The sequence below is a fragment of the Schistocerca cancellata genome, chromosome 11, assembly GCF_023864275.1.
Source record: "Schistocerca cancellata isolate TAMUIC-IGC-003103 chromosome 11, iqSchCanc2.1, whole genome shotgun sequence".
Lineage (NCBI taxonomy): Eukaryota > Metazoa > Arthropoda > Insecta > Orthoptera > Acrididae > Schistocerca > Schistocerca cancellata.
Window position 1 is genome coordinate 35709658 of NC_064636.1, and position 144179 is coordinate 35853836.

The 144179-nt window shown below is 42.6% G+C and overlaps 1 protein-coding gene across 1 annotated transcript; it reads left to right on the forward strand.

The window, feature by feature from the left end:
• Positions 1 to 13935: 13935 nt before the first annotated feature.
• Positions 13936 to 110450, forward strand: LOC126108156 (zinc finger protein 239-like). Its single transcript, XM_049913400.1, has 10 exons — positions 13936 to 14147; positions 14475 to 14544; positions 29072 to 29149; positions 39767 to 39835; positions 40770 to 40826; positions 41962 to 42030; positions 43479 to 43535; positions 63979 to 64038; positions 82121 to 82158; positions 109763 to 110450. The coding sequence occupies exons 1-10, from the start codon at positions 14125 to 14127 to the stop codon at positions 110448 to 110450; spliced, it is 1209 nt and encodes a 402-aa protein (XP_049769357.1). The 5' UTR covers positions 13936 to 14124.
• Positions 110451 to 144179: the final 33729 nt, after the last annotated feature.

A 144179-nucleotide genomic window follows, 5' to 3' on the forward strand; every position in this document is an offset into this window, starting at 1 on the left:
AAATGGTTAAGCAGGGATGGATAGAGGACAAATGTAAGGATGTAGAGGCTTATCTCACCAGGGGTAAGATAGATACTGCCTACAGGAAAATTAAAGAGACCTTTGGAGAAAAGAGAACCACTTGTATGAATATCAGGAGCTCAGATGGAAACCCAGTTCTAAGCAAAGAAGGGAAAGCAGAAAGGTGGAAGGAGTATATAGAGGGTCTATACAAGGGTGATGTACTTGAGGGCAATGTCATAGAAATGGAAAAGGATGTAGATGAAGATGAAATGGGAGACATGATACTGCATGTAGAGTTTGACAGAGCACTGAGAGACTTAAGTCGAAATAAGGCCCCGGGAGTAGACAAAATTCCATTAGAACTACTGACAGCCTTAGGAGAGTCAGTCATGACAAAACTCTACCATCCGGTGTGCAAAATGTATGAGACAGGCGAAATACCCTCAGACTTCAAGAAGAATATAATAATTCCAATCCCAAAGAAAGCAGGCAGTGACAGATGTGAAAATTACTGAACTATCAGTTTAATAAGTCACGGCTGCAAAATACTAACTCGAATTGTTTACAAACAAATGGAAAAACTGGTAGAAGCCGACCTCGGGGAAGATCAGTTTGGATTCCGTAGAAATATTGGAACACGTAAGGCAATACTGATCTTACGACTTATCTTAGAAGAAAGATTAAGGAAAGGCAAACCTACGTTTCTAGCATTTGTAGACTTAGAGAAAGCTTTTGACAATGTTGACTGGAATACTCTCTTTCAAATTCTGAAAGTGGCAGGTGTAAAATACAGGGAGTGAAAGGCTATTTACAATTTGTACAGAAACCAGATGGCAGTTATAAGAGTCGAGGGGTGCGAAAGGGAAGCAGTGGTTGGGAAGGGAGTGAGACAGGGTTGTAGCCTCTCCCCGATGTTGTTCAATCTGTATATTGAGCAAGCAGTAAAAGAAACAAAAGAGAAATTTGGAGTAGGTATTAAAATCCATGGAGAACAAATAAAAACTTTGAGGTTTGCCGATAACATTGTAATTCTGTCAGAGACAGCAAAGGACTTGGAAGATCAGTTGAATGGAACGGACAGTGCCTTGAAAGGAGGATATAAGATGAACATCAACAAAAGCAAAACGAGGATAATGGAATGTAGTCGAATCAAGTCGGGTGATGCCGAGGGAATTAGATTTGGAAATGAGACACTTAAAGTAGTAAAGGAGTTTTGCTATTTGGGGAGCAAAATAACTGATGATGGTCAAAGTAGAGATGATATAAAATGTAGACTGGCAATGGCAAGGAAAGCGTTTCTGAAGAAGACAAATTTGTTAACATCGAGTGTAGTTTTAAGTGTCAGGAAGTCGTTTCTGAAAGTATTTGTATGGAGTGTAGCCATATATGGAAGTGAAACGTGGACGATAAATAGTTAGACAAGAAGAGAATAGAAGCTTTCGAAATGTGGTGCTACAGAAGAATGCTGAAGATTAGATGGGTAGACCACATAACTAATGAGGAGGTATTGAATAGAATTGTGGCGCAACTTGACTAGAAGAAGGGATCGGTTGGTAGGACATGTTCTGAGACATCGAGGGATCACCAATTTAGTATTGGAGGGCGGTTTGGAGGGTAAAAATCATAGAGGGAAACCGAGAGATGAATACACTAAGCAGATCAGAAGGATGTAGGCTGCAGTAGGTACTGGGAGATGAAGAAGCTTGCACAGGATAGAGTAGCATGGAGAGCTGCATCAAACCAGTCTCAGGACTGAAGACCACAACAACAACAATATTTTTGATTGTTGCTACAGTTTATAGCGCCACAGTAAACGCCAAAATACGACCTCATTTGCGTTCTGAATGTGCTTCTCTACTCCACACAATAGGTACAGTGGTACACAATCGTTCCGCTGTGTTTCATTACATGCCAGCCACTTGGCGGCGACAGTATTGAAGTGACTCTGGCAATGGTTGCTGCTCTCATCTAATACTTTCCCCTCTTTCGGGAAGCGTGTGGGGGAGTTTGTAGCCTTGCGGCTTTTACTCCTCTGTGTACTTGTATGTGGATTTATCTGGTTTTTTGTGTGTGTGTGTGTGTGTGTGTGTGTGTGTGTGTGTGTGTGTGTGTGTGTGTGTGTGTGAAAAGTGATGAATGTTCTATATGTGTCTGGTACTTGCCTGAGGTTGGTGAGATGATTGTTATTTTTGGGTCGGGAAGAGGATAAGGATTTGGATATAGGGATGTTCTCTACGACTTAGTCGTCAAGGATCGTCATAGGGCGTTTGTGCTTGTCGTGGGACATGTCATACCGCCCTAAGGAGTGGATGAGGTTATTTCCAAATCTGGAATATCTTGGAATCTTTCTTTGAGGAGTGGGATTTGGCAGCGGCGTGCAGATTGTCGGTGGGGAGTCCGAGGAGTAGGTGCAGTGCCCTCCTAATGGCGAAGTTTTGCAGCCTCTGGAGTTTGTCCAGGCGCTGCTTCGCCGCGTATCCCCAGACGGGGCACGCATGTTCCATTACTGGCCGGATCAGGACCTGAACACATTTGTTCCTACTGGGTTGGGAAGGGAGCTGGTTGAGTTCAGGATTGGGTATAGGAAGGACATTCTGATGCAGACCTCCCTGTGGACCTCGTCTATGTGGGGTTTCCACGTAAGACGAGAGTCCAAGGTTATGCCAAGGTACTTGGCGGTTCTGCACCAGGGGAGTTGGGTTCCATTTAAGTGAAGGTGGAGGGGGGGTGGGGGGCGTTGAGGAGGTTCGCGCCTTCCGAGCCTGCGGGTAATCAGCTCAGCCTGCGTCTTTCCAGAGTTGATGGTGATGTGCCAGCGACGGGCCCAAGTTTCTGTGTCATCTAAATCCCTTTGTAGCCTACGGATGACCAGGTCCTTGTTCGCATGTGTCGTGTAGAAGGCTGTGTCGTCTGTGTACTGTGCGGTGTGCACCAGGGGACCGTTGGAGTGTCTGCAGTGTACAGACTGTACAAAACGGGCCCCAGGACCGATCCCTGTGGCACCCCAGCACGAATACGCCTTTTGGTGGACGGAGAACGTTCTATTCGTGAGATAGCTTTTGATCAGCTTAACTATGCTCCCGGGAAACCCTTGTGTGTACAACTGGTGGAGTAGCCCTCTATGCCATACTGAGTAGTACTACCCCACAGTAGCCTCTGTGGTTGAAGCTCTCTGTGGCTGCTTCAACCACTCTCATGACCTGTCGTTGGGCAGAGTGGTTCTGCCGGAATCCAAATTGGAAATCTGGCAGAAGTTGCTCTCTGGTAATATGTTCCTGTACGGGTCTTAGCAGAAGGCGCTCACAGATAATGCTGAGAGTTGGCAAGAGGCTAATCGGCCTGTAGTGCTGTGGGAATAGAGGGTCTTTCCCTGGTTTGTGTATCGCAACCACTTCCGCATGTTTCCAGCAAGCTGGGAACTCGCGGGATCGAGTAATCTCGTTGAGGACGTTTGTGAGGTGTGTGATCACCGTGGGTGGGACTAACTGATTGGTGACACTGTCATGTCCTGGCGTCTTTTTTGTGGGGAGGGACCTAATTACTATTGCCACGTCTTTGGGGGCGAAAAGTGGGGGTTCATCCTCTGGGTCCTCCTCAGCATTGAGGAAGACAGCCAGTTGACGACTGACTACCTCTTCATGCTCTTCATCCTGGGGTTCTGCCGCTTGGAACTGCTCCTCGAACGAGTCGGCGAGGGCGTTGGCCTTCCCAGCTTGGCTGTAGACCAGTCTGTGCTCGCCGTGCAGTGGCGGCATCCTAGCGCGTCTTTTTGTGAACTGTTTGGTTGCTTGCCATAGTGTGCGATCGTCTACTTTGAGAGCTGTGAGGCGGTTTTGCCATTGCTGGTTTCTGTGCTCATTGAGCGCTACCTTCAGCTCTCTCTGTAGACGATTGAGCAGCCTCCTGGTGGCCTGATTTCTGGTGATCTTCCACTCTTTTGCCACTCTGTTCTTATGTCGAATTTGAGCTAGCAAGTGTTCCAGGAGCTGTGTTTGCGGCGGAGGGCCATCCCTTTGTGGAGGGATGGCCTCTTCCGCTGCCTGCAAGATGGTGCCTGTTAAGTCTTGTAGCGATTGTTCTACTGTTTTGGCAGTGGGTGGCGGAGTGCGAGCGATATCAGAGGCGACAGTTTCTCCTCCCAGTCTGTATGTTTGTAAGAAGTCTGGTACCGTGGGAGTGCAACCCATTCTCCCACATCGACCTCTAGAATCACTGTGTTGGGGTTGGAGGAGATTCTGTTAATTGTCCTTGTGGCCACAAACTCCACGATCCTCCTAGTGAGAGCCATGTCTAACACGTCGGGCCTGTCTCCATTTTTTGGAAAATGTGTGGGCTCGACCATACCCCATGTTTCAAATGGTTCAAATGGCTCTGAGCACTATGGGACTCAACATCTTAGGTCATAAGTCCCCTAGAACTTAGAACTACTTAAACCTAACTAACCTAAGGACATCACACACACCCAAGCCCGAGGCAGGATTCGAACCTGCGACCGTAGCAGTCCCGCAGTTCCGGACTGCAGCGCCAGAACCGCTAGACCACCGCGGCCGGCTACCATGTTTCAAAGTGGTGGGTGTGCACTAGTTGTTGCAGTTTGGCGCCTGCTCTGGAGGTTACTCTAGAATTCCAATCAGGGTGTTTGGCATTGAAGTCGCCCCCTATTATGAGTTTGCCTTCAATTTGCCCTAGAGCAGCTATGTCTCCCTCATCTATCTGGTCCTGTGGGGGTCGGTAAATTGCAACAATTGTTAGGGGTCCGTTGGCAGTGGTTACTTCCACCGCCACTGCTTCGATTTTGTTGGTAGCTGGTAAGAATACCTGGTGGTGGGGGATCCATCTTTTTATGTATATGGCCACTCCTCCGCCTTGGGTTGGCCTGTCTTTACGGTAGCTAATGTAGTTGGGAACTGTCGCTTTTATTCCCAGTTTTAGGTGGGTTTCCCCTATCGTGCATATGTCGATGGAGAACTCCTTCACGAGTTCTCTGAACTCGACCTCTTGATTAACAATGCCGTCTGCGTTAAAGATGCACATTGTCAGGCCTCGGATTTTTGGTCATCTATCCGTTTTGGGGTTTTGAAACTACTGAGGAAGTCACAGAGGGGAGCGACTGCTGGACTGCTGCCTGAAGGGCATGATGCCTAACATCTGATCTGAGGGTGTGAGCTAAGTGTGGGGTTCCCTTGAGATTTCTCTTTCATGGTGGACCTGGTCGTTGTTGCTGTGTGTTTCCCGGTGTTGTTCGTGTGACTGTGTCTGGTGGTGTGGTGGTGGAGCTACGTTTCCACAGCTTCTTGAAGGAGAAACCACTTCTGCGTATGTTGCCCTTCGTGTGTCCGGTCTCGGTTTTACCCAAGTCTTGTCCGTGTGTGTTGTCGTGTTTTGTTTCCTCGTGTGACTGGATGGGTTGGTGGCGTTTTGTTTGCGTGTGTGGGGGGTGGCCTTAGCGCCCTTTGCCTGCTGTGAGTGTCTTTTGTGGACCTCAAAACCTTGCTAACCCGCTGTGTGGTGTTTACCACACAGCGCGCACCTCATTTGTCGGTCCGTGTGTTTAGTGTGCATGTCCTTGTGTCATGGGCCTCGGTGCATTTTCTGCACCTTACTGCCGTGGTGCAGTGTGCTGCAATGTGATTCAGGCCCTGACACCCGAAGCATTGCACCGTCTAGTTTTTGCGGCGCAGTGGTTGAGTGGACACATGCACAGCCAGGATCATTTTTATTTCCCTTTTGTTTTGTGGGATATCTGGCAGTGTGACCTGATATAAGGGCCATTAGCTTCCTATGTCGCCCATCTGCTGTGCCGGCTTGACGATGTACCCCTGGACAGTCAAGTCTGTTTTGACCGCCTGGGTGGACAGTCGTCTCGGGAGGTCTCTGATCACGATGTTCTTGTTTCGTGTTTTTGTTGTGGGGAATGTGTAGTGGGGTATGTTTTTGTTGCTGAAAAGTGTTTTGACTGTGGTGTAGTCTTCAAGTGTGTGTACTGTTATTTTGATTGTATCACCACCGGCAGGTTTTGCCTGGAAAATGTCTCCTGCGATTTTTGTTGTTAGCCTCTCGAAGAGTTCCTCATCGTTCTGAGTAAACTCTGCGACAATTAGAGGGAGGTGGTGGGTGACACGGTTTTGTGTTTGTGTTGTGTTATGCGATGTCTCTGGCTCATCAGCCACCGCTGGAAACTGTTCGGGGTGGGTTCCACTCCCCGAGCCGCCGGAAGCCTCGGCTGGCGAAAGGTTTTCCTCACCAATCCGAGTCTTGCCCGGTTATGTGGTTCCCTTCCAGGGCAGTTTTTTCCTGGTCCCCTCCCAGGGCGACAACATGTGCTGTTGGGGGCTGTAGTGTTTCCTGTCCTCGGGGTTCTGCCGTGAAAATATAAAATAGAAAATCTGATTGGGTTTTGAATTTTTGGTGGTTTCAGTTACGGATATGGCGGACTTCGTATTATTGATTGAGATAGTGCTATAATTTGACCGTGCATGGCAGACCGGGTCGGCAACACTACAAAAAGCGACTATACGGAAATAGCATCAGAAACTAGTGGAAATTTACCTTATAATCTTGTTAGAAACGGAGTACTAATTACAACATAGTCTTCATGGCTGTCCTCCTAATTCCCTTGTAGGACGACCCGTCTTTTACTTTTCTCCGTCTGTTGAAAACTTCAAGTTGTCACTGTCATGATCAGTTCACAAATTTGGCGATAACCACCTCGAATCACTATTGAAACAACCTCGCTTTGTAATATAATTTTAATTTCCACCCAAAAGCACATTCAACACAGCGCGGAAAAATACACGTTTCTTATCAAGACAAGAGAGAGCGAGAGTGATCAATTAGTTGTTAAAAAACAAACACCTACGCAAAAGTAAAAAAAGAACAAAATTATTTATAAAAATCGGTCGCTGGCGCAGCCCTCTTCTGTGTGTGCGATCGTGAATTATATCTTTGTATTGGCGTAGGTGCGGTAGTCAAAGTACCATTACAGGGCGCACGTACCTCAGAGGGTGAGGGAGTGGTTGGGGCGGGGGTGGTGGAGTGCTTCTCCTTCCAGTCCTTCCTTGCACACCGCTGTTTAGATGAGGTGGACGTGTGTGTGTGTGGGGGGGGGGGGGGGGATTTAAGGTATTAAGATCGGGTGAAGGGCTGAGACGAGGGGGTGGATTTGTGGAGGATTTCGATTGGAAGATCGGACGTCTGCTTGCCTTTACTTAGGGAAGCGATGTAGCCTGGTAGGTTGTTGGTGGCGCTGGCAAGCAGGAGCGGACTTAGGGCAAGTGGAGGAAGGGTGGGATCTGGCACCGACGCCTTTATTTACCACTGATAGAGGCGGAAGTACTGTTGCCCAGCGTCCTAGCTGTGGCTAAATCGCGTATTCCGTCTATAGAGACCACAGGCTAGAGAGGTGTAAGCATTTATGACAAAGTTTCTCAGAAAAATTTAGTAGATGCAAAGTGTTGATCATTCCAGTCATTTATATAGCAAACTTGAGTGAATTTTGCAAGGTAGGTATTTAAACCATTAACATATTCATTAAAGTTAAAGCAACGATAGTGCAAATGTACACTTACGGCATACAGTTCCACGTGTGTTTTCAAATGGAATGTATCGTTACGACAGTGCTGTATTGGTAGTAGTAGGCATATGCAAAGACAGTCTGATTTTCATATTTAGGTCTAATAAATGAGTGTAATGAGCACTCCGCCGGCATAGCAATAAATACCAAAAGAAAAATGGTTAGGCACAGCAAATGGGCGACATAGGAAGCTAATGGCCCCGTATATCAGGTCACACTGCCAGATATCCCGCGAAACAAATGGGAAATAAAAATGATCCTGGCTGTACCTGTGACCACTGAACCACTGAGCCGCAAAAACTATGAGAGCACCTGGGTGTAACATTTTGTAGGGATACGAAATGGAATGATCACATAGGTTCAGTCGTAGGTAAAGCAGGTGGTAGACTTCGGTTTATTGGTAGGATACTAGGGAAGTGCAGTCAGTCTATGTAGGCGATTGCTTACAAATCACTCGTGCGACCGGTTCTAGAATACTGCTCAAGTGTATGGAACCCCTATCAGAAAGGGCTTACAGGGGATATTGAACGTATACAGAGAAGGGCAGCACGAATGGTAACACGTTTGTTTAATTCATGGGATACTGTCACAGAGATACTGACGGAACTGAACTGGATGACTTGAAGGTAGGCGTAAACTTTCCCGGGAAAGTCTGTTAACGAAGTTTCAAACACCGGCTCGAAGTGATTATTCTAGAAATATGCCACAAGCCCCTACGTATCGCTCACGTAGGGATATTGAGTATAAAATTAGAATAATAACTGCAAGCACAGAAGCATTCAATAAGTCTTCCTGCGCTCTTTCGTGAATAGAACAGGAAGCAACCCTAAGTGTTACAATGGGACGTACTCTCTGCCATGCACTTCATGGTCGTTTTCAGAGTATAGATGTGGACGTAGATGTAGAGTACGTGTGGGTTGTGCTCTCTTTTCTCACATTTAAATGCCTTAGCTCCTATACTGAAGGCGTTACTCACATGTGCAACTAAATTTGGCGCCTCGTCGAATATTCCGTCTTGAGTGTAGACCGCAGGTCAGAGACTGTATTACCTACATACACAGTGTCAGAAAAAATTAGCAATGTGCCTTTATCTTATGGGAGCCTTTATATTTTATGAAGCAACAGCTTTTTCATGAGATGAGAAAACATTTTATTTTCCAAGCACAGATCAAAAACTAACAAGAATAAACAACTCGTAACGAAGCCGACTACGGCAAAGATAAATATCTATCAGCTGCAGCTTTCACCCATTGTTTTTGGCGCAGTGGATAAATGACGTCGCCACATCAGCCCCCCTCCTTTTGAAACCGGGTGCACCAGGTATGTGGGGAAACTTGCACTTGATTTTCCTACCAGCTCTCGTGAAAACATCTGGTGCAGGCAATGGCTGTTCCTGTTCTGCACTTGCTGCTTCGTTGTCCTCTTCTGAAACCGAGGGCTCGGCGAGACTCTCTGCTGTTTCATTGGCCTCCACATTTGAGGGTGATTTTGCAGACCGAGGAAGGAGTGTACCCTCTTCGGTGTGAGCAGGTTTAAGCCGCTCAATTGAGACTGTCTCTTCTTTACCATCCTTATCGATTTTGAAGCTGTGGCTTCCTCTTATGATTACCCTGTAGGGTCCAGAGTAAGGCGAAACAAGCGGCGGCCGCACCGTATCATCCCTAAGCCACACGTGGGACGTTGCTTGCAGGTCTTCATGTACAAACACTCTCCGGTCTCCATGTCTGACAGGGTTAGTGGGTTTGATGTTTCTCATTCTAATGCTGAGTTGTCTCGCGAATTGCGTGCATAGCTCAGGGGCGAACGGCTGTGTAGATGCTGGAACGATAAATTCTCCAGGAACCTTCAATTGCTCGCCATAAACCAGTTCTGCGGAAGAGGATTGTAAGTCCTCTTTCACGGCCGTTATCAATCCGTGTAGGACCAGCGGTAGTGCTTCAGACCATGAAATGGAACTACACATTAATGCAGCTTTGAGCGTGCGGTGTAGTCGTTCCACCATTCCATTACTAGATGGATGATAGCTTGTGGTGCATAGGTGGTTGCACCCACACAGTAGTAAAAGTTCATTGAAAAGTTGGCTTTCAAACTGCCTTCCGCGATCTGTTGTTATGTTTTGCGGAACGCCAAACCTGGAGAACCATGAATGCAACAGTGCTTTTGCAACCGACTCCGCAGAAATGTCTTGTATTACAACTACTTCTGGCCACCTGGTAAAACGATCAATGATTGTGAGCAAATAGCGTTGTTCTGAAGAGCATGATAGCAGGCCCACAATGTCCACATGTATATGTGAAAATCTTGCAGATGGCGTCGGGAAGTCAGCAATAAGTGCAAAGACATGTCTGCTGATTTTATTACGCTGGCATGTTAGGCATGCACGCGCCCATGCACGACAATCTTTTTGTATTCCAGGCCACACTACTTTGGAGGAAACTAACTTGGCTGTAGCTCGTACTCTTGGATGTGATAGGTTAAGTAGTGCACTATAAATCTCGCGACGATATTGTTCTGGTATGTAAGGTCGCTCCTTTCCTTTTGCTACATCACACCAAATTCCGTCTGGATCATTTGGGACAGACACACGTCTGAGCTGCAGCGCAGTTCTCTGTTCCTCTATTAGACGACGCAAGAAAGGATCTTCTCGTTGTTTAGACGCTAACTCGGTCCAACGAATTGAATTTAAACTAGCACAATTCCTAGACAGGCAACCTGCGACCAGGTTGCCTTTTCCTGAAATGTGACGCACGTCAGTTGTGAACTGTGCAATGTACTCAACTTGCCTGCACTGACGTGGTGAATTGAGCTCTGCATCTCGTTGAAATATAGCTACTATCGGCTTGTGATCGGTAAAAATTGCGAAGTGCCTCCCTTCGACAGACGTGCGAAAATGCTTTATGGCTAAGTAAATAGCAAGCAACTCACGGTCAATAGCACTCCATTTTTGCTGCTGTCGAGTCAGGTTTTTAGAGAAAAATGCGAGCGGCTGCCATCTGCCATCAACTTCTTGCTGTAGCGCTGCACTCACTGCTGTTTGGCTCGCATCAACCATGAGCGCTAAAGGAGCGCTCAATCTTGGATGTCCCAGCAGTGTTGCCCGAGAAAGACATTTCTTTAAGTCATGGAAAGCTGCTTCAGCATCTGGACTCCATGGAATTTTACGATTTCCTGTTGTATTTTTACCTGCAAGTAACGTTGTGTGTGGCTCTTGGGCGGCAGGTAATTTAGGTAAGTGACGTCTGTTATAGTTGAGCATGCCTAAAAATCTGCGAAGTCCTTTGTAAGTTGTGGGAAGGGGCATCTGTTGTACTGCTTCAACCCGCTCAGGCAAAGGTGACAGGACTACTGCTGAAACCAAATATCCCAGGAACTTAACCTCGCGTTTTCCAAACGTGCACTTTGTTTCGTTAATAATTATGCCATACTCTGTCAGACGGCGGAAAAGCTGCCGCAGATGTTCGACATGCTGATATACAGAACCAGAGAATACCGAAATGTCGTCCATATTACAAAATACGAATGGTAATTCTCGAAGCACCTCATGCATGAATCTTTGCCATGTTTGGGCAGCGTTTCTGAGGCCAAATGGCATAAAATTGTACTCAAACAAACCGAATGGTGTGATAACTGCTGTTTTTTTAATGTCAGATGGAGCCATGGGAATCTGGGAAAATGCTTTGGCGCAATCAATCACACTAAATATTTTAGCATTGCTAATCGTACTGTTAAAATCAGTCACATTGGGTACTGGGTAGCGGTCGGGAATTGTGCGGGCATTGAGCGCCCTGTAGTCTCCACATACTCTCCATGAATTGTCTTTTTTACGGACCATGTGAAATGGAGATGCCTATGAACTATCAGACCTACTTACAATACCTGTTTTTAGAAGTCTGTCGAACTGAGCTCGCGCCGCGAGCAGCTTCTCTGGAGGCAGACGCCGCGGGCGGAAGGCAACGGGTTGACCTTGTGTCGTGCTGATGTGGTGTTGAGTATTGTGTCTGCATTTCCTGGTTGCGTTGCGTTGACGGGTTCGGTAAGTGCTGGAAAGTCTTGAAGCAGTTTACGAAAAAGTGGTTCCTCCGACAGTGCTCTGATATTGCCAACAGTATACGAATCGTTACGACTGTCGGGTGTCTTCTTGCGTGACGCACACGTGTGCGCCCCGCTTAGTTGCGGGTACGAAATCGTATCACAATATCCCGACGCGGATGACGCGGTAGAGGAGCCGGAAATCTTCGTGCGGAAAGACACGGGCACATCGCACTACACTTGAACCGACGCGGAAGACGCAGTAGGCAATATCCCTTCTGTGGGAACTGTCACCAAACGACGGTTAACCGGGTCGGGCCTATTTTGGCATTGCTAATCGTACTGTTAAAATCAGTCACATTGGGTACTGGGTAGCGGTCGGGAATTGTGCGGGCATTGAGCGCCCTGTAGTCTCCACATACTCTCCATGAATTGTCTTTTTTACGGACCATGTGAATTGGAGATGCCTATGAACTATCAGACCTACTTACAATACCTGTTTTTAGAAGTCTGTCGAACTCAGCTCGCGCCGCGAGCAGCTTCTCTGGAGGCAGACGCCGCGGGCGGAAGGCAACGGGTTGACCTTGTGTCGTGCTGATGTGGTGTTGAGTATTGTGTCTGCATTTCCTGGTAGCGTTGACGGGTTCGGTAAGTGCTGGAAAGTCTTGAAGCAGTTTACGAAGTCGGTAGTTCCGTAAAAAGCCCGCTCCAATTATAGGACTCGGCACATCAGCAACCACAACAGTCCATTTTGGATGGAAGTTGGAATTCAGATGTAATGCCAACTGTTTCTCACCATAGGTAGATATTCTGGAATTGTTTGCCGCAGTCAGCACATGTTGCGTTGTTATCGTATCTCATCTCTCTTTCTTGGATAAACACTGACTTCTGAACCTGTGCCAATCAGAAACTTCTCACCTGAAGAGAGGTCCAACACGAACAATCGGTGTGATTGGTTGACTGCAGATACCGTGGCGTTTTCACCTCTTTGAATCACGCTATGACTCGGGCGCCTATGTTGTTGTTGACGAACGTTAGCGCCCTTTAACGCCCGCCTTTTAAGTTTGGGTAGCTGCTATTTGTTATACACAGATACCTTTTCTGTATCTTGAAGAGTCTGTATAACTGAAGTATTTGTATTGTAACAAAAATAGGTCACTTTGGGGCATGAAATATTGGAAACTGGTGCAAGCGTCTGTGGTACGAGCACCATTGATCTGTCAAATCCTGTTGGATAGCATTTCTTCGTCTTTTCCAACTGCGACTTCGTAGCTGCTGGTGGTGTTAAGTTACTTGCACGTTTAGTTTTGCCACTTGTGCTGCCAGTTGCTGTATGGTGGGCTCGGTCATTGAGCACTTCTGTTGTGAAGTATTATTGCATGTTCCTGGCTCACTGACGTCAGATTCCATCACACTAAACGTTCTTGGGCCTCTATCCTGGCTGTAGGTAAATTCGGAACACGCAGAAACTTCGGTTAAAGTGTTTGCGATGGTGTCTGCCTTTTTTGCTAAGTCTTTCAATGGTAAGTCTGTTTCTGCTGTAATGACGGCACGGATGTTGGCAGGAAGTTTACGAAGCCATATTAGACGTAAAGACTCTTCAGGTAGGAGTTCCGGGCCGGCTAATGTACGTAAGGCTTTGAGTACTTGTGACGGAGTCTTGTCGCCCAAATCTTCGTATGCGAAAATTTTTCGTAGTCGCAAATCTGGTGACAACGTATAATGCTGTATGAGAGCTTCCTTTAGCACAAAGTAGTTTTGTTGCGACAAGGTTTCTTCTACTTGCTCTATCACTTGTAAATTTAGATGTGAAACCACTATATTAAATTTGTCAATGTTGTTAGACACCCCACGCTGCCGAAATATGCATTCAGCCTGCGTAAACCAAAGCTAGGGGCGCGTCGGCCAGAACGGGGAAAGCTTAAAATTTCCGTGTCGCGCGTAGGTACTCCCATCTTTTGCATTAACATCTGTCGTTCCGTTTTGTGGCGAATCAAAGGGCGTGGACCGCGATCCTTGGTCGAACAGACTGTAGTCTTCAATCTTGATTCCACTGCCCCATGCTTTTGTCTCTGAATTCATTATTCTCGTCGGTATATATATTTTCTTTATGCTTCTGCTACGATTTTTCGAGGTCACCACTATGGGAGCCTTTATATTTTATGAAGTAACAGCTTTTTCATGGGATAAGAAAACATTTTATTTTCCAAGCACAGATCAAAAACTGATAAGAATAAACAACTCGTAACCAAGCCGACTACGGCAAAGATAAATATCTATCAGCTGCAGCTTTCACCTGCTGTTTTTGGCGCAGTGGATAAACAATCTCTTTGTATGATTTCAGCAGATTTGTCGTTTGGTATCTGTTTTGGATACTTGTGAACATTATACTTGTAAATGTGATTGTTTCCCTGTTCCTTTCAGTACGGTGTACGTTTGATACGCGAAGAAATTTTAGAAGTATACCGTGAAATTTAGACGCGAAAGTGTGGCTAACCTGAAAATGAACTCCTAGGATCATGCCGTACCTGAGTAGCAGAAGGTTTGAAATTTAAAAATTGGTTGAGTTCGTGTGGTTTTTTGTTGTTCTGATTTCTTCTACAAGTCTTTGTGTGTTTGTTGTTTTCGTGTTTGCGCGTAAGTATAGTTGAGCTGGAAACCTGATTTATGAGAAGCACATTTAAAGATTTCAGCATGTCTAAGTAACAGTGAGATGCTAAAGTTGTATCAGCGTTGTCTTAAGAATCGGTTTCAAAGCGTTGAGTAAATCGAGGATTGTTTTGTGAAAATTATACGTCTTTACTTGCAGACGAGGATATCATATTGTAAACCCATTTATAAACTTACACCTGTCTTTTTTCTGTTTCAGAATGTTCAACGCGGGTTTGAACGATCATTCAGCTAAAGGCATTATGGGTTATGTGAAACAGGAGGACACGGTATGTTTTCACATCCTTAGTGGCGGGATGAGCTTGTTTAATTAAACTATGTGGCTTAGATATTGAGGTTGTGGGACATTTGTAACTTTCTGAAAAATCACATTCAGCATATGAACAGGTGGATTGCTTAGATTGAGGATGGGGACCGCCTTGGCTGTAGCCATTTCACTTCGTTACCACAAAATGTTTCCTTGCAACGGACCGTACTCCCCTCTGGCGAAGCAATTTGAAAAATCAAGCAGCAAATTTGTTTGTTGTGGTTTAATGGTAGAGTAAACCATGTACGCACAGAGCACCACCACTTTCAACACTAATATTTTATTTTTTTATTCTATGGAAACATATGATGCTTGGGTATAGAACATTTCACACTTCATTTGTGCTTTAATGAGAAACTTTGGTATAGTTATCCACGTTTAGATCAATACATAGGCTGTATGGATGCCATCAATTGGGGGTACAATATTTCTTATCTGATAAACGTTTCATGGATTCTTTAATTAGTCTTACAGTATTTATAATAATGTATTCTTGCTTAATTCATGGGGTATACAGGAATATTAACTGGCCGTGTACAGTTACATTAAATATTCATGCACAATGTAACAGCTGTTTGGATGATGTATTCACATGGTACAGTCAGAATTTCTAGATTTTTGAATGAACCTGTACAGTGTCCCTGTTGCTGCTATTTGTTATACACAGATACCTTTTCTGTATCTTGAAGAGTCTGTATAACTGAAGTATTTGTATTGTAACAAAAATAGGTCACTTTGGGGCATGAAATATTGGAAACTGGTGCAAGGATTCACAGAGCATAATATTCTGTGGAGAGTCTTTTTGTACCAAAGCCTTTACATTTTCTGTTGAAATCTAGCAGTCTAAATTCAACCCAATACATCATCCTTTGTACTTGTTGTATGGTCATTGTGTGCTTTATTGAACTAGAAGCATATAGAATCAGTTTTCTTTTAGATTTAAAGGTATGTTATTTTTTAGTGAGCAGGTGAGGCCATTTTCAGGGCTGCATTAGAATTTTCTGTGAATTGTGTTGGAGCTTTAGTTGTGCTAATTATGTTGCTGTCATCAGAATACTGTATTCTTTCTCAGCATCTGAACCTTGGGAAATTGGTAACATCCTTGTCCGTGGGACTTTTATGGTATTCATGCATTCTTTGACACAAACTGGGATTTCAGCAACACCAGTTGACCTCTTATTTTTATTTTTTAGTTAGCATATTTTTTTTGTCACTCCCCCCCCCCCCCCCCTCTCTCTCTCTCTCTCTCTCTCTCTCTCTCGACAGAGTACAACTGAGTTTGGTTGCTGGTCCAGGGTGGGTAAGATGTACGTGTCAGAAAATTTGTTTTAATTTCTTAACAATGTTATTGAAATGCTTATTCACAAAGTTTGCTATTTCTTTTGGATGGTTCGACTGTCTTTGTTTTTAATTTGTTAATTTTTGTTTGCACAATCTTGCCGTTTTCTATGTTATAATATTGCAGCCTTCTTTACTTTTAGTTTCTGTTATCAATAGTATTGATGGTTTGTAATTATTTTAGTGGATAGCAGTAGCTTACTATAAAATCTCCCAAAGATTTCATGAAATTGCAAAAAGGCTGTGTCTGTGAGACTAGTTTTCATGGAAGTGAGGTAACTAAGTGTGTGAGGATTTGTTGATATGTCTACTCATTCATGTTTTTATCTCTGAAGTTGGAATGGAATGCAATGTTTTGAGAAATTTCTCTTCAAATTTTAATTTAAATATGGACACTCCGGGCGGGGACTACTTAGGAGGACGTCGTTATCAGGAGAAAGAAAACTGGCGTTCTACGGATCGGAGCGTGGAATGTCAGATCCCTTAATCGGGCAGGTAGGTTAGAAAATTTAAAAAGGGAAATGGATAGGTTAAAGTTAGATATAGTGGGAATTAGTGAAGTTCGGTGGCAGGAGGAACAGGACTTTTGGTCAGGTGAATACAGGGTTATAAATACAAAATCAAATAGGGGTAATGCAGGAGTAGGTTTAATAATGAATAAAAAAATAGGAGTGCGGGTTAGCTACTACAAACAGCATAGTGAACGCATTATTGTGGCCAAGATAGACACAAAGCCCATGCCTACTACAGTAGTACAAGTTTATATGCCAACTACCTCTGCAGATGATGAAGAAATAGATGAAATGTATGACAAGATAAAAGAAATTATTCAGGTAGTGAAGGGAGACGAAAATTTAATAGTCATGGGTGACTGGAATTCGTCAGTAGGAAAAGGGAGAGAAGGAAACATAGTAGGTGAATATGGATTGGGGGGAAGAAATGAAAGAGGAAGCCGCCTTGTAGAATTTTGCACAGAGCATAACTTAATCATAGCCAACACTTGGTTCAAGAATCATAAAAGAAGGTTGTATACCTGGAAGAATCCTGGAGATACTAAAAGGTATCAGATAGATTATATAATGGTAAGACAGAGATTTAGGAACCAGGTTTTAAATTGTAAGACATTTCCTGGGGCAGATGTGGATTCTGACCACAATCTATTGGTTATGAACTGCAGATTGAAACTGAAGAAACTGCAAAAAGGTGGGAATTTAAGGAGATGGGACCTGGATAAACTGAAAGAACAAGAGGTTGTAGAGAGTTTCAGGGAGAGCATAAGGGAACAATTGACAGGAATGGGGGAAAGAAATACAGTAGAAGAAGAATGGGTAGCTCTGAGGGATGAAGTAGTGAAGGCAGCAGAGGATCAAGTAGGTAAAAAGACGAGGGCTAATAGAAATCCTTGGGTAACAGAAGAAATATTGAATTTAATTGATGAAAGGAGAAAATATAAAAATGCAGTAAATGAAGTAGGCAAAAAGGAATACAAACGTCTCAAAAATGATATCGACAGGAAGTGCGAAATGGCTAAGCAGGGATGGCTAGAGGACAAATGTAAGAATGTAGAGGCTTGTCTCACTAGGGGTAAGATAGATACTGCCTACAGGAAAATTAAAGAGACCTTTGGAGAGAAGAGAACCACTTGTATGAATGTCAAGAGCTCAGATGGCAACCCAGTTCTAAGCAAAGAAGGGAAGGCAGAAAGGTGGAAGGAGTATATAGAGGGTTTATACAAGGGCGATGTACTTGAGGACAATATTATGGAAATGGAAGAGGATGTAGATGAAGACGAAATGGGAGATAAGATACTGCGTGAAGAGTTTGACAGAGCACTGAAAGGCCTGAGTCGAAACAAGGCCCCGGGAGTAGACAACATTCCATTTGAACTACTGATGGCCTCGGGAGAGCTAGTCATGACAAAACTCTACCATCTGGTGAGCACGATGTATGAGACAGGCGATATACCCTCAGACTTCAAGAAGAATATAATAATTCCAATCCCAAAGAAAGCAGGTGTTGACAGATGTGAAAATTACCGAACTATCAGTTTAATAAGTCACAGCTGCAAAATACTAACGCGAATTCTTTACAGACGAATGGAAAAACTGGTAGAAGCCGACCTCGGGGAAGATCAGTTTGGATTCCGTAGAAATGTTGGAACACGTGAGGCAATACTGACCTTACGACTTATCTTAGAAGAAAGATTAAGGAAAGGCAAACCTACGTTTCTAGCATTTGTAGACTTAGAGAAAGCTTTTGACAATGTTAACTGGAATACTCTCTTTCAAATTCTGAAGGTGGCAGGGGTAAAATACAGGGAGCGAAAGGCTATTTACAGTTTGTACAGAAACCAGATGGCAGTTATAAGAATCGAGGGGCATGAAAGGGAAGCAGTGGTTGGGAAGGGAGTAAGACAGGGTTGTAGCCTCTCCCCGATGTTATTCAATCTGTATATTGAGCAAGCAGTAAAGGAAACAAAAGAAAAATTCGGAGTAGGTATTAAAATTCATGGAGAAGAAGTAAAAACTTTGAGGTTTGCCGATGACATTGTAATTCTGTCAGAGACAGCAAAGGACTTGGAAGAGCAGTTGAACGGAATGGACAGTGTCTTGAAAGGAGGATATAAGATGAACATCAACAAAAGCAAAACGAGGATAATGGAATGTAGTCAAATTAAGTCGGGTGATGCTGAGGGAATTAGATTAGGAAATGAGACACTTAAAGTAGTAAAGGAGTTTTGCTATTTAGGGAGTAAAATAACCGATGATGGTCGAAGTAGAGAGGATATAAAATGTAGACTGGCAATGGCAAGGAAAGCGTTTCTCAAGAAGAGGAATTTGTTAACATCGAGTATAGATTTAAGTGTCAGGAAGTCGTTTCTGAAAGTATTTGTATGGAGTGTAGCCATGTATGGAAGTGAAACATGGACGATAACTAGTTTGGACAAGAAGAGAATAGAAGCTTTCGAAATGTGGTGCTACAGAAGAATGCTGAAGATAAGGTGGGTAGATCATGTAACTAATGAGGAGGTATTGAATAGGATTGGGGAGAAGAGAAGTTTGTGGCACAACTTGACTAGAAGAAGGGATCGGTTGGTAGGACATGTTTTGAGGCATCAAGGGATCACAAATCTAGCATTGGAGGGCAGTGTGGAGGGTAAAAATCGTAGGGGAGACCAAGAGATGAATACACTAAGCAGATTCAGAAGGATGTAGGTTGCAGTAGGTACTGGGAGATGAAGAAGCTTGCACAGGATAGAGTAGCATGGAGAGCTGCATCAAACCAGTCTCAGGACTGAAGACCACAACAACAACAACAATGGACACTAAAACATTTTTTTCTGTTATTTCAACATACACTTCCTCCCACTCTACATATTTCTACATACATTTTTACTTTTAATATCTGATGCAGATGACCTAACAGACCTAGATTTTGAACATTATATATATCATTTTTTCTTATCTGTACCTGTTGCTACATTGTCTGTAAGAGTAGACGATTGAACCCCTACTTTTCAAGGAGAATCTACTGTAGAAACATGCAAATTCATATGAGGTTAAAGCTAAATACAGAGTTTCGTTTACTGTCCATCTACGGTCAGTAAGATGTACAATTGGACTGTATGTTTGTATTTGCATTTATCAGCATCCCACGGATGTGTATTTTGCGACGTAGCTGCTGCACTTGCTTGGCATCTGGACAAAGCATTGACATTGTTAGTCAGTAGTGACATGTAGCTAGCATGGCATTAACTCCTGCATCGGGGGAAGGGGTGAGGGGTGTAGAGTCTGGTTTTAGGGAGTTTCGGGTATGCACAATGTTGTTGGCTATAATATTACTTGATACGCTCAAAATTGGTAATTAGAGCTTCCCCCTGTACTTTCATGCTTTCCCATTATGGCAATGTATTCTTTATATGCTATGGTTTACGTTTTATTCTCCATGATTGTTCTCGTTGTTAATGTAAGCATCTTATCGGCAATTTTTAGAACAGCAGTCATCTGTAATTACTGTCATGGTTTGTTTTTATGATGAGATTTAGCAATTGAACACTATCATAGCTCACAACCTGCAGGTGCCATCTGCTGAGGGCCGCATGTTCTGGTCTTAGGGGCCTTGTATGTTTCCATATCCAGTGTGATGCATGCAGCCAGAATATGCACAACATTGTAGGCATGTTTTTGATGTAAAGATTTACTGGAAGCCTGATACTGTTTGGTTTGCATTGGACTGTGCCATATGGCATAATATGGTAATCCGCTGCTTTCTTCTTATTTCTAGTGTAGATTGTCACTTTGGGGACAAAGCAGGTTACACATTTAAAAAAAAAAAAAAGCTTTAGATCGTCTAGTGTTTTATTCTATTCGGAAATACGGAAGCGTCCGATCCCGCCCGTCTGCTTTGACCCATGACGTCACAAATATGGCGGAAACAAAATCACACACACACTTTCCACAAGAAGCCTAATGACACTAACGGGACAAGTGCGGGAAATTGGGTGTTTTGGGTGGGGGGGGGGGGGGGGCAAACTAAATATAAACAAATTTAGACGCCTTGCGTAGCTACAACGTGTAAGTGAAGACAGCCATGCATGAATACCCACCCACCTCCCCAGGGGTCGTAACCCCTGCAACCCATAGAAGATAAAGATGCTTCAGTAGCTGATTAGTGTTTTTTGTCTTTAAAAAAAAAAAAAAATCTCACGGGATAGAACGAACAGATCAGAAAGATAAATATAATAAAGGAAAACAGAAATTGGAGGAAACAGATAATTAAAATAAGTAATAAGCGTTTTTAAATTAAAAAAAAAAAAAAATTCTCACGAGATAGAACGAACAGATCAGAAAAGTAAATAAAATAAGATAAAACAGAACTGGAGACAGCCACACTCAAACCAAACTCCGCGTCGTCATGACGTCACACACGACAACACCCTTACGTCACGGGTCAAAGCCGACGCGTGGGATTGGACGCTTCTGTCGACCCTTCTATTCTATAGTACTGCGCCCAGTGTTTTTAAACCTTTGACAAGGGTATTTATGTACTGGGATATTTTATGCACTGTATCCCAAGTAACCTTTTCTACCAAATGCTAGTAAGTTCTTATATGCTTTCTTGGTAATCCAATCTCACTAAATGGGCTCATACCACTATTATGAAATTTTGTATTTCTTCCGGTTAGGGCAGTCGGAAGGTGCCTAAATAAAGATGAAATGAGTCAGTGGAAAATAATAAAAAATTTGAACACTGCAACTAAGGCTGCTTGTTTCTTCATGTGAAGTACATAGTGTTCACAAATGTACTTCTCGTTGCTGAACATTATTTTTTATGATTTGATGGAAAACTGTTTAACATGTAGTTGTACTTTTTGTGGTGGTCACCTAATTATTAAGCTTGAGGTTACAAAATCCTTAAGATGGGATGGAACCACTGCTTTTGCCTGCTTGCTACACTGCACATCTCATGTGCTGCTATTTCTTCCTCTTCTGGCGATGCCTCACCGTCTGTTGCTTCCATTCACTGACTTGACAAATTGTCTGTACATAACCCTGGGAATTTGTGTAGTGCGTTCAAAATAAGTTCCAAATTTTGGCCTCGGCTCACAGGAAAAGACGAGATGCCTTAGCTGTGGTAACACTGATGGCACGTCTGCTTTCCGTACCCCGCTGCTGTCAGTGTGCTTGCTAATGCACCACTGTTGCGATGCTGTGGATAAACAGAACCAAGTGATACACCTATGTTCAACAGCTCTACTGTAGTTGTTCATTTTCACATTGAATTGTCTGGCAGTCATCAGGTGTTGCGGACAAGTGTTTTGTGTCGGTGTTGCATTAGTAATAACAGTGCGGCGTGTCTGAATGTGCAATTCTCAATAAGAGAGGTCATCTAAGAACACGTTCACTGGCTGTGAAAATATTGAACATTGGAAACAGGATACTGATTCGTGGACAAAGTCATGAATTTGTGTTCTGTGTGCAGTTATTTTGCAGTGTGTGCAGTAGTGGCAGTCTGATTCGGAATGTTACAGAATGGCTGCTGCTCCTTACAGTCAGCAGTCTAGATTGCTGAGAATTGGGAAGGAGAAGAGAAGGAAAGAAAGGAAAATATGGATGACAAAAGAACATCAGCTCATTCTTCACTAGAAACTGCGGGCCGGAGATGAGGTTAAGATATGTGGATAACAAAGATAGGCATATTAAAGCAGGATGCAATGTGCACAATGTGCAGATGTGTGTTTGCTTATCAATACCAGGAGTACCCTACAAATAAGCTTCTTTTCAGCCATGAAGCTGTGGAGCTGTTTGTTAGGAGGAGGTTGTCAGTTTGAAATTATCTTTACGAGCTTGGTTTCTGGAAGAACAAATTTTTGTCTTGAGAATCTGTCTACATCTGCAAACCACTGTGAGGTGCATGACAGAAGGTACTTGTATAAGTTACTAAGGTTTCTTTCTGTTTCACTTACATATGGAGTGCAGGAAAAATGATTATTTGAATGCCTCTGTCTCTGTGTGTGTGTGTGTGTGTGTGTGTGTGTGTGTGTGTGTGTGTGTGTGTGTGTGTGTGTGCGCGCGCAGTAATTATTCTAATCGTCTCCTTACGACCCCTATGTGAACAATATGTGTGGGTTTGCTGTTTATTCCTAGTGTTATCATTTAAAGTTGGTTCTTTAAACTTTGTTGGTAGACTTTTTTGGGCTAGTTTACGTCTATCTTCAAGCGTCTTCCAGTTCAGTTCCTTCAGCATCCCTGTGACACTGTCCCATGGATCAAACAAACCGGGGACCATTTATGCTGCCCTTCTCTGTATGTGTTTAATATACCCTGTTAGTTCTGATTGGTACAAGTTCCACACACTTGAGCACCATTCTGGAATTGGTCACACAAGTGATTTATAAGCAATCTCCTTTGTAGACTGCCTTGTACTCTACCAATAAACCGAAGTTCACAGCCTGCTTTACCCATGACTGAGCCTATGTGATCATTCCCTTTCATATCCCTACAAAGTGTTACACCCAGGTATTTGTACGAGTTGAGATGGCCAATTCCAACAGTGACTGACTGATATTATAGCCATTGGGTACTAAGTTTCTTTGTTTTGTGAAGTGCAAAATCTTGCATTTAGAGCAAGTTGCCAACCTCTGTAGTGGTGCACATCAAAGGCAAGAAACTGGCATCATTGAGTACTTCCAGATTCCTCAATTATTCTACAATTATGGGCAACAACAACAACAACCACATCGTTATCCCTTTGTGACCTTTCGTATTGGTACAAGATTATTCAGTTCTTTCCTGTTTTGTCTGAATGCCTCCAATCACGAATTCCAATTTCCGCTAATTCCTCTTTGACACATTCCTCTCACCTCAGCTTGCTCTTTAAACCCTTGTGATTCCTTCACACACTGTATTTAGTATTGCCTTAATCATTCTATCCTTAGCTCTGAGTACCACTCGTGCCCTTTCCAGTCTTTTAATCTTAGTGCAACTAATAACATCTCGTTCTCTGCACACATTATTTTCTCCGTATTTGAATCTCCACTACCACACATTTTTTCCACTGGTCCCAGAATTTGTCTCGAGAGCTTTTTTTCAAATATGCCAGCTTGCTTTTCATCAAATTATGATACTGTCCAGATTACAATACCTGGTCTCACTAAAATCTTAACTAGCTTTCCCAAGCAACAACTTGCCTTTCAGATGTTTTCTGAGGGCACGGTAGAAGTTGGATGACATTACCTGTTTTTGGATTTCAGAGCTTGGAATTCGTGATTGGAGGCATTCAGACAAAACAGGAAAGAACTGAATAATCTTCTACCAATATGAAAGGTCACAAAGGGATAATGATGTGGTTGTTGTTGTTGTTGTTGTTGTTGTTGTTGTTGCCCATAATTGTAGAATAATTGAGGAATCTGGAAGTACTCAATGGTGCCAGTTTCTTGCCTTTGATGTGCACCACTACATTTTCAATATCTTGTGCAACTGCACTGCACTTCTTTTCGTATTTATTGAGCACTTCTCGGTTAAGATTAGATTCTTCAGCAGAAGCACCTTTTTTTATTAGTTCATCATTTTTGCACCATAAGGCAAATCCCCCCCCCCCCCCCCCCCCCCCAAAAAAAAAATTATTTACTAAAAGCTACCATATTTTAATAGTGGTCACCTTCTCGAAGTTTGTGAATGGTATAAGTTTGCTAGTTGAATTCCCATATGTTGTATGCAACCTTTCTCAGATTAAAGATTTGGCTGGCTGTAGACATTTTAATGCTGCAGCTCCCCATGTCCATTTAGAAATCATTGATACAACATTTGATGCTAATTAAATGTATTTTTCAGCTAGTCATATAGCTATGTATATGTGTATAGTGTGTTTACAATGAGTCCAGTACGGTGCGAGTGGAGGGAAGTGTAGTTGCCAGTGTGTGCTGGGCATGTCAGCAGGTGACTGCAGTATTTATATCTGCATGGATACTCTGCAAATCACATTCAAGTGCCTGGCAGAGGATTCATTGAACCACCTTCACAATTCTCTATTGTTCCAATCTCGTATAGTGCGCGGAAAGAATGAACTCCTATATCTTTCTGTACGAGCTCTGATTTCCCTTATTTTATCGTGGTGATCATTTCTCCGTATGTAGATCAGTGTCGACAAAATATTTTTGCATTCGGAGGAGAAAGTTGGTGATTGGAATGTCGTGAGAAGATTCCGTCGCAGCGAAAAACGCCTTTCTTTTAATGATTTCCAGACCAAATCCTGTATCATTTCAGTGACACTCTCTCCCATATTTTGCGATAACACAAAATGTGCTGGCTTTCTTTGAACTTTTTCGATGTACTCCGTCAGTACTGTCTACCAGACAGCACACCGTGCAACAGTATTCTGAAAGAGGACAGACAAGCATAGTGTAGGCAGTCTCCTTAGTAGGGTTGGGTTGTTTGGGGAAGGAGACCAGACAGCGAGGTCATCAGTCTCAGCGGATTAGGGAAGGAAGTCGGACGTGCCCTTTGAAAGGAACCATCCTCGCATTTGCCCGGAGCGATTTAGGGAAATCACGGAAAACCTAAATCAGGATGGCTGGACGCGGGATTGAACCATCGTCCTCCCGAAGTCTCCTTAGTAGGTCTGTTACATTTTCTAAGTGTCCTGCCAATAAAATGCAGTCTTTGGTTAGCGATCCCTACAATATTTTCTGTGTTTTCCTTCCAATTTAACTTGTCCGTAATTGTAATACCTAGGTATTTAGATGAATTTGCGGCTTGTAGATTAGACTGATTTATCGTGTAACCAAAGTTTGAGTTCCTTCTCATGTGGATGACCTCACACTCTTCGATATTTACGGCCAACTGGCACTTTCGGACCATTCAGATATCTTTTCTAAATATAGTGCCAGGTCTACTCGGCACAGAACCAGGCATGTTCACTTGACTACGTGAACAGCAAGCCGTGCAAGCCGGCCGATCTCCCATCTTTCTCAAACAATTTTAAAGAAGCTGTGTTAGTCTCGCGCATCTTATGGTTTAATTCGTCAGCTTTGTGGTGAACCCTGTCTCATTTCTTTTATGGTCACAGTTATTGTGATATTTCGATAGTAGGTGAACTACTGCAAGAAATTCTTATTTTGTAATGAAAAATAAGTATTGCTATGAATTTGTGTTTGGTACTTGTTAGGTTGCATGTTCCTGCATATTAGATCTAGATAATGTATTGAATTATTCTTTAAACTTGAAAGGCTATTGCTGTCTGTTTCCAATCTCGTGAAAATGGAATGTATGTAAAGTGCTACATCACAGACTCGTGCAGTGGTGAAAAAATTAGAACAAAATATTGATAAATTCCTAATCTCTCGTAAATGGTTTTTGTAGATGACAGTGGGCAAGGCGAGTGCGTTTCGGCGTATGATTAATATGCGAAACTTCCGTGTCTCTCATGACATTCGAGTAACTACATTTTTTTTTTCAATGAAATAGCATTATTATTGAGGACCGTCAATAGCTTGTGAAATGAGAACTGCTGTGGTTTTGTACAATATAAATGACACCTATTTATTTTTATACTGAGAATGAGCTGTTTCATAAACTATTGACCTGACTTGGACTCAGTTGTTTGTTTAATAATACACTATTTCAACTTTGCCACAGTTTCAACTGCGCTAGATGTTAGAGGGATGAATATTTCTAAACTCTGGTTTGTTTTGTCAAAAGAAGCAGATTTAACATGGCAATAAGAGAAGTTATGTATCCCTCAAAACTTGTCACAGTCGTTCATGAATCAGTCTCCTCAACTATCTTCATTGTGTGGCTGACAACTCGAGACCAGTCCAGTCGTATAACATTCGCAGTGGCATCTTTCGTCAGCATTTCGACCTCGGTGAATGTAAACTTTGTGCTGTTGTTGGCCACATTTTTTGACCTAGTCCCATATATTCTGTCGGATTTAAATGAGCACGATATGGAGGAAGCCTGATTAAACTGTACAATTTGCCTACAGCTAGTTCGTCGACCTGGTAGTGTGAAGTTTTGGCTTGTACAGCACTACAGGTTCCATGAACGCCACCTTGTACATGCTAATTTCAACTTTATCTCGTGGAACATTTCTTTGTGCCCAGAGCAAAATATCCACTTTCCTCCACAGCATTGTTGGAGAGTTACACATCACAACAGAGGGGTCGACAGAAGCATCCGATCCCACGTGTCGGCTTTGACCCGTAACGTCATGATGGTGCGGAGTTTGGTTTGTGAGTGTGGCGTGTTTGTAGATGACGTCGTGTTGTGGTTTGTTGTGGTTTCTGGTGGTATGTTCAGGATTTTCGTTTGTGTGGTGTAATGGGCTCAGTTTGCTTTTGCTCATTATCCAGAATTGTTAGAGTGTCGGCTGTGTTTGTAATGGAATTCGTTTCAGTGAGTTAACGATTTTGTGTGAAGGTTAATTTAGTGTTGTTCGCTGTACATCGTGTGGTAATTTTAGTAAAATTAATCGATTGTTGTTTTTGTTCAGGAATGGATATGACTGATAAAATTAACAGTGCGCAGGTCAAGGGAAGTGTTCGATCCCAATGTGTGGCTGTGTATGTTGATATTGGTATCGAGAGATGTTTTTGAGCTATATAGGCCAAGGGAAGTGTTGGACCCTAATTTATGGGATTGGGAGCTGCTGTTGAGCTGTATAGGTCAAGGGAAGTGTCAGATTCCAGATGATACTGTGTTTAGTGGTATTTGGGGAATTTTGTGAAGTCGGTTTTTTCGTCATTTTGTGTGGTTTTGTATGGGGGTGGGTGTCTTAAATTTGTTTATATTTAGTTTGCCCCCACCCAAAAACACCCCATTTTCCGCCCTTGTCCCATTAGTGTCATTAGGCTTTTTGTGGAAAGTGTGTGTGTTTGTTTTTCGATGTATTTTCGTCCTCATAACGTGTGCGTACCGACTTTATGTGCGCCATATTGGAAACGTGGTTTATGGTCGTTTCCGCCATATTTGTGACGTCATGGGTCAAAGCAGACGGGTGGGATTGGACTCTTTTGTATTTCCCAACAGAGAATTCCGAGGAATGTTTCGCAGCAGAATGTTATCTTCACAGCTGGTGAACATTTTCCTAGAGGACACTTTTATTGCAAATATCATATTCAGATGTACTGAACTGTTGTTATTAATTCAAATCAAATCCAAAACACTTAGTCACAATACCTGATGACAACAGAGCATTCCAATGCCACAAAATGTGGCTTTGAGACCTGGGGAATGTTGACGCATCTAATGCGTGTGGTACAGTTTGTGGCGTGGTAACAGGGGCACTTTACCGGCAGAACGACTGGCAGCTTGTTAGGGAAAGCTGGCTCAACATTGCTGTCTCATAGGCAACGGTGTCGTGTCCCCCTCCAGGTAGCCAAATGTAAAGAGTCGCAACTAATTTTAAAAGTGCTATAGTTATATAGCACAAGACACAGCAAAGTTAAAAAAAAAAGCTCTAAAGTAGTTTTACAATGAGAGATATATTTTAATGCTCATCTTATTTTGTGGATGTATTTGTGGCTTCAAATGTTAAATTCTCTAGGGGATGATGTGAAGGTCCAGGTCTGTTGAATGTTAGTGAAGATATTTATTCACATTTTATTTCCCATCTAGTCGTGGCAAACAGCGATACCTATGCATCAGCTCTTTGCACATTGCTAACTAGTCTTTCTGCTAGCATCTGCAGATATCATTTTAATCACTGTCCTCAGTTAAGTTCTTAAAACCTTTCAAATGCATTTTCAATATAAATCCGTTTTCAACATAAAAAGTGACATGTAGAGCACATACCATTCAGAGCATGATGAATCTAACATAAAACTCCACATGTAGACAGAGTATGCCCCATTTCAGCCTGAAATAAAGACTGACTTGCTTTTGGTGCGTATGACAAATGATATATTTCAGTATGAAGTTATGGATTGTTCCAGAGCTGGTAATTGGTCAAATTAATTTATGTACATAGTTTTGTGCATCCATGAGTGAACAGTTACAAAGAAAACATTCCTCTTGATATAAGAAAATTTGTAAAAATAATTATGTTATTCTACGTAACTTTCAAACAAAGCTTTTGTAAAAATTACTGACAGTGTCCCATCACCAAATTAATACACACTTTGTATTTTCTTCTATATGATTGTTCTTTTTTTATGAAAAATTGAGTTTACTTTTGGAAAGATATGACGGTTCTTGATTTAAGGGGTAATAAAATGTTAGAAGAGGTACCGCAACCAAAATATTGTAAAGTGTGAAATACGTACCATTTCTGGTCAAATTGAACAAATGGAACCTGTAAAATAATTACTTTCTTTTAAAATTAAAAATAAAAATGTTCTGTGAAGTGTCACAGAAAAATCTGGAAAAGAATGAAATTATAATAAATATTTCCATACAATACACCAATCACATAGGCACCTTTTTGTACCACAGACTTGAAACTTCGGGTAAAATGTAACTGAAAAAAGTGCAGTCATTAATTTTGTAAAACAGTATCTTAATCTACGGTTCAGCAAATGTCCCTGCAATTGTTTCATTATGACATACTCTTAAATATACATTGTTGCCAAATGTTTCATCAATATATGATTGCTGTTACTGCTGTGTGTGTATACACACCACAATTACAGGAAAAAATAACTTATTTTCTAGGATACTGGCATTGTGACGGTGAAAAAAGAACTCGGTCTGGAATTTGAAGAACTGGAATTCGAAGATTACAGACCAGAGGTATGTGTTCGCTACATTAGTATTTTAATTTTTCACAAAAGGTTGCTGTTTGTTTAATAATCGTATTCAACAGATGTAGCATTATCAGTTTACATATGTAAGGTCTTTAGTGTGTAACTTTTAATGAATGTTTGCAGGGAATGTATTGAATTATTTTTTAACTAAACTATGAGCTCTGAGCTTCTTTCCTATTATACTTTGAGAAGAAGGGGAAAAAAATGCATACTATGAAGCAGTTACGCAAATTGGTCACAAACTGATAATTGTAAAGGTATTGATGGAAGATGTAAAACTGTATACTGTGGTTGCCAATGGATGAATGTGTGATACTGCAGCACAGTTTCACCGCCCAACTGGCAAGGATAGTAAACAGGGGACATATTGATACCAAGGCATAAGGACTTTGTGAATTTCATCCTGTGTACTCAGCTGGACAGTAACTATGCCTCACAGACAAGTATGTGAATAATATATGCAGGTGTCACCCTTTGAGACAGGGCATGTAATTGGCCTCAAAGAACCCGATTCGTGTAATTGTCAAAACACTCAAAATTGAAATTTGAGCAATGCCACTATTCGAATGGTGTTGGCGGGAATGGGTGAATCGTGGCCAAACACAATGTAAAGTTGGAAGCAGTCAATCTAGAGACAACAGAACACAAGAATAGAGCAATCGTCAGAGTGGAACTCGAAGTCCCTCATCAGTATCATCATCGATTTGATCTCCCCAGGGGGGTTCACTGCTCTTTGTCGCGCTTGTGCTTGGCTACCGAGGGGCCCCACAGCCTTTGCAGCATCTTTTCACTTCCGTCTATCCTCTTACTATTCCTTTCCCCTTGGGAAACATGTCTGGGATGTTTTTGGGGATTTGTTCCCCATTTTCAGTAGTGGACATAAGAACAGTTTCACCAGTTTTTCATTCCTTTTTTCCTTTCTTCATTTACCTTCTCCTATCCCTCCTCCACTTCAGGGTTTGAGGTGCCTCTTTTTTTTCTCCCTGTGCTCTCCCGAAGGCTGACCCACGCGTCTGAGCCAATCATCTTCAGTCAGTGGCTACGTAACATAAGTGGAATGAGGCTAACGATTCAAAGACCCTCCCAACTGCTCCACAGTTTCTCGTAGTTTCACATACTGAAGATCATCAGTCCTTTGCACTGGGAAATAAGTTTCTTAATCAGAAAGGTGTTGATGTAATTGCCAGCCCTGTGAAATGTGGCTCTCGTTTACTGATGGCACTTTGCTTTTGGATACTACTTGTGATTCTCAAGCACAACTACTGCTTGCCACTTCTCCACAGTTATTATGATCATGTTGAGGCCCATAGAACTCTGAATTCTTCCCTTGGTGTATTTTACACTAGACTGTTCGACGGTCTGACTGAGGCAGAAATCCAAACGTAACTCTCTGATCAGGTTTTCACTGCCGTCCATGGGGTAATGAAACAGGTAGATTCCTCCTTAGTGCCAACCCACACTACTTCTCACTTTTGATAGAGTGGTGCTTCTGTCCAACATCAAAGCAGGCTACAAAGTTACCACAGTCCGACTGTACTTTCCGAACCTGATGCACTGCTACCATTACCATCGTTTCCACCACACTCGAATGTCTCGTTGACACCTGGCAAAATGTGTAACCTGTGGTAGGCACGTGCACGAGGGTGGTTGTCCACCGCCATTTCTGCACATAACTGTAATGACGACCGTGCTGCCTCGTCTCGAGATTGTCCCGCGTATCTCGATGAGCGGGCTGTTCAGGTGATCTGGCTAAAGGAAAAAGTGCCTTACCTGTTACTCGCAAGTACTGGCTAGTTGCAAACCCTGTGTTCTACCATCTGGCACTTACAGTATTGTGCTTTATGGATTTCGGTCCACGGAGGACGTGGCCGTGCAGAGGTGCGATTTCAAATTCAGCTCTGACGATGTGAAATTGCGCAGTGTCACGCTAGTATCGCTGTCTCCTGGTTCAGTTGTGCAATAAACCACCAAAAATTTGCCTCTCGGGGTGAATTCTCCTGCTCCACAACAAACTGGCCAGAAAGGACAGAAGGAATACTCCCTCAAAGACTTCTTACATCCCTCCAGTTAATAAACATCTGAGTCTTCCTCTGCCAAGCCAAAAGGCTGCAAGGAGTCAAACAAAGGCAAACGGTCTTCTCGGAGAGCCTCTTCGACGGTGTCGTCACGTGATACCCTCACCTGGCTGACCTCCGTGTCGCCGGTGTGCACCGCCAATCGTTTTTCTACCCCGGACTTCGCAGATCGACAGAGGGAGAATGCCTATGCCTCTGTAGATCTGATGGAGCAGGATCCTCCAGTCTCTGTGTCATGTAACAGTGTCTTTGAAGGCTGACACTTGGCAGCTGCCGAGGTGACAGTCCTTCATTTTTTCCTTCTTCCCCTTTCCTCATTATGACTCCTTCAATGGAACGTTTGTGGCCTTCAACGAGGATGTATGACTTCTCTTAGAATTGCAACATCCATTAGTTCTCTGCCTACAACAAGCAAAATTGTCCCCTCTGAGCTTTCTTTCACATTCCCCCCACCCACTCCGAGGATGGCATTCCACCTCACGGGGAAGTCATACTGCTCATATGGGATGACGTTCATCTCCTAACTGTCGGCCTTCAAGCTGTTGCAGTTCGCCTTTTCTTTCCTCACTTGTATCACTTACATCCCTCTGTCATTCGACATTCAGCATGGCAGATTTCCGCCTACTTATTGGACAGTTACGTCACCCCTTTCTGCTGCTTGGTGACTCTAATGTGCACCATCCGCTTTTGAGTTCACCCGGGACCTGTCAGAAAAGTGCCCTCTTGGCTGATCATTTCAAGCAACTTAACTACCTCTACCTTAACACAGGAGCACCCACATTCCTTTCAGACTCCACACACCTATTCCCAGCTGGATCTATCCTTCTGCACTGCCCAGCTTGCCCATCATCTCGAGTCGTCTGTTGTCTCTGACACATATTAGTAACCATTTCCCATGTGGTATCCGTTTGCTGACTCCTACCTCACCTATGTACATATCCAAATGGCAGATTACTAAAGCCGACTGGAGGCTTTGCTCCTCCCTGGCAGCCTTCGATGAACAAAATTTCCCCAGTTGCGATGACCAGGTGGAACATCTTGCAAACTTTATCCTTACTGCCGCGGAATATTCTGTTGCTCGCACTTCCTCTTTACCACACCGTGTCCCTGTCCGTCGGTGGACTGAGGCGTGCTACAATGCGATACACGTGCGGAGACGTGCTCTCCGTGTTTTTAACTGTCATTCTATGATGGCAAAATGCATTTATTAAAACAGTTGGTGCACAGTGTCGTCGCGTTCTTCGGTATAGGAAAAAAGCTAGATGAATTTCATCCACTAGTTCTTTCAACAGTTCCACTCCCTCTTCCATCCTGTGGACCAACCTCCGACAGCTCCACGGGACTCAGATTCATTCCCCAGTTTCCGACCTGGTGGTAGCAGTCGATACCATAGTGGACCCTATTGCTATCTCCAACACCTTGGGCCTCCATTTTGCAAACATTTTGATGTCCTCCCATAATCACCCTGCCTTTCTCTATCGGAAAAGAGTGGAGGCGGCTCAGGCGATTCCCTACTCTTCTCAGAGTTGTGAGTGCTACAATGTCACCTTTACTATGAGGGACATAGATCGTGCTCTCGTTTCATCCCGATCCTTCGTCCCAGGGCCAGACGTGTTCACATTCTGATGTTGTAGCACCTTTCTCTTGTGGGCAAGCACTTTCTGCTTCATACGTACAACCGCATGTGGGCAGAGGGCACATTTCCCAGATGTTGGTGTGGAGCTACTGTCATACCCATAACTAAGCCTGGTAAGTGCAAACACCATCTTTCTAACTACCGCCCAATTTCTCTCATCGGCTGTGTTCGCAAGGTCACCTGTGTTTGGAAGGTGGCTTATTTTTTATTTATTTACACATCAAGTTCCGTTGGACCAAATTGAGGAGCAAATCTCAAAGGTCATGGAACGTGTCAGTACATGAAATTACGACATAAAAGTAATAACAGGTAAAAATAAATGTTCATGAACCTGGAAAAAGTCGGTCCATAAGTTTTAAGTAAACGTTATCAGCAATACAATAAGAATCAGCTTAATTTTTCAAGGCACTCCTCGACAGAATAGGAGGAGTAACACATGAGGAGACTCTTCAGTTTCAATTTCAAAGCGCGTAGATTACTGCTAAGATTTTTGAATTCGAGTGGCAGCTTATTGAAAATGGATGCAGCAGTATACTGTACAACTTTTTGCACAAGAGTTAAGGAAGTCCGATCCAAATGCAGGTTTGATTTCTGCCGAGTGAAAGCTGCTTATTCTTGGGAATGAACTAATATTGGTAACAAGAAACGACAATAAGGAATACACATATTGAGAGGCCAATGTCAAAATACCCAGACTTGTGAACAGAGGTCGACAAGAGGTTCGTGAACTCACACCACTTATTGCCCGAACCGCCCGTTTCTGAGCCAAAAATATTCTTATAGAATGGGAAGAGTTATCCCAAAATATAATACCATACGACATAAGTGAATGAAAATAAGCAAAGTGGGCTAATTTTTGTGTCAAAGTATCACTCACTTTTGATACAATTCGAATAGTAATAATGGCAGTATTAAGTCTTTGAACAAGATCCTGAACGTGGGCTTTCCATGACAGCTTACTATCTATCCGAACACCCTAGAAATTTGAACTGTTCAGTTTCACTAATCTATGCCCTTTCTGTGAAATTAAAATGCCAGGTTTTGTTGAATTGTGTGTTACAAACTGTAAAAACTGAGTGTTCCTCTGATTTAACGTTAGTTTATTTTCTACAAGCCATGAACTGAGGTCATGTACTGCATTATTTGAAACCGAGTCAATGTTGCACACAACACCCTTTACTACCAAGCTAGTGTCATCAGCAAACAGGAATATTTTAGAGCTACCCATAATACTAGAGGGCATATCATTTATACAAATGAGGAACAGGAGTGGCCCCAACACTGATCCCTGGGGCACCCCCCACTTGACAGTACCCCACTCAGACCCCACATCACAGCCGTTATTGACATTGTGAATAATGACCTTTTGCTATCTGTTGCTAAGGTAAGAGGTGAACCAATTGTGAGCTACTCCCCGTATTCCATAATGGTCCAACTTATGGAGCAATATTTTGTGATCAACACAATCAAACGCCTTAGTTAGATAAAAAAATGTGCCAAGTGTTCGAAACCTTTTGTTTAACCCATCCAGTACCTCAGAGAAAAGAGAATATAGCATTTTCAGTTGTTAAACGACTTCTAAAGCCGAACTGTACATTTGATAGCAAATCGTGTGGTATAAAATGATCAATTATCCTTACATACTCAGCCTTTTCAATATCTTTTGCAAACACTGATGGCATATAAATAGGTCTAAAATTATCTACAGAGTATTACTTTAATACTCTACTAGACACTCCATTATAGCCATGAGAGTCCTTAGTCTTCAGTGTTTTAATTATTGACTCAATCTCTCTCAATTGTCTGTATCACACAGGAGTATTTCAGACATCAATCTCGCAATGGCATTTGCTAAGAAAGCTATGATTTCCTGTAGAAACTAAATTTTTATTTAATTCACAAGCAATGCTCAGAAAATGATTGTTAAATACTGTACATATATACGATTTATCAGTAACAGAAATATTTTTACTGCGAACTGACTTTATATCGTCGATCTTGTACTGCTGACCAGACACCTCCTGCACAACTGACCATGTGGTTTTAATTTTATCCTGTGAATTAGCTATTCTATTTGCATACCACATACGCTTTGCCTTCCTAATAACATTTTTAAGCACCTTACAATACTGTTTGTATGGGCTACTGTAGCTTGATTGTGACTACTACTAATATTTTGATATAATTCCCACTTTGTTCTACATGATATCTAGTCAGCCACCCGAGCAAACCCATTACTGCTAGTACCCCGTTTAGAATGTGCTAATGCAAAGCAACTCTCAAAGAGCATGAGAAATGTGTTCAGGAAAGTATTAATATTTGTCATCTATATTATCGGCACTATAAACATCCTGCCACTCTTGTTCCTTGACAAGTTTTAAAAAAACTCTCTATTGCTGTTGTATTAACTTTCCTACATAGTTCGTAATTAAATATAACATTGGTTTGAGTTCAAAAGCCTTTTAGTGCTACAATTAGTGCATCATGGTCTGAAAGACCATTCACACTTTTACTAACAGAATGCCCATCTAGTAATGAAGAATGAATAAAAATATTGTCTATGACTGTGTTTCTGTTCCCCTGCATCCTAGTTGGAAAACAACACAATTTGCATCAGATCATATGAATTTAGGAGATCTACCTACATCCTTTTTCTTGCACAATCATATGTTGTTGTTGTTGTTGTGCTCTTCAGTTCTGAAACTGGTTTGATGCAGCTCTCCATGCTACCCTATCCTGTGGAAGTTTCTTCATCTCCCAGTACCTACTGCAATCTACATACTTCTGAATCTGCTTAATGTATTCATCTCTTGGTCTCCCTCTACGATTTTTACCCTCCACGCTGCCCTCCAATACTAAATTGGTGATCCCTTGATGCCTCAGAACATGTCCTACCAACCGGCCCCTTCTTCTTGTCAAGTTGTGCTACAGACTCCTCTTGTCCCCAATTCTATTCAATACCTCCTCATTAGTTATGTGATCTACCCATCTAATCTTCAGCATTCTTCTGTAGCACTACATTTCGAAAGCTTCTATTCTCTTCCAGTCCAAACTATTTATCGTCCATGTTTCACTTCCATACATGGCTACACTCCACACAAATACTTTCAGAAACGACTTCCTGACACTTAAATCTATACTCGATGTTAACAAATTTCTCTTCTTCAGAAACGCTTTCCTTGCCATTGCCAGCATACATTTTATATCTTGTCTACTTCGACCATCATCAGTTATTTTGCTCCCCAAATAACAAAACTCCTTTACTACTTTAAGTGTCTCATTTCCTAATCTAATACACTCAGCATCACCAGACTTAATTCGACAACATTCCATTATCCTCATTTTGCTTTTGTTGATGTTCATCTTATATCCTCCTTTCAAGACAGTGTCCATTCCGTTCAACTGCTCTTCCAAGTCCTTTGCTGTCTCTGACAGTATTACAATGTCATCGGCGAACCTCAAAGTTTTTATTTCTTCTCCATGGATTTTAATACCTACTCCGAATTTTTCTTTTGTTTTCTTTACTGCTTGCTCAATATACAGATTGAATAACATTGGGGAGAGGCTACAACCCTGTCTCACTCCCTTCCCAACCACTGCTTCCCTTTCATGTCCCTCCACTCTTATAACTGCCATCTGGTTTCTGTACAGATTGTAAATAGCCTTTTGCTCCCTATATTTTACCCCTGCCACCTTTAGAATTTGAAAGAGAGTGTTCCAGTCAACATTGCCAAAAGCTTTCTCTAAGTCTACATATGCTAGAAACGTAGGTTTGCCTTTCCTTAATCTTTCTTCTAAGGTAAGTCGTAAGATCAGTATTGCCCAACGTGTTCCAATATTTCTACGGAATCCAAACTGATCTTCCCCGAGATCGGCTTCTACCAGTTTTTCCATTCGTCTGTAAAAAATCATATACAATATTAATATTGAAGTTACCACATATAACTACTTTCTGGTACTTCCTACAAAGTGAATCAAGAACCCTCTCTATCTTGAGCAGAAATGCTCTGAAGTTGGAGTTTGGGGACCTATAACCAACAACAATTAGAAGTTTAGTATCACTAAATTCAACTAACGCTGCACAACTTTCAAATATCTGTTCAGTGCAGTGTCATGATACGTCTGTGGACTCAAATGGAATACTGTGATGCAAAGTATGCTTCATGCCTGGCTGGTACGGTGGTTCGAGTTTCGCAATTTACTAACTACTGCACAGTGTGGCTTTCGAGCGTGCCGTTCTGCATTTGACAGTCTCGTCACTTTGTCCACCCGTGTCGTGAATGGTTTTCTGCAGAAATCACAGAATGTGGTCGTTTTTTTCGATTTGGACAAAGCCTACGACACCTGCTGAAGGACGGGTATCCTCCGTACTCTACACGTGTGGCTTCTGAGGCTGCGTACCTTGTTTCCTTCAGGAATTTTTAAGAGAATTTTCAAGGTATATGTGGGTTGTGCCTCAGGATTCCGTCGTCCTCATTGCTATTGCCATTAACTCCTTAATGGCCTGTCTCCTGCTGGGCATCTCTGGCTCCTTTTTCGTTGATGATTTTTGCCACCTATTGCAGTTCTCCACGGACTTCTCTCACCGAGCGGCATCTTCAGCGATGTCTCGATAGCCTTTATTCACAAAGCATCCATAATGGCTTTAGTTTTTCCACTGACAACACCGTTTGTATGAATTTCTGCCGATGCAACTGGTTTCTTCCACTGCCTGTACATCTCGGGCCTCGTGCTCTTCCGTTCATTGAAACTACGAATTTCCTGGGGCTCCTGCTCAATAGGAAACTTTCTTGGTCCTCCCACGTATCTTACCTGGCAGCCCACTGTATGCGGTCCCTCAATGTCCTAAGTGTCCTCAACAGTACTTTCTGGGGAACAGATCGAACCACCGTCCTGCGTTTGTACCGGTTCCTTATCTGTTAGAAACTAGACTGAGTGTTTCGTTTACGCATCTGCGCGGCTGTCCGTCTTAAACTGTCCCAATACTATCCACCATTGTGGCATCCCTTTGACCACCGGCACACTGGAACCTAGCACAGTTGATAGTCTGTATGCAGATTGAATAACATTGTGGATAGGCTACAACCTTGCGTCACTCCCTTCCCAACCACTGCTTCCCTTTCATGCCCCTGAACTCATATAACTGCCATCTGGTTTCTGTACAAATTGTAAATAGCTTGTCGTTCCCTGCATTTGACCCCTGCCACCTTCAGAATTTGAGACAGAGTATTCCAATCAATATTGTCAAAAGCTTTCTCTAAATCTACAAATGCTAGAAATGTAGGTTTGCCTTTCCTTAATCTACCTTCTAAGATAAGTTGTAGGGTCAGTATTGCCTCACGTGTTCAAACATTTCTACAGAATCAAAACTGATCTTCCCTGAGGTAGGCTTCTACATTTTTTTCCATTAGTCTCTAAAGAATGTGGCTGAGTTTACACCCCTAAAGAGATGTGGACATCATAGCAAACAGTATTTCTACTGCTATGGTGGAATGTGAAGACATAATGGACTTTGACACATGGTGGCTTCGTCAGTACAAAAGAAATGTACAATCTAGGGAAACGGCCCATCTCAAGACGCCAGACGCCTCGTTAAGAGATGGGGGGGGGGGGGGGAATTCTGTGGCAATGTTCAAAGAATTTCGTTATGACGCAATAAAGCCAGGAGTCGTGACATGCTGCCCTTTGTAAACAGCTGTGTCAGCTACTCCGTTAATCTGGCAAAAACTATATGTGCTTCGATTCAAATTGGCTTGCAAAGGCTATGTGATGGAAAAAGGTTAGAATCAATAAAAAAGAAAACTGAAGATATTCAGAAAATGGTTAAGTACATCCATGGAGAAGATGCTGAGATTTTTTTATGAAGAGATATTGAAATGACCGACTGCAAGTGATAACTTGCCTTGACAAATTATGAACTATCCAGAACTTTGAATTCTATGAAGCAGCTGTTTTCATGTTCAGTTGAAAATAATTTTCAAATAGTTAGTTAATGAATTTGAGATTTAGTCCAGAATGTGTTAATTTTGAACATAGTCATAAAAGTGCTAAAGTCCTTTGTTGACTGGAGAAAGGATCTGTGTTATAAATTTTCAAATTATTTTCATAAGATATTTTTAGAAGGCATGAAAATTATTTTCATTCACAGTATATATGAGTAGCGAGCAACAAATGTCAAAAATTTCAGTTCAGTCTGTCAAATAGTTTAACAATAAGTTTCTTGTCTCTCCTGAAAAGTAAGAAAAATTTACACAGTTCTTTTTCCCGCAAACCAATTCAGTTTATGAAGAGGTTCTGAATCAAACTGAGGAGAAAGCAACATTACAGCACAATGTGGCCAGAAGAAGCAGTTGGTCACTCTCACATTCTGAGACACTGAGGAATGCTTAATTTGGTAGTGGAAGGAAGTGCAGGGGTATAAATTGTAGAGGGAGACAGAGACTGGAATACATTAAGCAGCTTCTAATTGGTGTGGCATACAGGAGTTGTGCAGAGGTGGAGAGCCTTGCAAAGGACAGACTGGTGCGAAGAGCTGCATTAAATACAGACTGCGAACAAAGTATAAGGAGTAAAGCTAACTAGTTACTCCACAGTAGAGGTGGAGTTTGTTGCCAAGTATGTAAATGAGGCTGAAATCACCAATGAGCTTTTGCTCAGTGTCATTCCTCATCGTTTGTACTCCATGCAGAACAAATTGTGTGTGTGTGTGTGTGTGTGTGTGTGTGTGTGTGTGTGTGTGTGTGTGTGTGTTCCGAATGTTAAATTGTTCAAATATACAAATATAAGATTGAATGTACCATTTACCATTGCTTCCACACATAAGGTGTATACTTTCTAGATATTAGCCAATGTAAGGGGTGAGCCTTTACTAAGGAAAGACATTTTGTTTCAGGAATTTGGGGATAAGGTGATAGAGCTGTTTGGTCTCGATAATGTATCGGCTGATGCAAATAGTCTCAAGGTAAGCTATGTCCCTTCCGGATTTACACTTCTGTATGTAGTATGTAAGAAGCATATTAAGTTGCGAATAGTAGATTGGTTCATTCAGAATTACATAGGGGAACACTTCAGTTTTTATAATTTATGTACAATACATGTACAAAATACTCGTCAGAGACTTTTCCGTTATCTGAAGCAGGTTTTCAGAATTTATCTTGGACATTAAGTTTTTGCAACGTAAAGTGGTGAAATTTATAGATCAGGTTAGTGGTGTACGTGAGTATTCTGCACAACAGTGTTGTGAGCATTAGCTGACAGGTGTGATGGGAAGAAGGGGGTGTGTCAGTAGCCAGCTCTGCACAGCCAATGAGGGAACAGTGGGCAGATGTGTTTCCAAACAAGAGACAAAGGAATAGTGGCACATTCTCACATCAATATAGATGTGAGATCTGCTGTGTACGTGAAAAAAGCAGCTAAGCTCTGATTGCACTGTTGACAACCACCTTAGAAATCACGACATACTCAAAAGAAACAACCAAGTATTCGTGGCTACCAAGTATATAGATTCCAATGCTGCTCGTAGAAATAAGTTGCCTCCTTTCTTGCCTCCCTTTGGTTATGTGAAATTGTTGTCCCATTGGGTATGTGAAGCTGACGATTGCTAATTTGTCAGCAGTAAAGAAACACCACTGTGGCTGATTCTGGTGCCGATCTACACTTTAGCCTGAGAGCATTAGTGTGATATTCACATCTGCAGTTTCGCCAACTGGCTACCAAATGCTGCCTTCCAACATAACCTAGACAACTAGTGAGGCTAAAGATTGTTCTGTCACCAAAACCGGGACTTCGGGGGTGATGTCCAATACCACACTCCTGCCATTGATTCTAGTTTAGTTAAAGAAGCTCCCATTCTGTAGTGTCAGTCTAACTATACTCTCTTGTTTTGTTGTTTCCAGATTTCAACATGCCAGAATGATCAAGATTCAGCACAGATAATAATCAAAGAGGAAACTGTAAGTACAGCTGTGTTTTCTCATTGCAATTTTTTATTTTATGTTCTATTTATTTACTTTCTGTAATTCTGGTCCCTGTTAACTACTGTAACACAACTGAATACTGTGTGACAAATTTTGTTAAAATGAATTCTATGAACACCTAATATAAAAATGTGAATCTCATTATCAGTATACAACACCAGTCACCAAGGGTGTGGTATTGGGAACTTAAAAGTGTATTTATGATTTTACAAATTTGTTGGCATGAAGGTATATACTTCACTATGTATATATAAGAAGGTAGCAGCACCTATTGGACAATGCATCCAATTCAGTTATATTCTTTATTCACCATTGACCTCTTATAGAAGAATAGGTTTAGACATTAAATGTACAGTTAACAGCTTTACAGTGAGGTTCTTATAATTCAATTCCACATCTTTAAGAAATATTGGTAATGTTTATTTTAAATGTTCTGATATCTTGTAAAATGGGTTTTCAGTAACAAGTTGTAATTCAGAAAGTTGAAAATATTACATAGCAAGTGCTGAGCAGATATTGGAAATTTACTAAAAAGTTTTAAGCGTGTTATTTTATGTGAGTTTGCAGTATGTCAGTCTGTCTTGGGGTATTGAAGTCCAGTTTGTCTTTAGCGCTCTGAAGTTGCATATTTTCTCTGGTGTAAAGTGGTTGTAGCCTTGCATAAGTCATGCAGAAATAAAGAGGCATTATGTGGAACTCCTTTGAGACGGAGGACAAAATGCAAGAAGTGAAGCTAACTGTATATTTCACAGTAGAGGAGGCATTTGTTGACAAATGTGTAAATATGGCTGAAATCAGTGATAAGCTTTTGATCAATATCATTATTCAGAAATAACTGTCAACTTAAGGTGGTGCTGGGACAAAGTAACTATGTGTTAGTTTGTAGTTACTTTTACTATTCCAATATTTGTCTTCTGTGCAAAACCATGTATGTTTCTAGTAATTATTGCAAGTGTGTGTTTAGTGATAAAAATATTATTCAGATGAATGAATAAATGAACTATTTATCATAACTTTCACACATAAGGTGTGCAATTTTAAGGTGTGTAATTTGTAGATACTAGCCAACGTCAGGATTGAGCTTTTACTAAGAAAAGACATTTTGTTTCAGGAATTTGGTGACAAGGTGATAGAGCTATTGGGTCTCCCAAATGTATCAGCAGATACAAATGGTGCCAAGGTAAGCTATGTTCCTTCCAGATATAGTACTTGTGCACGTAATATATAGGGTGTTCATTTTAATTGAAGACATTGAAATATCTCAAACTGAAAATTAAATCAAAAAAAGTTATAATTCCAATTTGTTTGTCTTGGAGGGTGACTTCCACTGATACCACACTCCACCACCACCACCACCACCACCACCACCACCCTGCATGTGGGTGGGGTGGGGAGGGGGGGACTGGCTTTGAAATCTTCAATGGGAACCCCTGTTTTTATTGCAGATTAAGATTTTTACAGCAAAATCTACATGTGTGTTGTCTGAAGCATTTTCTTCGTTTTTCCATAGATGGCACTGTAATTGGAGGAATAGAAATGGATAAGCAGTTGTAATTTGTGACATGTTACTCAATAGCCCTTTAATATTCAGTGGCACGTGGACCCACCTCTATGCTGTGAGGGTAGTACATGCCAATATTCAATAACTTCTAATTGGAAATCCCATCCACAATGTTGTATTCCTTCAACATATCAAACTTTTTTTGGATCTCATGTGTAGTTCTCGAGATATTTCATTGTCTTTACTTAAAATGAACACCCTGTATAAGAAATATATTAAGTTGTGAATTGTGCATTGGTTTGGTAGAAGTTATTTAGTGGGCTATTGCCCCATCCATTTTCCATTGTTTACGTATGATATAAGTAAATAATACACATAAAAGTACCCTTCGGGACTTACCCATTATCTAATATAGGTTATGTCAATTTATCTTGATACTTACTACATGCAGCAGTATTCTCAACACTCGCAGTGTCGTATTGGGGTCGTATGGGGGGGGGGGGGGGGGGGGGGGGCTGGGGGAACTAAAGGAGTTGTGTTAGCTGCTGTCTCTGTACCACCAGTGAGAGGGCAGTGGGCAGACTATATTTTTCCAAGCAAGGTATGGAGGAGTATTGCCATATTCTCAAGTCAATATTGATGTGAAATCCACTATGGAAAAATAATCTGTGCTCCCAGGTCCCATCTTAACAATGCTTCAGACATTGTGACATACTCGGAAGAAACAGCCAAGATTATACATTTCAAAGCAGCTCGTACAAATATATTGTCCTTTCTCACCTCTCGCTGGTTATGTCAAACTATCATCCCATTGGTTACATGCAGCTGACATATTGCCAACCTGTGAGCAGTAGGGAAATACCGTAGTGACCAGTGCTGTCTCTGATCTAGACTTTAGCCTGACAACCTTTATTCGGCATTCACATTCAGTAGCTTCACCAACTCATAACTAACTTATTACGTGCTAACTTAACCCAAACACTCTTCACCACAGATCAGGCTGTCATCACAACAGAGATTTCAGGGGGTGGGGACCATTATCACACTCTAGCATTTGCTTACATTTCAGTTAAAGCAGCTGTAATTCTGTAGAAGGAGGCTAATCTACTTATTTGTTTTGTTCACAGGTTTCTACGTTTCAGAATGAACGTGAATCAGCACAGATAATAATCAAAGAGGAAATTGTAAGTACTTTTGTGTTTGTTACTCTTTGAAATTTTTTGTTTCATTAAAGTCGATTTATTTATTTTCATAAATTCTACTCGCTGTAATATTCTTCTAACTGTATGTGGTACAGAAAATTTTGCTAAATATTTACAGGCATCTAATTTAAAAAGCCTGCATCTTAATACCAGTGGTCCACTTTGTGTATAGTCATCAGTGGTCTGAAGAACCTCGCAGATTTTTGGGCCTTTCTTTATTTTTATTTGTTATTTATATGAAAATTTAGTGATAAGACTACTCTTATGCACAGGATTTGTATAGTGGCATGTGATTCCATTGTAGCCAAGTACAAGAGAGGGAGAGGGAGGGTGGGGTAGGGCAATATACTAAAAGTTTAAAACTCAAAACTACCTTTTATGATGCATTTTGAATGTGAAGTCGATAAACTGACTGGTGGCGGCATCAGAGTACTACCCCAGAGAGATTTGTCAGGCATGTGACCTCTTTCAAGTAAACTTCCACAAGGTACATGTAGAGAAGCTGCTTCTCCAAATTTTTTGATGTTGAAGTGCCCCCCCTCCAGCAAGACTCTCAGAAGTGACTTCTGCAAGTTAGTGGAAGTGTTTTCTTGCTGCAAGTATCTGTCAGTTGCTGGAAGTTTTCTCACTCTTCCAGAAGATTTGAGAGTTCAATATCGGTTTCAACATCTCTGTGTCAAAAAGGAGAAAAGCATAAAGTTGGATGGGCCAAAATGAATGTAATATTGAAACCCTGAAGCATACATAATGGCCAGTTCAGCCAATGAAGTGAGAAGGGACTTTGCCATTGCCGAATACTACTTTTTTTAAAAAAATATACACGAAGCAGTAGAATAGCAGTACAGGTGTCCTAAAAGTTTAGTTGTTGTTGCATTTTTGTGTCCTGTTTTCAATTATTTAATCGTAAAATGGAGAAGAGGTATTTGAAATTTATGTAAGACATTCCCAGAAAGATACTGTAACCTTGCTCTTGTCTACCCATGATTCAACTAACACACTTCAGCAAATATTCCCAACAAGTTCCTGGAACATAACCTGTGTGAGCTTCTGCTGTAATTTGAACACTTCAGGAAATTGTTCACAAGCTGCTTGTGGAAGTTACATGGTAGTGGATACATGCCTTAAATGAAACAGGCTTAAATAGATTAGTTCACTTACACCTTTTCTTAGTAGCATTCAGTTTCATAAAGTGTGTGTTTGCATTTGGAATACCATTAAATTTCACTGTTACTGCCATGTTGGTACAATATGGCTAACACTACGGAATAAATGCAAGATTTAGAAATTTGCTTACAATAAATCCCAAATATAAGGTAAATTAATCTGAATTACTTTGAACTTGTAATTGTGAAGCAGTATGTTTTTAAAATGCAAGACTATTAATTGAACAATAAGTATAGCCTCTACCATGAACAGGCATTGGAAAAGATTAGTGATGTATTGCAGTAAGAGGTTATTTTTATGGCAAACTGTATTCAAAGAATAATTTTGACTTTAAAAGGGGTGTAGTTAAAATGAGATTCTTACTAATGCCATTTGGTAATTACTGTGAAAGCAGCAGTGGGCACACGTCATATTTCAACAACAGGTCACATCATCTTCTTTCTGCTCTCATTTCAGAGCTACAACTATGCTCAGCATGCTAGCCGCCACTGGACTTCAGTAAAGGTCGCCGTCAGGCAAAGATAACTTTGAACATTTTATTACACACACACACACACACACACACACACACACACACACACACAAAACACAGTGAAGTGAAACACTGTTAGCAAACGGAAAAGTTGAAAATTGTGTTTATGGTTTGAATACTACTACAGAATCCAGGTTTGCAATAACAAACAAGGCTTGAAGTGAGAGAGGACGTGGAGAGAGGAGATGGACAGAGGGGTTCGAGGAAATGGACATATATTAATTTGTGTGTCTAAACATTTATTACAGTAACGTGTAAGAATTTGAAGTACATTTTGAGAATTTTTGTAAGTGTTACCATTTTATACATTATATGTATTTATATAATATATGCATTAAAACCATACATAAATTAAAGTAGTAGATACCTAAAGACACCCATATTAGAATTCAACATATTGTCAAAATTTCGAAGCAATCAGTCCAGAACTTTTGGAGATGCACGGTTTTGAACAAACGAACATTAACATATTTATATATATTAAAAGTTTTGAGAACCAAATATCTTAAGTTAAAACAAAGCACTCATACATAATGTACATAGTAAGGTTCAACAGTTTACAGGCCATCGGTTATGTAATGTGCAACCAACTTAAGTAAAATCCCCTAGCCACATGGGAACTGTACCACTATAGCAGTCACGGTACCTGTACGTTACATCCTCTGAATGACAGGCAGTTAGTTTCTATTATTTTTACCAGCAGAGTAGTAGTGCATAAATATTTAGTAAAACAAAACTTCCCGCTCAGTGGAAAAAATGGAGACGGGCATGCTAGTCAAGATTGGAATGACAGTTCTATAAATAAAATATATCATGCCCAGCACAATTTGAAATCCCAGAAACTGTCAGCAAAATGTAATACTGTATTTATTCGAATCTAAGCCGCACTCGAATCTAAGCCGCACCTGAAAAATGAGACTCGAAATCAAGGAAAAATTTTTTTCCCGAATCTAAGCCGCACCTGAAATTTGAGACTCGAAATTCAAGGGGAGAGAAAAGTTTTAGGCCGCACCTCCAAACTGAAACAAAGTTGACCCATTGTAATATGAGACACAATTTAGGCCGAATGATTGACGATACAGCTATAGTATTTTGGTTCGAGTTGTGAGTTTTGCAGTTAAGCTTTACCAGGTAGCCATTGCTATGCGTCAGGCGCTCCGTCCGTATTTATACGGGTACCCCTCCTTTTTCACGTGCTTCGTCTGGTTTGAATTGACTGCTTATTTTTCTTTGATCTGCCGTTCTCTTTGTTATAGGCGTTTACTTCACTCTAAGCTGAAAATGCATTATTGCACTGTGTCATGCATTGTTTGTCGCATTCTAATAATGAGCGTTTACGACCTGTCGCCGCTCGCGGCAAGGCTTGCTTTTGTGCGCGCTAGCGCGCTTACAATTAAAAAAAAAATGGCAAGAGACTGCTATTTGTTGTTACTTATACTGCCGCTTTCTTTGATAATGATCAACAAGAACCAAATAATAGACAGTGTATGATAGAAGATGTTCTGAACGAGAGTTTGGTGAAAATTTTTCTCCGTTTGAAAATCTTTGCAGACGCCTCTTTAGTACATTACATTCTGCACAGAAATTAGTCATCTTAGATTTAAAAATCTAGTCAATTGCCGTGCTTCATTTCTGACTGTATCACTATTAGGCATAAGAATAATACGAATATAAACATGACATGATACGTATATTGTTCCGCGTTTGCTGTTGTCTCACTCTAGTTTTGTAGTTTATTAGGCAGACAGGATTTAAATGAGATAGCAGCAAACACGAAAGAATACATGGCAAAATGTTTATATTCGTATTATCCTCATGGTGAAGAGAATACTGCATGTGATTCACAATTCATAAAAGTTCCCATTAACAACCGCGTCTTCTCACAGGTAGGAAAAAATTCATAATGTAGAGCCATATTGACAAACATCCCAAACAGTCTTGCCAATCGGATTTTCGTAGTACATTGAAATGCTGCTACATTCGAAGATGAACAATATGGAATTTGTATTTACTTCGTTGGATAATATATGAAAATGCAGTGGTCGAAACTCGGGGCGGAGAAAAAAGCTCGTCTTCCACCTTTTTTTAAAATTTATTTGCTGACGCAGAGATTTTGGCGCCAGTATTTATCTCTGTGCCTGCAAAGCATGCCTGTGTGGCGCTACATACATTCGACGTCAGAAGTTAGTTGTGGCGGCACCTACCAACATTTTTCAGAACTTCTGCTTACTTTGCACTCGATTCTAAGACGCAGGCGGTTTTTTGGATTGCAAAAACTGGAAAAAAAGTGCGGCTTAGATTCGAGTAAATACGGTACACAGTCAGAGTAACAACAACGAGATTCTTCCGTAAAATAGAGCATAGAAAAAGAGTTTATTAACATTCAGTACCCCAAACTTAACTGATGTCAATACAGTTAGTAGTAGGCATAACCAATATACAGTAATATGCAAACCCACAAAAATGGTCAATCTGAAAGACACGTACACAACACACTGACAAGATGTCGTGCCATATAGCTGATGGCCCAATACATATGCTAGCTGCAGTAACATGTGACGTAAACAGCACCACCAACACTGTAATTTCCCTTCCAACACAGCACAGTTCCTACATGTGAAACATTTTGCACCAGGAAATGAGTTGGGAACCAAAACCTGGATCACCGTGACAGGTCAAGACAAATGGTAGTATCCAGAGACGTGGGTACAAAGTTCCTTAAACACAACTTGTAACTTTCAAACCAAATAACAGATACAAAACATTTCTGGCTGCAGACAGTGTAATCTCGTTCGGGCAGTGTTGTAACTTAATCCTTTGACTGCTGGAGACGCACCACTTGCTTGACATGCTGAGGCGCTGCGGCGTAATCTGGCTGCCTGCACTAAGTGCCCGTCCCCTGGACCCCGCTGTCCAACCTGCCCTGCACTGAACACTTCTGGACTGATTACAGCCAGCATGAATGTTTGACGACTTTGAGCTGTAATACCTTGGGCAATAGTTTTTGTACACAAAAAAATTTGACCATATTGCACAACTTTGTGTTCTCTGAAGAAGAAGAAGAAGAATAATGAAAAGAATTTCATGAGCCATATTGAGACAGAAAATGCTCACTCTGACAGTCACACGGTACAAATGGCTTTATTCCGAATCTGCTTCGCTTGATTTGAATAAATTGCTTAAGATAATCATCCTTTGAACACCAAGAGACTTTCATCGATACAAAGCTTGTGATGGTTACGAAATGAATTATGAAACGTCTTATGAACTTTGTCAACAATCATCGTAATTTTAAATAGACTGTCACTTCCACACTCGCAAGGCTACCACTGAAGTGTAGTGTTCTCAGGACATAGTTTCGCTGAAAAATGGTGTGTTCAGAAGCGTATCGCTGGACCAATAAACACTTAATTTTAACTTTTTAACTTGCACTATTAGAAGGCAAGTAGCAATAAAAAATAAATTTCCTCAAATCCAGTGTCTTTCCACTCTGACAGTTGAGAATTCGCAGATTCTGTATTATTTTCTCTGGTGTAAACGTAAAATAGATTTGTTGTGTTCTACCGTATCTTCCTTCGCCGTCGGCGTTGTCGTTGTTATAGTGAGACACCGTTATACCAAGAGGACAGGCGCGTCGATCTTAGAGCATGAGATATGATGACCTTAATCCAGGCTGTTCCAACCGAGCTCCAGGGAGCCGGAGCGCTCCGGAGTGCTCACTGCGGCAGCTCGGAGCCCGCGTGGAGGGGGAAAGCGAACTCACTGCCCTCTGGCCGCATGCAGCCGCAACTGACGCAATAATCCGTGTTCAATGACAGCTATGACTAGCCGCGGGAGCCCTGTACCTCTATTGGAGGATACCTTTCTATTCACTGAGAGGGATGGTCGTCCGCAGTGTCTTGTATGTCATAAGGTATTTAATTCTGCAAGGAGGTAAAATATACACCGACATTATACACGTCTTCACGCAGCGCACTACGATCAGGTAGAAGGCGTTGCACGCAGAGAATTGGTAGCCAGGCTTAAGAACGACATACCAGGAGGCGTAATACGGAGGGTGTCGAAACATGCAACATAGTTCGTGTTCTGTAATGCGTTTATAATTTTCAGGTGAATGAGAGCGGAGAAAACACTATTGAACCTGCAATTCGAGCAAGCTACAGGATCGCTCACGTCTTTGCGACCAGTGACAAGCCGTTTTCGGTGGGACCACTCGTAAAATCGTGCATGGTAGCAGTTGCAGAATGTTTGTTTCCAAGGGAGGTGCAGGCAATTGAAGGGGTTTGCCTGAGTTTGCCTGTCGAAGCAAACAATGTCTCATCAAATCCTGAATATGGCAGCGGTTTTAGAGACACAGCTCAGGGAAAAAGCGGAGAGCTTTGTTGCATTTTAGCTAGCGCTTGGCGAAAGCACCGACATATCGGACTGTGCTCAGCTGGCAGTGTTTGTGTGTGGTGTCGATATGGAGCTGCAAGTAACTAAAGAACTCTTGGATGTGGTACCACTCGATTACACCGCAACAGGACGTGACATTTTTGAAGCTGTTTGTGAATCAGTGGACAATATGGATTTCCCGTGGGATAAGCTCCATTCTGTAGCGACAGACGCTGCACCACAAATGATCGGGCGTCACCAAGGTTTTGCTTCTCGTTTGAAAAATAAACTCAGGGACGAATTCGGGAAAGACATTTTGACTCTTCATTATTTTGTTCGCCAAGAGGCACTGTGTGCTGAAACAGTAGAGCTAGGTGGCCTAATGAAAGATGTCGTGAAATGTGTGAATTTTGTGCGGTGTCACGGTATGAATCATCGCCAATTCAAAGGATTCCTGAAAGATATGGAAGCGGAATATGGGGATATACCTTACCACAGTACAGTTCGTTGGCTGAGTCGGGGAAAAGTTCTTGATGTTTTCTTTGCCATTCGTGAGGAAATATCCCTTCTTCTCGAAATGAAAGGGGAAGAAATGCGTTGTCTGAAAGATATAAAATGGATATCAGACCTGGCGTTCCTAGCTGACATAACTATGCATCTGAATAATTTAAATCTGTCATTGCAGGGCAAAGGGCAGCTAATAGTTGACATGCACGACCAGATCAAAGCGTTCATGGAAAAGTTACGTTTATTTGAGAGGCAGATGAGTAATGGACATTTAACGTTCTTCAATCGTCTTGCTTCTTTAAAACTACCTGAAGGTACTACTTTCGGCGATTACCAAGCAAAGTTAAAGCAGCTCATCACGTCGTTTGAAACACGATTCCGAGATCTCACTAGTTTGGAAATGGAACTTACGGTGTTCAGCACTCCTTTTTCAGTTTCCCCCGATACTTGTCATCGTCACTTCAGTTGGAGATTATTGATTTGCAAAATTCAACTTTGTTGAAAGAGAGGTACTACAACACGTTGGATTTGTCACGATGGTATCGTTCATTACAGCAAAAAACATTTCCCAAGCTTCACAACGATGCCGCTCAGATCATCTGCATTATGGGATCTACGTATTGTTGTGGGCAGCTTTTCTCAGCAATGAAAAGAGTAAAAAGTAAGGAACGATCGTTTCTTCAGGATGCAACAATAAAGGCCATCCTCTGCATTAACGCTGCAAACACTTTGACGCCAGATATTTCCGATCTTGTAATGAAAAGAAAATGTCAAGCTAAAGAGGCCCAATAAATTTGTAAAACAGTTGTTCCTTATTTATTTCCTGAACATCGTATTTCCTGGTGTAGCATGTCACCACGTCTTAGCAGCTAAGAGTACGAGGTTGTCGATCTTGTAAGACGCAACTGGCACATCAAAACGCTTGCCTTGCCACATGCCTCAGCCTGCCGTGCCACCTGCCGGCGTGCCGGCCCACTTTGAATGGTCACAGCGAGCGACACGGCTCCCTGGAGCAGGGAGCGCTCCGCGGCTCACGACGGAGCCGACGAGCTGGAACAGCCTGCCTTATGCCATTGACAACACACAACGGTCACGGTAGCACTTGATTCCAGAATAGCTGCAGTAGTTAAGATCTACGAACTATCCCCTGTTGACCAGGTCCCCAAAACTTAACTCGTAACGAGATCCCTTTAAAGCAAATTGTCATAACGATCATCTATAAAGGCTTCGTACAACGAGAAGAAATGTTACGGTTGATGGAATAATAACAGATATGACCAAACTGTCTTGTCTCTTCTGCTTTATTTAACATAACTTCGTTCACAGTTTCATTTCGCATTCACCACTCATTCACCGAAACCCTTTGATGAACAGTTTTGGTTGCTTAACACCAACAGTCAATGATAATGATACAGCTTTTCTCCTTTTTATAAATTGAAGCCCACTCTCCGTGATATAATAAGAAAAAAAAACCGGTCTCAATACCGCGTCCCTCGTGAGATGCGAATAGACTTATCCCGGAATTGACCGCCCTGTAGGTGTACTCAATTTAATGACCACACTTCGCTGTCCGCTATTTCCCGTAACTGAATGTCCATTTGTTAGTCTGATTATACACTGTAGCTATTTAAAATTCGCCCCTATATTTTTCACAACGCACAATTAGCACTTCGTTACTTGTTTGTTTTTTGTTTTCCAAGAGTAAACGGAAAAAAAGACGCCGTATCATGGGCTTAGTCGACATAAAGCAAAACACCTTAATATGCCCAATTTCACCTCTTCTTATAGGATCGGCTACCTTACTCATTAATTTACTACATATTGTTTCCAATAACACTAAACAGGTATCGCTGTTATATTTTAATTGTATTCAAAAGCATGTTACTACTATTATGACCAAACAAATCGTCACAAATCGCGCGGCGTGCGTTTTTAATGATAACTTTCCGCTATTCAATTTCCGTTACAGCTATCTTGACTCGTAATGTTACAGTGTCTGCTATGAATTGCAACAGTTCTTCAGATATAAATATCACAAAAGATGAAAGATACTTAGGTCAGTATCTAGTTCACATTTTGTCCTGAACTCTTCATCAAACCAATAATTAATGGCTGGAAATCGGTTTCTTTCCAGTGAAACGTGTCACTTAAGCGTGGTCTTTTCCGAACCGTTTCACTGTCACTTTCCAATTTCTCGGATACAGAGGAACTGCTGACTGTAATTCTTGCTCTCCCCTCTGATGCAAAGGACTGAGGACTACAGCTTCAAGGTTCTGTTGAAGGCTCATCACTGCTAGCAACGTCAGATAATTCACACTCACTGTCACTCATAGTGAGCGTATCCAGGATCTCTCTATCTGTGCAACCACACCGATGTGACATTTCTCCCGTAGAAAACAAGAAAACTGATGAAAATACAGGAAGTGAAGTCAAATAGGGAACACAGCAACATACATGTATCCACTATCAAACCATACAGTCAGACCACTGAACAGCTACAGGAAGAGCAGGGCAGAAAGACAGTTGTGCGCATTTACGTGTCTGTCACGCTCAGGTAGCTGTGACTCTGTGTGCCTTTGTCCCTAACGGTGAAACGGCCAGTGGCACGGTACGTCTCAACACATCCTTAGTGCTGTACAGAAACTGAGGGCCGTGCTTAAACACGTCAGGTGCGCCAGGGAACGGTGAGGCATGATGAGTTAAAACGTCCCCAGCAGTTGCAGGGTTAAACTACCGAAGTAGTTGCAACTTAACAGTTGCCAAGGACATAGGTAGTGAACAAAATGGAACATATCAGCTGTGTTCAGTAAATTGCTGAGTGAATTCTCTCGCCCCTCAAACATGTTCCCTCCTAGTAATTCAGCTACTAACAGACTATAACTGCCCTCTTAGTTATTTAACAAATTTCTAGGCTATTGGACAACTAAGAGGAAGAAGTTCGCGATTACATCCAGATATGTAGGTGGTTCTTTACTTATACTGTGGGCCTGAAGTCAACCTATGCACCACTCCATAAGATTATAGTGATGTATACTTAACAATTTTCTTGATTTGCAAGTCACTCAATGGAAACAGCTTGTTAACTCTCAAGACAAGTAAAATGTTCCCTAAGCAGTTCATAGCTGTCAGTCTGTCTACCCACAAAGTAAAATTTAATTTGAAAATTACAGTATGAAGGGTCAAATTGATTGACTGACGCACAATAAAACTTCTTTCAAGATCCAGTAAACAGTAACTTTGTTAACGTTGAAATACCCACGTGGCGTTAATGACAGCAACACACACAATATCTGGAAATTTCACGTCTCTTGATAACGTGCAAATAATTTGACGAAACTTCTTCCACATTTATAGAATTACTTGCTGCAGTACCCAGCATTGCTTGGGCTGTTTAATATCGCCACACAAGGTGATTGACCCACGTGCCTTGTTGATAGTTATAGCAAAGGCAAACTGCATGGGAAACTACAGTTGCTTTAAATAGAAGAGCATATTTGAACCACTGGGTGTCAACAGAATGCGATGACTGGGTGTATACGACCCGGGACAACCGGGAGATAGGGAAAAACCCGGGAATTTTTTCATCCGGGAGAAAAGCGGGAAAAACCCGAGAATTGTTTAGAACTCGGAGAATTATTCATTGTATTAGTTTTCAGTTAAATTTTTGTGTTTTTTGAATGGTAAGAACCAATACTCTAACAAAGGATATTACTGTATCCCACTACTGCAGAATGATAATGCAGCAACAAAACATGAACGAGAGAAAGAAAAACGAAAATAAAACTTAAGTTGCAAAGGAAATGCACCGTATACAACAACACAACACAGTGCTCGTACAAGCATCTGCCGACAGCAAAGTGTGTCTAAAGCTTTAGGAAGACTATGCAATGCTTCATAACAACAAATTGCCTCCGATGAGAGTGATGTGACAACTGTTTAAATTAGATTCGTTTGAGCAGTTGCGGGCGGGCTCTTGCGCATGCACAATTGAGTCTCGTATCAGCATTACCCTCTCCCGCTTCTGGTTACAGATGTGTGGCTGGGTGCCACTATCTAATATTGCCTCAGTTCTTAAATATAGTAAATCTGGGGCTGATGCACAGAGCAGTCTGAGTTGTGGTGGAGAGGTGGGTCGTCGCCACGTGACCTGTGTTTAAGTTCAGTGATTTTGTTGCTTCCTCTTCATTTATTGCTCTCACGTTAAATGACAACAAACTGATTTTTGCGGTGGGTAGCTATCAAATGAATTAAAATACGTTGGAATAATTACGGAAGGTAAAATATGTCACTAGTTTTAGATTTTATTTCCACCTTCCTGACAGTCAAGCATTAATTGCCTTGCAGAACAATGAAGTTATTTTTGTCTGTTTTCTAAAGAGATTTGACTTTTATTAATCTTTTCTACTGAGGTAGTCAATTTATTTGAAACAAAGTGTTTAATTTCACACTATTGGCTAGTTTCAACCGTTCGCTGCATTTCAAGTGCTCGTATGGCATTATACCATAATAAAGAACGAAACATGAGATAATACAGTACTGGTACTCCAAGGAAATTTACATACGAATCTGGACATATGAATATGCATATTAGTACGGTTCACGAATTTCCGATGGTCTTGAAGTATCCTCTGATGTCTTGTTTCTTTTATGACATAATGTGAGATCTTTTGATGTTTTACACGCACAAACATACTGGCTTCCTACGTCATCGTAACTGCGCAAGTGCGGTAACACCTAGTATCTGGTGCTCTCTGACAACTACTGAAATAAACCTATTTCTAACAGGTCATGGGGAAATATTGCGAATGGTGGTTTGAAACCAAATTTCCTTTTATGCAAGATGAACTATATGCGAGAATGTACGATGAATTTCTAAAATCACAAAGCGTTTGACTCACTTAAAAATCAGCTCTTTGAGGACAACCATTTAGAAGAATTTCGAGCCCAGAAGATCAAACACTTACGTCGTTATTACAAATTTTACTGGCACATTTGTGTGATCTATCTAAAAGTGTAACACGCGCAATAAAAGATCAACATTATATACGGAAACTTAGCTTCTCTTCCAGCTTATTAATCTTAGAGACCAATATTATATGTGAATGCTATGTATATTATTTTAAACAATTAACTTTTCTTATTTGTGTGTTCGCACTACTTAAGAGTGATATTGCTATTGGCTGACTACGTCATGTGTCCTATGCTGTCATCAGGTGGCGAGATCACATGACATGAGCTATGACTGGATTACAAAAGCGCGTCGCAATCTCGATTTCAATGCTTTGGAAAGTGGCATACGGTATTTGGTGGAATTCAAATTTATACCTTCGTAATACGGATTAATGCAGCGTACAAGTTGCTGCACATCAAAGGTTTTTCAGAACATGTCCCCCCCCCCCCCCCCCACCCCCCCCCCCCCCACCCCTCCCACCCGAGTTTAGTTTCCTAAGTGCCAGGAAATTCCACGTCGGTATATAAAACCATAAACATTCAAAGGATTGATGAGTTTCACAGTGCCAAGGAAGAGTATACTGTCACTTAACACGGTAAAAGTGTATTTTCACCCAGGAGAAAGTGTATTTTTAACCGCGAAATCCGGGGAATTTTTTTTTTGTCCACGTATTCACCCTGGATGAATGAATGTGTCTTCACCTGCGGCAGGTTTTTTTTTTTTACCCATACACTTTTTCTTTGGCAGTGTTTAAATAGGCATGAATTGATATCTACCTTAACTAACCTTGTCTTCTTCCAGTTCTTGCTTATATAAACAAATCAGCACTTAAAAGTACTAAAAATTAGCATAAAGAAAGCAAGGGGACTTCACTGATAGATGGTAAAGCTAATAGTCATGCTTCCTAATGACTAGACTAAGTGATGCTCAAATAAGAAATGGTGATGTAAACTACTTTAAAACATTCGTTTCCAGAGAAAGTACTCTGTTATCAGTATTTGATAAACTGAAATTTGATGTTTCTGTTAAACTTTGAGAGGAGCAAAATGTTTTGCTGATAGCATTTTTAATTAATTTCTTTGAACAATTTTTTGCAAACTTTATATGTAAGGGTTATATGAAAAGGTTGATCCAGACTAGTTACCAGAAATGATACCGGTATTACCTCAGCATATCGCAAAATGCCCAAAGGATTAAGTGGAAGGACTGGACCGTAGGGCAGAGGAGCATTCACCTTTTATTCTTCACAATATTTATTGAAAGTCAATCAACAGAAATAACAATTATCATAAACTTCAAGTGAGAGAACATTTGTACATGAAGCTCATCAGTTGGCCTTAAATACCAAAGAAAATATAAAAGTTCTGCAGGGTATGCAGGAGAGCTTCTGTGAAGTTTGGAATGTAGGAGACGAGGTACTGGCGGAATTAAAGCTGTGAGGACGGGTCGTGAGTCGTGCTTGGGTAGCTCAGTTGGTAGAGCACTTACCTGTGAAAGGCAAAGGTCCTGAGTTCGAGTCTTGGTCCAGAACACAGTTTTAATCTGCTAGGAAGTTTCACAGTCCGCTGCATTCTCATTCTGGAAGTTTCAAAGCATAACAACTTTTCAAATGCGAAAGGGAATACCATTTTGATAGAAAATAGAATACACTCGATGCCTAAAGGGCTGTTGTAAGTTTACTTACAGGCAGTTTCAAAACCTTGCCCAAATATATTCGTTTAAAAGAAACAGTAACCTTACATACGAACTCCAAACTACACAGGCAGTAATTTACATCACACTCTACTCTTACAAATAGTTCCCAGCTTACTGCATCGGCCAAGTGCGGGCGTTCTGCGGAGCAGCTGACACGGACCACACCTGGTTGTGCCGCTCGGGCCTGATTTATCGGTCTGACGGAGGGCGCGAAGTACAGTAGGTGCATCTGACTTCACTTCCCCCAAATGGTTAACTCGGAGGGCTGTCATTGTGTGCACTTAGACCTTAATGGAACATTCAATTGTGTCAAATGCAAGAACAAGTGCACTACATGCCGGAAGCGGCTACAAGGGTAGCGGAGTACGTGTGGAGTGCACATGTGGGTTTTTTAGGTTAGAGAATTCCCTCCCTAGGCCCGACAAGACACCTCCTGAGACGCGGCAAGGTAGGAGTAGGCAAAGTGCAACAGGGAATAACAATATTGTGCTAATAGTTAACTGCAGGAGCGTCTATATAAAGGTCCCAGAACTGCTGTCATTAATAAACGGTCACAACACCCATATAGTACTAGGGACAGAAAGTTGGCTGAAACCAGACGTAAACAGTAATGAAATCCTAAACTCAGATTGGAATGTATACCGCAGAGACAGGCTGGACAGTGAAGGGGGAGGCTTGTTTATAGCGATAAGAAGTGCAATAGTATCGAAGGAAATTGACGGAGACCCGAAATGTGAAATAATTTGGGTGAAGGTCACGGTTAAAGCAGGCTCATACACGGTAATTGGATGTCTCTATAGGCCCCCTGGCTCAGCAGCTGTTCTGGCTGAGCACCTGAAGGATAATTTGGATAATATTTCGAGTAGATTTCCCCACCATGTTATAGTTCTGGGTGGAGATTTTAATTTGCCGGATATAGACTGGGATACTCAAACTTTCATAACGGGTGGCAGGGACAAAGAATCCAGTGAAATTTTTTTAAGTGCTTTATCTGAAAACTACCTTGAGTAGTTAAACAGAGAACCGACTCGTGGCGATAACATATTAGACCTTCTGGTGACAAACAGACCCAAACTATTTGAAACAGTTAATGCAGAACAGGGAATCAGCGATCATAAAACGGTTACTGCATCGATGATTCCAGCCGTAAATAGAAATATTAAAAAAGGTAGGAAGATTTTTCTGTTTAGCAAAAGTGACAAAATGCAGATTACAGAATACCTGACGGCTCAACACAAAAGTTTTGTCTCAAGTACAGATAGTGTTGAGGATCAGTGGACAAAGTTCAAAACCATCGTACAATATGCGTTAGATGAGTATGTGCCAAGCAAGATCGTAAGAGATGGAAAAGAGCCACCATGGTACAACAACCGAGTTAGGAAACTGCTGCGGAAGCAAAGGGAACTTCACAGCAAACATAAACATAGCCAAAGCCTAGCAGACAAACAAAAATTACACGATGCGAAATGTAGTGTGAGGAGGGCTATGTGAGAGGTGTTCAACGAATTCGAAAGTAAAGTTCTATGTACTGACTTGGCAGAAAATCCTAAGAAATTTTGGTCTTATGTCAAAGCGGTAGGTGGATCAAAACAAAATGTCCAGACACTCTGTGACCAAATTGGTACTGAAACAGAGGATGACAGACTAAAGGCCGAAATACTAAATGTCTTTTTCCAAAGCTGTTTCACAGAGGAAGACTGCACTGTAGTTCCTTCTCTAGATTGTCGCACAGATGACAAAATGGTAGATATCGAAAAAGACAACAGAGGGATAGAGAAACAATTAAAATCGCTCAAAAGAGGAAAGGCCGCTAGACCTGATGGGATACCAGTTCGATTTTACCCAGAGTATGCGAAGGAACTTGCCTCCCTTCTTGCAGTGGTGTACTGTAGGTCTCTAGAAGAGCGTAGCGTTCCGAAGGATTGGAAAAGGCCACAGGTCATCCCAGTTTTCAAGAAGGGACGTCGAACAGATGTGCAGAACTATAGACCTATATCTCTAACATCGATCAGTTGTAGAATTTTGGAACACGTATTATGTTAGAGTATAATGACTTTCCTGGAGACTAGAAATCTACTCTGTAGGAATCAGCATGGGTTTTGAAAAAGACAGTCGTGTGAAACCCAGCTCGTGCTATTCGTCCACGAGACTCAGAGGGCTGTAGACACGGGTTCCCACGTAGATGCCATGTTTCTTGACTTCCACAAGGCGTTTGATACAGTTCCTCACAGTCGTTCAATGAACAAAGTAAGAGCATATGGACTATCAGACCAATTGTGTGATTGGATTGAAGAGCTCCTAGATAACAGAACGCAGGTCATTCTCAATGGAGAGAAGTCTTCCGAAGTAAGAGTGATTTCAGGTGTGCCGCAGGGGAGTGTCGTAGGACCGTTGCTATTCACAATATACATAAATGACCTTGTGGATGACATCGGTAGTTCACTGAGACTTTTTGCAGACGATGCTGTGGTGTATCGAGAGGTTGTAACAATGGAAAATTGTACTGAAATGCAGGAGGATCTGCAGCGAATTGACGCATGGTGCATGGAATGGCAATTGAATCTCAATGTAGACAAGTGTAATGTGCTGCGAGTACATAGAAAGAAAGATCCCTTATCATTTAGCTACAATATAGCAGGTCAGCAACTGGAAGCAATTAATTCCATAAATTATCTGGGAGTACGCATTAGGAGTGATTTAAAATGGAATGATCATATAAAGTTGATCGTCGGTAAAGCAGATGCCAGACTGAGATTCATTGGAAGAATCCTAAGGAAATGTAATCCGAAAACAAAGGAAGTAGGTTACAGTATGCTTGTTCGCCCACTGCTCGAATACTGCTCAACACTGTGGGATCCGTACCAGATAGGGTTGATAGAAGAGATAGAGAAGACCCAACGGAGAGCAGCGCGCTTCGTTACAGGATCATTTAGTAATCGCGAAAGCGTTACGGAGATGATGATATAAACTGCAGTGGAATACTCTGCAAGAGAGACGCTCAGTAGCTCGGTACGGGCTTTTGTCGAAGTTTCGAGAACATACCTTCACCGAAGAGTCGAGCAGTATATTGCTCCCTCCTACGTATATCTCGCGAAGAGACCATGAGGATAAAGTCAGAGAGATTAGAGCCCACACAGAGGCGTACTGACAATCCTTCTTTACACGAACAATACGAGACTGGAATAGGAGGGAGAACGGATAGAGGTACTCAGGGTACCCTCCACCACACACCGTTGGGTGGCTTGCGGAGTATAAATGTAGATGTAGATGTACATTTTGAGCTCCACAATATTGTCTGGATCAAACTGAACACTCAGTTTTAAAACATTATATGCAATAATCCCCACGGCTTGGATGGTAAGGCAGAATGCTGAAGCCACTAGACACCGAGCAACAATGGGTCGATCAGAATGATACAACAAATTGCTTAGCATCCGACCACAACATGGATTACTAACAGATTTTCATAAGTGAGCACTCACTGATAGTTTAGTGTCAGGTGAGGTACATTTCCAATACGGAAGGCAGAAGGTGCGTGGCCAGTGAAAGACATAAATAGAAAGATGTCACCTTATCAGGTCAGCGAAATGATCGTCCAGCAGCATCAGAGAAGTAGGTCACCAGTTCAATCTCTCAATAAAATGTAACCGGTTAACGGCCACCGACGGCTTGGCTGCGCAGACCATCCCGAGACACAGCTGTTAAAATTGTCACCTGTACAGTTCCTTTTCAAAACACCTCTTCGCCGACCCGGTTACCTCCCCTCATCAGACACCGTCGCTTCTCCCCATCCAAAACTGCTCTTGCGCTCACCCGTCGATCTGCTCACTGCCGCACCGCCTCGCGACAGACCCACAAGTGCCGAAAAGTTTGCACCTCTGAAGGAATATCGATAGCTGCAAAGCCGACACGGTTCAGAAAAGTTGGTAACGTCGTTGCAAAGAGAAAAATGAGTGCACATGTGAAAATACGCTATCGATGGGAGCAGTAGTTCGTAAGTTAATGTCAAAGTTGCTATAATGTAACCTGATAATTACACTACTGGCCATGAAAATAACTACACCATGGAGATGACATGCTACAGACGCAAAATTTAACAGACAGGAAGAAGATGCTGTGATATGCAAATGATTAGCTTCTCAGAGCATTCGCTTCACACAAGGTTGGCGCCGGTGGCGACACCTACAACGTGCTGACATGAGGAATGTTTCCAACCGATTTCTCATACACAAACAGCAGTTGACCGGCGTTGCCTGGTGAAGCGTTGTTGTGATGCCTCATGTAAGGAGGAGAAATGCGTACCATCACGTTTCCGACTTTGATAAAGGTCGGATTGTAGCCTATCGCGATTGCGGTTTATCGTATCGCCACATTGCTGCTCGCGTTGGTCGAGACCCGATGACTGTTAGCAGAATATGGAATCAGTGGGTTCAGGAGGGTAATACGGAACGCCGTGCTGGATCCCAATGGCCTTGTATCACTAGCAGTCAAGATAACAGGCATCTTATCCGCACGGCTGTAATGGATCGTGCAGCCACGTCTCGGTCCCTGAGTCAACAGATGGGGACGTTTGCAAGACAACAACCATCTGCACAAACAGTTCGACGACGTTTGCAGCAGCTTGAACTGTCAGCTCGCAGACCGTGGCTGCGGTTACCTTTGACGCTGCATCACAGACAGGAGCCCCTGCGATGGTGTCTTCAGCGACGAACCTGGGAGCACGAATGGCAAAACGTCATTTTTTTCGGATGAATCTAGGTTCTGTTTACAGCATCAGGATGGTTGCATCCGTGTTTGCCGACATCGCGGTGAACGCACATTGGAAGTGTGTGTTTGCCATTGCCAGACTGCGTATCACCTGACGTGATGGTATGGGGTGCCATGGTTACAGGTCTCTGTCACCTCTTGTTCGCATTGATGGCACTTTGAACAGTGGATGTTAAATTTCAGATGCATTACAACCCGTGGCTCTACCCTTCATTGGATCCCTGCGAAACCCTACATTTCAGCAGGATAATGCATGACTGCATGTTGCAGGTCCTGTATGAGCCTTTCTGGATACAGGAAATGTTCGACTTCTGCCCTGGCCAGCACATTCTCGAGATGTCTCACAATTGAAAACGTCTGGTCGATGGTGGCTGAGCAACTGACTTGTCACAATACACCAGTCACTAATCTTGATGAACTGTGGTATGGTGTTCAAACTGCATGGGCAGCTGTACCTGTACACGCCATCCAAGATCTGTTTGACTCAATGCTCAGGCGTATCAATGCCGTTATTAGGGCCAGAGGTGGTTGTTCTGGGTCCTGGTTTCTCAGGATCTATGCACCCAAATTGAGTGAAAGTGTAATCACATGTCAGTTCTAGTATAATATATTTGTCCAATGAATACCTGTTTATTATCTGCATTTCTTCTTGGTGTTACAATTTTGATGGTCAGTAGTGTATATGAATGCACAGTGTCTGTTCTTTTGGGCATGTCTGAAATAACAGACATCACATGGAATCCACACCTGCAATAGACATTATATAAATTAAGGTGGAGGGGGGAGAAAGGAAAGGGCGGGAATTATTGTCGGTTACATCAATACTTTACGTGAAATTGGCGGCGACGAGTGAACGTGTGTACCAGACTGTGTCTTGGCCCCTATATCTCCTGCTTGCTAGGCCGTCGCATTAAGCACTGCGCCATCCAGACACAGTGTCTGTCACAATTGTGCGCACTGTCTCGGCACATCTCGGTGCCGACCCACGTTCCCACAGGATGCCACTTATCTGCAGTCCTCATCAGTGTCCTCTACACTTGTTAGTTTGAGATTCCTGCAGAGGTCGAACGTAATTGTGCTTCTGCACTGAAGGTGGTGGATTCGTGGCCCGTAGAGGCAAATTTACATCTACATCTACACCCATACTCCGCAAGTCACCTGACGGTGTGTGGCGGAGGGTACTTTGAGTACCTCTATCGGTTCTCCCTTCTATTCCAGTCTCTTATTGTTCATGGAAAGAAAGATTGTCGGTGTGCGTCTGTGTGAGCTCTAATTTCTCCGATTTTATCCCCACGGTCTCTTCACGGGATATATTTAGGAGGGAGCAATATACTGTTAGACTGCTCAGTGAAGGTATGTTCTCGAAACTTCAACAACAGCCCATACTGAGCTACTGAGCGTCTCTCTTGTGGAATTTTCCACTGGAGTTTATCAATCATCTCCGTAACGCTTTCGCAATTACTAAATGATCCTGTAACGAAGCGCGCTGCTCTCCGTTGGATCTTCTCTCTCTCTTCTGTCAACCCTATCTGGTACAGATCCCACACCGGTGAGCAGTATTCCAGCAGTGGGTGAACAAGTGTACTGTAACCTACTTCCTTTGTTCAGTTATATGAACGCCCGAGCAGAATAAGCAGGCATGATTTGTATTACCTAAATGGAGGTAGAGAGGAGTTCAGAGTACTTGGATGTCCCACTCAGCACTCCGTATGGTGTCAGTAGCTTTGTGTGGCACCTGTTGTGATGTGGACTTTTGCCGACTGAATCTGTGTGACACTCGCCTGAGAAGTTCCTCCGATGGAATAGTGAAACAAAATGAGAATTTTATCTGCATATTCGTGGACTCTTGCATATTTTCATCTCTTTCAGCACCTTCGCTACTTGCGTCTTTTGGGTGGTGGGATGTTACTTGTTCTAGTTGTGTGTGAATATTGTGATAATTTAGGCTGACACCTTTTAACTCTTGATGTGTGCATACTTTGAACTAAGTAACACACAACTTTTATTTAAAATTTCATTGAAAGTGCAAACTATACTTACTACGCTCGTGTCAACCAATTTTTATAGATATATTTTTATACCATTTCCTTTCTTGTCTGAGGGAAGTAATATAACTCTCCTACCGGTGTGCTAAATTGACAAACGGTTTGCATTTATAGAGCTGAGGGGAAACGCTCCCAGAAAGCAAAATCGTGGTGACACACTGGCGCCGTGTTACGCGTACAGCTGGAAAAGTGGGGTCAGACTAATGTTTCACCAGAATTTTGACACATAATTTAATTAGAATTCTTTGCCAGAAGAAAATTTAACATGAATTTGCATCCAAGGTGCAGAAGTCAGCTTCCATTGAAAGCTGAGAAACCTAGTTTGTGTTTCTCTTCAGGCACCTGAAATTTTGGATGTTGTTAGATGTATTGAGACATTGTTTGTTGCAGGATTGTGACATTGACAACGGCTCTGTCAAAGACTTGGATTCTCCGCATTTTGCAGATGAGGTGAGTTCTTATTTGAAAGTTACTTGATGACCTGTAACGTATGGCTTTTCTTTTCTGTCTGTTGCATGTACTGTAACTGTTTTGGCTTTCTGTGGCTACTGCCACATAATGTTTTGGTCCCATTTTATGTATGGAACTGTAAATAAAAATTATCTAGCCAGCAAAGAACATCAGTAAGAATTAAGTCATACAAATAGCTGATTGTAATAATTGGTGGGGATATAATGTGGAAAAACACATGGGATCCGTCCTAATTAAAGCAGGATCCAGATTTCAGGTCTTCGGTAGGATCTTTATAAAGTGCAACCTTTCTACAAAGCCAAAGAGTTCCAAAATAGTACAGCAATCCGTCATAGAATACAAATATTAAATGTGAATTTCAGACAACAGATGTCGCACCAATGCAGTTAAAGATTTGACACTCCGCCATTTTGTAGTCACCAAGTGTCAGATGCACACGAGTGATAAATTGGAAAAGTGTGTGCATAACCTTGTGTTGTTCTCAATATGTTCAAATTTATTCTAAACAAAGAGCATTCACATACAGCAATAACTTTTTGTTTTCATATGAAAAAAACTGCTGTTCAATCAAACTGATTGCTTCAGAGACTTATAGTAAACATACTCCATCACAAGATAAGTGTCAGTGATAGTTTCGACATTTCAAAAATGGTGACTTCAGTCTTGCAGACAAAGAATGGGGAAAACCACAAAAAAAAATAGATGTGGAATTGTGAGCATCGTCGAACGAAGATGATTCACAAACATAGTAACAACTTGCTGCACAATTGGATGTTAGTCGACAAGCTGTTCCCAGTCGGGTACGAGAAATGGGTTGAACGACAGGTAAAAGGAAAAGTGCAAAAACTTAAGTGATTTTGATTGCTCGGTACAAAGGGAAGTCATTTTGGCATTGTTTACTTCAGGGGATGTAAAGTGGATTTACAACGAGAATCCCAAGCACAAAAAATAGTGAAGGGAGCACACCATCCATATCGAACACGGGACTGAATCACTGTGGCAGAAAGACAATGCTTTATGTGTGGAAGCACCAGAGCTGTTAAAACTTGGTGAAACAGTTCATATTAAACATTACCAACAATAGTTGACTGAAACTTCCTGGCGGATTAAAACTGTGTGCCGGACCGAGACTCGAACTCGGGACCTTTGCCTTTCACGGGCAAGTGCTCTACCGACTGAGCTACCCAAGCACGACTCGCGCCTCATCCCCACAGCTCGAAAGGCAAAGGTCCCGAGTTCGAGTCTCGGTCCGGCACAGTTTTAATCTGCCAGGAAGTTTCATATCAGCCCACACTCTGCTGCAGAGTGAAAATCTCATTCTGGAAATAATTGACTGATTTGAACCATTCGCTGCTTGAAACGAGGACACAGTACCTGAAGAGATAAGTCACTTTTCTTCATGACAAGTGCTCGTTCACATATGGCAAAACTCAGCCTGGATGTTCTACACCGTGCTTATGGCGTACTCACCAGACTTGGTTCCTTCTGAGTACCTGTTTGCATTGACGGGTCACGCACTTGCTGAGCAGCACTTTGATTCTTGTGAAGATGTGAAGAAATGGCTCAATGAATGGTTTGCAGCAAAAGGGGAAAATTTTTGCTGATGTAGTTTTCACAAATTGCCCGAAAGATGGGAAAAATGTATAACAAATGATGGAGCATACTTTGAATAAAGCACTATTTATCAGTCTTCTGAATTTAATATGTATTTTAGACAAAAATATCTGCATTTCGTACTTGTACACCTGGTAGAGCTTGAGTGTGCTGTCAGCTTAAATTTGGTCTGTTTAGCTTGGTTTGAACTGTAAGGATCTTGGGAAAGACAGGACAAAAAATAAACATTTGCAACAAGAGTTGCCATGATGTGAACATGTATGGCTAAGCCAGTGTTGTTGTGTAATGGTCCTGTCAGATTTCGAAGTTTAGAGTTTGCTTACCTCAGTTGGTGGAAATCGTTCATTATTCTGCTTACCTCAGTCTTCCATGTAGACTGTAATTGTAGATGCAGCAATTGAAGAGATGTTCTCCTTATCATGCAGCGTATGTTGGATGGCAATGGCATTAAACTATTTCTACTTTCGTTCAGTAATTGTACTGACACTTCTTCATGTGTTTCATTTGTTCTCAAAATCATTATAGTATTCAAAAAGAAAGATGATGAGACTTACCAAACAAAAGCGCTGGCAGGTCGATAGACACACAAACAAACACAAACATACACACAAAAATTTTGTGTGTATGTTTGTGTTTGTTTGTGTGTCTATCGACCTGCCAGCGCTTTTGTTTGGTAAGTCTCATCATCTTTCTTTTTGAATATATTTTTCCCACGTGGAATGTTTCCCTCTATTATATTCATTATAGTATTCTTCATATAACAACTAGTTAAGAATACAGAAGGACAAAGAATGTACAATAAAATGTTAATTTGTTTTTTCAAACTCATTACAGTCATTTATGTTTCCCTCCATTTATTTTTTGGATAATATGCTGCTCCAGCATAGACCAGTGATTCACAGGGCCATCTGCACAGATGCTTCTCTACAATTGCTGTCTTAACTTGAAGTACACATCATCCCTTGGGCTGGTCTTGTAATGATCTCTACTTCTATATTTCGTGTGTGTGTGTGTGTGTGTGTGTGTTGTTTTTTTAATTACAATCATCATAAATATATCCTGAACTGTTACTTCTTGACTCAACATTCAGGATAATGGTGTTAAATTTTTCCGTTGTGCTATGGGCTTCTTCACCTCTGCAACTTTTCCTGTGTTGGAATCTGTAAAGTTTTCTTGAACTTCAGCTCTCTACTACAGAATAGAAAGCACCTCTTCATAGGTAGTGATATATTGCTCTTTCCATTACAATACGGAATCACTTCTTATAAACTATGTGAACATTAATCGATCTTGACACTTAATCTGTAAGATGTTCACTGTGTACAGCTCGGTACAAAATCTGAAAGCTAATCTTAGACAGTCTTCTGTGATGTCACCACATTGTCACGGTATTCGATGTTCCGTGGCACATAGAGCGTGCCAGAGCCGGGACGTGGCGGCACAGAATAAACCACCTAACCAATAGGTACTGCAATGTGCAGAAAATGTGCTATCATTGTCCCACGGTGTAAATATACTGCTTCCATTCAGACCTTTGTACATCCACAAATATGAATAAATTTCCAAACAGGAGTCATTTCCAAACGCATCTCGTAACAAATAAAAATACTTCCAAATGTCACAAACACCATTCGTCGATTCGGTCAAAAAGGGGTAACACCACTTTCTCAAAGTGATACTACACCACATATTGCTCCTCTTAGACAAATGATGCCGTCATCATCTTATTACACAAATAAACAAAGAATATTTGTAATTAACGGCTTTGGGCAATTACAAACTGAAAAATACGACCAAGTAGCAGTTTGGTCGATTTGGTTAAGCAGTTGTTCAGTTGACCTATGTTGTGATAATAGGTGCTGTACTGGTGCTCAAATGGCCCGATTGAGTTGGTCCTCCAGATTCTAAATTGGATTTAAATTCAGTGTGTTTGGTGGGCAGGGGAATATGGTAAACTCACCTGGTCTCTTCGACCCACACATTTTTAGTGCTGTATGACGTGTTGCATTGTCCTGCTGATAGATGCCATTGTGTCAGAGAAAAAACAAACTGCATGTACACATTGACATTGTTACTGACAATAGATATGTACTTGTCGGTCTGTTGTCCCTTCTTGAAGTGTGACGAAGCAAGCTGGAATATTTTTAATTCCTCTCTTGTTTTGCCACCTGCCTCTCCTTCAATTCATTTTGTTACTTTTAACTGTTCCCCATTAGCACACGTGAATATAATTTGTATTTTCATAAGAGAGAGGTTGGCCCTCAGTTCTAAAGGATTTGACACCATATCTAATTTTGTGCTTAGTTTTATGTATTTGTGTGATTTTCTAATTTATTCTGGTTATTCCTAGTAACTTTCATTATAGGGCAAAATCAGTAATTGTTTCGTAACTTAAATTCTATTGCTGACATATAAACAAATATAAATTCTGTAATAATTGTAAATATTTGGAAGATGTTAGGAAAACATGTTAGCAAAACCAGCTCTTCATTAATTCCAAACTAATTAACGGTTTTGTCAAAAGTATTGTTTGCATAACTATATTTGTGGATTTTGTGATTTAAGCAAATAATTTGGCCTAAGCCTTGTAATAAACGGAGCTGTTAAAAAGACGCAATTTTTTTATGTATTCAGTTAATTTAATGAGTTAAGTTTTAATTGTAATTTCTGTAAATTTATGTTCAAACAACGTGTAGTTTCAGTACCGTTTATTGTGACGATATATAAAGGCCCGATTTTTGGCCACGAAACAATCAGTCCACGGCCGAGAATCGGACAAGTAACCTGTGCCGGTTAGAATAACAACAGTGCTTCAACTTAACAGTGTAATAAGTGTTAAACGATTATGCAGTGCGTAAACCGGTGACAGTATCTGCTGCATACGTACCTGATTATTCTTAAAAAACTGAACTTTGTGGTTTGGTTATACTGCTCGTAGACATTCGACAAGAAACTATTGTTGGAGTATGTGGAGTTCTGCCTGCAAACTATTAATGAGGCTTATCGCAAGTTAAACAGTAGTGCACTGGCCGTATAACTGTGTGTTATTAAGGAGCTGTGAACAATGAAATCAAAGTGCTGTAAAACGTAACTGTGCATATGTCAGCTACATCATTCGAAGTAGTCAGTGTCTGAATCCACAACCCATTTTTCAGCCAGTGTAGCAACACAGTATGTCGACACTGAGGACAACAAACAGTGATCGACGAAAAATTAAGAGCAGGTGGAACCGCCACAGAATGGCAAGATCATCAAGGGAATGCCATGAAAATATTCCCAGATAACACCACTCCTTCCTGTGACTTGGACTCTTCTGAGTGTACACCCTAATGGCCATCTATCCGACGGAGCATAAAATGCCGATTCATCTGAGGCGGCCACCTCTCACCACTCATTGGACCTCCAATTGCAGTATTTGTGTGCAATTTCCAGCATTCGTCTTCGATGAACCGAAGTCAACTTGGGTGCACGAACCAGGCACAGACTGTGGAGGCCAATATGCAGCAGTGTTCACTGAACAATCATTGAGGAGACACACTGTCTATAGTCCCTTTGTTCACCTGGGTGCTCATTTGCTCATCAATTCGCCTGTATATATCTCCACAGCTGTTATTTGCTCCTGTTGTTTGTGGTGCACTACAGTTACCAAATGCCGGTTTTGGAAAGCGCGATTTTGCCATGCACAGTGGCATGGAACCGGATTGCAAACTTGGCCGTTTTGAAAATGCTTACACTCTTGGCCTGAAAGCAAATGATCATTCGCTCTTGGACATCAGATTAACTGCTGTGTTTCTGCATGATGACAACTACTGCACCATTTTCCACATCCTCCAACACACTTTACATACCATCCACTGCTAGTGCTGTTATATGCCATCTGTGAGTATTGTTGCATGCTGACATTGAGCATGGGGGTGTTCACACTAATCTTCGAGCGGGTGCACCATTTTTTTTTTTTAGTGAGTGTGGGTGCGTGGCGTACTTCGTACACGTGGAAAGAATAGCTGCCTTTGTTACCGAGGTAAAAATTTATGAGCAAATCACACTTTAATCTCAGTTTAATTTAAGAATGATAAAATAAGCTTACACTAAGAGCTAAAGCACTGTTTAATTAAACAATAATAAAATAAACTTTAAAAATACATTAAGGAAAGGAAAACCTACTTCTATAGCATTTATAGACTTACAGAAAGCTTTTGACAATGTTGACTGTGTCATCTCTTTCAAATTCTAAAGGTGGCAGAGTAAAATACAGGGAACGAAAGGCTATTTACAATTTGTACAGTCGTAAGATATGAGGGGTACGAAAGGGAAGCAGTGGTTGGGAAGGGAGCGTGACAGGGTTGTAGTGTATCCCGAGTTTTATTCAGTCTGTATTTTGAGCAAGCCGTAAAGGAAAAATTTGTAGTAGAAATTAAAGTTGAGGGAATAGAAATAAAAACTCTGAGGTTTGCCAGTGACACTGTAATTCTATCAAGAGACAGCAAACAACTTGGAAGAACAGTATCTTGAAAGGAGGATATAAGATGAAAATAAACAAAATGATAATAATGGAACATAGTCTAATTAAATCTGGTGATTCTGAGGGAAGTAGATTAGGAAATGGCACACTTAAAGTAGTAAATGAATTTTGCTATTTGGGAAGCAAAATAATTGATGAGGGTCAAAGTAGGGGGGATATAAAATGTAGACTGCCAATGGCAGGAAAAGCATTTTTGAAGAGAAATTTAACATTGAGTGTAGATTTAAGTGTCATAAAGTCTTTTCTGAAAGTATTTTGTGAAGTGTAGCCATGCATTGAAGTGAAACATGGGTGACAAATAGTTTAGACAAGAGGAGAATAGAAGCCTTTGCAATGTGGTGCTACAGAAGAATGCTGAATATTAGATGGGTAGATCACGTAACTAATGAGGAGGTTTTGAATAGAATTGTGGAGAAGAGGAGTTTGTGGCACAACTTGACAAGAAGAAGGGATTGATTGGTAGGTCTTGTACTGAGGCATCAAGGGATCACCGGTTTAGTACTGGAGGGAAGCGCAGAGGGTAAAAATCGTAGAGGTAAACAGATTCAAAAGTATGTAGGTTGCAGTAGTTATTCAGAGATGAAGAGGCTTGCACAGGCTAGAATAGCTTGGAGGAGAGCTGCAGCAACCCAGTCTTTGGACTAAGAAAAACAAACAAACAAACAAAATAAACTTTTACTATATCACTCAGTTGCCACATTCAAGTTCTACCACTCGCTGATCCACTCGAAGCATTAAACAGTGCAGTTGCATCAGATCCCAGCCAACCACTTACTAGATTGCTACTTATCTTGTAGACAACTGCACCATTATGGGATTGCGCTGCTAGCTTGTAATCTACGTTATTTTCTTGCACAGATTGTAATTTTTTTTCTCACTTATCTCACTGTTTATTTTATGAGACTGCTGCTCACTTGGACTTATGACTGAACAACTTTGGGCTCACAAATGTAAAACAAGAATGGAATGGCACACTTTATACATAGGTGCAACTGCTTGAGGATTAATGTTGATAGACCGTGTAAAATCATTCAGCATTATCTTCTGTGCCGAGGCTGGGATAAAGGGGTACAGCCTAGACTAGAGTAGTCTCTCTAGAGAAGCTGGCCACAGGAGTCCAGGTGGAAATATTTGCTGTTGGCTTGTGTGGAGGAAAATCTACATCTTTGCTACAAAAATTGTGGCATCTACATTTGTTCGGACAGCCAAGCAACTCTGAAGTCTCCACCTCCATCTGCGACAAGATCAAAGATTGTTGCAGAATGCCATGTAACCTTGTGAGGCTATGTGAAAACAGGGTAAACCTGCTGTGGTGTCCCCAGTCACTCGGGAAACCCGGCAGTGAACAAGCTGGTAGGCTGGCCAGGACAGAAAAGATGATTCAGTTTGCTGGATTGGAACCTATCCTAACTATGCCATGTAAAGTAGCGGTAAAGTAGAAACTACATTAGGAGGCAACATGCGGAATATTAGACTAAGATCCCAAACGAAACACGTGGAAGCTAATGATGCCGAAGCTTTGTTTGAAGAGAAGTTCTGCGATCCTGAGCTTGAACAGGAGGCAGGTGAATCTCGTGATAGGACTAAAGACTAGTTGTGGGAAATGAGTGACAGAAATGGGAGCTCCAGATGGCCAAGTACTTAAAAAAAGAAAGTAACATTTTTAGTGCATGTTGGGTGAAGCATGAGCCATTTATGTTGGCATAGTTTCCAGGCAGCAGATGCTGCAGCAGAAAAACTACAGAACAATAATCAGCGTGTCATTGGGTTGAGCCCCTGTGCAGGAACTTTATTTTAATATTGAATTTTTCTGTTCCACTACAAATAACCAAAATTATGCTCAGTGTACTGTATTTAGTAATTCTTTTATAAGGCACAAAAAGGAAAGATGAAGAAAAATTTAGCACTGCAAATAAATTTCCAGGAGGGGATTGTAAGACATACACAGGAATTTCATATTGATTAGCTGCCCAAACAGATGTTGACCTGCCCAAATTTCAGTAAATTTGTTTGCAATCATTTTGTGGCTTTGTGAAAAGCTATTGGAAACGTGTAAATTAAAATGGAGAAAAAATGTATTTTTGAGTAATCATTGTATCTGTCAATGATTGTGGCCATGGATACTGGTTTTGAGGAGTAGCACATTCAGAAGTATTCCAGTGGCAAATTTGTCATGCAGTTGGAATGTGGTCAATGTGGAACCACACGGATTTTGTTTCAAAACTGAAGTCTTGATTGAATTAAGTCAGAATTTAATGTCAAACAAATTTGTTTTCTTCCATTATTTATCTTCCATTAAATTTGAAGTCGCAATGAATATCGAGACGCTCTATTTACACTTAGCTTTAGACTGCAAGATCAATTTTAAAATAAATAACTAACACAAAGAAATCTCTTGTTTCGATTGTCTTCCTCCGACATATCGCCCATTGCTGTGCTTTGTGATACACAAAATTTTTTGTTTTGTTGTTTGTTGCGAAAACAAACATATCTGATGATTTTCTGGCATCGCAACAGACGACATAGAATTGCCCATGAGAGAAGTGTGGATTTTCTGTGTTAATGCCCTTGTGAATTGTTTGTCATTGCGAATGCAAGCTGCTCCCATGAGTTATTTCCATTCCAGGAGCACACCGAACAAAACAAAAAAGCATCAACCAGGTAAGTCATCATGTAGCCCATCATCAGTTAAGCTAGTGTGCATACGGAAATTTGTTCAAATTTTCAGACATTCCTTTCCCGTTGTCCCAAATTTTATTACCCTGAAAACTTTTCCAGGATCACTACAAAAAAGAAAAAAAGAATTACACATATCCACCATTTGAACTGAGAGTTTTAGCCTTGAGTTCATAGAAATATTCAATGGAAACAAGCCGTTTCATGTTTTCCTGAATTTTCTGAGCAACTTTTCCAATTTTTCTTTCCCTGAAAACCTTATTGGGCTATTATGAACCCTTTTTCTGCTGTTCTCAATTGATGTGCTTACTGACAAACATTTAATTTTTATTTATGTGGATTATTTTGCAGTTGTTGAGTTAGACGTGTTGGGGCAAAACAGGAAGCAGTAATTTTCTGAGCATCTTGTGCACTTTATGAATGTGACATATTTACAATTATGGGGTTGATTCAAAACGTTTCTGTAGTAAAACATACTCGGGTTGCATTCATAAAAGATTCTCTCTTATCACACATTGTCAACGAACCATGCGTAATGCTTAATTTTGCCAAATCTCGCGATGTGATAAGAACAGATTTGAAGTTTCTTGATCAAAATCTTTACCTGATGATAAAAATAGATATCATACAGCACTAGCAGAGTGTGTTTGGGAAAAATTGCTTTCATACTGTACAATGACAAATCTTAATCTTCTTGAAAATTTTCATCATATCATCGTAAATTTTTTGTCCTTGCTGAGAGTCAGTTAACAGGAAAAATTTGTTCTCCTGCATGTGGGGGCATTATTGATGATGATGATGATGATGATGATGATGCTGTTGTCTTCAGTCCAGAGACCGGTTTGATGCAGTTCTCCATGTTACTCTATCCTGTGCAAGCTTCTTTATCTCCCAGTACCTACTGCAGCCTACATCCTTCTGAATCTGCTTAGTGTATTTGTCTCCTGGTCTCCCTTGTCAATTTTTACCCTGCACGCTGCCCTCCAATACTAAATTGGTGATTCCCTGATGCCTCAGAACGTGTCCTACCAACTGATCCCTTCTTCTGGTCAATTTGAGTCACAAATTGTTCTTCTCCCCAATTCTATTCAGTACCTCCACATTAGTTATGTGATCTACCCATCTAATCTTCAGCATTCTTCTGTAGCACCACATTTCGAAAGCTTCTATTCTCTTCTTGTCCAAACTATTTATCATCCACATTTCACTTCCATACATGGCTACACTCCATACAAATACTTTCAGAAACGACTTGCTGACACTTAAATCTATACTCGATGTTAACAAATTTCTCTTCTTCAGAAACGCTTTCCTCGCCTCTGCCAGTCTACATTTTATATCCTCTCTACTTCGACCATCATCAGTTATTTTGCTCCCCAAATAGCAAAACTCCTTTACTACTTTAAGTGTCTCATTTCCTAATCTAACTCCATCAGCATCACCTGATTTAATTCGAATACACTCCATTATCCTAGGTTTCTGAACTGTACATTCTGCTAGGTTTTATAAGTTAATCAATTGTGCGTCATGGTCTGACAATCCATTTATCACAGGGAAAGCACGTGTGAGTTTTTCATCCTCTTGCTGTACAAATACATTATCTGCTGTCTGGAGCTATACATGTGGGGAAGTTGATCACTTATTCTAAATTATATGGCATTAATAACACTTCTAGTTCACTTTTCCTATCAGAATGCCCAGAAAGTTTACATTGAAATCATCACAGATTAATAACTTTTTTGTCTGACAGACAGCATAATATGGAGTCTACTTTTTTTGTGAATAGCTTCCAATCTTCTAATGGGGACCTGTACATTGTTGCTAATATCAACACTAGATTATCTAGCTGTAGTTCACATGCACAAACTTCAAAGTACTGATTGCCACAAAATTTACTTACTTCTACAGTTTTGTACTTACATCCATGTTTTGCATCAATAGCAACTCCTCCTTTATCCTTGCTAGATATGCAAGTGTAATAATCTAAATGATACCCATTCGTACTGTCATTTCCATTCCCACAGTTACGTGTTGTTCAGACAAAGTATATAAAGGTCATTCTGATTTTTGACATCATCTAAACACACGAACAGCTCATCTACTTTATTTTTTATTCTCCTGAGATTTTGATGAAGTGAATTGATACTACCCTTTGCTTTATCCCTATTTAGAGTACATGAAGCTTCTTTTATTTTATTTTTCTTGACTGTTGTCTCTGTGGACTTTGGCTTTAAACTAAAAACCTGTCTGCCTGGTCCCATTAACCACAGGGATCATCCCTTGTGTGACTGTGGCCCCCCTTAGTGTATCTGCTAGTAGAGAAGCTAACTTATCTTTCCCCTTCCTATTTAGGTGCAGGCTGCGTGCAGTGTATTTCCACCTACCAATAGAATCAATTGGAACAACACTTCTGCAAGATTTTGCCGGTGTCTGGAGAACCCTGTTCAGCTCAGTGTTAACATGCCTTACAGCAGTGTTTACCAAGGGCCGATCACAGCACTGAAAGACTTCCACAAACCCCGCATTTGTGTGCCCAGTTTCTGCTCCTATTTTGTCCAGGTCACTCGTAATACTGTATCTTGGATTCATAACCAGTTGTCAAGTTTCTTAACTATTTGTGTTACATTAGATGGTGAAAAGAATGAAACGTATCTACATTTTCTGTATCTACATGACTTAAGTACACTGCATTTCACATTTACTTGATTGGCACAGGGTTCATAGAACCACCGTCAGATTTCTTTTCCCATTTGCTGTTATAGAGTGGAGCATTCAAAACATAAGGATTTTAAATCCTTCCACAAGAGCTCTGATTTCTCTTACTTTATTCGAATGGCGATTTATCCCTGTATAAATGTGAGTTAACAAAATATTTTCATTTTTGTGGGAGAAAGTTGGTGACTGAAATTTTGTGAAAAAATCTTGCCACAACAAGAAACTTCTTTGCTTTAATGATTGTCATACCAACTGACGTATCTGTGATACTCTGTCCTCTACTTTTGTGGTAGTACAGGAGAAGCTGCTCTTCTTTGGAATTTCTCAGTGCCCTCATCTGCTGAACACACCACATGAACAGCAGTACTCCAGAAGAGGACAGACCAGGGTGTTGTAGGCAGTCTCTATATTAGGTTTGTTGTTGTATCATAGTGCCCTGCCAGTGAAATGTCATCCCCACAATTTGTATGTGATGCTTCCAGTTTAAAGTTGTTTGTAACAGTAATCCTGAGGAATTAACTTAAATCTACAACCATTATATTTTTTATTTACATGTAACTGATTCCTTATGGAATTTCTTTTAGTACTCATATGGAGCACATCAGACTGCTTATACACTCCTGGAAATTGAAATAAGAACACCGTGAATTCATTGTCCCAGGAAGGGGAAACTTTATTGACACATTCCTGGGGTCAGATACATCACATGATCACACTGACAGAACCACAGGCACATAGACACAGGCAACAGAGCATGCACAATGTCGGCACTAGTACAGTGTATATCCACCTTTCGCAGCAATGCAGGCTGCTATTCTCCCATGGAGACGATCGTAGAGATGCTGGATGTAGTCCTGTGGAACGGCTTGCCATGCCATTTTCACCTGGCGCCTCAGTTGGACCAGCGTTCGTGCTGGACGTGCAGACCGCGTGAGACGACGCTTCATCCAGTCCCAAACATGCTCAATGGGGGACAGATCCGGAGATCTTGCTGGCCAGGGTAGTTGACTTACACCTTCTAGAGCACGTTGGGTGGCACGGGAAACATGTGGACGTGCACTGTCCTGTTGGGACAGCAAGTTCCCTTGCCGGTCTAGGAATGGTAGAACGATGGGTTCGATGATGGTTTGGATGTACCGTGCACTATTCAGTGTCCCCTCGACGATCACCAGTGGTGTATGGCCAGTGTAGGAGATCGCTCCCCACACCATGATGCCGGGTGTTGGCCCTGTGTGCCTCGGTCGTATGCAGTCCTGATTGTGGCGCTCACCTGCACGGCGCCAAACATGCATACGACCATCATTGGCATCAAGGCAGAAGCAACTCTCATCGCTGAAGATGACACGTCTCCATTCGTCCCTCCATTCACGCCTGTCGCGACACCACTGGAGGCGGGCTGCGCGATGTTGGGGCGTGAGCAGAAGACGGCCTAACGGTGTGCGGGACCGTAGCCCAGCTTCATGGAGACGGTTGCGAATGGTCCTCGCCGATACCCCAGGAGCAACAGTGTCCCTAATTTGCTGGGAAGTGGCGGTGCGGTCCCCTACGGCACTGCGTAGGATCCTACGGTCTTGGCGTGCATCCGTGCGTCGCTGCGGTCCGGTCCCAGGTCGACGGGCACGTGCACCTTCCGCCGACCACTGGCGACAACATCGATGTACTGTGGAGACCTCACGCCCCACGTGTTGAGCAATTCGGTGGTACGTCCACCCGGCCTCCCACATGCCCACTATACGCCCTCGCTCAAAGTCCGTCAACTGCACATACGGTTCACGTCCATGCTGTCGCGGCATGCTACCAGTGTTAAAGACTGCGATGGAGCTCCGTGTGCCACGGCAAACTGGCTGACACTGACGGCGGCGGTGCACAATTGTTGCGCAGCTAGCGCCATTCGACGGCCAACACCGCGGTTCCTGGTGTGTCCGCTGTGCCGTGCGTGTGATCATTGCTTGTACAGCCCTCTCGCAGTGTCCGGAGCAAGTATGGTGGGTCTGACACACCGGTGTCAATGTGTTCTTTTTTCCATTTCCAGGAGTGTATTTAGGGCAATTACTGCTTTTTGCACCCTGCTGGTATCTTGTCTAATTCATTTTGCAATTCATGCTGGTTATGTGTCAATAACTTTCTTAGTCAGTTTTTGTAATCTTTGAACAGTGTTTGTTCTAAAACACTACTGTAAATTTGTCAGTGATAGTAATATGTAATTCACTGGATTACTTCTGTTTCCTTTCCTGCTTATTGATGTGACCTTTGTGTCTTTCCAGTCAGCAGGCACACACATTTTGTAGAGCAAGCAGTGGTATTTAACAGCTAAAAATGACATTGTTTCATCGGCATACTCTGAAAGGGACCTAATTGGATTACACTTTGGAAAAGATTATTTGTGTGTATGTGACTTCGGTTGCTTTGCTTACTGAAGATATGTACTTCTAAAGGAGTTATTTTAGCAGCTGTTCCTGACTTGAATTCTGGAATATATACTGCTTCGTCTTTGGTGGTGGAATTTCAGGAACCCGTCTTAAGTAATTCCGCTTTAGTGATGCTGTCATTGGTAACATTACAGTTACTACTTTGCGGTGAAGGTATCTGTTCCGTCTTGCCGTTTGGTATAGTTCGTACAGCCACTTCGTACAGCCAAATCTCGTTGGATTTTCTGCCAACTTTCGAAACAATTTTGTTGTGGAAACTAACTTGCATTGAAGTTTGTGCTAAGTTTTGAGCTTCTGTAAATAAGTATTACTTGTAAAAGCCATCTCTTTGCTTGCCCACGCTCGTATGTGTCTCGTTTGTCATTCCTAATGGTGCCAGGGGTGCCTTATACACTTGGTATTAAAATATGTCATATACATACCAAATGTGGTTAAAATTACTGCAGGTGTTTTGATTACATGCTTGACCCCACAAATTGAAGTACTAAGTGCATCCCAGCCTTACAGTATTTTTTCCTAGGTAGTAAGTCACATGTTTATTTATGTCTTTGTACATACTATGTAAACCACCATAGTGCCTAGCACAGGGGAATTAGCGTGTTACTGCATGTTAGGGTTTAGTCTCTTGCCATGGCATACGAAGCATGAGAAGGATCTCTCTCTCTCTCTCTCTCTCTCTCTCTCTCTCTCTCTCTCTCTGGCCTTTTAAAGTATAATTTGCATCTGTCTTAAAGAACCTGCCATTTCTGTTTCTTCATTGTCTCCATGACATTCCTCCATGGGTGTAACAAACCTGTGACCATTTGTGTTGCCAGTGTTCGTATATGTTTTGTATCTGCTGCTGGTAGTAACCAACACGGGTCAGACACACTTCAACAGTATTCTGTCCGCAGCTCGTGGTTTAGTGTGCATTGCTGCCTCTGGATCTTGGGGTCCCAAGTTCGATTCCCGGCCCGGTTAGGGATTTTCTCTGCTCAGGGACTGGATGTTCGTGTTGTTCTCATGAAAAAATATGGACTGTTTAAAAATTGAAACTTTGTATGGGTGCTGATGACAACACAGTTGAACGCCCCACAAACCAATAATCATCAACAGCATTCTACAGTGGGGCCCCTCAAGTGGTTTGTAACCTATTTACTTTGTGGACTGAATTTCTTAATGGTGAATTATGAAAGCATTTTAAATATTTAAATTCAGTCAGTAATTGTGCAAAGTATTGAAAATAAAATATTTGTTGCACCGGGAAGCAAATTAGATCGGCAGCCTGCCTGCAGCTATTACTGGGTTGCAGGTACTGGGATAGTCATTTGGTAGTACGAGGTAACACAAAAAAACCTGGACTGAGAGAGTGCTACCATTCGTAGTGCCCAGTTCTCCTGACAGACAGAGTTAGTAGAAGCCTTTACAAAATAACTGTACAAATGGCATCAGTGTGTAACTGAACATGTGAGCGTAGTGTTTCTCTGACTGTCGGTGTGCTCTGCTTATGAAGTTGTTACGGCAACTTTAAGGAGACTCACCAGAGTAAAGTAGCTTTCCAGGATGATTCTAAGAGCCACATGAATATTTTGAACTGGTTTGGTCACTTTTGACATGATGAGACGAGTGTTGAAGAGCAAACTCATTCTGGATTTCCTGCAACATAGCGAAATGAGGGGAAATGTTGAAAAAAATCTGACAAAAAATCAAGAAGCATTGTTTCACGAGCGACCAAATTTCATCACACAGGTGTGGGTTGGAGCTCGTGCCAGTGAAATTTGAGAGAAAGTTTGCGCAAGAGACGGTCTGCCACTAAATTTGTTCTGCATCTTCTCACACAGGAGCAAAAAACTGTGCACGTGAATGTGTACCAGGACTTGATAAGAGATTGAAAGTGATCCAAACTTTTTGAACGAAGTCTTTACAGGTGATGGGAGTTGGTGTTACACGTATGACCCAGAAACCTAGCACAGAAACCTAGCAAGCATCAAACCAGTGGAGGACTCCCAACTCTCCTAGACCAAAAAAGTAACCTTGGCAAGTGAGGTTGAATTTGAAGATGATGAAGATGATCATTATCTTCTTTGTTGTTCGTAGAATTATGCATTGAGAATTTGTACTCTCTGGGCAGACTGTTAACCATTAGTTTTATTTGGAAGTTTTGAGACATCTGCGAGAGGCTGTGTGGAGGAAATGCTCGAAACATTGGCAGTCAGATGACTGGTTTGTTGGTCGTGACAATGTTCCCACACACACGCCCTTACGAAAGGCCCACTATTTGGCATTTGATGATGTTGATGTTTGGTTTATGGAGTGCTCAGCTGCACAGTCAACAGCACCTGTACAAAGTCCCAATTTTTACACAGTCCATTTTCATTTCACAGTCCATTCTAGTCACTGCTGGCATTTGATGGATGGTCTGTCACTCCACCTTCCATATTCCCCACACCTAGCCCCGTGCAACTTTTTCCTATTCCTGCAAATGGGAAAAGTTAAGAGAAGTATTATGATGTGGAGGCAGCAAAAACAACTCCCCAAAAGGCACTGGACGATGTCAAAGTTGAAAGAGTTCCAGACATGCTTCAATCAGTGAGGAAAATGACTGGACAAGTGCATTGCCGTCTGACGGAGAGTACTTTGAAGGTGACTGAAGGAATTGTATAAAAGTTCACAAATGAATGTTTTATAACAAAAATTCCATTTCCTTTGGGTCTCCCCCTTGTATACATGTCCTGTTAATGTATTTCTTATGTTCTCCTTGTGTCATCCGTCATGCATTATGCTCCTTTCAGTGTACAGTTGGCTTAATTCAAACCTCGATAAACGAAATTTATTGTTAATCAAACTTGTTGTCGCTTCCCTTGAAAAAAACTTCAGTAAATCAAACTAATCCTGTGCTCCTTCTGATCCTGTGTAGTAAGTCTCCCCTGACCGGCGGTTGTGGGTGACTTTCCTGAAATCTACTCCTTTCCTTAGACCTCTCCAGTCCTTTTCCTTCACCCTTCTGCCTGAAGGAGCCACTGGCTCTGAAAGTTGCCAATTAAAACTGTGGTTTGATGTGTCCTGCCACCACTTGGTGAGTAGATTTTTTTATGTACCAAATTAAATTATTTGATCAATAATTGATTGTTTTCATTGTTATAATCCTGTGTTTTGGTGCACTCGAAATGTTAAAGTGACTGTCATGAAAAATGCCCCGCAAATGATCTTAATTTGAGATTGGCAGCTATCTATCACTAGTTAATTCAAACTGTCGATTGTTCAAGTGCTCATCTCTTTGTGACGCTCCTGTGCTCTCTCAACACAGCACAACTTCATACAGCATGTAGAAATGACTTCGTAAAAGTGTTTGACTTTCACAGATAAGGTGGTGGTTATTGCGGCTGTTAAATGAGGAATGACAAAAAAGCATGTAATGGAAATTTTTGGGGCTGCACACTTGGGCTGTCAGCAACTCCGAAGCCGAAAGATAAGATTACTGAGAACTTACCATAAGCAGCAAGGAAGTGAATCCCGTGAGATAAGTTTTTGTTTCCTGAAGAATCTTTATGGAAGTGTATTTGTCACTGTAGTGGACAAAAAAAATCTGTTCGAGCTGATGTGCTTCAAAAGCTTCAGTCATTTGCTGTCAGTCTGGGCACTGAAGGCTTAGCCGCTAGTGTGGTATGGCTTACAGAAGACATAATCTTTGTTTTGTGGAGAACATGAGTATGTTGACAGTTTATTCAACATGGAAAAATGAATGAAATTGATAATTCCGTACGTAATTTCAAAAATGTGTGTGTATCTTTGTTTGAAATGCTAAAATAAAGAAAAAAAAATTGATAAATTTAATGCTAACCACATTTTTAATACTTTTCATGACTCACCTTTCTGTGGCTTGCTCTTTGCGTATTCTGTGCTTACTGTGTTAGGTTTATTTAACAAATCCTGTAATTCTTTTGCATAAAACTGAACAGAGCAGTGCCGTCATCAATTAGTAGCATTGATGTCCTTGGACCCTGAATTTTAATCTCACTTCTAGAACATGGGAGAAAGTCTGCATTCATCTCTTGTGTGCTTTTTTAGTGTGATATGCTTGTTGTCTGTCATCATACGACTGAACTAATTTTGCAAATTGTTGCAGGTACCGGGTCCAACACTGAGGAGGTCATCAAGGAGGAGGTAAGTTCCGTGCCTAGCTATTATCTTCTTTTTGGGGGGGGGGGGGGGTGATGGGATTGGGGGCAGATGCAAATGTAGACATAGCAGTTTACCCTCCTACATAAAACCTGCTGCTGGTCAGCATCCATTGCTTTGTTTTCTACACCCTAGATGCCTGGAATACAACCAAACTAAAGCACAGGGTGGCAATAATTAACTTTTCACCAATAATTAACCTTTAGCTACTTGACGGGGCCCCTGTAAAAAGAGTGACTATAGGACAATGAAACTTTATGGAAACATTTGTAAGGACATGTGGAAGAGAAATAATGGATAAACCATCAAAAGAAAGATGTTTTAATTTCCACGCGTGAGAAGGTAACTTTCGTCAATCGGTTACCATGTTTACATTCCAGCTTACAAACAGTACTCAGTGTGATGACAATCTACATCCCCAACAGCCTGGATGTTTGTACAGATACCATTTCACAATTGTCAACAGCACGTTTCAAATGGTGGACCATGAAATGTTCAGTGTCATGATGCAGTTCTGGCACAGCTTGAAGACTACACATTACGTCCAGCATTCTCACCCATGACGACAGTAACTTCAACAATTTGTGACACAATTGGCTGTTGACCTCTCCCTGGAGCAGTTTTCAAATTGCCGGCTAATTCAAACTTCGAAATTGTGTTCTACAATCCCATTGTGGGAACAGGACCCCTCTGTATTCCTTTAACGCATCGCAACTCTCCAAGAGCAGCAGGACTGTTGTTTTGCTAAAACAGCTTTAAGACTAAAAGCCCTGCCAACCTTGTCTAGACCCATGTTAACTGTCTGCATCTATAATCACACTGATGCTTGTAGTTCAGTCCCGTGTTGTGTACCAGTACTAGCATGTAACAAGAAGTGAAGAAACTGACACTAATAACAATGCAAATCCTGTGTTGTACAGTCTGAATGTCATTTCTGTAAAGTTGGGTATCCATGTGGTAAAAGTTTTGTCTACTAGCTCAAGTAGTGAAAGTTTAATAATATTTGCCCTAAACAAATTAAGTTTCATGGATTTAGAATGCAGCCCCGCCCCCTCTGTCTGTCTGTCTGTCTGTCTGTCTGTGTGTGTGTGTGTGTGTGTGTGTGTGTGTGTGTGTGTGTACAATTTTTAGAATTTTAGTACTCCAGTAAGAATCCCTGGATGGAAGACAACGTTCGTTTTGTGAAATGCTATTAAGAAAATTTAGAGAACTGGCATTTGAAGTTTGCTGCAGAATGACTGTACTGCTACCAATGTACATTTCAAGTAAGGGCCATGAAGATAAAAGAAATTGGGGCTCATAACCTTGCATGTAGACAGTCATTTTCCCCCCCCTCTCTCTCTCTCTTTGCCGTAGGAGTAGCAATAAAAGGTAGCCTCTGCCACGCACCATATAGTGGCTTGTGTAGTATGTATGTAGAGGGAGATGGAAGTGGAGTTGACATGTGGGTGTTTAGGAGATTGTGTGTGAGCGATGACAGATTCAGCTGAGCTGCTCCTATGCCTGTGCACTTCCTGACTCTCGAGTAACCACTTCTACGCTTTAGTGCACATTCGGAAACAATTGTGCAACTGTAATCATCTGTATTTCTAGTTTTTGGTGGAAATACAAGGTGTACATAAAGACTGGGAACACTTTCAATTATTTATTGCACGAGAACCAAACATTATACAGATATCTGCATATCTCATTTTGAAGAGAAACCCTGAAAGTTTTTTTTTTCGTGTATACCAGCACAGCATAGTTTGGTAATTTGCCGATCGGTGCTAGTCGCAAACGTGGCGAATTTAGGTGCGAAGTGAGTTTTCTGTGTGTTGGAGTCTGACAAAAACAAGTGTGCTACAACTGTTCAATTGATGTTTAGAATCGAGCACGGTAAGAAGCCACCAACAAGGAAGGCCGTTTACCACTGGCACAACAAATTAGTTAAGACAGGTTGCTTGTGCCCACCAAAGAGAAATGGACACCCCAGTGTGAGTGAAGTGAATGTGGAGCGCATACGAGAGACATTTGTAAGGAGTATGAAGAAATTCGTGTGTCGTGCATCCCGCGAACTTGAAATGGCTCCAGTGGCAGTGTGGAAAGCCCTGTGACAGAAGCTGTCTATGAAACCATTCAAATTGGAGCTAGTGCTGCATCGACAGATCGGTCGTGCTACAGAAGGGAACAGCTATTTTACGAAGTGGCCTCCCGATGACCAGATCTCACTCTGTGTGACTCTTTTTCTGTGGGGACACATTAAAGATCTGGTGTATGTACTGCCTCTACCACGTGATGTAGCAGAGCTCCAGGAGAGAATACGGGAAGCGACCGCCACAGTCGACAATGCAATGCTGGGAAGGGTATGGCAAGAATTCGATTACCGTATTGTCGTCTGCTGGTTCCCTCGTGGTTCGCATATCGAATGTTTGTAAGAAAACACTTTCAGCATTTCTCTTCAAAATGCACTATTTATGACATCTGTAAAATATTTAGTTCATGTGCAATAAATAATTGAAAGTGTTCCCGGACTTTATGTAGCCCCTGTATCTGCAGTTCACTGTGACCTGGTTAATTAGCAAATAGTTTCCCTCAGATCTATTGGATTTAAAGGATGCAACCAGAGATACTCCATTTCAAGAACAAATGTTTTGAGCATATATTTCTCTTCTGTATTCTGACTGAACTGACACTGAAATTTTAGCAGTCGCAATTATTATTTTAAACGAGGGCCACAGAATACTGGAGGGGCCAGAGATGTCATTCAGTGGTAAATAGCTTTGCAGGAACTGAATCTCCTGTTAGCTGCTCGGTCTGTGCTGGAGTATCAGTGGCTTGATAGGAGCTCCACTGTAGCCATGTCTTTCTGATCTGATTGAAAAACATTCTAGATTCTGTTGTTTGTCCGAACTGGAACAACTACCTCTATTAATTAAACCCTTTGCTAAATGAATTTAGGCTGCGTCCTTCACAACATAGGCCCAGAATGAGAAAAGGAGACAATAGAATTTCGACATAGTAATACAGTATAGAGTGGCCAATATCCGTGAAGTACTCTGTTACAGGTGATTTATTGGGCACTAAGAGCCTGACGTACCTTTGGTGCTCTGCGCATACCTTGCGAACTGGAGACATCTTCTGCCCAGCCTTGTGGATCAGCCAGCCTTGATAGCATCTGAAAATGGTATGCCTATAGTGGAGGGCAAAAGATAACTTGAAATTTAAAATGATGAGTATCTGACTTATTTTCAGTGAGACTTCCTGTGTATTCCGTGTGCTACTGTGTTTAAAATAACGGTTGCAAGTTCTTTTCAGTTTGTCAGCTCACTTGGAAGACAGCTGATAGGTATACAGTAGAAACATCGGCTGAAGAAACTAAATTCCTGTGGTTTCACATCCAAAATACAGGGTCAACATTGCTAAAATCAACAAACTGCAGGGACAGATTCCAGACCGGAAAAGGAGGAAAAATTGTTCTACGAACGTGTGTCCGGGAATTCATTGTTGCCCCGGTGTTTGGTGGTGACGAATGAAAGTACCTCTGACAATGTGCCACATGTTCCTTGTGTGTTGCAGGCTGTGAGATCGATGTAGCATGCTGTAAGCAGCAGAATGGTCCGGTATTCATTTTGGGGACAATCGGAGATGGTGTTTGTGGCTGGCCGAGCAGATGGAAATGGTTGAGAGGCGGCACAGCTATACCAAAGCAAGTACCCTCACAGACACCAGCCACATCACACACTTAAAGTCCTTTCTGGGCATTTGTGTGATAATGGGACCCTTCAGACGAACGTGCAAGGAGGCGGACTTTTAAGAATCCAATAGTCTAATTTTCTAAATGATGATTACTTTTTGGAGGTCTGGTAACTGTAAAATGGTCCACACAGGAATTTTTTTCACTTCATTTCTTCACCATTGAGAACATTTGAATCATTATGGGCAGAGCCCTCCAACCTGCTCAGGATTTTGATGATCTAACACGGCAATTGGAAATAATTTTGTACGGTATCCCTCAGGAGGATATCCAACTACTTTTCCAATTATTGACTTCCTCAGTTTGTGGAACTCTTCTTCTTTGAATAAATCGTGCAATTTTTCTGAAATAGTTATCATCTGTTTGTCTGTACGTCACATCTGCAGATTTCCATTCCGTTTGAATAATTCCTTCATCGTGCACATATTTTTGTCTGAGGCTGTGCTCGAGCGTCGATCTGATATATTGGCAACGTATCAGACAGCGTGCCTCTGGCTTGGTTAAATTTCTTCCTCTAAGGCAGCCTGGCGAGAACCCCAAACACTAGAGTGGTATTCGAGAATGAATTACACAAATGTTCTGTGTATATTCTGCTTGTATTCATTCCACTTCATCTCTCTTTGCAGTATTAAGCTTAGACGTATAACCTGTGTGTGTGTGTGTGTGTGTGTGTGTGTGTGTGTGTGTGTGTGTGTGTGTGTGTGTAGCAGCACACCACTGCAAGTGGAAGCATGTATCCTGTAAATTTTCACTTGTTTATGTAGAATTTGTCAGTTACCACCATAAGCTATGACAACTCACAACAGATCGAATAAAAATTCACTGAACAATTCACCACAGGCTGGCCGCAATGGCCGAGGAGTTCTAGGCGCTTCAGTCTGGAACCGCAGAACTGCTAAGTAGTTCTAGGGGACTGATGACCTCAGATGTTAAGTTCCATAGTGCTCAGAGCCATTTGAACCATTTTTGAATTCACCACAATCGCATTCAATGCTCGGAGTGGCAAAGACATTAACAGAGGAGTGCTCAGGACACTACTAAACGTGCACTGGTTCTCGGAGAATGTGTGACGTCATGTGTGCAGCAGCAGCCTAAAATTGACAACCTTTTCCTGTGACTCTGACTATAATATTGTACTTGAACATGAAAGTATGGTGGTGTGTATACGTCTTCATTAAGGTACATTTTTCACATTTAGAGCTAACTGTCATCACACCAAAATGACATTCTATCAGTCGTCCTCTCTCCTACAGACCCTCCTTTAAGTCTGCAATGTGGCACGGCATCAGACACTTTAGAGAAATCTAGGAATTTAGAATCTGCCTCTTGCCTGTTGTAGGTGTTTCTCATGAGAGTGCTAGGAAGGGCCAGCTGAGTCCTGCATAAGCAATGCTTTATCTGTGTCGATTAGTGGATAGCTTTCCTCCGTGGGACATTTATAACTTTCAAACTTAGACAAGTTCAAAAATTTTGCATCAAAGTAATGTTCAGTATACTGGTCAATAATTTTGTGGGTCTGTTCTTCCACCCCTCTCATATACAGCTGTCACCTGGACACTCTTAAATTGCTTGTGCTTCTGCACTATGCGAGACACCCCCGTACGGGTCTGGGGGTTAGAATAGGCCCGAGGTATTCCTGCCTGTCGTAAGAGGTGACTAAAAGGAGTCTCTCATGTTTCAGCCTTTATGTGATGGTCCCCTGTAGGGTTTGACCTCCATTCTTTTAAATTTTCCCGAAGAGCTAGCCAATTGGGGAAGGGTGCGTCATTCCTGGGTGCATTTTTCTCCATCCACTGTGCAGTATTGTTTTCTGCACTGATGACGATAATGGACTTGTTTGCACCTGATATCCAGCACAGTGGCCAGTCCGTTGTGGTGGGGCTGCCATGTACCCTGTCGGTTGTAGCCCCCTGACAACACAGGGATCTCTGTGCTGATGCCTGAGCTATTAAATCCCAACGTATGCCGAGGAGTAGATGCCCGTCTCCCTGGGGCATCGGGACTCCCGGCAGTGGCCGTCCTGCCAGGTGGCCTTCGCCGAGGCTGGGTGGCACCTGTGGGGAGGGCCCCTGGTCGGAGTGGGTGGTATCGGGGTGGATGACACGCCATGAAGTGTAGTACGTCATCCCTTGCTGGTGGTCCACCACCAGCAATCTCTAAGCGGTCGAGGTCTAACTTCAGTGCTAAGAAATACGACCCCAAATTGTTTCCCTCTCTGGCCACATCGTGGGAGGAACGCCAGGCTAAGGATGGCAGTGAAGCTTATTTGCCTGGATACCTAGTATGTATGAGAGTTGATAGGGAATCTTTCATGTCAATGAAGCCTCAGTTTTTTGTGGAACATTTAGAGGACAAGTTTGGGGAGGTGGAGGGCTTGTCCAAAATGTTCTCTGGGTCAGTTTTGATAAAAACGGCATCCTATGCCCATTCACGGGCATTACTCGCTTGTGACAACGTGGGGGATGTTTCTGTTACCATCACACCTCATAAGAGCTTAAATATGGTCCAGGGTATTATTTTAGGGACCTTCTTTTACAGTCTGATGACAAGCTGCGCACCAACTTAGAGCAACGAGGTGTTCATTTTGTTTGGCGTGTCCATCAGGATCCGAGGGATAATAAAGTTGCCACCGGTGCCTTTTTCTTGGCCTTAGAGGGTGACACATTACTTGAAAAAGTCAAGGTGATGGTTTACTGCTGTGATGTGAAAGCATATATCCATCCTACAATGTGGTACTTTTAAGTGCTGGAAGTTCAGCCATATGTCTTCCCGCTGTACTTCCAGCATCATCTGTCACGATTGTGGACATTCTTTACATCCGAATAATCTGTGCCCTGCCTCCCAACTGTGTCAACTGCGGAGAGCACTGTTCCCCGTGCTCGCCGGACAGTAGGATTCTACAGAAAGAAAGGAAAATAATGGAATAAAAGATCCTGGATCGGCTGGCCTACACCGAGGCTAAGAGAAAATATGAGAGGCTGCATCCTGTGCATATGACACTTACGCCTCGGCTACAACAACGGTTCTAGCACCTTTTCGCCATGTACAGACTCCACCCTTCCCCCCTTGATTGTGGTGGACACTCCTATCCCTGTTGCTCTGTGCTCTGGCACCCCTCTCCCCCTCAACCATCAGGGACATCAGTTCTCACTTCTCAGTTAGTAAAGTGCAAGTCTTCTTCACCTCCTCTTGCTAGAAAAGGATCCCTTTGGTCACTCCCTTCCCAAGTTCCTACCAGTGGCAAAGCTTACATCCACCAGTGGCTGAAACACGCTCAGGTAGCTTGTTGTAGGGCTTCACAATCCTCTTCAGTCCCCGAGACTGAATCCGTGAAACCCTCCCAGCCGGAAAAACCTAAGGAGCAGTGAGAGAAACCAAAAAAGAAAATGACCCCCAAGAACAAAGGCATTGCGGTGGCACCCACACCACCGCTACCTACGAGCTCTGCGTCTGAGGATGAAGTGGAGATTCTGCCGTGCGCTGAGGACCTGGATCTCACTGGGCCTTGAGGCACAGGGGATGTCGATCACACAGGTACTCGATCGTTGGCAGCAGGTGACACTGAGGTGTAAACTGCCTCATTGAGTGTTTCATACCTTTTGTGCCTCACAATAACGTCATCCTCCAGTGGAATTGCCACGGTTATTTCCACCGTCTGGCTGAGCTTCGGCAGTTGTTAAGCCTTACACCTGCTTTCTACATTGCCATCCAGAAAACCTGGTCCCAGGCAATGCAGATCCTGTCTTCTGTGGCTATAGGGGATGTTACAAGAAGTGTAGCAAATATAATAGTCAGGTGGAGTTTTCGTCTATGTCCTGAACTCTATATGTAGTGAACCTGTGCCCCTTCACACTCCCCTTGAATTTGTGGCTGTCAGGATAAGGACAACACAGGAAATAACTGTGTGCAATTATATCTTCCTCCAGATGGTGCAGTTCTCCTGAATGTCTTGGCTACACCTATTCATAAACTCCCTAAACCTTTCCTACTTTTGGAGATTCAAACACCCATAACCCCTTGTGGGATGGCACCATGCTTACTGGCTGAGGTAGAGATGTAGAAAATTTACTGTCTCAACTCGACCTCTGCCTCCTAATTACTGGGGCTCCCACACATTCCAGTGCGGCTCATGGTATTTACTCATCCATTGATTTATCACTTCACAGCCCGGGACTTCTCCCATCTGTCCACTGGAGAACCCACGATGACTTGTGTGGTAATGACCACTTCCCCATCTTCCTGTCAAACCTCAGGCATCATGCCATGGACGCCTACCCAGATGGGCTTCAAAGAAGGGAGACTGGGAAGCTTTCACCTCTGCTGTCACCATTGAATCTCCCCACGTGGTACCATCGATGTGGTGGTTGAACTGGTCACTAACACGATCGTTTGTGCGACAGAAAACATGGTCCCTTGTTCCTTAGGGTGCCCCAGCAAAAGGCAGTACCTTGGTGGTCGCTGGAAATTGCTTATGCCATTAAAGGGCGTAGGTGGGCTCTACAGCACCTGTCTGGAGCACATTATAGCTTTTAAACGGCGCTGTGCCTGCATTCGCCAGCTTATAAAAAGACGGAAACAGGAGTCTTGGAAAAGGTACGTTTTGACCATTGGGTGCCATACATCACCTTCCCAAGTCGGGACAAAGATCAGACGTATTTTTGGGTACCAGACCCCAACAGGTTTCCATGGTATTAACATCAATGGCGTGTTATGTACTCACACAGACGCGATTGCCGAGGGCTTTGCCCGAGCCTCTGTGTTGGAGAATTACCCCACAGCCTTTCGAACCCTCAAATGGCCGATGGAAGGGCAAATCCTCTCGTTCGCTACACGCCACACTGAACCCTATAATGCCCATTTAGAGAGCAGGAGCTCCTCAGTACCCTCACACATTGGCCCGACACATCTCCTGGTCCAGATCAGGTCCACAGTCAAATAATTAAACATCTCTCTTCCTATTACAAGTGACATCTCCTCATCATCTTCAATCAGATCTGGTGCAATGGTGTCTTTCCGTCGCAATGGCGGGAGAGCACTATCGTTCCCGTGCTCAGTCCCGGTAAAAACACGCTCGATCTGGATAGTTATCAGCCTGTCAGCCTCACCAACATTCTTTGTAAGCTGCTACAACATACGGTGTGTCAGCAGTTGGGTCGGGTCCTGGAGTTACGTGGCCTACTGGCTCCGTGCCTGGGTGATTTCCGCCTACTGGTGTTGCTGAGCGGCACCTACAGGGAGGAGCCATACACAAGGTGTAGTCAGCTGCAAAGTCGTGTGTCGCGCACTTCAGTCGGCATTATATCATTAATCCAGAACCAGACAGTCACTCTAGTGGAGACGTATTGATTCTTAGGACTGGTTTTCGACACTAGATTGCTTTGGCTACCTCACCTTCGTCAGCTTAAAGTGGAGGTGCTGGCGGCACCTCAATGCCCTCCGCTGCCTGAGCAACACCGACAGGGGTTCAGATCGCTCTACGCTGTTGCTGCTATACTGAGCCCTTTTTCAATCCCGCCTTGACTATGGGAATGGTTTGGCGTCGCCCTCAGCATTGCGTTTACTCGACCCAGTGTACCACCGTGGAGTTCGACTAGCGACAGAAGCTTTTCGGACGAGTCTGGTGATCAGTGTCCTGATGGACGCTGGTGTCCTTCCATTGCAGGTTAGGCATGCACAACTGCTAGCCAGTTACATCGCACACTTTTGTAGTTCTCCTGAGCATCCCAATTACCATTTTCTTTTGCCACATACGGGGGTTCATCTCCTGCATCGGTGTCCCAAGTCAGGGCTTAAGATTGCAATTCGTGTCCGATCCCTTCTGTCGGAACTGGAGTTCTTCCCTTTACCACCTCTACTCGAGATCCATTCGTGAAGACTTTCACGGTGTAAACCTAGGCCAAAGCTTCGTCTGGAAATTCTGCACGGCCATAAGGACTCAGTTAATCCCACGGCTCTGCGCTGTCACTTCCTCTCGATTCTTGACACGTCCCGAGCTCTGAAGTTGTTTACGTTGGCAGCTCTGTTGGCTTCACCTACGATCAGAGGCCACGTTGAACAGCATTCCTTGCCTGATTGCTGCCGTGTTTTCAGTGCAGAACTGCTGGCTATATCTCGTGCACTCGAGTGCATCCGTTCACACTCTGGCAAATCGTTTCTTCTCTACTGACTACCTGATCGGCTTACAAGCTATCGAACAGTGCTACTTTTGCCATCCGTTGGTAGGGCCATCCGGGAGTCCATCTGTGCCTGGGACGGCCCCGTCATGCAGTGGTGTTTGTGTGGACCCCGGGACGTCAGAATCCCAGGCAACGAACTTGCTGACAGGCTGACCAAACAGGCTACGCTGGAACCTCTTCTGGAGATCACCATCTCTGAATCTGACCTGTATTCAGTATTACACTGCAAGACTTTTCACCTATGGGAATAACCTTGGTATGCACGACAAACTGCATGTCATTAAGGAGACTACGAATGTGTGGAAGTCTCCCACGTGAGCCTCTCTCAGGGACTCTGTGGTTCCCTGCCGGCTCCACATTGGCCTCATGTGGCTAACGCGTTTACCTCCTCCGTCATGAGGACCCACCTTAGTGTCACTGTGGCTCCCCTATGGCAGTCGTCCATCCCTTGCTGGGTTGCCCAATTTTAGCCGCTCTGCGGCAGACTTTTAACCTTTGCAGTACCCTACCTTTGGTGTTGGGCAATAATGGCTCAACAGCAGATTTAGTTTTACATTTTATTCGTGGTGGGGGGGGGGGGTTATCATCCCATTTGAGGGTGTGTCTTTGGCATTCTCTCCAGGGCCTCCACCCTTCCTCCAGTTTAACTCTGTTACCCTTTCTTTGCATTTGTTTGTTCTGGTGTTCGTCTTTTCTCTTCATGTGTTCATCTTGCCTTGTCTTTCGGGGTGGACATTTTAGTGTGTTGCAGAGTGGCTCGCACATCCCCTTTTATTCTTGTGATCAGCCAGCCCGGAACTTGTGCTCAATGGTTTTAATACCTTCTCCTACTTTCGATTGTGGTGTACATTTTTCCTGTTTTTTGTTTGTTCCATTCGTTTTCTTTTTAGGTGTGGTTCCACATTCCTTTTCCCCCTTTTATTTTCCCAAGCGTACTTTGGGTGTTGCTTTACCATAAGCCTTCTTTGCATCAGGAAATAGGGACTGATGACCCTATAGTTTGTTCCCTTTATACCTCAAACAAACAAACCAACGAACCGACCAGCTGTGTGAGAGATTTTCAATAAATGCAAGCTAAGCATGTGGCCATTTGGATTTTGTAACTACTTGTTTTTGGCTGCTTTTCAATGACGGGGATACTTCCTTCTCCGTCCTCCGTATAGGAGTTTGTGTGGTTGTCAGTTGTATATCTATATGATCCTCTATGTAAATGACAAATGCAAAGTTTTAAACTTAAACCTGTCCTGTACTGTCCTGTCACACCATACTGGTCCAAGAGTAAAAAGAAACCTAAGATTTTGTTTAGTAGCGTATTTTCTGGGATACTTGGCCAACATGTAATTGTGGAAGTTGTATGCTTTTGTGCAGCAATATTTTTCTGTTTGTTGTGATGTATATTATGTCTATGACTTTTTTGGAAACACAGTTTTTGACTCATCGAAGTTCTGGACTCGGCCAGTTAGTGGCTGTGGTGTTAGGACTTGTAGTGAAAGAATTTGGGGAAGCAAGGTGCATCCAGTTTGGATGTGGATGGTTAGCAAGGTGGTAACTGGATGACAGTGAGGTGTGTGCTTTCTGCTTGCCCTAATAAACAGTTACAGGTCTGTGCAGATGTACATATCCTCAGTAATAGACTTTGCAGATAAAAGTCTGAGGCGATGAGGATATCTGCAGTTCCCCAATAGTGTTTACTTTGTGTGCAGTCTTCATATTTAGATTTTAATCAAGAAGCAATCGATAATAGTGATTTTGGATGAATTACCTCAACATTGGCTCGAATTCACTGTATCCTGGGGAGTGTAGATTTGTTGTAAATGTCTGCAGTGTCATTGCGATCCCCCTGATTTTCTGCACATTTAGACATACGTTCCATTCCGATTGTACTAACAACTGCACTACATCTGGATATTCCTCTTTTGTGTATGTTAATGTAGGTCACTTATGTAATTATTGAAAACAGGCGTTAAGTGAGAAAAAGGCTTCTCTAGAACCCTGCATCAATTTAAATTATTGCTTTATGGTCTGACAATTGTTTATCACTGCAGTGTAATGTTCAGTGTAAAATCAGTTAATTTATCTATGTTCCTTTTAACTTTGTATAAAAATGTGGTCCATTTTGAGTCCACTGAGGTGTGATTTCAACAAATGAAAATTCAGGCCACATACTAGTTTATGATCAGAGCTCCAGCATACTGAACACGTTAAAGTAGTTTACCAGATTGTAATATCGACCATTGTGGATACGAAAGATGGAGATAAGGAGAGCATTTTTATTACCTACACAGACTTCTGTTGACTGTGAAGAATGGCTGCTGTAGGAGGAAATGAATAAAGAAAAGCTGGTACTTCCGGAGTGCTGTACCGTCACCTCGGCGTGAGGACGGACAGTGAGCCCACCTTTGTAGAGGTCAGATGGAGGGCAGTGGTGGGAATGGATAGAAGGTGTTGAGAGAAGAGTGTTTTGTGGGCATGATTTCTGGAAGTGTGGGTGACACATAGGTGACAGTGGGCTTCAATTAGGAGCTGTCAGGGTTTCACCTGTAGTGACGGGTTAACAGATGCGCGTTTTTAAACAACTTCCTTATATCAGACACACACTTGTATTTGTGTAAAACAGTTTCAGTGCCACATGGAAGCCTTTGCACGAATGTGCTTTTGAACATAGTATCACAACCAGCCAACTTCTTTATTCCATTATCATAAGAAAGCTGCTACCTTATTGGGCAACCACTGTTCAACAACCATTGTGAGGTTGTCGTTACACTGCTGACCACTTAAATGCTTCCTCAAGTGCTGGATGGCGGCTATACAGGAGGTGATAAAGCAGGTGCCAACTGTTTAGTGGAGGTTTCACGAAATGAGGTGTAGTGGTAGTTTTAATTATCGCATCAGAAAAATTGAGTTAGTCATGCGACACATTAAGGGTGTCAGTTGCTCTCTACATACTCATTTTTGATGAACACGTTTCCTCGTCACGGATGACTTGGAGACCCCAGTTGTAGGAGTCTGCATTTTACTATTAGGGAAACATTCCTCTCCAAAAGCCACGTAAACACGATTCTGGAAATCCCTGTTGTGCAATGGCTTTTTGCCTGAGGTGCTGTGTCAGGAGAATGTGTGAGATGAGACAAAATTTGATTGCCCAAACAAGCAACCTGTGAGACTGTGTGTGTTGCAGAATTAGATGGGACATTCTTGTTGAGATAAAACTCCCGCTCAGTCATTTTCCTGTAATGCATTGTCGTGATAGCCTCCCGTACCCTCGTGACGAGATTTTGTACCCTCGTGACGAGATTTTGATAGTATGCTCCTGTGACAGTTTGCCCCGTATGTGAATAATCTGTTAGCCCCGCACAGCGACAGTCCCAAGACACACCCGGCATCACTTTGTCATATGACAGTTTGGTCTCGATCTTCCCCGGTGTGGTGAATTCGCACATTTCCTCTGCTTCCTCTGCCCATTGGTCTCTGGCTCACAGTGGTGTAGCCACAACTAGTCCACGATTATCAGGCAGCAGAGGATGTAATCTAGATTGGCTCGCTTTTCCGTTATTACCTCAGCGGTGGGTTTTTTGAATGAGTGCGTACATTAATGGAACTCGGCTTACGCCAACATTCACAACGTACAAAATGTCATGCAACAGACTGTCCTCTGTCTGATTTTTCAGTTTCTCAACTATCCCCCTTGATTTATGGTGTGCCAGTGTGAGTACTGTGCCTCCACTTCTGTTGGGGCTTCTTCACAGTAAAATGGTCTGCCACTTCATTCTTAGTCATTCAGACTTATTTGAACTCCTCGGAAGCATCCGCATCACCTAACCACTGCACAGTTAATGTAAACTTGTGCCAACTTGGCCCAGGTTGTTGCAGCATTGTCCCCCTTCAGATGCAGATAATGAATTACTGCACGATATCCCCTGCTATCAATGGGCTGTGGCATTTTGCTTTGGCTTGTTCAGCGGCATGCTACAGTACTGTGGTGCGGTATGTCGGTGCATACGAGGACTGTGCATATCCACAAGCACCATCCCCAGTCTTCCCCAAATCTAGTACACATTATTTTTGGCTGACATTGCTTGCGTGAACTCTGTTTTCTTTGGTGATATGACATGCCTCCATTCTGTGGATTGTTGTTTAGATTCTAATGTAACAGGAGCCGTTCATGTTTCACCTCCAGTGACGATGTGACTAAAAAATTCTTCTTTTGAGGTATTTTGAAGCATTGGATGCTCAGCACTTTATAAGTCAAATTTGGGCACAGCTTCCAGTAGTTTGTGTTGTGTAATAATTTATCTGTCTCTTATAACATAGTCGGTAACTGTTCTAGATCTTCTGTCCTAGCCATACCTAGTTATTTTACGTCCATCTTGTATCTCGAAGAAGGTATTTTAAATCATTGGTTTATTTTTGGCACAGAAGTCTGACATTCTCGCGTCAAACATTCTTTTTCCCATCTGAAAGGGGAATTATATTTTCATAGTCTGACGTGCAGACTTCAGCTCGAGCAGTTATGTCCCGTATTATATGAATTTGTGGCATCTGTTCTTTCAAATGTGTCTGGAAGAACAGAAACCATGCGGAATCCACAGCTGTGAAACCTTCTAAACAAAAAAAAAAAAAAAAAACTCCTCTTTCTTGCTACAATCACACCCTCTACTGCGGCATATAAGTGGATTACTGTGAGATTATCACCTAATTTCACTCTGGCTGTAAGGAGTCTTCCATTTATGTATGCAGTGTCTGTTATGGTTTCAGTATATTTGTGCAGCACAAAACGAACTCCATTCTTAGCTTCCTTTTCCTTACCATGCCTGTATAGGTTGTAACCATTCCGCAGGTACTTTGATTTCACCCCTTCCATTTTGTCCTCTTACTCCTAATAAATTTTTCTTCCTCCCATCCATTAAGTTAATTAATTCTTCACACTTGCCACTGAATGTAATTGTATTCAGGAATCCTTCATTTTTTGGTTTCTTGATAAGGCCCCTTCCGCTCATGTGGTAAATATCACCAGGGAGAGAAAGACGGCAATAGAAGTGACCAAGAGATTGCACTGTCTTAGCTGATTGTCCTCTAGTCAGTGAAAATGTCCATATAATCATTGATCTTCTGTACCATGATCTAAAAACAGATCTATTCATTAACAAGGGTTAATTCCTTGTCAGTTTTATAAATATTTTTCAACACAGTTTATTTGGCCTCCCTGTAAAATCACTGGATACAGCCGAAACCCTCAAAATATTGTCTCGTCAGGTATTAAATAAATGTCGGAGGCAATGAAAGGACAGGTACCTTTGGTACCTTTAATAACGTTTGGACTACTGGTAGCTTAAGCCACATTGAAACAAAATGCAGTTCCTAAACTAAATTTTAGTCCAGAATGAAATTGCAGTCCAACATTCTAATTTTGCACAAGATCATTTCTTTTGGATCGGTTTCTCTTGCTGACCCTGCCTCCATCTGTATCCACGATACAGGCACCTTCCTTTTTATTGAATGTAACTTCAAAAATATATAATCTTGGGCCATCAGACTTCATTCAAAATTATAATCTAAAATGTTTTCCTAACACATTTTTGCCACTCGGTTGTATAAAAAAAGTTTATAGCATCTTTGTTTACAAAGCTTTACTGTATGGTTAAATGATGATGGCGTCCTCTTGGGTAAAGTATTCTGGAGGTAAAATAGTCCCCCATTCGGATCTCCGGGCGGGGACTACTCAAGAGGACGTCGTTATCAGGAGAAAGAAAACTGGCGTTCTACGGATTGGAGCGTAGAATGTCAGACCCCTTAATCAGGCAGATAGGTTAGAAAATTTAAAAAGGGAAATGGATAGGTTAAAGTTAGATATAGTGGGAATTAGTGAAGTTCGGTGGTGGGAGGAACAAGACTTACGGTCAGGTGAATACAGGGTTATGAATACAATATCAAAAGGGTAATGCAGCAGTAGGCTTAATAATGAATAAAAAAATAGGAGTGCAGGTAAGCTACTACAAAGAGCATAGTGAACGCATTATTGTGGCCAAGATAGACAAGAAGCCCACACCTACTACGGTAGTACTAGTTTATATGCCAACTAGCTCTGCGGATGATGAAGAAATTGATGAGATGTATGATGAGATAAAAGAAATTATTCAGGTAGTGAAGGGAGATGAAAATTTAATAGTCGTGGGTGACTGGAATTCCAGAGTAGGAAAAGGGAGAGGAGGAAACATAGTAGGTGAATATGGATTGGGGGTAAGAAATTTGCACAGAGCATAACTTAATCATAGCTAACACTTGGTTCAAGAATCATAAAAGAAGGTTGTATACATGGAAGAATCCTGGAGATACTAAAAGGTATCAGATAGATTATATCGTGGTAAGACAGAGATTTAGGAACCAGGTTTTAAATTGTAAGACATTTCGAGGGGCAGATGTGGACTCTGCCCACAATCTATTGGTTATGAACTGTAGATTAAAACTGAAGAAATTGAAAAAAGGTGGGAATTTAAGGAGATGGGACCTGGATAAACTGAAAGAACCAGAGGTTGTACAGAGTTTCAGGGAGAGCATAAGGGGACAATTGAAAGGACTGGGGGAAAGAAATACAGTAGAAGAAGAATGGGTAGCTTTGAGGGATGAAGTAGTGAAGGCAGCAGAGGATAAAGTAGATAAAAAGACGCGGGCTAATAGAAATCCTTGGGTAACAGAAGAAATATTGAATTTAATTGATGAAAGGAGAAAATATAAAAATGCGGTAAATGAAGCAGGCAAAAAGGGAATACAAACTAATCAAAAATGAGATCGACTGGAAGTGCAAAATGGTTTAGCAGGGGTGGCTACAAGACAAAAGTAAGGATGTAGAGGCTTATCTCACTAGGGGTAAGATAGATACTGCCTACAGGAAAATTAAGGAGACCTTCGGAGAAAAGAGAACCACTTGTATGAATATCAAGAGCTCAGATGGAAACCCAGTTCTAAGCAAAGAAGGCAAAGCAGAAAGGTGGAAGGAGTATATAGAGGGTCTATACAAGGGCGATGTACTTGAGGACAATATTATGGAAATGGAAGAGGATGTAGATGAAGATGAAATGGGAGATACGATACTGCGTGAAGAGTTTGACAGAGCACTGAAAGATGCAAGTCGAAACAAGGCCCCAGGAGTGGACAACATTCCATTAGAACTACTGACGGCCTTGGGAGAGCCAGTCCTGAAAAAACTCTACCATCTGGTGAGCAAGATGTATGAGACAGGCGAAATACCCTCAGACTTCAAGAATAATATAATAATTCCAATCCCAAAGAAAGCAGGTGTTGACAGATGTGAAAATTACTGAAATATTAGTTTAATAAGCCATGGCTGCAAAATAGTAACACGAATTCTTTACAGACAGAATGGAAAAACTGGTAGAAGCTGACCTCGGGGAAGATCAGTTTGGATTCCGTAGAAATGTTGGAACACGTGAGGCAATACTGACCTTAGGACTTATCTTAGGAGAAAGATTAAGGAAAGGCAAACCTACGTTTCTAGCGTTTGTAGACTTAGAGAAAGCTTTTGACAATGTTGACTGGAATACTCTCTTTCACATTCTGAAGGTGGCAGGGGTAAAATACAGGGAGCGAAAGGCTATTTACAATTTGTGCAGGAACCAGATGGCAGTTAGAAGAGTCGAGGGACATGAAAGGGAGGCAGTGTTTGGGAAGGGAGTGAGACAGGGTTGTAGCCTCTCCCCCGATGCTATTCAATCTGTATGCTGAGCAAGCAGTAAAGGAAACAAAAGGAAAAATTCGGAGTAGGTATTAAAATCCATGGAGAAGAAATAAAAACTTTGAGGTTCGCCGATGACATTGTAATTCTGTCAGACAGCAAAGAACTTCGAAGAGCAGTTGAATGAAATGGACAGTGTCTTGAAAGGAGAATATAAGATGAACATAAACAAAAACGAAACAAGGATAATGGAATGTAGTAGATTTAAGTCGGGTGATGCTGAGAGAATTAGATTAGACAATGAGACACTTAAAACAGTAAAATAGTTTTGCTATTTGGGGAGCAAAATAACTGATGATGGTTGAAGTAGAGCGGATATAAAATGTAGACTGGCAATGGCAAGGAAAGCGTTTCCGAAGAAGAGAAATTTGTTAACATCAAGTGTAAATCTAAATTTCAGGAAGTCGTCTCTGAAAGATTTTGTATGGGGTGTAGCCATGTACGGAAGTGAAACATGGGCGATAAATAGCTTGGACGAGAAGAGAATAGAATCTTTCGAAGTGTGGTGCTACAGAAGAATGTTGAAGATTAGATGGGTAGATCACATAACTAATGAGGAGGTATTGAATAGAATTGGGGAGAAGAGGAGTTTGTGGCACAACTTGACTAGAAGAAGGGACCGGTTGGTAGGACATGTTCTGAGGCATCAAGGGATCACAAATTTAGCATTGGAGGGCAGCGTGGAGGGTAAAAATCGTAGAGGGAGACCAAGAGATGAATACACTAAGCAGATTCAGAAGGATGTAGGTTGCAGTAGGTACTGGGAGATGAAGCTTGCACAGGATAAGGTAGCATGGAGAGCTGCATCAAACCAGTCTCTGGACTGAAGACTACAAAACAACATCTACTACTACTACTACTACTACTTTTGTACAAGAAGCGGCTGTAAATAAAAAGGTTGTTGTTTGTATACAGAGGGGTCCAGATAAAGTAGACACTCTTTGACAGTTAATATCTTAGGAACATGACATATTATTGCAATTTTGTGCTGTAACATAGTGTATAGTTTCCTCATCAGATTGTGGCATGGGTCTTCCAGCAGATGACATTGTAGCAATGAATGAAGTAAGATTGTCATTTGAGCAAGACAAGGTCGTATTGAAGTGGTACTAGAAGCACGAAAACGTAATGGAAGTATGACAGTGGCAAAATGTGTGCGGCCACCATCATGTACAACAATTTATCATATTTGTGATAAATTTGGAGCCAACGGTAGTCTTAATGATGTGAATAAGGAAAGGTGTGGCTGACCAAAAACATAAATAAGTCCAGGTTCCAGTGCTGCTGTGTTGCAAAATTTTATTAGGTCACCTCAGAAATCTGTAAAGCAGGGCGCACATGAAAGTGGGTTAAGCCAATCAAGTGTACAATGAATTCTGAACTCTTCAAAGTGGAAAGAGTAAATTCCAAGATTGCTGAATGCTATGAACGAGGATGACACAGATTGAGGGATAGAGTACTGAGAGTGGTTTGAAGGCATGCTTTGTGAGCGTGAACAGTCTGCAGGGATGGCTATCTGGTCTGACAAGGCACAATTTAAGCTGAACGGCACTGAAAGCAGCCACAACTGCATGTACTGGGCTCCTGAAAACGTTCTTGTTCACGTGGACAAACAAGTCAATCAATTGTGTGTTAATGTATGGTGTGGTCTGTCATTGCGCAGTTTGATTTTCTCTTATTGCTTTCAAGGTACCATAAATGTTGAGGTGTATCTTCATATTTTGCAAACACAGATTTTACCTACCAGCTGAGAGGTGTTTGAAAACATAAGATTTATGTATAGCAAGATAGTGCTCTGCCTCACTACATCAGAACTCACGTGGATGTAAATCTACCTGGATGATAGATCGTCAAAGAGGAGTTGTTCAGTATCCACTGTGGTCTCCAGATGTTACACCTTTGACTTCTACCTGTGGGGGGGACCTCGAAAAATGAAGGTTTCAACAAAGCCAGTTACACTGAACGAGCTGTGAGAAACTATTGAGGCATCCAGTGTGGCTGTCACACCAGCAAAACTGACAGCAGTAGTTTGGCCAACAGTTCAGCAGCATTAACATTGTTTGCCTGCTAATGGGGTTCACTTTAAACATACAAAATAACCTACCTCCCCCCCCCCCCCCCCATGCAAGAATTGTAATAGTACACTACGTGATTGAAAGTATCCGGACACCTGGCTGAAAATGACTTAAAAGTTTGTGACGCCCTCCATCGGTGATGCCGGAATTCAATATGGTGTTGGCCCACCGTTAGCTTCGATGACAGCTTCCACTCTTGCAGGCATATGTTCAATCTGGTGCTGGAAGGTTTCTTGGGGAAAGGCAGCCCATTCTTCATGGAGTGTTGCACTGAGGAGGGGCATCGATGTCGGTCGGTGAGGCCTGGTACGGTTTCGTCGTTCCAAAACATCTCAAAGGTGTTCTGTAGGATTTAGCTCAGGAGTCTGTGCACACCAGTCCATTAAAGAGATGTTATTGTTGTGTAACCACTCCGCCGCAGGCCGTGAATTATGAACAGGTGCTCGATTGTGTTGAAAGATGCAGTGGTCATCCCCGAATTGCTCTTCAACCGTGGAAAGAAAGAAGGTGCTTAAAGCATCAGTGTAGGCCTGCACTGTGGTAGTGCCATGGAAAACAAAAGGTGCAAGCCACCTCCATGAAAAACACGACCACACCGTAACACCATTGCCTCGGAGTTTTACTGTTGGCACTACACACGGTGGCAGATGACTCTCACCGAGCATTCACCATACCCACACCCTGCCATTGGATCACCACATTGTGTGCCATGATTCGTCACTCCACACAACATTTTTCCAGTGTTCAATCGTCCAATGTGTGTGCTGCTTACACCATGCGAGGCGTCATTTGGCATTTACTGGAGTGATGTGTGGCTTATGAGCAGCTGCTCGGCCATGAAATCAAAGTTTTCTCACCTCCTGCCTAACTGACACAGTACTTGCAGTGGATCCTGATGCAATTCGGAATTCCTGTGTGATGGTCTGAATAGATGTCTGCCTATTACACATTACGACCCTCTTCAACTGTCGGCGGTCTCTGTCAATCAACAGACGAGGTCGGCCTGTACGCTTTTGTGCTGTGTGTGTCCCTTCACATTTCCACTTCACTATGAAGTCGGAAATGGTGGACCTAGTGATGTTTAGGAGTGTGGGAATCTCACATACAGATGTACGACACAAGTGACATCCAATCACGTGTCCACGTTCGAAGTGTGTGATTCTGTGGAGTGCCCCATTCTGCTCTCACGATATGTAATGACTACTGAGGTCGCTGATACGGAGTACTCCTGGCAGTAGGTGGCAGCACAATGCACCTGATATGAAAAATATGTGTTTTTGGGGTGTCTGGATACTTTTCATCACATAGTGTATGTCCTTTTGATCTGTTAATATTGACTGTCAACCAGTGTCTGTTTTTTCTGACCCCTCTGTATGTAGCATGTTGTGCCCTTAGTACTGATAAACACAGATTGAATTTTTAAAACATAGAATTGGCGAAGTGTCATTGTTTCCCCGTCAGTAGTTAATGGTTTTCTGTGAGTGCATTGTAGGTGATCTGTAACCACTGTGTAAACAGTGATAAAAGAACTAGCAAACTTGTTACTTGCCTATTGGTTGCATTTAACTGCTTCCCTGATGCCTATGAGTCTCTGACACACATCATACAAGCAGTTGGGCAGACAAATTAAGTAAATATTGATTAACCCCTACTTATAATGTTCCTATATGAGTATATTCTGTAGATTGTGTCGAGCAAGATTGTCAGACTTGACTTCATTGGTTGGATACTGGGAGTGTACTGATGACTAAACAATGGAGCAGCCCGTTTTAGACTACTGCTCAAGAGTGGAGGACCTGTACCAAATGGGACTAAAAGTTAGTCCATATATACCAAATGTGACTAAAGTCTTTTCCCCCAACATTTGAGGCTTTAATGAAACAAATTGGTTACATGTGTATCACTCAAAGTATTTTCCATTGCTGGCAACTCTTTCTCCCATCTTTTGGGGAGTGTACGAATCCTGCTAGAAAAAATTGTTCATCTTTTGAAGCGATCCACTAATCGGTCCAATTTGTGACTACTTCGTGAGATCGGAAGTGTTGGTCAGCCAGGCCATGTGCCATTGCTCTAAACAGGTGATAGTCAGAGGGAGCAATGTGTGGAGAATATGGCGGGTGGGGTAGGACTTCCCATTTTAACGTTTCCAACTACGTTTTCACCTCTTTCGCAATGTGAAGTCGAGTGTTGTCATGCTGCAAAATCAGTTTATTGTGCCTCTCGCTGTATTGTGCATTTGTCTTTTAATGTTCTGCTCAAACGCAGTAATTGCGTCCGATAACGAGCACCTGTGATTGTTTCACTCAGTTTTAACACCACATAGTACAGAACGCCGAGCTGGTCCCACCAAATGCAGAGCACGATCTCGGAGCCGTGAATATTCGGTTTGGCTGTCAACGTGGAAGCATGGCCGGGATATCCCCATGATTTTTTGCATTTAGAGTTAACATAATGAACCCGTTTTTCATCCGCGGTAACAATGTGATGCAGAAATCCCTTCCGTTTTTGCTCTGAAGCAACTGTTCACAAACACACAAATGCCGTTCAACTTCTCTCGGTTTCAGCTCACACGGGACCCAAGTCCTCCTTTCAGAATTATGCCCATAGCCTGGAGACGTTTTGAAGTGGCTTTCTGTGTCACTCCCACTAATCGTGCCAATTCTTCTTGAGTTTGACACGAGTCTTCACTCAGCAATGTCTCCAATTCTGCATCTTCGAACACATTCTCTCTTCCACCACTATGCCGGTCTAAGACATTAAAATCACCGTTCTTGAAGTGTTGAAACCACTCAATACACATTCTTTCACTAATAGCGTCCTTAACATACGTATCTGAGAGTATTCAATGAGACTCAGCAGCTGTTTTCTTCATACTGAAACAAAACAGTAACACCTCCCGCAAATTACGAGAATTAGGCCCGTAAACTGACATCTGCAATCAAGAACAACTGTATGATGCAGACAAATCAACTAATGTTTGAATGAGGTTATGTTGACCGAGGTCCAAGCTAACTGCCTGGCGTCTGCGATCTGTTTCTTTCGACCGCTACGTTGTCGCCACCTATCGGCAAACGGCGGAAGCAAAGTTGTACACCTTGTAGAAATATACCACAACTCCATACATCTTGCTCCTGTTGGCCTGTTAAAAGATAAAACAATTCCAGTGCGCAAACAGGAATTTAATTAGTCATTCTCTTGCTATATGTGAATGTCATAGAGACCCTGATACTCGCTGTAGTCTACAGCGGTTTGCAGAGAGAGATTCGGTCGCGTGGACTCGGATTTCCGGTCGATGGAAAACTGTAACATCATAGTACTGGGCGCTAAGGTTTATTATATGATGCTTGATTCTGTACCATCAGATTTGTTTACAATAACAGGGTGTTTACGAACCGGGACATCCGGGAAAAACCCGAGAATTTTTTCATCCAGGAGAGGACGGGAAAAACCCGAATTTTTTAGAATTCCGCGATTTTTTTAGAATTCCGGGATTTTTTGTTTTAGTTTTCGGTTAAATTTTTATGCTGACTGGTAAGAAATATTCAAACAAAGGATAGTACTGTACCCCACTACTGCAGAATAATACTGCAACAATAAAACATGAACGAGAAAAAAAAAACTAAAATAAAAATTAAGATGCAAAGGAAATGTGCCGTGTACAACAACAAAACACAGTGCTCACACGAGCATCTGCCAGCAGCAAAATGTGTCAAAGGCTTTAGGAAGACTGCAATGCTTCATAACAACAAATTGCCTCCGATGAGCGTAACGTCATAACTGTTTACATTGGATTCGTGTGAGCAGTTGCGCGCGGGCCCTTGCGCATGCGCAGTTAAGTCGCGTATGTGTAGTACCTCCACCCACTTCTGGCTACAAAAGTGTGGCTGTTATTAGCTGTATAAGCAGTAGCAAGATGCTACTCGGAAAATTTTTTCTGTCGCGCGCAAGCTGCCATATTCGCTGGGAGCGATACGGGGTATCTGCCCCGGGCGGCAATTTCAGTCAAACATTAATCGCCTTGCACAACAATTAAATTATTTTTGTCGGTTTGCTAAAGAAATGTGGTTTTTATTAATCTTTTCCGCTGAGGCAGTATATTTGTACGAAATGTTTAATTCCACACTATTGGCTAGTTTCAACTGTTCTCTGCATTTCAAAAGAGCGTGTTTTCGTCTTCTTGCAAGTATGGCATTATGTCATAATAAAGAACCAAAAATGAAAGAATACAGTATTGGTAGTCCAAGAAAATTTACAACCGAATCTGGACGTACGAATGTGCACTTTAAACTGAATTATGGACGTTATTATGGTCCACGAAGTTCCGATGCTCTTGGAATATCCTCTGATGTCTTGTTTCTTTTATGACGTAACGTAAGATCTTTTAATGTTTTACACGTACGAACATACGGGCTTCTTGCGTCGTCGTAGCTGCGCAAACGGTGTGAGACCTGTTATCTGGCGCCCTCTGGCAACTGCTGAAACGGACCTCTTTGTAACAGGTCGCGGGAAAATATCGCGAATGATTGATTGAAAATCGTTACTTTCAAAGTAAATTTCCTTTTACCCAAGATGAGCTATGTGCGATGAATTTCTTTAATCACAGAGCGTTTGACTCTCATTTAAAAATCAACTCTTTGAGTACAAACATTTAGAAAAATTTCGAGCCCAGAATATCAGATTGTATGTGAAAGCTTTGCTTTTCTTGTAGCAACACTATGTATATTAATTTAAACCATTAAATTTTCCTATTTGTGTGTACGCGCTACTTAACAGTGATAATTCTATTGGCTGACGACATGACGTGTCCTATGCATTGAATATCCGCTGTATCGGCTGGCGAGATCACGTGACGTGAGCTACAGCCGTCGGCACACGGACCGTGCTGCCGAGCGTTAACGTTGAGCGTGCCAAGTTCAACGTGCTGCTGAACGCTCAGGAACGATGCCACTTATGCATACGGTACGTGGGCCCCAACGTGGTATATACGATCGCAACGCACTCCAGCGGCAGTTGAGGGATGTTTCTAGTTCATAAATCACACTGTTTACTCAACGGGCGTGCGTAAAATTCCCACGTTAGCTCTATTAAAAGGCACATTTCCTCCATCGTCCACGAAAAGGAAAGTACCATGTCCAATCAGTAAGGACACAGGCTTATAAAAGTTCCGTTACAAAGAGTGCGTTACAAATTTGGAATACTTCTCTGCATAAGATAAACATTGTTTTATCATTTCCACATTTTAGTAAAATCCCAAGGTCAGTCTTACTTAATCACTGTTCCTAACCAGTAGCAGAATCTTTGGAACATGTGAATTACGAAGCAAAATATCTTTATACAAGTTGCGCAAGCTGTCCTGTAGATTAAGCCAATCGAACAAAGTCACCCCTCAAAAAAACGTGAACTTATATTTATATAACATCAAATATTATAGCATATACTTATATTAAACTAATAATAAAGTATCAGAACCTAATAAAAACTCGAATGTTAGGAAAAAAATTTGGAAGTGTTAGGACGCGAACCACCGCCCCAACAAAAACTGACTATTAGACAGAGACTCCACTCATTATGCTGTACGAAAAGCACACTGACATTGCATAACCACATTGTTTTCCCTCGAGCTAAAAACGTTAATCGTAGATGATTATGTTACTAATTGAAATTTAATTATAAGAAATTGTACCAAGAACAATGCGTTTTGGGTGGATCTTCGCTGCCTTCAAATAGCCTACTCTCAAAATACGTAAGTTACAATAATTATTTTATTGGAACGAATCATACGACTAACAACGGGTTTTCCAGTGATTCCCAATTTGATGGTGCTCAGTAACGGCATACATACGTATACGCTTGAAAAGAACGCCAATATGGCGCCTCACAACTCTGTACGGAAGGGAGACGGCGTGCGTGTGACGTAGGTGGAGTTGTGCCATCTCATAGGTCAACGCTCAGACGCACGCTGAGAATATCTGACATGCCAGATATTGCTCAGCACGTTCGGAAAGACTCCCGAACGTGCTGTTCCACGGCATGACGTCAGAAACTCGGCGCGCTCAACGCTCAACGTTCGGATGCACGGTCCGTGTGCCGACGGCTTACGACTGGCTTACGAAAGCACGTTGGAATCTCGGCAAATTGATAAGTTTCACAGTTCCGAGGGGAAGTATACTGTTACTTAACACGGAAAAAGTGTATTTTCACCCGGGAGAAAGTGTATTTTTAACCGGGAAATCCGGGATTTTCTTTTCTTTGTCCACGTATACACCCCGAACAGGCGCGGCTCGTGGTTTCTATACTGGGGAAGGCTGCGGCATTTATCAATCGGAGCCAATATAGACCTCTGGTTACGTTACAGATTAGTCTGACATAAACAACTAAGAATTCAGGGGGAGGGGGGTGGGCAGATCACTCTCTACCCATAATTTTACGTACTGTGTCTTCTATAATCAGGTATTAATTTATTAAATATCATTAGAAGCTAACTTCGAGTTAAAATCTTTGGTTAGCGTTTTTATACGTCATCATTACATTTTCTGACACTTTGCAGCAAATCATATGAAAAGACGCGTTTCGGAGAGATCTTTAATGCGATGAATGTTAACTTTGCGGCTGCTTCATATTTTTGGTGTTTTCAGTTCTAAATTTAAGGCGTTTATTGTAGTTTACCTCCAAAGCTCGAAGTTAAATGTTTTTCGCTGGAATTATGTTTTTTTCACCTTTGCGTGAAAATTCTTTAAGTCAGTGATACCAGTTTCAGTCCAGGCACTATCAGTACTATTTGTACGAAGACAGGTGAAACAGAAAAATGCATTTTTCACTTCACAACCACACAACCACTCAGCTGCATCGTACATTGCTCCATTAAAACTGCGTTTGTATCCTTGCCTAGATTTGCACTGTTTCTGTTCTTGATTGATCGTTAGATCGGGTCTGGGTGCACCAAGTTCTTTCACTCGCATCCTATGGCCGTGTTGCAAGTTTTTACCTATTAAATTGCACACTGAATTCATATTGCGCTGGTTTCACACTCGCGGTATGTCGCAGATACTCACAAGCAAGTAAACTCACTAAAATCCTGCAAAATACACTCCGAAAAAGAAACTTGCTAATATCACACAACAAAAGCAGTCAGCATCAGCAAGCAAGGAAAGTAAAGTCACAGGACAAATTTCGCGCGCTTTGTCCTCTAATCACTTATGAAACTCTCGCTAGATGGCAGTGCTGTTGTTACGATTAGAGAGCCTGTAGTTACGGTCGTGTAGTGCACTCTGGCGGGATATTTGCAAACTTATTGCATATGTGGATAAAATAGCCAATGGTAGAAACAAAACAACAACTATGTAAAACATTATCAAAACAATAATACTAAACGCCGATTAATGACGCATCGAAGCGCAGTAGAGATGTGCAGAGACAGAGATTGGATAGCGAAGTTTCGGCCCCTCTGCATTCCTTTTTACATAGATAGTGGAACGTGAAAAACGTGTGGTGGTTGGTATGACACCCTTAGGCTGCAAGCTCTGAGCCTTCGGGTCGCCCATAAAGAGCACGCCCCAAACCGCTACTACATGCAGCTTACGGAAGTTCCAAGGCGCAGCCTAAACACTACTAACCGTTCGGAAAACATCTATTGATACAAATAATTCCAAAAACGTTGACCGTCGTTATTTTAATCGGAATGGGAAATGTGCGAAATTCGTCCTGATAATTTAAATTTTGTAATATGTTCTTGAGAAATTTACTTTAACATATGTTTTGGGGCGGCTTCACCTCAGAGCCTTTAATTACGAGCCGCGCCTGACCCTGAATAAGAGGCAAGCAATTAAACAATTTCCTCTCTGTTTTTATTTCACAGGTGTCAACGGTTTTCTCTAGATGACCTGTCGGAAAGCCCCACCGACGAAGCTGCAGTGTGCAAATTCCGAAAGAAGATGAGGGTACGGAATTCTTCTCACGACGGAAGAAGAAGAAGAAGATCGGACCGCGGCACTGTCTGTGGTAAATCCTTCGAGCTGTACTGCGATATATGCGGCAGAGGTTTCAGCCGGATCTCATATTTGAGGCGGCACGCGGCTACGCATTCCGAATCGAAGAGGTACTTTTGCGACCAGTGCGGGAAGTCTTTCGGGCGCTCCGACAACCTGAGAGAGCACGAGCGGCTGCACGGGGGGGAGGGCTACGGCTGCGACGTGTGCGGCAGCGTGTTCTCGCAGCCGAGCCAGCTGAGGCGGCACGCGGTGCTGCACACGGGCGAGCGGCGCTTCCGCTGCGACGTCTGCGGCACGGCGTTCCGGGTGCGCCGCTACCTGCGGGACCACGTGCGCGTCCACACGGGCGAGCGGCCGTTCGCCTGCCACGTGTGCGGTAAGTCGTTCACGCAGGCGGCGCACCTGCGCGTGCACGCGCGCCTGCACACCGGCGAGAGGCGCCACGGCTGCGACGTCTGCGGCAAGCTCTTCTTCCGCCGCACGCACCTCAAGCTGCACGCGCGCGTGCACACGGATACGGGGCTTCGGCAGAGGCGGAGGAGGGCGCGACGCTAGAGAGGTGCTGTTTGTTATACAGGGTGATTCAAAAAGAATATCACAACTTTAAAAATGTGTATTTAATGAAAGAAACATAATATAACCTTCTGTTATACATCATCACAAAGAGTATTTAAAAAGGTTTTTTTCACTCGAAAACAAGTTCAGAGATGTTCAATACGGCCCACCTCCAGACACTCGAGCAATATCAACCCGATACTCCAACTCGTCCCACACTCTCTGTAGCATATCAGGCGTAACAGTTTGGATAGCTGCTGTTATTTCTCGTTTCAAATCATCAGTGGTGGCTGGGAGAGGTGGCCGAAACACCGTATCCTTAACATACCCCCATAAGAAAAAATCGCAGGGGGTAAGATCAGGGCTTCTTGGAGGCCACTGATGAAGTGCTCTGTCACGGGCTGCCTGGCGGCCGATCCATCGCCTCAGGTAGTTGACTGTTTATACCAACGTTTAATACACCACCTATCAGGAGGTTTAACACCATACGTCGTTCGAAATGCACGCTGAACGACTGTCGTCGATTCACTTCTGCCGTACTCAATAACACAAAAAGCTTTCTGTTGAGCGGTCGCCATCTTAGCATCAACTGACGCTGACACCTAGTCAACAGCGCCTCAAGCGAACAAATGTACAACTAAATGAAACTTTATAGCTCCCTTAATTCGCCGACAGATAGTGCTTAGCTCTGCCTTTTGTCGTTGCAGAGTTTTAAATTCCTAAAGTTGTGGTATTCTTTTTGAATCACCCTGTATTTTACCACAGCTTACGGATAATTACGGGAAATCGTAAGGTACCGTCCTCTGCTGCTTGTTCAGAAGATCCGAACGTGTCGGCAAAGAAAAGGGTGTTACAAACTTCTGAATATTTCTAAAGTGTTTGTACGTTGCTGAGAGACGTTTGTAACGTGGCTGACTGGATTTTGTGAGGGAGATTTTGTTGTGAAGTGCGTGTTTTTTATACTGCATAGTGTGTGGTTGAACGTAGTGTACCTATTCACAGGAATACTATCACTTCAAAAACTCCTTGTGTTTCGAGGTGTATTTTCATAATTTGGGCTGGTAGCAATGTAAAGGCTTTGCCCAGTAGCTGATGGCAGTATAGTATATATTTTGATTTTCATTACATTCGTGTCATTAAAATTGTGTTGTGCAAAGCCCAAGCAACAAGGGCGAACGGTTAAATATTTGGAAAGGGCATGTCATTTGAAAAGTTGTAAAACAGTTATTTATTATTAAGTGGAACTAGTCCCAGAATTTAAAGTGACGATAAAAAGATATTGGTCAAAGTGGCGGGATTCCGCAACTTCAGATTGCCGATCGATGTGTGATTTAACTCACTCGATTGGATTTGGTAGTTTGCCACTCTCGAGCGGTGGTGTGGAGGACAGTGTGGTTGCAGAACAAAACATAAAATGGTATGTTTATTACAATTAATAAGGGTTTTATTTCAAGAAACTATTTTCAGAGTGTTGGCTGTCATTGTAGCTTATTGAGAAATGCATGTGATGAGGTGGTTGTGAATAAGCCGTGCTGCTTAAACGGCAACAGAAGTTTTGTCCACCAGCTTTGGGAGGGATATCGTGGTGGCACAATTTCTACAGAGACTTATGCTACAGTGTGTATCTATGTGATATAGTAGATATATACTGTTTTTCAAAGATTATTTTTCCCACTGGGCATTGTTTCATCGCGGACCGAGACTATCCTTCGTTATAACTTCCAAAATTAGGACCAAAAAAAATGTATTTGTAGTAGTTGGTTTTGGAGCTGTGACTAATTTACATTTCTAACATTCACAGCAGCATAGCTTTCACTGAGAGTCTTGGGTTTTATTTAAGCCTTAAAGCCAGTAGTTTCCATGCTCGCACTTAGTATTTTTCAAAGCTGGGTGGTATTTGAATGCAGCGTTTCACTTAACTTGCTCTAGTGCCGAAATCATTTGCTGAAAATTAATGAAATTTTTGCTAATTGTTAACAGTATAGGCGAGAGTGCCCAATTATCGTTTACTTTTCTTTACGATTATATTTGACATACTTTATTTCATGCTATTTTAAAATAAAATACACTTCTGCATGCCACAAGCATCCCAATAAAATATATCTTATCAAGGTTTACATTACTGATATTATTTTGGTCACAAACTGTACATTATCTGACTGATGAGCAATTTGGTGTTTTTAAATTTGGGTTCCTATTATCTGATAATAGTTACGATTAAGTACACTTCGATATGAGGACAAATACTTTTAATAAATAACATACAAGAACCTTACTTAAACAACATAGAGTGTTATTCATTTATTTACCATGCAGTACTTGCTTAATTTATTACAACGATCACATACAAATGTTTTCCATCCCTTCTTGGCAACGCCAGAACACAATTCGTGTGCCCAACGAAGATATTTTGTGCAACGGATCCACTGTTCGCTACTTGGGTCTAATTTGTAAGTGTGATTGCAATATAGGCACTCCTCATCCACACTGTCTTCGTCATCAGTGGAGACGAGAGGAACACAATCGTCCTCAGACGAGGAGGAAGATGAGTAACGCTGCCTTTTGTTTCCTTATTTCTTTCTTGTCGCAGGTGTTGTCAATCTGCAGCAGTTGACCTTTCCAGAGATAAACATTCTGACAGGGCTCTGGCTAATATTGCGTTTGATGGACCTGGTGTAGGTCTAGGCTTATTTGTTGGGCCTTGCAATTGCAACTTTTCTTAAAGTGATTTCTTGAAAGGCGAGCTAGTGATTGTAGCGGCTTTACCAGTGAGACCTGCTGTTGCATTCGTTTGGCTGACTGTTGGAGGCAGACACATATGGAAAGGTGAAACAATTTTTTTCGTTTGGCTGGGCTCCAAAAGTTCAGGATCACGGCCCATCACCTAACTGGATAAAGTCCATCGACCTAGGTGTCAAATACTAATATCTGTGTTCGTGGGATCACGGATCCCTCACAGCATTCAAATGAAACATGGTCACTCGTGTAAAGTAATGGGAATGATTTTATTAGATTAAAAATGTAGTTATACACAGTACACACACCCAAAAATAGTTGCCAAAATTTTTGACGCATTTATCCCACACACTTTGTCATCCATTGTGAATCGATGTCCGCGAATAGCTTTTTTTAGAGGTTCAGACACGTGAAAGTCGTACAGTGAAAGGTCGGGACTGTACGATGGATGTTGCAGCAGTTTCCCACTGAAACTGTTGTGATGTCCAGGACAAGCATCGTCTTCCGGTGACTCACGCCCCCTCAAGGAATCATTTGCGCCATTCCACAACACTTGAACAACTCGGACTGTACTCACCGTACACAGCCTTCGTCTGTCGATACATTTCACCACCTCCAACTCCCTCTGCTGCCACAAATCGAATCGCTCCTCATCATTCCTGCTATTTGCCTGCACGTTTGGTAGTGGCCGATAACTCGTGTGACCACCTTCTCTTCGGCATGAAACCACTCTGTTGCTGTGCGACATCAAACGGTGCGCACGCGTCAGTCTTTCTGCCAATAGATGGTGCCACCGTACCCACAGTTACGTGGTGCCACCTTACGTGTAAGGCAAAGGTAGGCACACTGACCAGGTTTCATTTGAATGAACCTCATATTTCCCTCTTGTCTTGAAGCTCACCGCTGCAAGTAAGTGTCTCCTTACATTTCAAACAACCACACTTTTCGATGCATGCTTGTGCTAAGTAGCCAGCAAAATAAACTACTGAACACCATTCAGAGGAAAGGTCTTACTGTGAGGAAGAAAAATAATTGCCACCCTCGATGGTACTCCCTCCCTCATCCATAGAGGAACCAGGGGTGTTCGGGATTCCAATGTCTCCAGAGCTCTCCAACAGCTGAAGTTAATCACCTGCTACATCTACGTCTACATGGAAACTCTGCAAATCACATTTAAGTGCCTGGCAGAGGGTAACACAGTTGTTCAATAACAGCCCAAATCACGTGGGGCAACAGCATGTTGTCAGCGTCATTCTCACTATTTGAAGCGTCAGAAGGTTTCATTAGCGAGTTAATAGTGCTTGTTCGGATCAAGCACCTTATTGTTCTGACTGTTGGATTGTGGTTGTAGCCTCCTTTCTGACTGTACACAGAAAATAAATTCTCAAGAGCATCTTGATTCAATCTGCCGGTCAGTAAAAATTTAATGCCGACAGTTTGTTCCTGAAGAAAAAAACTGAGCAATAGCATTAACAGTCTGAATGAAACCCGTAATGCATGGTGGTCTTATTATTTTGTGTGTCTTTTGTCAATTTTATTTATGGTACTTAAGACATCCTTTGCATTCTGTAGCATTTCCATTACTACTGGGCATTGTTCTGATAACGCACACCTATATGGAGTAGAGGAAAATGCTGTCCTGCTATTCAAAATGTCAAACAAATTGTTCATAAAGTCTATAAAAGCAGCTGTGTTCTCTGCTGTATCATTCTGCAATTCTTTAGTCACTACACAAGTTCTGGTAGCTGCAGCAAATGAATGGCTGAGGATCTGGACTGCCATTTTGACATTCATTTTCTGGAATGAATCAGGTTGCAAATGACTGTCGGTGAGCTTTAACAACATTCTGCTTTCTTTGTCCTTCGTATCGATGTAGTATGTTTTCCTGACGTCTTCGAATGAAACACCACCGTTGTTGAAAATGAACTCGCCACTAAGCAGATTGTTTCGTATGCTTTTGAATAAATGTGGGACATCGTAAATATAAAAGTCTCTGTCCATTTGCAATGAAGTAACATCTTTCAGGTGTAACCTGTAAATGCTTCACAACACTTACTAGCTCTCTGATCACAAACGACTAATTTTGGTTCTAGGTTTGCATTTTGCAATAAAATAATTAGTTCCTGTAAGAGACCCAACAAAATCTGTGTTTTACTCCTGAATTAGACAAAAAAAAATGAAACGGGCAGTTTCCAGATACTGTAGAGGCCTCTAATCATAAAAACAAGTGCCTAATTTGCAGGAAGTGATTTCCTTCCCCTGTCATCCAAATCTTCTAGACCACCTACTAAATCGAGATCTTTTGCATATTCCAGATGACACATTGACATCTCATCAAAAGATACTACACATGCCTTTTCTAAATAGGTTTGTGCCTCAAAGTTCTTGCTAAGTTGACCAAAAAGGTTTTTGTTAAACCCTGATAGAAATTTTGTCGCGCCAATCCATCATCTAATAATGGACAGTCCAGGTAATAACATAGCCAATTTTCACACAAATTTATATGCTGCAGGAGATTTGTAAAACAACATTAGAGAGATTTTTCTCAATAGAAGACCACGGACGTTTTTTTGCTCTTGTGCTGAATTACGGCCAGTGCCCTGGAGTAATCAGATGGGAAACAGAAACTGCTGAGCACATGTGCAATATTATTTGAGCTCCTACAATGCAACAATCTACGCTTAACTTTTGACAAGTAGGAAGTTTTGTTTTTCAATGATCTGTACATATTATGAATTTTCTGTTTCATTTTTTGCTTTCTAGGAGTATCATCACATAGCATACAGAGTTTTCTTTTAACTTGTCTAGCAGGCATTTTTATGATTTCTTTCAGGTCTGGAAATGGTTCACACTTTTGTGGTGTTCCATTTGTTTCTGCCAGAAGGTAACTAGCTGCACTGTGTGTTCTCCTTGGAATATTTACTTTCGTATCACAAGTTCCCCAACATACTGTCGAAGAACCAGTATCGGATGTAAATTTTAAAGGAACTGTTGTGTGTAGAAGTTGTCGTTTCATGCTGTTCATGAATAACTTTTCATCAAAATGGGCATCACACAGCAGTCTATTGTGCAGTTTTTCTGGGTCCATATCCAGCAGTTTTACATTGCTTGTAACAATAACTATCTATTAGAAAAATACAATGTATGTATATACCGTTAACACATTTAGTAGCTCAGTCTACATTAGCTCGATAGAAAGGAATCTTTCATTAAGTATTTGCTAAGAGAGCTGTTTGTTTGCAACCTTTTTTGGACTTTAAATAATAAGATTAATTCTGGGAATGTGGTCTTACAGCAAGGATGTTTTAAGCCCGGCCAACACTGTGTGAACTAAATCAGGGAAAATTGCATTCTCATATCTGTAGACGAACTTAAGCAAATAACATTGTTGTGTTTAGTTCACAAACTTCACTACCTGTCCACTGTGCCTCTGAAGTTCCTGCAAAACTTACATACACACGATTTCTGATCTCTTCTTCTGTGTGACATTACTTGCTTCGTAATTGAAACAAACCTTGTCTATAATGTTGTTTCCTCTTTAGTGCTTAAGTTTTTCACTGTGAGAAACAATTTAGTAGCGAAAGCATAACCTCAGTGTTTGCAAGTGTCTGCGAGCTTTCAAAAAAAATGTGACCCTCGGACTAAGTGTTGTTGGTTTTGTTGTCCAGCGGCTGGGATACGTAGTTGCTGCATTGAAAGCCTAATACTGCCGAGTCTACAATATGAATATAGACATGAATCGAATGGTCAAAGGTTCCTACCACTCGGCAATTGCGAATTTTCAGTGTAACATAGAAATTTATAAATGAAAGATTGCAATTAAATAAAATCTGCAGGTACTGTTTTTAATGACTTTAAATGAGTAGTACGATAGCAGAAGTACCTTTAAGAATGCCGTTTATTTCTGCAAAACACTCATTGGTGTCAATGGTCCAGCAATTAAATAAAATATAAGTTGAATAACAGGGAAACAATAGATTCCTACTTCACGTAATTAGTTACGAACAACAACATAGCTTGCGAGATATTCACTTCTAAACGCATACTAAGTCTTCACTGCAGAATCCATGGAAATCTCACAAGTGCACAAGTCGGCACTATGAAATATTTATATCTCCCGCGACCGTGTGCAAACTGCTCAACACTCTGCAAGTATTGCCTGCAGCCATCCATCCATCACACATTCCCGTCCAGCACTCCCGTGTCCTTTGCGACCCGATACTCCTCCCCCACTGCCACAAAGTCTCTCCATTGACTTCGGTAGTCGCCTACCATAGAAAGGAGTGCTGTGACTGGCTAGGGCGCTCCCGCCATATCTCCAAGCCATGCACACTCACAAACATATTGAGACCCAGATGAAATACTGGATTTTCATTTAAATAACTTGAAATTAAATAAATATTCCTACGGCTGGACCATAAATATGCTCTAACACGCATTATTAAATACAAACGCACATCAAAGGAATAGAAGAAAAGGTAGGCCAGTAGCCTAATGTGTCCGTGCTTTCTAAAACACCGTAAATATTTGACCACCAATTTCTTAATGAATAGTATATATCAGACATAAACAAAGACATAGACGAATAAATACATTTATAAACATGCTGCTACAATTTTTTCATGTAGCTGTGGAGTACTTATGGCCTGACGCGATCGATAGTAATCCAATAACTCGTGTGCTATTAAAGTTAGATGCCTTAATTCATACCAATTTAGGTTTACACTAATAGCTTTCTAAAGACATGTCGATTGACAAAATCGGATGAACCGTTTAGATTTTGGCAACTTGTTGCTCAATGTTATTGTATAATTTAGAGTCACATAGTGAACTTTAAACTAATAAAGATATTGAAAATCTGATTACACCACCACAATTGTTGTGCAGATAATGGTAATGTTCATGTTTCTTTTTAAGGTATCATGATTCCTCTGGCTATTTAATTTCTACATGAACTATGAAATGTCTGCCATTACGGTTTCACAAAGTCCGCCATCTTTGGCGCTCCTGGCATACAAATCTCCTTCATCGACACAAAGGACAGTCCTCGACACAGCGTCAATGTGGAATTCCCAGCCACGGGGTCGTGCGCTGGGCCTAACCCTCTCGATCCACTTGATGATGTTCGGCACCTCGCGGTTGCTGACGAGCCCCGGCTTGCGGAGTGGCCACGCCAACTGCGAACTTAGAATACAGGGTTATTACAAACGATTGAAGCGATTTCACAGCTCTACAATAACTTTATTATTTGAGATATTTTCACAATGCTTTGCACACACATACAAAAACTCTGTTTTTTTAGGCATTCACAAATGTTCAATATGAGCCCCTTTAGTGATTCGGCAGACATCAAGCCGATAATCGAGTTCCTCCCACACTAGGCGCAGCATGTCCCCATCAATGAGTTCGAAAGCATCGTTGATGCGAGCTCGCAGTTCTGGCACGTTTCTTGGTAGAGGAGGTTTAAACACTGAATCTTTCACATAACCCCACAGAAAGAAATCGCGTGGCGTTAAGTCGGGAGAGCGTGGAGACCATGACACGAGTTGCTGATCGTGATCTCCACCACGACCGATCCATCGGTTTTCCAATCTCCTGTTTAAGAAATGCCGAACATAGTGATGGAAGTGCGGTGGAGCACCATCATGTTGAAAGATCAAGTCGGCGCTGTCGGTCTCCAGTTGTGGCATGAGCCAATTTTCCAGCATGTCCAGATACACATGTCCTGTAACGTTTTTTTCGCAGAAGAAAAAGGGGCATCCAGAAGCTTTAAACTGCGCATACCATCGCCGAATGGAGTTAGCAGTGGGTGGATCTTTGTTGAACTTCGCCCTGAAGTGTCGTTGCACTGTTATGACTGACTGATGTGAGTGCATTTCAAGCACGACAGACGCTTTCTCGGCTCCTGTCGCCATTTTGTCTCACTGCGGTCTCGAGTGCTCTGGCGGCAGAAACCTGAAGTGCGGCTTCAGCCGAACAAAACTTTGAGTTTTCCTACGTATCTGTAGTGTGTCGTGACCATATGTCAGTGAATGGAGCTACAGTGAATTTATGAAATCGCTTCAATCATTTGTAATAGCCCTGTATTTTCAGGGCGCCACAACTTGCTCGTTACCTCACAGTGAGTTCCCAAATCTGTTTATTGCAAAGAGTTGCACAATACTAACACAACCTGGTGCTCGGTCGAGAGCACCGACTGGGCTGCAGAGTCCAAGTCCAGTACGGTAAACAGTCGTAGCACTGTGTAGTGTCGTTCCTGGGTGCGACGTCGACGTAACAAGTAGGTAGCCCGACACGAGACTGCCAGGCACAGGCTTTCTGTTTGTTCTCTTGTACTGAAGTGCCACTGGGCTGTGCCAATCTGACTTCTAGGAATGCGCTAGGGGGTTCGTGAAGATGATGGTTTGGTTTGTGTGTGTGTTTTTGTGTAAATGTTTGTTTTGTGTGCATGTTTGTGTGTTTTAAATGCCCATAAAGTAGCACATAAGGGTTAGTTTAGGTCTTTTATGCTGAAGGTCTGGATGTTCGCAGCCTAAATTTCGAATGAGGAGGTGGGGTGATGATTGTGTCCGATCATAAAGTTTGGCAGATTTTTCCTTTATGAAGGAATAGATGGTGTGGTGATCTAAGAATTCTCTGATTTGTGTGTTGCGGACATATCTGTCGGCATCTGTGATTACACAGAAGGTTTTATTTTGTAGCCGTTGTAGCCTTGTGAGTGAAGTGTCTGACGCCATTGACCACACTTCCGAGCCATACAAGATGACCGGAAGCCCGAGTTGGTGCCAGAGAAGCATTTTGCATTTCGAGGTGAGTCGTTCACCCTTCAGAAGGGGGTACAGTTGGGACAGGAGCACGCACCGTTTGTTTGCCGCTTTATTGATGTGTCGTCTCCACGTGAGGCGGTTGTCGATCTCCGTCCCGAGGTAGGTAATGCAATTTCGCCAGGCTAGGTCCGGACCACCAATTGTTAGTTGTCGGTCTGGGAGTTTTAGCCTGCTTGTGAAGTATATCACTTGGGTTTTGCTCGGATTTACTTAAATTTTCCACAAATTTCACCACTGCGTTACGGAGTCGAGGTGGGCTTGCGGCTTTCGCCGTACGAAATCGAGGTTGCGGCTACTCCTGTAGATAGCTGTGTCGTCGGCATAGAGAGCGATCTCTCCGCCGACCTGCTTAGGTATGTCGTTCGTGTAAATTGAATACGGGACGGGACCTAAAACCGAACCTTGCGGAACTCCAGCCGCAATAGGTCGCATCTGGCTCGATCTTGTCACATTTCTTACAAAGAAGTGACGCTCCGCAAGAAATGAGTCGATCTTTATGAGATATTCTGGGCAACCTATGTGATCTGGTTTGTATATTAGGCCATCGTGCCAGACGCGGTCGAATGCTTTCTCCGTATCCAGGAATACTGCTCCTGTGGATTCTCTCTTTGCCCTGGCCAGACAAACTTGCTCTACCACGTGCAGGCATTGCTTGAGTGTGGAGTCCACAGCGGGGAATCAAAACTGTTTGGGCAACAGGATGTTGTTGTCAGTAAGGAATTGCTGGAGGGGTGTGAGGATTAGCAGCTCAAGGATTTTACTCGTGCCAGTGAGTAAGGAAATTGGTCTGTAGTTTTCGGGTAGGAGATGGTTTTTATTAGGTTTGGGGAGGGGTGATTACCTTAAGGGGGGACGTACACGAAACTGCAGTAATTTTAAAAGTATTTTATAAAACTCTAATTTTTTAAGATAATCAATCCAAATTTGGTACAGTTATTAAGAAATGTTATGCGCATATGAACCTAAATTTTCATTTTTATTGACCTTTTACATCTTTAATTATTAACAATTAATTTTTTTTCAACAATGTAATTACAAATGTTCCTTTTTTGAGAAAACTGTGAGAGCAATGTTAATGAATTTTTGTACACACTTTCATACCAAATAATTACAAAACTCTGTGGAGCAGAATTTTTATATCTTCTTTTGTTCAGTTTTTACGGGTCTCCCAATTTCCCTGAAAAATAATATATCAAATTTAAGGAATATTTTCTACCATAAATACCTTACTATTTTATTAAATGAAAATTCCTTCCACAGAATTTTTCACTATAGTACTGACTAGTCATATACCAAATTTCACTTCTCTACCTTTTGTGGTTTTTGAGAAAAAGGTACATAAAGTTATAAAAATGTAAGTTACGGGAAAACTGAATCAATGATTTGATAGTGTTTGTATTAGGTCTTACCGTCTCTGTGTGAACTAGTGCAAGCCATATGCATACTCCTCTTCATCTGCAAGCAGTCTCTTCTTTGCTTGTCTTCTTTGGTTAACCTGCTGTTCAATTTTATTGGCTGTAATATCAGCCGCAGCAACTCTTTTGTCATCGATGTCCTTCAATATTGAATAGGTGAAAGCTCCTGGATGAAATCCTAGCCTCTGTAGAGTTTTTATTCTTCCAAGATTACCATTGTTAAAAACTAAACAAGCATCATATGCAGCAATTTCAACAATAATTGTTGAAACAAATGTTGTTTTTGGGCAACGTTTCCAAATCAGTGAGTTGTAACTTTCATTAGGGTTTTGTGTCTTTCCATGCACACACTTTCGTAGGAGGTCTGGCTCTGCTAAACACCTAAATGTTGGTTTTATAGCACTTAAAACAGCCACAGGTAAACTGTGCTTGTGTGAATAGTTCATGCCATCACGCTCAGCCTGCTTGAATTTGCACCACGATATGTCACACAAATTATGTACAGGTTTGTCATCTGTGGATAGTTTATGAAAATAAATAGACCACACAGCCTTCTGCATGTTATTCAAATTTCCACTGTTGTCCCTTATTGCCTTGCCATAGTACACTTGTAAAGAATGAATTTCTTTGTCTGTGAGTCTGTTGGGACCACCTAAAAGTTTTCCATCCTCAAGTTTCCTGCCCTTCAATTCACGTTTCAATTTTAAAAGTCTGCCTCCCATTCGTTTTTGCACATGTCCAACACATTCCAACTTTTCTATAGCACAATGGGGACCATAAGGTTCACTTTCCAAAACAGTTTTGAAGGAGCTGGAGTCACCATCACCAAGGTATTTTGTGTATCTAACACCGTACTTTTCCACACTTCGATGGAACATAAGTTTCATAGCTGCAGGTTCCATTCCACCACTAGAACCAGAATAATTTCTACAGCACACTTTCTTGTGTTCAACCTGCCACTTATTTTCTTCCACTTCACCAGCTCTCTTTCCGAGTACACAGCTATAGCAATATTTGCTCATTACCTGAACGTCAAGAATTTTTCCAGTATCAACACTAATGACAGATGATACTCCATACAGTGATGTATGTCCACGCTTCATCCACGTTCCATCACATGACACACACAAATCGGTGTCTGGCGTGTTATCTGCTTCTGTCTTTAGTTCACTATTCATCTTCACAGCTTCCTTTGCAGAGGACTTCAAGTTTTCTTCCACTTCCTCTTGAAGAGCACTTAGCAGTGTTTTATTTCCAGTGGTGTACCTAGCACTTGGTTGTGGCATGTTCATGATCCCACAAAACAGTCTGGTACCTTCCCTGCCTATGCCCAAACATCTCATGCCATATATTAAACGCATATTTGCTTCATATATCCGGTTACTTGATGCCGAAGTTCTAAAAGCAGTGTCTGAATGACAGCTTTCACAAGTAAGATGCAACATACACACTATTCCAATTCTGTTTTCTTCGTCATATAATCTCAAACTTTTTGCACCACAGTCAGCACATACACAAGCAGATGATATAATATCAGATAGTATTTTCAAATCAATAAGCCTAAAACCACTAGTAGCTTGAGTGTCTGAGCCACAATCATCAAGTGATTGACAGCTGTCAATTTTCCTTCTCGAAGCACTCGCTTTCTTGGTTGAAGTATCGTTTCCATTTGTTATTATGGGGCTGGTTTTCAAGTTGTCTTTACTACATCGAGAAGCTTGACACTTTCTAACCTTTTTAAACACCTTACTAGAACGCGGCATGCTGCAAAATATAATAACAAGTCTACTTACAACTTTCGTAAAAATGTATTCCAAACAAACACTCGTAAACAAACGCTATAAATCAAAGAATATAAAACCAGCGGCAGAGATATTATTCCACAGCCTTCTTGATGTAGTACACAAACGTTCCCTGCATTGTGACTGCACAAAACTGGAAAAAAACGCAGTATAAATAGATATACGAGAGGATGAAGACCAAGATGGGGGGGCGTCGCCCTGTGCAAGCTATTACAAATTATTATTTTTTTCCCCCTTAGAAGCGGAATTGGAACGTAATATTTGGTAATTGAAATTTCAATACCATGTAGTAAATGAAGAGCCAATAAAATTTTTTTCACAAATTTGGTCATTTTCATGTACGTCCCCCCTTAATAGTTTTCCACACTGAGGGGAAGTAGGTGAATTTTAGGCAAGCATTGAAGACGCTCGCCAGGAATGTTATGGCGGGAGGTGTAAGGTGTTTCAGGAGTGGAGTGCGGATGCGGTCAGGGCCAGGAGCCTCGTGGTTTCCCTGTCGCTTGATGTATGCACTTATCATCGGCTCGTTAACGGGCACAAATTCTGTGTTTGGGCGCAAATTTCGTATCTGAGTCACTCGTCCGATGACTATTCTTTCCTGCCTGTCACTCTCGTCATCGTCGATGACGTGAGTTCGCAATTGTGACTCTAGTGACTGTGCCATTATTTCGGCCTTAACTCGGTCTTCGTATACTAGACCGTTCTCGCCGTGGAGTGGCCTGTTCTCTCTGGTGGGGGCTTTCCACTGCCGGGTTATCTGCCAGATCTTACGTTTATTTCTGTCTGTTTCGGCGGTTTGCAACATTTCCTCCCAGCAGCGTCTCCTGTAGTCGGAGTTTCACCCGGTGCTCGAGGCTCCGCAGCAGGCGGCGGTCGGCAGGGTCGCGGTGACGCTGCCACTGCTTACGCAGCCTGCGTTTGGCGACTGTGAGGTCCCAGATGCCAGGGGGCAGGGCCCTGGCGCCAGGCTCTGTGGTGGGCCTGGCGCTCGTAGTGCGAGCACGGGCGTGGAGGACGTCTGTGAAGTTCGCTATCGCGTCGTCTATTTCTTCTGTCCTCTCCGTCTGCGGGATTTCCTCCAGGTGCTCACCCACCAGGTATTTACAGGGTGTTTCAAAAATGACCGGTATATTTGAAACGGCAATAAAAACTAAACGAGCAGCGATAGAAATACACCGTTTATTGCAATATGCTTGGGACAACAGTACATTTTCAGGTAGACAAACTTTCGAAATTACAGTAGTTACAATTTTCAACAACAGATGGCGCTGCGGTCTGGGAAACTCTATAGTACGATATTTTCCACATATCCACCATGCGTAGCAATAATATGGCGTAGTCTCTGAATGAAATTACCCGAAACCTTTGACAACGTGTCTGGCGGAATGGCTTCACATGCAGATGAGATGTACTGCTTCAGCTGTTCAATTGTTTCTGGATTCTGGCGGTACACCTGGTCTTCCAAGTGTCCCCACAGAAAGAAGTTACAGGGGTTCATGTCTGGCGAATAGGGAGGCCACACCACGCCGCCTCCTGTATGTTTCGGATAGCCCAAAGCAATCACACGATCATCGAAATATTCATTCAGGAAATTAAAGACGTCGGCCGTGCGATGTGGCCGGGCACCATCTTGCATAAACCACGAGGTGTTTGCAGTGTCGTCTAAGGCAGTTTGTACCGCCACAAATTCACGAAGAATGTCCAGATAGCGTGATGCAGTAATCGTTTCGGATCTGAAAAATGGGCCAATGATTCCTTTGGAAGAAATGGCGGCCCAGACCAGTACTTTTTGAGGATGCAGGGACGATGGGACTGCAACATGGGGCTTTTCGGTTCCCCGTATGCACCAGTTCTGTTTATTGACGAAGCCGTCCAGGTAAAAATAAGCTTCGTCAGTAAACCAAATGCTGCCCACATGCATATCGCCGTCATCAATCCTGTGCACTATATCGTTAGCGAATGTCTCTCGTGCAGCAATGGTAGCGGCGCTGAGGCGTTGCCGCGTTTGAATTTTGTACGGATAGAGGTGTAAACTCTGGCGCATGAGACGATACGTGGACATTGGCGTCGGCGTCATTTGGACCGCAGCTGCAACACGGCGAACGGAAACCCGAGGCCGCTGTCGGATCACCTGCTGCACTAGCTGCGCGTTGCCCTCTGTGGTTGCCGTACGCTGTCGCCCTACCTTTCCAGCACGTTCATCCGTCACGTTCCCAGTCCGTTGAAATTTTTCAAACAGATCCTTTATTGTATCGCTTTTCGGTCCTTTGGCTACATGAAACCTCCGTTGAAAACTTCGTCTTGTTGCAACAACACTGTGTTCTAGGCGGTGGAATACCAACACCAGAAAAATCCTCTGTTCTAAGGAATAAACCATGTTGTCTACAGCACACTTGCACGTTGTGAACAGCACACGCTTACAGCAGAAAGACGACGTACAGAATGGCGCACCCACAGACTGCGTTGTCTTCTATATCTTTCACGTCACTTGCAGCGCCATCTGTTGTAACTACTGTAATTTCGAAAGTTTGTCCGCCTGAAAATGTACTGTTGTCCCAAGCATATTGCAACAACCGGTGTATTTCTATCGCTGCTCGTTTAGTTTTTATTGCCGTTTCAAATATACCGGTCATTTTTGAAACACCCTGTACATCGGTCCCAGTTCGTTATAACTTCCGTTTTTGCCATCCTCTCGGCATCGTCTCCGAATCTGGCCATGTCCAGAACGACCGGATTATGATAGCAGTTCAGCTCGTGGTGCACAGTGACTGTCGCATCGAGGGCGAAGTTTTTTACGACAAAAATATCCGAGATGTCCGGATTTTTTGTCGTGTCTGCGGGGATGTGCGTAGGCTCGTCGGGTGCGATGACGCTGAGGGCGGCACGCCCTTCGAAGAGTCTGCGCAACCTCACGCCACTTCCGTCCTCGGCGGGGCAGCCAAAGGCCCCGTGCTTCGAATTGACATCCCCTCTCGCAGTTACACGAACGCCAGTACCTAGCAGAGCCCGAAGGTCCTGTTGCAGTATAGTGGTGCCTGGGGAGTGGTATGCGGATATTACTGTATACAGGGTGTTAGAAAAAGGTGTGGCCAGACTTTCCTGAAACATTCCTCACACACGAAGAAAGAAAATATGTTATGTGGACATGTGTCCGGAAACGCTTACTTTCCATGTTAGAGCTCATTTTATTACTTCTCTTCAAATCACATTAAACACGGAATGGAAACACACAGCAACAGAACGTACCAGCGTGACTTCAAACACCTTGTTACAGGAAATGTTCAAAATGTCCTCCGTTACTGAGGATACGTGCATCTACCCTCCGTCGCACGGAATCCCTGATGCGCTGATGCAGCCCTGGAGAATGGCGTATTGTATCACAGCCGTCCACAATACGAGCACGAAGAGTCTCTACGTTTGGTACCGGAGTTGCGTAGACGAGAGCTTTCAAATGCCCCCATAAATGATAGTCAAGAGTGTTGCGGTCAGGAGAGCATGGAGGCCACGGAATTGGTCCGCCTCTACCAATCCGTCGGTCACCGAATCTGTTGTTGAGAAGCGTACGAACACTTCGACTGAAATGTGCAGGAGCTCCATCGTGCACGAACCACATGTTGTGTCGTACTTGTAAAGGTACATGTTCTAGCAGCACAGGTAGAGTATCCCGTATGAAATCGTGATAACGTGCTCCATAGAGCGTAGGCGGAAGAACATGGGGCCCAATCGAGACGTCACCAACAATGCCTGCCCAAACGTTCACAGAAAATCTGTGTTGATGACGTGATTGCACAATTGCATGCGGATTCTCTTCGGCCCACACATGTTGATTGTGAAAATTTACAATTTCATCACGTCGGAATGAAGCCTCATCCGTAAAGAGAACATTTGCACTGAAATGAGGATTGACACATTGTCGGATGAACCATTCGCAGAAGTGTACCCGAGGAGGCGAATCAGCTGCCGATAGTGCCTGCACACGCTGTACACGGTACGGAAACAACTGGTTCTCCCGTAGCACTCTCCATACATTGACGTGGTCGATGTTACCTTGTACAGCAGCAACTTCTCTGACGCCGACATTAGGGTTATCGTCAACTGCACGAAGAATTGCCTCGTCCATTGCAGGTGTCCTCGTCGTTCTAGGTCTTCCCCAGTCGCGAGTCACAGGCTGGAATGTTCCGTGCTCCCTAAGACGCCGATCAATTGCTTCGAACGTCTTCCTGTCGGGACACCTCCGTTCTGGAAATCTGTCTCGATACAAACGTACCGCGCCACGGCTATTGCTCCGTGCTAATCCGTACATCAAATGGGCATCTGCCAACTCCGCATTTGTAAACATTGCACTGACTGCAAAACCACGTTCGTGATGAACACTAACCTGTTGATGCTACATACTGATGTGCTCGATGCTAGTACTGTAGGGCAATGAGTCGCATGTCAACACAAGCACCGAACTCGACATTACCTTCCTTCAATTGGGCCAACTGGTGGTGAATCGAGGAAGTACAGTACATACTGACGAAACTAAAATGAGCTCTAACATGGAAATTAAGCGTTTCCGGACACATGTCCACGTAACGTATTTTCTTTCTTTGTGTGTGAGGAATGTTTCCTGAAAGTTTGGCCGTACCTTTTTGTAACACCCTGTATGTGGAGTTCATAATTTTGGTTTCTATACCGGCCGCATCGATGCTGCGTGTCTGGGGTAAATCCACGGTGCGGAAGCACCGTCTGTCTTTCACGAGCACCGCCACTCCGCCACGTTCGCCGCCTACGCGGTCAATTCTATGTATGGCACAGTTACGGACGGAGAAGCGGTCCTCAGGCTTAAGGTGGGTCTCCGTCAGGCACACAACATCGATGTCATGCCTGTCGAGAAATTCTTCTAGGATTTGCTTCTGCGGTTTTACGGCATTTGCATTAAAGTTTAATACGCCCGCCATGGTGGCCCTAACTGTGGATATAACGTTTGCCAGGCTGAAGCCCGCAAACAGCTGACGCAGCTCGTCTACAAATTCGAGCGGCGTCCCTGGCCAAGGTTGCTGCGTAGAAGTTTGGGCCGATGTGTTCGGCAGCGATCGGGGACTGAATGTTAATACCTGCTACGACTGTGAAACTCTTATATTGTCTCTCTGGTAATGACAAAAGTAAAACTACAGATTTGTGGCTCCCCCTCAATTTATATTCTATTACTCAATATTTTTTGTGAGATAACAACAATCTGGTATGCTTCAGTCCCTTTTTATATATTTTACAATTTTTAATAGTACTGGAAACGCAACAATGACAAGAGCTTTCAGTTAACGGAACACATTTTGTGCAGCACAGTCGGAAATAGTGTGTACCATCTTTTTCATGCAGGTATTAAGCAGCAACCGTACGTCTAGTTAGTTGAGACATTACTACACATAATGATACAGAAGCCCGGTTCAATGAACTCACATTCAAAAATTTTAAGAAGAATTTAAATACCTTAATAAGATCTGGAGGGGACTTGCAGAAGCTCTCCACTTCTGTGCTGCTTTCTGCTGCTGCTGTTTGGCCCTCTGTGCCTTTGCAGATGCGTAGAAGTGCCTTATCCGGATGAAGGTTCTGGTTTTACCGTACACTGTGATGAGCTCTTGAGGAATAGTTGGAAACTTCTCAATTAAGTCTCGTCAGGTTTCTGATCACATTGCCGTCTTTACACAGACTGCTGCCATGAAAAAAAGCACCTCTAACTCCTTAACAACATCAAACCACTCATCTGAAGGGATGATTAAGCCACCACGAGACAGTTTCTCAATCCACCCAGAACTTGCACGGTCTTTCGACATTTCGAGTGTCTTACCACTAGGATGACCAAGTGATTTGTCACTGGAGACGCACCTGGAGGCAATATATCCAGCGATGTAGTAGAGACCTTCTAGAGAACACTCTGAATCTTCTATCAAAGGTGGAACAACTAAGTCATGTACTGTAACGTCCCACATTTGTTGATCACCTTCTATCGTTGACAACGCTTCCTCAGTGCCCGGCACAAGTCCTGTAAACAGGTTGGAAGTCAAATAATTTGTATCGGTTTCCACTGAGACTGGACAAGAACTGCGTAACTGAATGTCAGCAAAACTTTTGTTCATAACTAAAATACGCAAACAGCTTTTAAATTCCAGTGGTAAGGGACGATCATAGGCTCTGCCAATTGCTCTTATCTGGGAAAATAAGTTTTCAAGGCAGTCTTGGTTGAACCTTGAGGTCAATACATACTTGAAACCGTAGCCATGTTTTAAATCCGAAAAACAACCCAGCAGTGACCGAATCGAGGTGAGTAATCCCTTTTGGAAAGGAAGTAAAGTTTTATGATTTCCCACTCTCATTTTTTCACAGACGGAGTAGAATCTGCGAAGAACTTCCTCCTGCGTCTCCTTACACCAGGGCTTAACAACTGGCCGGTTTTGAGCGCGAGTACTCGCGTCTGCTCAGGCACGTGCTCGCGAGCAGGAGCATGGTCGCGGAGTAGGGAGGGAGGGGAAATGCGCGCGCACGTTTGAATAGGGCCGCAGCGTGCCTATTGAATTCGCGCCGACTGTGTAACGTTCAAAGTACTACGATCAGCTCTAACAGTCACTTCGCTGGTTAAGAATCATGCCAAGTCGCCGTTGTGTAACCCCAACCATGCTTTCGCAGTTCAACCCCCATTGGGAGGAATTGTATCTGTTTACAGAAAAAGTTGGTGTTGCAAAACGTTTAGTATGTCACAAAACGCTGAATTCTTTTAGCAAATTTAATTTGCAGCGACATTATATGTCGTACCACGCGAAAGACTACGGAAGTGGAAAATGTGATGGACCAGATCGCGCACAGGAAGTTATTAAACTTAAAAGGAAGCTATCCGAAGAAGATCTGGACGACGAAGAAAAATCAACTGAGGCAGCTCTCAGAGTGAGTTACAAAATTGCTTTCCTTTTAGCAAAATCCCTGTGGCCCTTCACTGATGGCGATTTAATAAAAGAATGTTTGTTAGTTGCAGCGGAACATTTGTGTCCATCTCAAGTTGAACAGTTTCCGATTGTGCCATTGTCTAACATGACCATTATGCGTCGCATACAGGACATGGCAGGCGACTTCCAGAGCCAGCTTGCAAAATCTGTAAAGATTTTATGCCGTATTCTCTAGCTCTGGACGAAAATGTTATCACTGGAACAGCTCAGCTTGCCATATTTATTAGAGGTGTTAATAGAGATCTTCAGGTGAGGGAGGAGCTCCTCGATGTAGTAGCCATGAAGAACACTACAACCGGAGGTGATATTTTATGTACTGTTGAAGAAAGTGTTGAAAATATAGGATTGTCGTGGAATTCTTCAGTTTCAGTGTCTACAGATGGTAGAGGCATACACTAAGCTAATAAAATTGTGTGGCACGTGTACATTCTCCTTTATTTGTTTCATTTGTCGCAATAATAATTCGTGAGTGATATCCCTGCAGGTGGCCGCGGATTTACATCGACTGGCGGCAGCTGTTGTGTGCCCCACGTGACTCTCCCCACTCCCCACTCTCCGCTCTGGTCCGGTAGTGGGGGTAGCGTGCTCGCGCTGCTCCGTGCTCGCGCCTTGCTGCTCACACCTTGCTCCGAGAGCACGTATGTTGTGAAGCCCTGCCTTACACAATCCAAAAGCACTTGAAATTGGTAGTTTGCCGACAGGTACCCTCGAATTCATAACATCAAAAGTGTCGTTCACCAATCTGAAGAATTCTGCCGTGTCTTTTTCTTCAGGTATTACAAAAGAAATTGCTTCTGATGCAGTGTTGGAAAAGAGTTGGCAAGCAAGGTGAACGCACTGTCGATCTCTTCCACAAACTGTCAGATGATGAGCAGTAAGCTTACGGCACAGCTTCAGTTCTCCATTATCTTTCGACAATAGTTGCTCGATTACGCGCTTTGTTATCGTTCTTCCGTCACTTAATGAGAAACCATCATCTAAAACGTGGTTTCTGAGAAGTTTCACTATATGTGGTACATCAGGAAATACCCAAACACGTTTCGTTTCATCATGTGGGTTGGTGAAGCACGTGTTTGTGTGTTCGATGTGGAATTCCTTCCAAACTTTCCCATTTTTACCCCCCAAATCAGACACTATACCAACTACGACAAATCCCACTTTCTGCGTCTCTCTGACGATACTGATCAGTGAATCCCGATTCATCGTAGTATCAAAGTTATAATATACGGGCTGCTTCCAGGTTCCACACAAACCACGTGCCATAACAACCTGTACCAGGCTATGTGATCCATATATGGTGTCAGTTTCTTGGTCGTAGCATATGCGACCACATTCATTTCGTCAAAGCTTAACACACACAGCTTCTCTGCTTGACTTAAGTTTGTTGTTTGCTTATTCATTAAGGACAATACATCAGTCAAAATTCCGGGAACACAACGAAAAGAATTGGATATCCTTCGTTTTAACGTAGAAAATCCAGGTAATGGTATTCCCATTGTTGTTGTTGTGGTCTTCAGTTCTGAGACTGGTTTGATGCAGCTCTCCATGCTACTCTATCCTGTGCAAGCTTCTTCATCTCCCAGTACCTACTGCAACCTACATCCTTCTGAATCTGCTTAGTGTATTCATCTCTTGGTCTCCCCCTGCGATTTTTACCCTCCACGCTGCCCTCCAATACTAAATTGGTGATCCCTTGATGCCTCAGAACATGTCCTACCAACCGGCCCCTTCTTCTGGTCAAGTTGTGCCACAAATTTCTCTTCTCCCCAATCCTATTCAATACCTCCTCATAAGTTACGTGATCTACCCATCTAATCTTCAGCATTCTTCTGTAGCACCACATTTCGAAAGCTTCTATTCTCTTCTTGTCCAAACTATTTACCGTCCATGTTTCACTTCCATACATGGCTACACTCCATACAAATACTTTCAGAAATGACTTCCTGACACTTAAATCTATACTCGATGTTAACAAATTTCTCTTCTTCAGAAACGCTTTCCTTGCCATTGCCAGTCTACATTTTATATCCTCTCTACTTCGACCATCAACAGTTATTTTGCTCCCCAAATAGCAAAACTCCTTTACTACTTTAAGTGTCTCATTTCCTAATCTAATTCCCTCAGCATCACCCGACTTAATTCGACTACATTCCATTATCCTCGTTTTGCTTTTGTTGATGTTCATCTTATATCCTCCTTTCAAGACACTGTCCATTCCGTTCAACTGCTCTTCCAAGTCCTTTGCTGTCTCTGACAGAATTACAATGTTATCAGCGAACCTCAACGTTTTTATCTCTTCTCCATGGATTTTAATACCTACTCCGAATTTTTCTTTTGTTTCCTTTACTGCTTGTTCAATATACAGATTGAATAACATAGAGGAGAGGCTACAACCCTGTCTTACTCCCTTCCCAACCACTGCTTCCCTTTCATACCCCTCGACTCATATAACTGGCATCTGGTTTCTGTACAAATTGTAAATAGCCTTTCGCTCCCTGTATTTTACCCCTGCCACCTTCAGAATTTGAAAGAGAGTATTCCAGTCAACATTGTCAAAAGCTTTCTCTGAGTCTACAAATGCTAGAAACGTAGGTTTGCCTTTCCTTAATCTTTCTTCTAAGATAAGTCGTAAGGCCAGTATTGCCTCACGTGTTCCAGTATTTCTACGGAATCCAAACTGATCTTCCCCGAGGTCGGCTTCTACTAGTTTTTCCATTCGTCTGTAAAGAATTCGTGTTAGTATTTTGCAGCTGTGGCTTATTAAACTGATTGTTCGGTAATTTTCACATCTGTCAACACCTGCTTTCTTTGGGATTGGAATTATTATATTCTTCTTGAAGTCTGAGGGTATTTCGCCTGTTTCATACATCTTACTCACCAGATGCTAGAGTTTTGTCAGGACTGGCTCTCCCAAGGCCGTCAGTAGTTCCAATGGAATGTTGTCTACTCCGGGGGCCTTGTTTCGACTCAGGTCTTTCAGTGCTCTGTCAAACTCTTCACGCAGTATCGTATCTCCCATTTCATCTTCCTCTACATCCTCTTCCATTTCCATAATATTGTCCTCAAGTGCATCGCCCTTGTATAGACCCTCTATATACTCCTTCCACCATTCTGCTTTCCCTTCTTTGCTTAGAACTGGGTTTCCATCTGAGCTCTTGATGTTCATACAAGTGGGTCTCTTATCTCCAAATGTCTCTTTAATTTTCCTGTAGGCAGTATCTATCTTATCCCTCGTGAGATAAGCATCTACATCCTTACATTTGTCCTCTAGCCATCCCTGCTTAGCCATTTTGCACTTCCTGACGATCTCATTTTTGAGACGTTTGTATTCCTTTTTGCGTGCTTCATTTACTGCATTTTTGTATTTTCTCCTTTCATCAATTAAATTCAATATCTCTTCTGGTACCCAAGGATTTCTACTAGCCCTTGTCTTTTTACCTACTTGATCCTCTGCTGCCTTCACTACTTCATCCCTCAAAGCTACCCATTCTTCTTCTACTGTATTTCTTTCCCCCATTCCTGTCAATTGTTCCCTTATGCTCTCCCTGAAACTCTGTACAACCTCTGGTTCTTTCAGTTTATCCAGGTCCCATCTCCTTAAATTCCCACCTTTTTGCAATTTCTTCAGTTTTAATCTACAGTTCATAACCAACAGATTGTGGTCAGAGTCCACATCTGCCCCTGGAAATGTCTTACAATTTAAAACCTGGTTCCTAAATCTCTGTCTCAGCATTATATAATCTATCTGATACCTTTTAGTATCTCCAGAGTTCTTCCATGTATACAACCTTCTATCATGATTCTTAAACCAAGTGTTAGCTATGATTAAGTTGTTCTCTGAGCAAAATTCTACCAGGCGGCTTCCTCTTTCATTTCTTAGCCCCAATCCATATTCACCTACTATGTTTCCTTCTCTCCCTTTTCCTACATTCGAATTCCAGTCACCCATGACTATTAAATTTTCGTCTCCCTTCACTATCTGAATAATTTCTTTTATTTCATCATACATTTCTTCAATTTCTTCGTCATCTGCAGAGCTAGTTGGCATATAAACTTGTACTACTGTAGTAGGTGTGGGCTTCGTATCTATCTTGGCCACAATAATGCGTTCACTATGCTGTTTGTAGTAGCTTACCCGCATTCCTATTTTCCTATTCATTATTAAACCTACTCCTGCATTACCCCTATTTGACTTTGTGTTTATAACCCTGTAGTCACCTGACCAGAAGTCTTGTTCCTCCTGCCACCGAACTTCACTAATTCCCACTATATCTAACTTTAACCTATCCATTCCCCCTTTTTAAATTTTCTAACCTACCTGCCCGATTAAGGGATCTGACATTCCATGCTCCGATCCGTAGGACGCCAGTTTTCTTTCTTCTGATAACGACATCCTCTTGAGTAGTCCCCGCCCGGAGATCCGAATGGGGGACTATTTTACCTCCGGAATATTTTACCCAAGAGGACGCCATCATCATTTAATCATACAGTAAAGCTGCATGCCCTCGGGAAAAATTACGGCCGTAGTTTCCCTTTGCTTTCAGCCTTTTGCAGTACCAGCACAGCAATGCCGTTTTGGTTATTGTTACAAGGCCAGATCAGTCAATCATCCAGACTGTTGCCCTTGCAACTACTGAAAAGGCTGCTGCCCCTCTTCAGGAACCACATGTTTGTCTGGCCTCTCAACAGATACCCCTCCATTGTGGTTGTACCTACGGTACGGCTACCTGTTGTAGCGGTCCTAGAAGTCTGACACGCGCTGCCGAGGGGCACCGGTTGCTCGCTCGTTGGCACCGTTAGGTTTCCCCGAGCAGTGCCAGCCCGAACATTGACTACGCGCGGGTAACAGGGTAGTATCGCGGGCCCTGGCGTAGGAATTTCCCTACTCTCGGGGGAGCAGGGAGGATGCCCTGCGGCAGTGTCCGAACGGATCACGACGGAGGCAGATTAGAAGACGAATGAGCAAGAAAACCACGGCCCTCGCCGCCACCGCGCTGCCAGTAGACCGGCAGCAGCTGCACGACAAAGCAGCGTGTATACGACCCGGAACAACCGGGAAAAACCCGGGAATTTTTTCATCCCGGAGAAAACCGGGAGTTTTTTAGAATTCCGGGAATTTTTCATTGTTTCTGGCTACATTTTTGTAACTTTGACTAGTAAGAACCAATACTCTAACAAATAATATTACAGTATCTCGCTACTGCAGAGTAATACTGCCGCAATAAAACACGAACGAGAGCAAAAATGAAAATAAAACCTAAGTTGCAAAGGAAATGCGCCATATACGGGAACAAAACACAATGCTCATACAAGCGTCTGCCAACAGCGAAATGTCAAGGCTTTAGGAAGACTGTGCAATGTTTTATAACAACAAATTGCCTCCGATAAGCGTGACATCACAACTGTTTACATTACATTCGTTTGAGCGGTTGCGGGCCAGTTTATGCGCACGTGCAGTTGAGTCGCGTATGAGCAGTACCTTATCCCGCTTCTGGCTACAGAAGTGTGGCAGTCAGCTGTATAAGCAAGCAGCCAGATGATACCCGGAAAAATTTTACTGTTGCACCTAAGCTGGCAGATTCACGTATGCGCAACAGCCCCGAAACTAGGAAGCGAGGGCAAACTGGGGTAACTATCTATCCCAGGCGGCAGTTTCAGGGGGGGGGGGCATCAAATTCATATTATTGAGGAAAAATATCTTGTTTCACAAAGCGCCTAGCATCCAGCGCACGTTGGTCTATCGATTACTCATATGATTTTCAACGCATCTCGGTTGGTTTTTGAACTTTTTTCGATCAAATTGTAAGTTGATTTCTGAATGAATCGTAAGATTTTTGAATGCGTGCATAGTGTACGTGATGTCTCTGCCAGGGGAATCCCCGTCACATCTGGAAAAATACTGCAGACAAAAGGGGACGAGTCTATACGAGCTGAGCGAAAAAAAGCCGAAAGGGAAACTGATAATCGCTGTTTTATGTGGTTGACTGGGTTTGCAAATCATCAGCATTGTTACAATTACTAGCGAATTCCATAGACTCAGGCTACCAGAGTGGAAATAAATGACCAACAGGAATAACAGGCAACTAAGATTACGTGCTGTCTTCTCCATGTATCCAACAAAATGAAATTTTGACAGAAAATTTTTCGCCAGACCAGTCCCCGGCTAGCAGCCGCCAAAGTTCTATTCTGGGAGTAGTGCGGAAAACGCGTTGTACGAGCACTTAATATCGCCTAACCGCAGAACAAATGTTGGATAACTAAACAGGTGATTGTAGCAGGGTTAGTGAAGTTAACCAGAGAATAAATTTTGACACTGGTAGGAATAGTTACAGAATTGGTTGCAGTGGTTCGTACTGGGTGTGTTGGTTTGTTAGGTGTCCATCTTCTTTTTCGGACTGCTAGTAGCCGGCCGGTGTGGCCGTGCGGTTCTAAGCGCGTCAGTTTGGAACCGCGTGACCGCTACGGTCGCAGGTTCGAATCCTGCCTCGGGCATGGATGTGTGTGATGTCCTTAGGTTAGTTAGGTTTAAGTAGTTCTAAGTTCTAGGGGACTGATGACCTCAGTAGTTAAGTCCCATAGTGCTCAGAGCCATTTGAACCATTTTTTTTGGACTGCTAGTGATGGGCGGCTCCTCACGATGGCAGTGTGGCTCGCATTCTTTTGGGATGCTTGGTCCTTGATGGCGATGCTATCTTTGTTTGTCAGAGTCGGCGGCGGTGCTGCCATGGGTGTGGTGTTGGCAGTGGTTGTCCTCGTCGTTGCTGGTGCGCCTTTCGCAGCTTCAGTGAGGGTGGTTGTCGGTCTGGCGGCTGCTACGTGTCCATTTTCCGCTGCCTGGGGTCCATCGTTCCGTCTGTTGTGTGCTGCAGCGTTGGCAAAGGTGTACCCCTGCCGTGTTGCCGCGTTGCGGTCGGCTGCAGGTGCCTGTTGCCGTGCTTTGTATGCCTTTACAGCTTCACATCCCAGGTAGTTCCCAGTAGACATGGGCAAACTGGCACACGTAACTGTTTCGAAACAAATGAAACAATACAATGTAATGTTTCGATACGCTGTTTCGAAACAGTGAAACAGTTTGTGTTTTGTAATCTAATGAACCTACACATTTTATCACCTTGAATGTCTACTGTATAAGTATGTCCATATAAACACAAATGAGGTGCGAGAGCGCTAATCATATCGCAGAAAGTATGAAATTATCACTTAGGCGTCTTGGCAGTTTCGTATTTCCTGCAGCAAATGCGCTGGTTTCGCGTCGTGTGACTTTCATACTTTTCAATTGGCTGAGGACAGCCATAGCTGAAGACAGAAGAACCACCACGAACGGAACTGTAGGTGGGAGCAAACTGCAGAAACAACGGATATGCTACTGGGATTCCCACATTCCGTTAGTATGGCTAATATACCCATCCTGCTAATTTCCATGCACACAAAGGGAATCATTGTGGATAATAGGCACAGTGACTATAGACTCACAAATAACGCCAAATAATTCGAATAAGTAACAAAATATAACAAAAACATTTTGTCTTTCAAGGTGTTTCGAACTGTTACTATAAATTCACCACGCTTCTCGTTCACCATTACACTGTCAGTGATATGTCAAACAGATTGCTTGCAATTATACCTACATCAGATTTGTGGATATGTCTAATAACTGTCACTCTACGCCTTTTCTTATTCAAAATGTTGTATGCTTAGTTGCGTTTATTAATATTATTACTGTACATAACAGAGAAGCGTATGTTATAAAAAAGTGTAATTTAACTGAATGATTTTCTAATATTTATTATTTAATATGTGAATAGCATGCGTTGTTTTATTGTTTGGTTAGTGTTAATAAAGCAGATGTTACGCCATTTCGGAATAGGACAGTCAGCTAGAAACGAAGCTTTATTTTCGGATATCTTAAGCTTCATGCTATTGCTTCTCAAAAAGATTTCGACGCTCTTGAAAGTGTTTCATGAAGTGGTATGTTAAATGTGCTTCAGTACCTGTGCCGAGCCCGAATCTCGTCCGACACAGAGCTGAATGAAACATCACTGTTTCGATACAATTAGTCCGTTCCAAGCACAGGTGCACTGAAACAGCCTTATTTTGAAACAACGATACAGTTTCTGTGTCTGGCTCGAGATCGAATCTGGGCCGGTTATCCGAGACAGGGGCGGAATGAAACACCACTGTTTCGAAACAGTGAACCCCAGCCGTTCTGAAACACTGAAACAGTTCCACGTATCGATACAATGTATCGAAACATAGAAACAGTGGCCAAGTCTAGTTCACAGGGTGTTGCTGGAAACATCTGGCACATGTGGGTGGAGCGTTCTTGTCCTTTGTGCAGTTTTCCGTGGCGTGCACATCGCACGCACTTGGTCTGCATCTTGCAGTTTCTCGCTATGTGGTCTATCCCTTGGCAGTTATAACATAGCCTTGGGCCTCGTTTTCCTCTGGGTTTTTCGAGAGTGACATCCACGTCCCTAATAGAGGTGATTTCCCTGATTCTCCTGTTCTCAGGGGTATCTGCTGCTATTATTTGGAAGAGTGGAGTATCTTTTTTGGTTTTTGGCGACTTGACTTTGGTCACCGACCTGGGCGTGATTTTTAGCTTCTTTAGCTCCGTTTGTAGGTTTTCTACGGTAAAACGGTAAGGCAGCCCTCTCGTGACTAGATTGATCGTTTTCACGGGTTCAGTAGAGTAGGTGGAAGTATCCTAGCTTTTTCTGCTTCAATTCTCCTATGACCCGAGTGAAATCGTCTAGCGTTGTGGCCAACATTTAAACCAAGTGAAATTATACAATCAAAAAACCAATTTTGCCACTATTGGGTGGACCAACAATACATAATGTGTTTAATTTTTTATTTGGTACATATACACTATTACCTTCTATACCATGTAAATCCAATTCATTTATGGTTTTTTTATACAATTCCAAACCCATATCGAAAAATCGCTTGAATTTAGGGTCAATCAAATTAATAAAATATGGATGAGCAGATGGTATTACATTCACTAAATTTTCTGGTGGTATACAATTGTATGACATTAATATGGAAAGTACCTTTTTTGCCGTCTTTTCAGGGTTGCACCTTTGGTAGTCAGAGATTGGCTTGCGCTTTGTATGAGGCCATTTACGTGAGCCATCTCTGGTGAGTTCTTGTTGCAACTGATCATTAATTCGAGGGTTTTCCCTTTCCAATACTGAGAGGGATCCCTCGATGAAACTGACCCATTGTACAATTTCAAATTCACCAGGCACTCTCTTATGGGTTCCTCTAATCCAAACTTGTCCCCGACTTGGCCTTTTTTGCAAGAAGAAATATATGAGTATATTGAACCAGTCGAGGTCGGACATGGCTGTGATTGCTCTCCTTCGTCGTGGACATTTCTTAATTCTGGTGGCAATAAATGGGTCAACCCTAAATCGGCATCTACATCGTCTAGAGGAGTATGTGCAATCGTGGACGAGGTGGATGTGGTCGTCATCATGTTTCCATATGATAATTTCTCCAGGGTAGACTGATGCGATAGAAGCAATTCGTCTACCAAATTCATCAATATCGTTCGGTCCTCTGATGACAATGACATCAGTGTAATACCATCGTTCTGAGATTTCAGATATTCGCAAAAGTTCTGGCAACCAAACGATAATTGAGAACATGAATTTTAGATTTTCGTCAAACAATTCAAAATGGTGAATATGTATGTTCCTAAGGGTCCATCGGTTGCTCCCAACTGACAGTGCAATCTCGTAGCAATCCAAATGAAGATTTTCACGGTTGGATTCGTCAGGTGAGCTTGAACCAGCGTGAAGATGGACTGAAAGATTTCCGCCAGCGTCTCCATTAGAGGTCTGCAAGTAATAAACCAGGTAAATCATCATCGTAGTCTTCGGAATCAAATACTTGGCTTAATGAGCCACCGCAACGTACACTTCTGAATAAAGGACAATTGGCACAGAACATGCACCAAAGGCTATATTGCTTAATTTGTGGAGGACAAATTACACCATTTGAAAAATATGGTGGCTTGGTAACCATATTAATTTTCATATCAGTTAGAAGTGGTTGTAGTAGCGGATTTTGCCAGGAATCTGATTATTTATATAAGCAATTTTCACAAATGGTAAATACGAATTGCTTATAAGTAATTTCATAAAAAAACATTTTAATTTTAAATCGACTTTGCCAGAATGTAGTAGTATCGAAGAAAGACATTGTGGTTAAAGCGAGTGTCTCCCATGGAACTGGAATTCCAGCTCTTATTTTGGAAGCTGCTTCTATTGCATCATTTACAATTTCGTTAATCATTGGGACATTTTCACTTCTATCAAAAATATAGCATTCTGGCAGTCTATGTGAATTCAGCATGAAATTGAATTTTGAATATCTGAATTCCAGTAAAATATCATCTCGTATGGTTTGTGGTACTTCTAATTGATACACATCTAAAGCATTTGTAAGTCTTCCACAAACAGCAATTCGTGCAAGTTTGTACAAAGTGTCCATTATACAGAAATGTACTTACTGTTTCTGGGAGCTCGTCACACACAATAGACTTTTTCGAGGTGTAGTCAGAGGACATACTGTGAAGACAACAATTTTACGCCCCTTATATACTAGATTGGTTGCTAAGCAATTTCAGTTATCAATACTTACATTTCTATCATTCCAGATTACATTACCGAACAGCACGTGTTGGGCAACCTTTTGCTGGCGTGGGTGCTTGCTCAGATAATTGTCCTAAAAGGACAAATTATCTCGGCGGGACAGTGACGCCGCCATCGCGACCTTGGGACCCCGGGGCCCCTTTTTTTTTTATCAGTTGCAGACCCTCGAATCATGAAATGACGCGACGCAGTCATGTTTGGATTCATGAGGGTCTGCAACTGATATGTCATTGCCTGCTACTTTGAACCGGATTGGGTCGTTGGTGAGTTCCTGGATCGCCTCATGTAGCTCAATGTACAGCTTCTCGTACTTGATCGTGATGGGGGGAGGCTTCCTGGACTTGCTGGGTGTGCTTGCAGCCGGCAGCGTATTGCCGTTCGTCTGCTCGCTGGTGTCCAGTGGCTGGAAGACGTTCCTTAGTGGGGGCGGGTCGGCGGTCGTGACGCGCCAGGGTGGCGCCATCCTGGTGGCCTTAGTGAAACCCTCGGAGTCGGTTGTCCCCTTGGCTCTCTTGTAGTTGCCCACTGGTTTGTCTTCCATCGCTGGGGTGGCGGGCGGAGTCTCGTTGTTCTTCCTTTTTCGTGATTCCGTCTCGATGTCCATTGGGGTTGCGGCTGGCTGCCTGGCTGGCTGGCGGCTGCAGGCTGCTTGTCCATGCTGGTGGTCGCCCTGTCGTCGGCTTGCTGCTTCTTCTTCTGCAGTAGGCGCCAGGTTGGGGTAGATCCCCAAGGCGTATTTCAGCCGTCTTTATTCATAAATGAATAACACATACATAAGTACATAAATAAACATGGCATATTCGGTATACAGGTGCTATGTACCACGCCAATGTCCACCACCGGAGTGGAGACTTACAGGGCGACACAATGAGAAAAACTTATGTATATATAGAAAAGAAGCAAACACAAATGTAAAGACAAGGAAAGACAAAATAAGAACAAAGACGGATATTCCTCCTGTTGACAGGCCCCAGGAGTCAAGGCAGAAGAAATATCCAGCAGCCTAGCCGACGCCGGCTCGTGGCATCAGCGTTGGCGCCGTCATACGTTCGTAGATGCGATAACTCGTGCAGCAGCTCTGCAGTACTCTCGTGCTGAGTACCGCCAGTTCCCGGGGTCGAAAGCCTAACGCAGAGAGGTCCCTCGCCGATGCAGGAGACCGTGCGCCCCTCCAATTCAACGTTGCGGTGGACACAGTAACCTCCTAGACGTGTCGGTGCAGGTTGGAGATGGCACGCCAGATGGACGGCGTGTCGTAGTAGGCCGCCTTCTGGGAGTGACACCAGTCGAGTCGGAGATGGTCTCCGACTACCTGGGCGTCGATCACGCGGGCCAGCCGTCTTTAACCGCCACCACGTCAGGCTTGCCCTGAAGCAGTTCCGTGATTCTACTTCTTCTGCCGCGGCAACTTCCTGTAGAACACTGAGGAGTTCTCTCTGGTCTTCTAGAGTGTCATCAGGAGAAGGTGAGGGAGGTTTTGGTGTATCCCTGTCTACGGTTGCGTGTAGAAGTGGGGGCTACAGAAAATAGAGCTATCTGGCCTAGTGACCGCGGGCTGGTCCCACATGAAGGGGGCCCCGGATCACGTCGTTCCCTAGGTGGAATTGTTGCTGAACAATTCCCAGATCAACCACGTAGGAAGAAGTTGCAGCAAGCTGCAGGACCTGCGAGTCCGAAGACTCTTACACGACACAATTTTGCTTTCCACACAGGTTGTGTGGTGTATGCTGCAGGTTCTTCAACGCCGACTTCTTCTTCTTCTTAGTCTTCCTCTTCTTCTCAGCGTTCTTCGTAGAGGAGATGAGAGCTGCGGGAGGCAGCTTGCCACCGAAGTGGCTGCTTCGGCCTCTCGTCAGCGTCTCAGCTGTAGCTCACTCACTCACTTTCCTAATGAGCGGTCCTATGCTCGTGGTATGGCAGGGTGAGCGGCTAGCGCTATTCCTGCAGAACATGACTTGTGGAATTTAGGGAACTGACTTAATTTTGAACCGGCCTTTCGGATGCATGGCATCCTTTGACTGTTACGAGATTTTAGTCTCGCAACAGGTCAGGCCAACGTGTAGTCAGCCTGTGGTGGATGTTGTGGCCCAGTGCCTGTACGAGCCTGCTCTGTGACCTATTGGTCTCCTGGTAGAACTGTCTTGCCGTTTGACGAAATCTCTCCTTGAGCAGCGGGGTCCCGGTCTGCTCATGTAATCGGGATGTTGGGTAGCGCCATGGCAACCGGAGAGCGAGCCGTAGTGCCCGGTCCTGAACCCTCTGAAGCTCGGCAATATGTGTTTCGGCTGCGTTGCCCCACACCATGGCTGTGTACTCCAGCACTGGACGTTTTGTGAATACAACTGCTTCGCTTTTTGCGGCATTGAATTTGAGCCGCCATTTTGTGGACCACCTTCCAAGCTCTTCGCACCCAAGCTGGAGTCGGCACCTCATTTCAAGAACATTCATGCTGCGGACGAGTAGCGCCGTATCGTCGGCATATAGTGCCAGCGACACTTGCGCCACTCGTGGAGCGTCAGCAGTGTAGAGGGAGTACAGAAGGGGTCCGTACTCAAGCCCGAATTGGGCATTGGGTGGACACTCCCTCTGCCAAGCACAGGTGGAGTGTGCGGTTTTCTAAATAATATTTCAGTAACACTGCGTGTGGCGTCGGGACCCCGTGCACAAAAAGTTTGTACATGAGGCCATCATGCCACACAGAGTCGAATGCCCTGGAAACATGCAGGAACACCGCCCCTAGGTATTCCCGGGTTTCCAGGGCTCGCATGGCCTCCTCCACGAGTCGCAAGAGTTGGTGTACGGTGGAGTGGCCCTTGCGAAAACCGAATTGATCGTCCGCAAGCAGGTGTTGGGCTTACACGTGCCTGAGGAGACGCTTTGCGTATAGTCGCTCGAAAACCTTATACAGCATGGGCAGAAGGCTCACAGGACGGTAGGATGCCGCCTGTCTGGGTGTCCTCCTTTGCCTTGGGGATTGCTACCACTTCCGCACGTTTCCACGCGGAAGAGTAGATCCCCGTACGCAGGATCGTGTTAAAGATGTCTGTCTAGTTCTGGTGGGCCCCTGCTGGAAGTTGGCGCAAGAGGATGCCGACGATGCTGTCACCCGCTCCCGCCTTTTTCAGGCTGAGTGTCCGCAGCTGCGCGGCCACTTCTTCCACCGAGATCGGCTCTTATTTCATCTCCCTCTTCCCTGGCTGCCAGGAAGGTGGGTAATTGTGTTTGGACTAGGCGGACGTGTTCCACATCCACAACGTCTTCCATATTGGTGAAAGACGCCCCGAAGTGGTAAGCCAACACGTTCG

Bases quoted from the DNA above. Each gene is read 5' to 3' on its own strand.
- LOC126108156 (XM_049913400.1), top strand. From the start codon at position 14,125: ATGCCGTACCTGAGTAGCAGAAG. The intron at 39,836-40,769 runs GTAAGCTATGTC...TGTTGTTTCCAG, and splicing joins CTGATGCAAATAGTCTCAAG to ATTTCAACATGCCAGAATGA. The intron at 42,031-43,478 runs GTAAGCTATGTT...TTTTGTTCACAG, and splicing joins CAGATACAAATGGTGCCAAG to GTTTCTACGTTTCAGAATGA.